Source organism: Kogia breviceps, chromosome 2 (genome assembly GCF_026419965.1).
Source record: "Kogia breviceps isolate mKogBre1 chromosome 2, mKogBre1 haplotype 1, whole genome shotgun sequence".
NCBI classification, from domain to species: domain Eukaryota; kingdom Metazoa; phylum Chordata; class Mammalia; order Artiodactyla; family Physeteridae; genus Kogia; species Kogia breviceps.
Window position 1 is genome coordinate 35,168,272 of NC_081311.1, and position 139,925 is coordinate 35,308,196.

At 37.6% G+C, this 139,925-nt stretch overlaps 2 protein-coding genes across 5 annotated transcripts; one reads left to right on the forward strand and one right to left on the reverse strand.

The window, feature by feature from the left end:
• Positions 1 to 8,249: 8,249 nt before the first annotated feature.
• BTAF1 (B-TFIID TATA-box binding protein associated factor 1) lies at positions 8,250 to 105,095 on the reverse strand. Of its 4 annotated transcripts, XM_059055431.2 has the most exons (38): positions 104,754 to 105,095; positions 92,801 to 92,924; positions 89,362 to 89,476; positions 87,477 to 87,623; positions 81,102 to 81,265; positions 78,240 to 78,376; positions 75,852 to 75,981; positions 75,515 to 75,583; positions 74,094 to 74,183; positions 73,306 to 73,401; positions 73,030 to 73,206; positions 72,177 to 72,317; positions 68,703 to 68,827; positions 66,103 to 66,223; positions 46,033 to 46,137; positions 44,771 to 44,920; positions 44,312 to 44,454; positions 43,872 to 44,046; positions 42,336 to 42,539; positions 35,960 to 36,386; positions 34,808 to 34,998; positions 33,177 to 33,330; positions 32,643 to 32,752; positions 31,070 to 31,271; positions 29,782 to 29,930; positions 23,507 to 23,659; positions 23,156 to 23,277; positions 22,899 to 23,066; positions 20,679 to 20,756; positions 20,418 to 20,547; positions 18,252 to 18,393; positions 17,979 to 18,109; positions 16,223 to 16,348; positions 14,630 to 14,782; positions 11,925 to 12,136; positions 10,521 to 10,680; positions 9,964 to 10,134; positions 8,250 to 8,481 (listed from the first exon to the last, which is right to left on the reverse strand). In XM_059055431.2, exons 1-38 carry the CDS (start codon positions 104,765 to 104,767, stop codon positions 8,338 to 8,340), a joined length of 5,550 nt encoding a protein of 1,849 aa, XP_058911414.1. In that variant the 5' UTR covers positions 104,768 to 105,095; the 3' UTR covers positions 8,250 to 8,337. The 4 variants fall into 4 exon arrangements, with proteins under 4 accessions (XP_058911414.1, XP_066881155.1, XP_066881154.1 ...); XM_067025054.1 differs by lacking the exons at positions 89,362 to 89,476; positions 92,801 to 92,924 and having other exon boundaries at positions 104,754 to 105,051; XM_067025053.1 differs by lacking the exons at positions 87,477 to 87,623; positions 89,362 to 89,476; positions 92,801 to 92,924 and having other exon boundaries at positions 104,754 to 105,059.
• A 7,355-nt stretch (positions 105,096 to 112,450) lies between these two features.
• FGFBP3 (fibroblast growth factor binding protein 3) lies at positions 112,451 to 113,354 on the forward strand. Its single transcript, XM_059055479.2, has one exon. It carries the CDS (start codon positions 112,581 to 112,583, stop codon positions 113,352 to 113,354), a length of 774 nt encoding a protein of 257 aa, XP_058911462.1. The 5' UTR covers positions 112,451 to 112,580.
• The last annotated feature ends 26,571 nt before the right edge of the window (positions 113,355 to 139,925 follow it).

The following is a 139,925-nucleotide window of genomic DNA, read 5'->3' on the forward strand; positions in this document are numbered from 1 at the left end:
GCGTGGGCTCTCTAGTTGTGGCAGGCGGGCTCGAGAGCACGTGGGCTTTCTAGTTGTGGTGCACGGGCTCAGTAGTTGCAGTGTGTGGGCTTAGTTGCCTCATGGATTGTGGGATCTTAGTTCCCTGACCAGGGATTGAACCTGCGTCCCCTGCATTGGAAGGTGGATTCTTAACCACTGGACCACCAGGGAAGTCTCTCATATTCTTTTCCATTATGGTTTATCACAGGATATTGAATATAGTTCCCTGTGCTATACAGTAGGACCTTGTTGTTTATCCAGTCTATATGTAATAGTTTGCATCTACTAATCCCAAACTCCCACTCCATCCCTCCCCTATCCCACCCTTTGCAACCACAGTTCTGTTCTCTATGTCTGTGTGTCTCTTTCTGTTTTGTAAATAAGTTCATTTGTGTCATATTTTAGATTACACATATAAGTGATATCATATGGTATTTTGCTTTTTTTTTCTGACTTACTTCATTTAGTATGATAATCTCTAGGTCCATCCATGTTGCTGCAAATGGCATTATTTCTTTCCTTTTTTATGGATGAGTAGTATTCCATTGTCTGTATGTACCACATTTTCTTTATCCATTCATCTGTCAGTGGACATTTAGATTGTTTCCATGTCTTGGCTATTGTAAATAGTGCTGCTGTGAACATAGGGATGCGTGTATCTTTTTGAATTATAGTTTTGTCTGGATATATGCCCAGGAATGGGATTGCTGGATCATATGGCAACTGTATTTTTTGTTTTTTGAGGAACCTTCACACTGTTTTCCATAGTGACTGCACCAATTTACATTCCCACCAACGTATAAGGGAGTTTCCCTTTCTCCACGTGCTCTCCAGCATTTATTATTTGTAGACTTTTTAATGATGACCCTTCTGACAGGTGTGAGCTGGTATCTTATTGTAGTTTTGATTTACATTTCTTTAATAGTTAGCAATGTTGATCATCTTTTCATGTGCCTTTTGGCCATCTGTTTAAGTCTTTAAGACATTTTGAGTTTATTTTTGTGTATGGTGTGATGGTGTGGTCTAATTTCATTGATTTTCATGTGGCTGTCCAACTTTCCCAATACCACTTGCTGAAGAGACTGTCTTGTCTTCATTGTATATTCTTGCCTCCTTTGTTGAAGATTAATTGATCATAGGTGTGTGGCTTTATTTCTGGGCTCTCTATTCTGTTCCATTGATCCATATGTCTGTTTTTATGCCAATACCACACTGTTTTGATTACTGTAGCTTTGTAGTATCGTCTGAAGTCTGGGAAGGTTATGCCTCCTGCTTTGTTGTTTTTCCTCGGGATTACTTTGGCAATCCTGGGTCTTTTATGTTCCATATGAATTTTAGGATTATTTGCTTTAGTTCTGTGGAAGATGTCATGGATAATTTGATAGGAATCTCATTAAATATATAGATTGCTTTGGGTAGTATGGCCATTAAATTTCTAATATGATAATTCCAAAGTCTGGTAATCATGCTTGCTTTGTCTCTTCAGATTGTGTCTTTTCTTGCCCTAGCTTGTTTGTAATTTTTTGTTGAAAGCTGGACATGACATATTGGGAAATAGGTAAACAGGCCTTTAGTGTGAGATTTTATGTCTATTTTGCTGTGAGTTATATGCAACCATCACCACAATTAATTTTAGAACATTTTCATCACTTCACAAAGAAATCTGAACCCTTTCCCTATCGCCCACCTATACCACACTCCCAGCCTTAAGTAATCACTAATTTTCTTTCTGTCTCTATATGGTTCTCCATTCTGGATGTTTCATGTGATTGTAATCATATACTACATGGTCTTCTGTGACTAAGTGCTTATACTTAGCAAAATGTTTTCAAGGTTCATCCATACCATAGCATACATTAGTACTTTATTCATTTTTATGGCCAAATAGCCATTTGTCAAATGTATCCATTTGTCAGTTAATGGACATTTGGGTGGTTTGCATCCTTTGTCTGTTATGAATAAAGCTGCTATAAACATTTGTGTACAAGTTTTTGTGTGAACATATTTCATTACACTCAGGTAAATAACTTGGAAAGTGATTGGTGGGTCATCTGGTAAGTGTATGCTTAACTTTTTAAGAAACAGCCAAACTGTTTTCCAAAGTGGCCATACCACTTTGCTCTGCATCTTCATCAGCAGTTCATATTGTCAGTTTTTAAAATTTTGAATTATTTTCATAGGTGTGTAATTGTAGTGGATATACCACTACACACTATTGGAAAAGATGTTGAACATTTTGAACATCTTTTCATGTGCTTATTTGTCTTTCATATATCTTATTTGGTGATGTATCTGTTCAAGCCTTTTGCTTGTTTTTAAATTGGGTTGCTTACTGAGTTTTAGAAATTCTTTATGTATTCTTGATATGTTCAAGATATAAGCCTTTTATCAGATATGTGATTTGGAAGTATTTTCTCTCATGCTGTGGCTCTTCATTCTTTCTATTGTCTTTCAAATAGTGGAAGTTCTTAATTTTTTCCAAAGTACAACTTACATTTTTTCTTCTATGGGTCATGCTTATAGTATAATTTCTAAGAAATCTTTGCCCAACCCAACATCACAAAAATTTTCTCTGATATTTTCTGTTTCTATAGAAGTTAAACAGCTTTAGGTTTATCATGTATGTTCATGGTTAACTTTGAATTAAATTTTACATAAGATATAAGGTAAGTTTGGAGTTGTGGGTTATTATTTTTTAGCATATGGACACACTTTTTGAAAAGATTATCTTGTCCATTGAGTTGCCTTAGCACCTTTGTAGAAAATCAATTGACTATTTGTGTCAGTATATTTGTAGGCAATCTGTTCTGTTCCATTAATCTGTCTTTATGCCAGTACTACACTCTCTTGACTATTATACTATACATTTATAGTAAGCTTTAAAATCTGGCAGTGTCTTACAACTATTTCCTTTTTCATAGTTTTCTTTGATTACTATGGTTCCTTTGCCTTTCCATATAAATTTTAACATCAGTTTGATATGTACAAAATGTCCTCCTGGAAATTTTTTTTTTTTTTTTTTTGTGGTACGCGGGCCTCTCACTGTTATGGCCTCTCCCGTTGCGGAGCACAGACTCCGGACGACGTGCAGGCTCAGCGGTCATGGCTCACGGGCCCAGCCACTCTGCAGCATGTGGGATCTTCCTGGACCGGGGCACGAACCCATGTCCCCTGCATCGGCAGGCGGATTCTCAACCACCGCACCACCGGGAAGCCCCTCCTGGAAATTTTGATTGGAAATGCTTTGTGTCTATAGATCTGTATGGAGAGAACTAAAATCTTAACAATTTTGAGTTTTGAATCCACAAACATAATATGTATCTCTATTTTTAAATATTTTTGATTTCCTTCATCAGCATTTTTGTAGTTTTCAGCACAAACCTTTTACATGTTTTCTAAGACTTATTTTATGGATTTTGGTGCTATTATATAAAGTATGTTTAAAAATTTCAGTTTCCAATTTTTTATTGCCAAGTATAAAAATACATTTGACTTTTTGTATATTGACTTTGTATCCCAATAACTTCCTAAACTCAATTGTAGTAGCATTTTTGTAGATTCTTTGGAATTTTCTACATAGACAGTCATTGTAAGTCAAAAGGTTTGTCTCTTATTTTCTAATGTGTGTGCTTTCCTTTTATTGCCATATTGCACAAGGAAGGACCTCAAGTATATCTTTGATCTATCTTTATGCCAATACTACACTCTCCTGAATAGGGGTGGAGAAAGTGGACACTGTATTTGTGATTTTAATTTCTTAAAATTTGCCAGGACTTGCATTATGGCTCAGCATATGGTCAGTTGTGGTGAATGTTCCACATAAGCTTCCAAAGAATGTATTCTGGAGTTGTCGGATACGTCTAGGTATGTCAATTAAGTCACATTTGTCAACCATATTATTCAAATTGTCTATATCCTGTTGCTTTTTTTTTTTGCCGACTTTTTCTACTGAAAGAGGTGTGTTAAAATCTCTAACTATGACCTTGGACCTGTCCATTTCCTTTTATGTAGTTGTCTGTTTTTCCTTTATGGATTTTGAGGTGTATATCAGTTTGGAGTTATAACTTACTGGTTAACTGAAATCACTTCATCATTATGAGGTACCCCTCTTTACTGTAAGTAATATTTTTTGCCTTAAGGTCTACTACTTCTGAAATTAATGTAACCATATCAGTTGTTGGCTAAGGTATCCTTCCTCCTCACTGGTCTTTAAGCTTCTCCCATTGTGTTTAGTAGAGTAGGAAGTGATCAATAAGTGTTGTGCATGCAACTGTCACTCAGTTTTTTGTTTCAAATGTGAAATAACCATATGTGTCATGTTTGTATATCCCTAAACAGTGTTTCATTTTTACCTGTTTTTAGTCTTTATATAGGCTGAAACTATACATATTTTATTATTTTTTTCATTCAACCTCATTTTTGAGATTTATCCATGTTTTACTATAGTCATTGATTTTTCACTGCTGTATAGTACTTCACTATATAAATAACACTGCAGGAGATCTCATTCAGTCCCATACATTCCTTAAAAATACTATCTTCCAAATTTATATCTCTAGTTTTGACATTTCCTTTGAGCTATAGATTCAACATCTCTCCTTTGATATAACAAGGATCTCAATTTAATGACCAAAAGACAATTCTTGATTTCCTACTCTCCCCCTTCCCAATCTGTCCCTTTTTCAGTATTCCATATCTCCCCATGACACCATTCACCAAGCTGTACAAGAACCAAAATTGAGATGGCAACACATTTGGTTTTACATTGAGGCATTAGCAGGGGGACAGACTGACTTGACTGGGATAAATATGGTGGGACATGATGAAAGTGAGAGAGATGGATGGGCAGGGGCCAGAACATGTAGGGCTTGTATACGATGGTAAGGAGTTCAGATTCAGTATGAGTGTTATAGGAAGTCATGGGAGGCTTGGCGAGCGGAAAGACCAGTTAGAATACAGTAGTCCTGAAGAGTCAAGATGATGGTGGGAACTACAGCAGTAGTAGTAGAGATGGAGAATGGTGAACAGACTTGGAATATATTTTGGAGCCAGAGATGGTAGAACTTGCTGATAGACTGGATGCAGGGGTGTGTAATAATTAGAGTTAAGTCAAAGACGACTTTGTCTCTTTTCCCATATCCCATTCCTTCTGGACCCTCCTATGAACTGTATTATCAGGTGCTCTCATTCCATCTCCCATTTTTGCCTGCCCTTTCATAGTTTCTATCAGTCCATCTCTGTATCCCATCATAGATGATTTTTTAAGGTCAGTCTCCCAGTTCACATTCTCTCTTCACCTGTGTCTAATCTGCATCAATAACTATCAAGTTTTCAATTCATGACTTTTTTCATTTGTTTCAAATTTGCCTAACTTTTAAATAATGTTTTCCTTATTTTCATATCTAACTAATCATTATATGGTCTTTCGGATTATTCTATTTGCAGTTTTCTATTTTTTAAAATAACTTTTTAAAATATTTATTTATTTATTTTTGGGCTGCACTGGGTCTTAGGTGCAGCACGCAAGATCTTCACTGAGGCATGCAGGATCTTTTGTTGTGGCACGTGAGCTTTTTGTTGCGGCACACAGGCTTCTCTCTAGTTGTGGCGTACAGGCTCCAGGGCATGTGGGCTCTGTAGTTGTGGCTTGTGGGTTCCAGAGCACGTGGGCTCTCTAGTTGTGGCACGTGAGCTCAGTAGCTGTGGCATGGGCTTAGTTGCCCCGTGGCATGTAGGATCTTAGTTCCCTGACCAGGGATCAAACCCTCGTCCCCTGCATTGTAAGGTGGTTTCTTTACCATTGGTGCAGTTCTGAAATAACGAATTTTCCTATTTGCATCTGCTGACTCTTCCTCCTGGTAGTTCATTGCCTCCTGTAGATTTTGTGTGTGTGAGTTTAATTTTAGAAGCTTTCCCCTGTGGTAATCCTAAGGGACCCTATCTGAAACTGTTCCTATAGGGCAGTTTTGTTTGCTTCTGCTAGGGTCCCAGAGTTGATGTGTTATTTTCTTAATTTGTGGTTCTTACAGCTATACACTTGAAATAACCCAACCTTACTTACTGTTGGTACAGGTATTCTGGGATTCTGAGTTCTCATAGATGACTTTGTGATTCTGGGCTCTTGGACAGTTCTACTAGTCCTGTTTCAATACATGAACTTCTTTGTGGCTTTATGGAGAGGATTAAGTTATAGCTTCACTTTCTCCTGTGAGCCTGAAACCATGGCTGTTGTCCCTACACAGATAGTAGGATCTCAGCCCCTATATTCTTCAACAGAACTTCACTGGTTTAAGGGAATTTACTAGAGACTGATGGGAACCCTTTCTTTAAGCAGGAGGCAGTTTTTGATGTCTGACACTGATTTGTATGACTAGCAAATATTTTGTTAATTGACACAACTCAAGTTTTTGCTTTGTAGATTCACACTGAGTACTCTGGCACTTGATAACAGATGTTCCTGCAATCAATTTCACTTAGATTCCACTGATGCCAGCATGTATTCTGGGAAATTGGGAGGTCTGTCTTTAGTCAGGAGGTATAAGATTGTACTGGAATTAAATACTTGGGATAGATATGTGATGCAACGCTGTTACTTTTCTGTAATTTCTATTATGCTCTTATAGTCCCCCCCACTTTTTGCCTCAGAGTGTTCACATTCCTAAACAGCTTCACTGTGCTATGTACAATGGATATTCTATATAAAGTCAAGAATTTCCTTTTTGTCTTCCACTAAATCCTAAATAATGAAAAAATAATCATTTAATTAGTAAGAAAGAAGATCTTGAGCTTTTTTAGAACATATCTAAACTAATAATCTTTTGCTTTTTCTAGTGATCATTTCCTACAAATAACACACAGTTGCACATATTTTTACAGTTAAATCTTTTTTTTATTCTCTTGTGGAATGCTATGTTTAATGTTACAGTATGGTTGTCAAAGCTACTGAAATGTGACACATATCCATGTCTAAATGCTGCAGAACAGTATAACTTTATTTTAACAAAAAGTTATTTTACAGCTGAGGTCTGATGGTTTTGAAACCAATGCCTATGTGTATGGCCAGCCACAAACCTGGGGGATGTTTATTTCCTGTACATGTATATACAAATATATCCCATACATATATATGCACACAGGCATGTATTAATTTATGTGTGAAATATATAAAATTATATACATACACATACATGCATATCTATATACATATACCCACCCTCACTATTGAGCTCACTTTTCTAACACTAATCAGCTTCGTGCCCAATTATTGCTGCCCAGTATAACTACATGATTTTAGTGCCAATACCAAGCACCCTTTTGGATGCAGGATAGGTACATCTGTGCATATAGATACGTGTATTTATGTATGTTTGTGTGTATAAAGGAATCATTTCTCCCTTTTATGCTTCAGTCATGCATTACTACAATAAACAGTCTTTTCACCATAGGTTTTGAAATTCTAAACAGTGTAAAATCTACTTCTGGAAAACTGTATAGGTTCATAGGTACAAAAAATATATATTTTATATATATATATATATATATATATTTATATATATATATATATATATATATATATGATTGAAACCTATTGAGTAGATATGTTCTCAGAATCTGGCTATATCCTAGCCCTTAGATAAATTAAAAGAACACCCTCTTAAGAGGATGTTATGATAGCCTTAAATAGAACATTACCTGTATTTAGAATAGTTGATATATTTTAAAAGTTGACAAAATGATGTTAAAGATTTGAACAACACTATGCCTTTGCATTAAATATATAAAGGTTTCCACCAAAGGCTTGGTTCAATTCATTGTCTAAGATTTTCATGTTCCAAGAGTGACCAGTATTATAGTCATTATTCTTAAAATTATGGCTCATTAAGGCTTTTATACAAATAAAGCCCTAGTTATAATCATTTATAAAAACAAGTTCTCTTTAAAAGGAAAAATGTACATGAACACTAAAGTACTCATGGATATTATCCTGTACAAAGTGACTACTATGTAGATAGGAGGCTTGTTCCCAGTAAGAACACCTCATGGTAGCACATGTAAACCTGGTTTGGTTCCTCTGCTCTGCAGCTATTCAGCATGTAAAATTTAAACCATTTCACATTAACATTTAAATTTAATACAGTGCAAATGTTTGAGAATAACTTGTTCCCCCCAGTGAAACAAGAACCAGCGTTATGCTGAATATTCTTCAGATCTATTTACACATTGAGCTAAAAAAGTTCACCATAAACTTTGAAATCTGCTGAATATCAGCAGAAATGTTACTGAACTAGCAGCAATTGCACTTACAGTATTTGATAGTTATGTGAGAGAACGCATGAAAGTTTCCAGGCTGTACTCTGAATCGTATTGCTCTTGATCCCAAAGATCGCTCAGGTTTTCAAGAACTGATTTCATACTTGCTTTTCCAGAAGTAGAGGTGTCAGCTTTTTCTGCTTTGCCATCCTTACGAAAAATTGGCAGAAAGATAAAATGAAAGATTGATTTCAGAAATTTTATTTTCCTTTAAAATATCATACTTGTTTCTAACATTGCACTTTTTCAACAGTTAAACACTTCAAAATATGGGGAAGTTCGTGAACTCGTAAGATACCCCATTCTATTTTCCCACAGCCCTAATAATTTATCATTTTATGCTTTTTATTTGAGAAGAATTTTAAGAACATTGCAAAGAACTCACTGTTAACAGTGTCACGTTGGCTTTGTCATTCTTCTCCCCTGTGTGTGTGTGTATATATACACACCTGTGTATATGTTAGTATTAGATATATAGTTTAATTATCAGCCTTTCCCAGAACCATTTGAGAGTAAGTTGTAGGTATTATGCCCCTTTATCCCAAGAACAAGGACATTCTCTTACATAACCAAAGTACAAAGATCAAATTAAGGAAATTTAATATTGGTATATTAAGATGATCTCATATGTAGTCCATATTCAAATTTTGCCAATAAGATCCTTTATGGCAGTAGTTCTTGCTTCCTTGGAACACCCCTTGAGCCCAGTTTCTGCTTGCTGAAAGTTACCCATAAGGATATTCTTTCAAATGGAATAAAATACATTTGAAGCAATCCATGTTTCTTTGAGCCTTTTTTCTGGGTTACACAGATCTTGTTCTTTCAACCTCCCTTACGTGACACGATTGAAGAACCTTTCTCCATTCTGGCCATCTTTTGGGGATTCACTGATTTGTTACTGTTTAAAATGCAGCACCCAGAACCAGACAGTATTCTAAATGTGGCTTAACACACACAGAGTAGAGTGGAACTACTTTCTCTCACATTTGGACGCTATAATTCTGTTATTACAGCTAGTTTAATTGCATTATATAAGGCCATTTCTCACCCTAATTTATACTGAGTGTACAGTTAGTTGATTTTCTGAACCTACACAGGACTTTAAATCCAACCTTATTAGTTTTACATTATTAGATCAACCAATATTTCCAGCTGGTTCATCCTTTGATAATGGATTGTTATCTGATATATATTAGTTCCATCATCCACAATAACAATAATAGCTACTATTTATTATCTTCACAACTCTGTAGTAATATAGGCATTGTTATCCTGCCAAGGCTGAAGATGATCAGAGAAGTTAATTTGCCTAAGGTCACCAGTTAATAGGAGGCAGGGCAAGAAACACAGACCCAGGTCTAGCTGACTCCAGAAACAGCTGTCCTTTAGCAGGTAGGGACTAAGGAAAGAAAACCTGGGGAAGACACTGGAGACATCAATCAGAAATTCAGACCTTCAAACATCCTCTAGTATCCTAGAGAGTTTTATCTGGACATCAAAAATTCCCTCAAAGGGTTGTCTAGGTGATACTAAAGTGAATGACTTTTGCTGCTCAAAAAAATACTTTTACCAAGCAGTCCCAGGAAGTCTGTGAACACATTAAAGATACAACAAATTGTGTAAGTTCTTTACCTTATCAAGAGTAAACAGATCAAGGAGTTGATCTGTCCCCATACTCTGCAAACTAGAATTCTCTTGGCTAATAACAGTATTTGCTATGTTCATCTTGAATTTCTGCAAACCCATTATTTTCTCTTCCAACGTTCCTCTGGTTATCAATCGGTACACATTAACCACCCGTTTCTGAATGAGAAAAAGAAGTTAAGCAACTGTCGCATGAATAAATGGGTAAGTTTTGAGATTTACCAAGTCAGAGGGCTTGCATACTTCTACTAAGTACTTAACTACCATTGAATTGGGATTGGGTTTTCTTTATTTATCTGTGCCCATGACCTTAAAATGTTTGTAGACGATCACAGAATATTAGGAATGGACAGTTTCCCAGGTTTTCTTAGCCCAAGCACCTCATTTAATGCATGAGGAAATGGTGCCACAAAATTAAGTGACTTGCCTAATGTCACAACACTTACTAACATAAGAGCAGGAACTTAAACCAAGGCTTCCTGTCTTTTGGGGGGAGTTATTTTTCCCAGTGCATAAGTTAACACCTGTGAGTGTTGACTTTTTACCTGCCCAATGCGATGGGCCCGGTCCATGGCTTGTAGATCACGCATGGGATTCCAGTCATGCTCCACAAATACCACTGTGTCAGCGCCTGTTAAGTTTAGCCCCAGGCCACCAACGTGAGTTGTAAGTAAGAGAACATCTATGGATGGATCATTGTTAAACCTAAAAACATAGATATTAAAAAATAAAATTAGTACATTTCTTCCTAAAGTTCAAGTAAGAGAAAGTGAACTGTTTGTTTAATAAAAATTAAAGGGCACAAATGAGAACACTGCTTTATAATCCACGACATAGACATTTCTGTGACCACCTGAGTTCAGACTATCTTCTTTTAATATACATAACATCTTTAGTAGTAGAAAGAAGGTATTCCAGAACATGTCAGAAATTTCATACCTAGCAATTAAGTCCAATTGCAAAATGGATGCAAAAATGGAACACTAATTATAATTAAGACAAAACCCAACTATGAACCTTTAACATACGGAGACAGAAGAGTGTAGAGAAAGGTTAGATCAGTCAGGGAAGGTAGAAGATTAGCGTGCTGAGGGTTGCTAAAATTGTACTAGTCCTAGAAGATATTGACAAAGGACATCTGGTAGCTTCTAGGAAAAAGAAAAACTAACATTACTAAGCTACCATTTATTACTCACTCTGAGTCAAGCAATGGGCTTTGTACTTTATATGCTTTGTTATTTAATTGTTACAATAGCTCTATAAGATATTATTATTGTTATTTGAGAGACTCTCAGGCTGTGTGGATAATAAACAGGCCCAAGAGAACACTGCCTCAATGGTAGAATCAGGAGTCAAACTGGGTTCAAAATCCCTTCGTGGGGCTCTGTTTTGTGCCTAAAAATCTCTTAGGGATGCTTGTTAAAAATGCTCACTCTTGAAGTCAGCAGGCCAGGGACAGAACCTAGGAATATGCATTTAAAAAAATGAACCCCCTGAGATTTCCAAAGCAGAGGGAGCAGACCACACGTAAGAAACACTGCATTCAGTGATTCTGCTTCCAACTTGTTTTCAGCAGAGACAGAGGGATCAGGATAAAGAGCTTAGTTAAGCCATTTGTTTGCTTCTTCCTGCCCCAACCCCCATAAACAGATGAGGGGAAAGTAGTTATCTCTATTTTTTGTTGATGCCTTAAATTTCTTTCATGCCCTTAGGAGTGCTTTCCTAATAGAGTCACACTTTTTTCCCCCTAACTAAACAAACTATTCAATTATATTTCTGCAGTTCTGTATTTTAAAAAGGTAAAGATTTAGTTGGGTTGAATTATACAACAAAAAAACACATTTGCAAATATCTAGCCAAAGAAGATACTTCATGAGGCAAACTTCTATGTAAGTAATAATAATAAATTGACTATAACTTGATTTGTTAAGATTTTAGAAGCCACTTACCGTGAAACAATGGAATGCCTCTGACCAGGAGGTATGCTACCATCTAATCTCAAGTAAGTGACAGAGGGTAAGTGAGGTTTGAGAAGATCATGCTCTACTATGTCAAGCATGCTTTTAAGCTGACAGAAGATCAGTATCCTGTGCTGGGCTACAACAGACTCTGTGCCACTCTCGGAAGTGCTGCCATTTCCCAAACCACAGTCCAACAGCAACTTGAAAAAAGAATCAATTGTTACACAGATGTCCAATAAAAGTAGGCAGTCAATCTCACCAAAATAAATATTTCTCTTTGTGGTGCGAAAAGGTTAACTTACCTGTGACCTGAAAAACAGATTAGCATTTGGGGCTCTCATAACATTTTCTACACTAGCCCGTGTGAAATCTAAAATCTTCATCCATTAGTTATTCTCGATAAAATTTAAGCCAGAATAACTACAAAAAGCTAAAACAATAAAGTCCAGATTTTACAATAAGATCTTAATTTTTAAGGCTAGAAAAACTAAATGGTATTAACATTTACATTAACCTGAAATTGGTTCCTTTAATTTAACCTTTCTAAATTTCAGAATTTTTTAAAACTCCATTTTTAAAAGTTATACCAAGAGTGACATGAACAACTGGCAGAGCAAGCAGTTCCTAGAAAAATAAATTCCAGTGATCCACACTAACACATATTATAATCAAGCTGTTAAAAGACGAAGACAAAAAGCAAAATCTTGACAACAGCAAGAGAAAAGTGACCACCCCCTCACCACCACACAACCTGTGGGATCTTTGTCTCCCGACCAGGGATCAAACCCGGGCCCCGGCAGTGAAAGCGCAAGTCCTAACCACTGGACTGCCAGGGAATTCCCAAAAGTGACTTCATGTAAAAGGGATTCTCAATGAGATGAACACCTCTTTTCTCATCAGACACCATGGAGGACATGACCAAGAAAGTTAAAAGACAATCTATAGAATGGGAGAAAATATTTGCAAATCATATATCTGATAAAGGCTTAATATCTAGAATATAAACTCCTAAAACTCAACCAAAAGACAAACGATCCAATGAAAAAACAGTCAAAGGACTTAAACAGGCATTTCTCCATACAAATGTCCTAATAAGCACATGAAAAACATCATTAGTCATTAGGAATAGCAAATCAAATCAACAATGTGATAACCACTTCATACCTATTGTGATGGCTATACTTAAAAAAAGGAAAATAAGTGTTGGTGAGGATGTAGGGAAATCAGAACCCTGGCACATAGCTTGGGAATGTAAATGTTGCAGCCACTGTGGAAAGCAGTTTGGCAGTTCCTGAAAAAGTTAAACATAGAATTGCTATATAATCCAGCAATTCCACTCTTAGGTCTAATATCTAAAAGAACTAAAAAGAGGGACTCAAACAGATACTTACAAGCTAATGTTCATTGCAGCATTATTCACAATAGCCAGATGGTGGAAACAACCCAAGTGTCATCAACACATGACTGGATAAACAAAATGTACTGGTGGTGGTAATAACAACAACAACAAAGGACTATTATCCAGCCATAAAAATGAAGTACTGATACGTGCTCTAACATGAACGAACCTTGAAAATAAGTGAAATAAGCCAGCCACAAAAGAACAACGATATGATTCCACTTACATGAAATATTTAGAACAGGCAAATTCATACAGACAGAAAGTAGATTAGAGGTTCCCTGGGGTTACAGAAAGGGGAGTGGGAAGTTATTGTTTAACAGGTACAGAGTTTCTATTTGGTTGATGGAAAAATTTTGGAAATAAATAGTGGTGACGGTTACATAACACTGTGAATATTATCAATGCCACAGAATTCTACACTTAAAAATGGTTAGGGCTTCCCTGGTGGTGCAGTGGTTGAGAGTCCACCTGCCGATGCAGGGGACGTGGGTTCTTGCCCCGGTCCGGGAAGATCCCACATGCCGCGGAGCGGCTGGGCCCGTGAGCCATGGCTGCTGAGCCTGCACGTCCGGAGCCTGTGCTCCGCAACGGGAGAGGCTACAACAGTGAGAGGCCCGCGTACAGCAAAAAAAAAAAAAAAAAAAAAAAAAAAAAAAAAAAAGTGATTAAAATGGCATATATTATGTTATATATTTTACCACAATTTTAAAAAAAGCTGTATCAAAAATTTAACAAACAGGGCTTCCCTGGTGGCACAGTGGTTGAGAGTCCGCCTGCTGATGCGGGGGACACTGGTTCGTGCCCCGGTCCGGGAAGATCCCACATGCCACGGAGCAGCTGGGCCCGTGAGCCATGGCCGCTGAGCCTGCGCATCCGGAGCCTGTGGTCCGCAACGGGAGAGGCCCGCGTACCGTCAAAAAAAAAAAAAAAAAAAAAAAATTTAACAAAATTTATAAATAAAAGAAATAGTAAACACCTCAGTAATCTTTTTCTTTTTTTTTTTTTTTTTTTGTGGTATGCAGGCCTCTCACTGTTGTGGCCTCTCCCGTTGCGGAGCAGAGGCTCCAGACGCGCAGGCTCAGTGGCCATGGCTCACGGGCCCAGCCGCTCTGCGGCATGTGGGATCTTCCCGGACCGGGGCACGAACCCGTGTCCCCTGCATCGGCAGGCGGATTCTCAATCACTGCGCCACCAGGGAAGCCCCTCAGTAATCTTTTGGAAAAGCAAATTTACTTACTGTTACAGACCAAGAATGTACAACACACATCTAACACTTAAAAGACCTACTTACTTGTTTCAAAGCCGAGAGTTTAGGGGCATGTTGAATATCATGGAGAGAAGAATTCTGAACTGCAAGTTTTTCAGTAGTACTCTTGAACTCTGGATGTTGAGGTGTTAAGACTAATGCTGGATGGTTGCACAGTTTACGTAGGTACTGTAATGCCTTTAAGAAAAGGGAAAAAAGTATATACAAGTCCCCTTCACATGCCACAAATGTTCATATCTCAGTATCTTTCCTATGCTAGTCCATCTATCTAAAATGCCTTTCTTCCCCTTCTCACTCCTCTGCTCATTTTTCAAGAAACAGTTCAGGTACCTCATCTGTGATGTCTTCATCTATGCTTCTTACGCAACTTGTATTTATTCTTGTGACAGCATTTATAACTTGTATAAATTGTACTGTTTATGTCTTGTCTCCCCCACTAGACAATGAGCTTCTCATGAAAGAATGTTTTATTTATTAGCTCCTAGCTAACCCTTTCCCACTCAAAGTGCCTGACAATGCTGATAGATTATTCTAGAACTAGACATCATTTTCTAAAGAAAGGTTTCTCAAACTTCAGTGGGTATAAAAACTTCCTAAGCACCTTCTAAATCTGTAAATCTCTCCCCTCTACACAGTATTTTGATTCAACAGGTCTGGTGGTGGGAAGGGTAAGGTGGAACTAGGTGGTTGTGTTTCAAGTGGTTGTGTTTGAGAATCAGAACCCCCTCAGGTCTTTTTTTTCTTTCTCTGATTCAGCCATACCCTTTGTCTTTTGTCATTTACTTGGCTTATAGTTTGGGTCTCAACTGTATCTGTAAGCACTATGACAGAAACTGTGGGAGAGGTATAAGCCTTCAAAATCACCCTTTCCCATTTCTATCTTTAAAATTGCTACAAGTATTTAATTTATTGGTGACAAGGGGGTTTGGAAGGTATTCCACAGTGGAATATTTCAAAAGGGAAAGAAAAAAAGTGAGTTGATACTATCTCTTTTTTCTCAAGCACATTCATCATCTGTCTCAGAACTTCTGTGCTTTAGGTATCCTCTGCCTGGAATCACTCCCCCACCACATATCTGCTTGCCTCAATCTTCCTTCAGATCTTCACTCAAATGTCACCTTTTCAGTGATATCCCTGATCACTCTATTGAAAACCACAACCTACCGTGACTCCTATACTGTATAACCCCGTACTTGCCTTTATTTTCTTTTACATGATATATATATTTTACTTACTTAATCATTTTTCACCTCTACAAGGGAAGGGGTCTGTTTTGTCCACTGCTTTAATTAACCCCTGAGGTTAGAAAAATTACTGCCTTGTGGTATATGTTCAAATATTTTTTGAATAGAAAATAAAAGGTTCTCTATTTTAAAACCCTTCTTTTCATGTAATATACAAACATATTGCGGTTTTTACTTTAATTTTAATATTAAATTACTTATTACTAATTATGAAAATGAAAATAAATTAAATTGGTACTTTTACCTATTTTCAAGAATGTATACACAATACTGAAAAAAATTAAATAAATCCGTATTTCAGTGTTCCATGTAAAAATCGCTGCACTGAAGAACATTGTTCAACAACACTTAAAAAGTGGACTGTAATATATACCTGGAATACATGGCCTGTAGCTTTAAGCTTTGGTTTTTCAGTTTCTTCAGAAAGTGCAGCTGAAGAAACTGTTTCATCAACATCACACTTGGCACGAGACTTAGCAAAATCCTCGTAGAGCTGAACCTGTAAAATTCACCCCATGAAAGCAATAAGTATATTTATTTTCAGTTGTTCAAAACATAACTAGGAAAGGCCAATAAAAGCAGTAATTTAAATCAGCCCTCATCCAAGAAAATAAATTATGATACCTATATTTCACTACTTGATTACAGATGATCCACTGTATCTTGGTAAATTCCTTTTAAATTACATTTAGAAAACAAGTTTAACACATTGTTTGGCTGCTAAAATATTTTTAAAAATAGTCAAATAGTCCTAGACCCAATTTTTCCACTCTGTTCAAGAAGAGAAATACATTACCAGTAAAAGAGAACTTTAACCCTTACAAGTAAATGAGGAAATCTTCCTTAAGTGAAGTTATGTGGTCAAGACCCTAATAGGTATATTTCAAAAGACCAAGTTTAAAAAAGGATACTAACTGCAGAACCCATACCAAGTTCAAAGTATTATCTTGGAGTCTGGGTTCCTGCCTTGTATATGCTAAAACAATGTGAAAGGGAAGAGAATCTAGAGTGTTAGAGAACAGAAGTCAGAGAATAAAAACCTGTAGGTGCAAAACAAACCCAAATGTCACTTCCCTCCCCCAGCCCCCTTCCTCCAGACTACTTAAGTGTGTTTTATGAGGATGTTATAATACCACCACCAGTATATCATCTCAGGTTTTTTCATATGGCACCTTTTCTTTATTATACTTAACTTTAAAAAGTCTTCATTTCATACCTCTAAAAATTTTTCCTTCAAGAAATATTAATCCAATTTTTACAAATGAGGGATGGAGGCTCAGAGAGATGAGGTAGATAATATAAATGATCACAGAGCTCTTAGCATCTAAATTAGTGTCCTGTCCACTAAACTCAAGTTGTATAGATAAATATTAAAAGGTTAAATGTCTATACACTGGAGGGAAAGAAGCTATTTTCCAGGTATGTCTGTGTATCTTTTATTCATTTGGCCATACTAAATCAACTCTAATACTGAAACAGACTGATGCTCACTAACCTAGAACACAAAGTAAACGTTCAAACAGAAAATTCTGCTTATAGGCCATATCTTACTAAGACAAGAGATAGTTTCCCCTTACAAAAATACTGCACAAGGAAAGGCATACAATAAATTCCTTTGATAATGGTCTCTATGTACAAAATCAGAACTGTGCAGAAGCCAATACTTATTTTGAAAATTTACTGGCACTACTTTAAAAGGGACAAGGTTCCACTTCCCAGCTCAGCCCTGATGTATACACACCTATTATGCCGCTGTAAGGTATAACATTATAGGCAGACTTCTGGCCTTTTTAAAACATTGGCTTACTTATTTATCATTTTAACCTTCCAACTTTTTCAATTAACTAGACATATATAACAAAGGAATTATGATACTGGATTTTGTTTTAATGCTATATTCAAAATGCACATACCCAAATGTGTACTTACATATCCAAACAGATTCATTTAGGTTTTATCTACACCTGTTTGAAACTGAATATTCCTGAAGTCTAAGGAAGCAGAAGCTAGATTAGAGTGATAAACCAAAGGCTAAATCCCCTTTAGTCAATACTTTTGTGGTTTGTTCAAAACAGTCCCCTAATAAACATACCACCAACAACCACAACTGCGATCACCAGATTCCTAACCTGGAGAGTACTAAGAGTACAGTAATAGTCTTGAATAATTTTGGGTGGTAGATCCTGCAAAACATCTTCTTTCATTCTTCTCAAAAGAAATGGCAGGACTTGGCGGTGCAGTGCATCCATCGCGAGAACACCTATTAATAATAAGAGTTAACTTCATTCTATTTATTATTATTATTCTCTTATTAATTTCTCTTAATAAGATTAAATGGCTCCCAAAATTAGATATAAATTATATTCACTTGCACAGAGTATATAACTATCTCTTTTTCATACCTGCTTCTTGTTCACGACTGGAGCTTCGAGCATCCCTACTTGCTAATATAGGTTTACCGTATCTAGCAGCAAACTGGCGTTCAGTCCCCAAAAATCCTGGCATGAGGAAATCAAATAATGACCACAGCTCCAAAACGTTGTTCTGAGTATAAGAAAGGAACACCAGTTATCTTGTGTACTACGATTATTTCCTTATACTTAAAAATGGAACATTAATGAAAGTCCACTGTGATGACATAGATTATCACCACATTTTGGGGTATGTCTATATATACATATATTTTAAAGATTTTTTTGATGTGGACCATTTTTAAAGTCTTTATTGAACTTGTTACAATATTGCTTCTGTTTTCTGTTTTGGTTTTTTGGCCCCGAGGCACGTGGGATCTTAGCTCCCCGACCAGGGATCTAACTCACACTCCTTGCGAAGGCAAAGTCTTAACCGCTGGACTGCCAAGGAAGTCTCTATGAGTCTATATTTTAACGTGTAGAATTTGGAGAAAATACTCCATCCTATTTGGAGGAAACTTTCAAGTCTCTTCCACCAGAATAAGCCTTGGTCCATGGTATTTAAATCCTACTGGTAGGTTCCATCAAGTAGTAAATAGAAGAGGAGAAAGATGAATATATGTCTGATTCTTTCAACTTTGAGACTCAGATTAGCAGCAAGATTTAAGAAATTTGGCTAATACCACCATTTCTTCAACACAGGAAAGCCTACAAAAGTTTGGTTATAGGTCAAGTCTACCCAGTATTTATGGGTCATGAGGAACAGGCACAGGTTCTTTCCAATTCTGTTGGAGTTTCATTGAAAAAAAAAAAAAAAAAAGAAATCAACACTTTTTCATTTTGGATGCTTTTCCAGTATGTGTGGATCCTAAGGTACCATCCCATCTGTTTACCCCTTCCAGAAGCCCTCCTCACCATGCTCAAGCAGTGGCTCACCATGCTGGGCTGCCATTCTATACTGAAAACCCTTCTAATCCCACTTAGGCTCTGCCCCATGACTCATGGGCTACCATGGCTGTTTGTTGCAGAAACCCACCCACCTTACAGCTTCAGAGCTAAACTGTTGAGGTGTGGAAGGGGAAAAGAGAGCCTTTAAGCAAACAGATACTTCTTTTGTTGTGAAAGCTATAATCAATTTAAAAATACTGTGAAGTTTCCATATAAGCAAACAAATCTTGATATATCAAACCTAAAGTGATTTTTTTCCCTTATTTATCTATCTATTTATCTATTTATTTATTTATTTAGGCTGTGCTGTGCGGCATGCGGGATCCTAGTTCCCAACCAGGGATCAAACCTGTGCCCCCTGCACTGGGAGGACAGAGTCTTAACCACTGGACCACCAGGGAAGTCCCTTTTTCCATTTTAAATGTACTTTTTCTTACTTCCATTAAATTTTCATGTTTGTAATGATGTTCTCTCTTGTGGTTATTAAAATCTGAAGTGTTTACTTAATAGACAAAACCGTAATACTTTAGTAGTCAGTCCATCACCAAAAATAAATTTAAAAGAAAAGTAACAAATACATAAAGAACCATCATTTTTTTAAGAGTCAGAAGCAATCTTAGAGGTTACTTGGTGTCTACCCTCCTACCAACTGGAGAATGATGGAGGGTATCTTCCCATCAGACTTGGCTATCCAAGCTAGATGTGAACATTTGCAACCAATTCCACTGGAAGATAAGAGAATCTCTCAAAAATATCTAAAGGCATCTACATACTCAGCCATCTCCTTCCTTTTCCAAGATAAACTTTTACACTCTCTTTCCTTCAATTGCTTCCTAACCTCAGGTATTCATACCTCTCCTATATGATGAGTCACCTCTGAATCATCTCTAACTTTTCAATGTTAAATCAGGTTGTATTATACTGCAGAAGGAAGATGGCCAATGTGGAAGAAAATGTGACTAATGTCTCCCATATTTTGGACGTAAGACTTATGTTTACATAGCCTAAAATTACATTTTAAATATGAGATTTAAAACCTAGTTTGCTCAGATACTGCTACATACCAAATGAACTATTATAAAAGATAATTATTGGAAATTATCATTCCTATAAACTAAAAAAACCTCTTTAATTCACTGTAAAATGCGAAGCCTTCTCTCCACATGGCAAATATTTTAAAAAAAAACAAAAAACATGGTAAATAATTACCTGGATTGGTGTTCCAGAGAGAATAATCCGATAATTAGCAGTCAGTTGTTTTACTGCTTTTGACAATTTTGTTTTTCCATTTTTGATGACATGGCCTTCATCAAGAATACAGTAGTTAAATTTAATATTTCTGAAGAAAAACAAAAAATGTTACCATCTTTTACTGTATGTCAGGAACAATATGAAGTCTTTGAGGCAGGAAAATACTAAGTCTTTCTGAATTTGATACTAAGTCTTTCTTTAAAAAAGTTTAATTCTTACCTAAAGAAATCTATGTCGTTTCTCACAACATCATATGAAGCCACTATCAGATTGTGCCTTTTCACCTGATGCTGTAACCTGTATTTAAAAATACATAAGATTATAAAATGGGGAATCTGCAAAGTTTGTAATATGCTTTCAAAGGGAAAACCACAGATGCCATTACTAAGCCCAATATTCCCTTCTGCTTACTCTGCATCCATGACCCTGATACCTGAAGGCCATTCTTCTTATGACTTGGCCTTACTGCCCTAACTCAGTCTGATTAGAAAAGAGATAGGTACCTGACTCAAAATGTGGAGGTCATTTTAACTTTATTTGCCAACACCTCTTCCCTGGAGGCACTCACTATTCCTTTACCATTCCATGTTGTGCTGGTGGGTAGAGGGGGAGCTATCAATCACACATCCCCATAATCACCAAAGAGATGAAGCATTTTAATCAGGTCAAGCCATTCACAATATTTTATCCCCTGACCACAAAAGACTGGTTTGGGGACATGACCCAATCAAGGCCAGTCAGTCATCTCAAGTACTGATATATTCATGATGGGAGAGAGAAGATTTCTGTTTATTATAGTTGCCAAGCTAGGAGAATGTAGGCCTAAGACTGCCCATGGTCATCTTACCTACCAACAGTAGACTGAAGTCCAGTAGAGATCAACAGAACAAGTTATACGTGGGGAAGAGTAGTAAATTAGATGTGCCTGAAGCAAGAATTCACCCCCTGAGATTCTCAATTTAATTAATGAATTTGCTATTTGCTTAAGCTAGTCTGAGCTGAGCTTCTACCACTTGTAAATGGATGAATTCTTTTACAATAAATTTTTTTTTTTTCTCGGTATGCAGGCCTCTCACTGTTGTGGCCTTTCCCGTTGCGGAGCACAGGCTCCAGACGCGCAGGCTCAGCGGCCATGGCTCACAGGCCCAGCCGCTCCGCGGCATGTGGGATCTTCCTGGACCAGGGCACAAACCCGTGTCCCCTGCATCGGCAGGCGGATTCTCAACCACTGCGCCACCAGGGAAACCCTACAATAAATTCTTTAAGAGTACAAGCTGTTGAGCTGCCTGTGTTCCAATCTTCATTTAATTAGCTAAGTGACCTTCTTCCCAGGCCCCATGTCTTAGATTCCTCATCTGCAAACTGGGAACAATAATAGTACCCATACCATACCTCATAAGGTAATTATGAGGATACACAATTTTACACAAATGTAAATAAAACTGCTTAGAATGATGCCTAGCCAGTAAGTGCTCAATATATGTTAGCTATTAACAGAAGGGCAGCAAATCTATGGACTAATCAGCAATCTATGACTATCCAACCTTTAAAAGATGAACTGAAATCAGGGCTTCCCTGGTGGCACAGTGGTTAAGAATCCGCTTGCCAATGCAGGAGACACGGGTTTGAGCCCTGGTCCGGGAAGATCCCACATGCCACGGAGCAACTAAGCCCATGTGCCACAACTACTAAAGCCTGCGCTCTAGAGCCCGCGAGCCACAACTACTGAGCCCGTGTGCCACAGCTACTGAAGCCCGTGTACCTATAGCCCATGCTCTGCAACAAGAGAAGCCACAGCAATGAGAAGCCTGCGCACCACAACGAAGAGTAGCCCCTGCTTGCCGCACCTAGAGAAAAGCCCGTGTGCAGCAACAAAGACCCAGTGCAGCCAAAAAAAAATAAATTTATTTTAAAAAAAGATGAACTGAAATCAATGATATACCACTCTTCAACATTTGTATTTAGGAACAGAGATGTATTCGTTGATAGAAAGAAGGTAAAACTAATAGAACTCTAGTGTTTCTATGGTATCAGGGCAGCTAGAGCAAGCCACTGTGGAACAAAAGCATTTTTGGGGAGAGAGAAGAAGAGAGAGGGAGCACTTAGGGAAAGTGAGTAGAAAACGAGGATACAACAGAAGCACCTAGAAGATACTATGATCAGAAGACTTCCAAGAAAGGCATAGAGAATGGTTTTGGTTCCTGACAGTTTCCTAGCTCCAAAACTTAGAAAGCCCAACTGATTGTTAACAATGGCTAAAGTCCTTGAATTTTGATGAGTCTCACTGATTATATATCTTTATTATTCACTCACCTTTCTTAAGTAAGTTCCTATGTCTGACAACCAAAAAAGCTAACTAGAATTCATTTTTAATCGATTTTATTCTTCCAAACTACTTAAAGCAAAAGATAAAACATTTTTTGGTTGTACAGTTCTTACCTTATTCTTTCAGTGGGAGGTCCAGTATAATGCAATGGATTGAGATATTCTCTGGAGCAAAATTTACCTACTTCATCCACCCAATGACCTGTTAATGTTGGCGGACAAACCACCAAGGAAGGAAGTGGCATACATTCTGCCAATTTTGATCTTGCATATTCTTGGGCCCTTTAGACAGCAAAACACAATGAATTAACCAGCTTGTTTAAACTGCTCAGCATCTGAAAGCCTTCTTTTAAAATAACACTTAAAATTACCTGTGACAATGATCTCCTGCTAGAATGCAGATGGACTGTAAAGTTTTTCCTAAACCCATGTCATCACACAGAATTCCATGAAGCTTATACTTATTAAGAAATGCTAACCAGTTCACACCATCCTGAAAGGTTAGGAGAAAAAAGAAAAATGATAAATGTGAACAGATCATAACAAATTTTTTCTTGTAAAGAACATGTTTACACAGAGAAAAAACTCTGTATTTTTACAGGCAATGAGAAATAAATGGGTGTAAGACAATAAACAGAAGAAGTGAATTACTGAATCAATTTTTAAACTCTTCAAGGCACATTTACAAGGAATAGTCACTATTTATAAGTATAAAACTTTACCTGCTGATATTTTCTGAGTTCAGCATTGATTGGTACTGGAATCTTGTAATTTTCTAATTTTTTCCCATCTAACAATTGCTCCAAAAAGTGTCGTTCCTTGGCTTTCAACTGGATTAATTCTTCTGACATATTTGGAGGGTCTGGAATGCCTGCCTAAAATTGTTTTTTAAAGTGTATTAAAACTATTTGCTACTATTTATTAATTTTTCCATCCTCAGATTATGAAATCATTTCACATCTTATCAAAATACAAATGCAGAGATAACACAATATTGTAAACCAACTATACTTCAATTATAAAAAATACCAACAATAAAACATATATATGTATATATATAAAAATGCAGAGAAAAAAGCAATTCAAAAATAGTATGATTTTAAAGACTGGAAGACAAATATTTAAGAATTTGACAGGTATTAAAAGTGTTATAATGAGACTACTAAATAAACACATTTGAGATATTTTAAAGAACACAGCTACAATTTATTTTTTCCAGTACCATGCATTACTTGATAAAGAGGCAAATAAAACTGTATAGCTTATTTTAAGTGAAATCCTGTTACTGGAGCTTCTCAATTTTAGTGTTATGATACCCCAGGATATTGGTTCTCAAAATGTGGTCTGCAGACCCCTCAGGATTTCTAAGACCCTTTTCAGAGGGTTATTGATGTCAACTATTTCATAACAAAAGAAAGACATTACTTTTTTCACTGTGTTGACATTTGCTCTGATGCACAAAAATAATGGGCAAAACTGCTTGTGCCTCAGAAAGAATCAAGGCAATGTCACCAAGTGTACTGGTAGTCACTGTAGTTTTCCTCACAGCCATCCACCAGCTTATTTTTATTTATTTATTTATTTTTTGCAGTATGCGGGCCTCTCACTGTTGTGGCCTCTCTTGACACGCAGGCTCAGCGGCCATGGCTCACAGGCCCAGCCGCTCCGCGGCATGTGGGATCCTCCCGGACCGGGGCACGAACCCGCGTTCTCTGCATTGGCAGGCGGACTCTCAACCAATGTGCCACCAGGGAAGCCCAGCTTATTTTTTTTAAAGTTGGTTTCACTTAAGAAAGTCCTTGAAGCAGTAAAAATAATTTTATTAAACCTCAACCTTCGAATGGCACATCTTTTTAACATTCCGTGCACCAAAATATGAAGTACACATAAAGCATTTATGCTGCATATCATGCATATGGAAGTATAATATGTTTAGGAAAAGCACTTGCAAGATTCTTAAAATTGTGTGTTGACCTAGCCATTTTTTACAGAACAACATTTTATTTGAATGGACTGACAAACTACGGTTATTCTGACTTGGGTATTTGGGTGATATTTTCTCAAAAATAAATTTGTCACTTCAAGGAAAAACAACTGACATAACTTGTTGCCAATGATAAAATTCAAGTTTTCAAAAGAGACTTGGCACCGCACGTACTTCCCAATATTTAAAAATAATTTTCTGTTGGTGATATTAATGAGTCTGATTTGTTGCTACTGTATGATGAAATGTATCAACCTTTAAAAGATTTACGTAACTCAGTGAACCAATGTTTTCCAAATGACCAATGCATGTTACAAAACATGTAGTGGTAAAAGATCTATTCAAAAGTCTAATGGATTTATTCTTTAAACAAATTAATAAATCTTTTTACATTTCTCAGTTTTAATTTCTATAACAGAAAACATGATAAACAAAAGCTTTTTGGGGTCTTTAATTTTTAAGAGTGTAAAGAGGTCCAGAGACCAGAAAGTTTGAGAACTACTGCCCTATGATTAAGAAATGTAAAGTGAGGGCTTCCCTGGTGGTGCAGTGGTTGAGAGTCTGCCTGTCGATGCAGGGGACACAGGTTCGTGCCCCGGTCTGGGAGGATCCCACATGCCACGGAGCAGCTGGGCCTGTGAGCCATGGCCGCTGGGCCTGCATGTCCGGAGCCTGCACTCCACAGCGGGAGAGGCCATGCAGTGAGAGGCCCACGTACCGCAAAAAAAAAAAAAAAAAAAAGAAATGTAAAGTGAAAGTTAAGAAATGTAAAATTCTGAGAAAAGAACTTCAATTAAAATATATGTTCCCTAAAATACCAGAAATAGTATCAGGAGTGAGGTATACACACTGAGTCTTAAAATGATTGCATGTTATATTTTCAGAAGTTTTTTTTGTTTTTGTTTTTTGTTTTTGCTGTGCTGCAGGGCTCGAGTGATCTTAGTTCCCCAACCAGGGATCAAACCTGTGCCCCCTGCAGTGGAAGCGTAGAGTTCTAACCACTGGACCATCAGGGAATTCCCTCAAAAGGTTTTAGAATTAACAACTTTTTCAAGTAAGATAGAAACTAACATTTTAACACATCTAATACCATAATGACAACCATCAAAATGAAGCCTTTCCGCACAGTGCTTTATAAGGAAGTAACAAATCTTCAAACATTTATCCTCATGGACCTTTTAATAAATGACAACCAGATATAAGGCCATACAATAGGGACATTTCCTAACAACGATTAGGATTCATAAATATTGTTTAGTGCCAGGAACCCTTCCTTTGAGTATCTTCCTCACCCCAATTCCTATAAAAGCAGCAAGAGTTACTAACAGTGCAAGGAATTAAAGCTTCTGTCAAAACCACTGGTTTATATTCCCTGAATCCTTGACTGAAAAGTACATGATTCTTCCTATGAAGATGGGACAGGGCAAATCAAGATAAAGTGGAACAGGAATTAACTTGCATGACATTCTTGTTTCTATTGCTGTATCTTCAAACTCACAGCATCTAATCTGCTATTAATCCTATCCAGTGTGTTTTTATTTGTAATTATATCTTTTGACTCAAGAAGTTCAGTTTGGGTTGTTCTTATGTCTTCCATTTTGCTCCTCATTACACTCATGCTTTCCCTCTACCTTCTTGAACATATGGAGCATATTTTAATGTCCTTATATACTTTTTATATATTATTATATATAATAATCCTATTATCTGGGTCATTTCAGGGTCTGCTTCTATTGACTGACTTTTCTCCTGGTTAAATTTTCTTGGGGGGCGGGGGGCAGGATCTCACTCCCCTGAGCAGGGATTGAAACCTGGCCATGGCAGTGAAAGGCTGGAATCCTAACCACTAGGCCACCAGGGAATTCCCTCTGGTTAATTTTCTGATGGGTGCTAAACATCCTAAGTTTTACGCTGTTGGGTGCTGAACTTTTGGGGGTTAAACAGTTTTTTCTTTTTGGGATATAGTTAAATTACCTGAAACCAATTTGATCCTTTTCAGGCTTGCTTTTAAGCTTTATTAAGCTGGGTTCAAATCAGTCTTCTGTCAAGGGTTAATTTGGCCCTGCTACTCAGGCAATATACTTCTAAGGACTGTACTCAGTTCCCTATATGGTAGGTCTTCTGACTTGGCTTGGGGGAAATACCTATTCCTGACCCTGTGTGAGCTCTGGGAATTGTTCCACCTACTCCTTTCTGATTGTTCCCCCCAGTCTCAAACATATATTCTCATACATATGCCCAGATAAATGAATACTCAGCCTTTGTGTGGACCTCTGGAGCTTCCTCTCTGTGCAGCTACTTCCTCTTAGGCACTCTGCCTTGCAAATTCTACCCATCTTGTCCTCCCTGCACTCTGACTCTGCTAGCCTCTGTTTACATTTCACTTCCCTGTCCTATGGTCTGGAAACTCACTCCAGGCCATAAGCTAGGGCATTTCATTTGTTCCCTTGTTGTTCAGTGTCTGAAATCCATCGTTTGATTCATTTTGTCTGGTTTTCTAAGTTAAGGTAGGAGGATAAATCTGTTTTATCATGGCTGGAAGCAAAATATGCATCACATCCTTGTAATTTTCACATCTATCAAAGGGAATCTTACCAATCTTTTCTCAATCTCTAAAGTTCAGAATCTCTTTTCTTTGCCAATTTGTTATCAAGTACTGTTATTCTCCTTTTAAAAAAAAGTAGTTTAGACTCTTTATCACCTGACAGTGAATCTGGGCTCTGTGTGGGGGCACTTACATTCTAATCCACATTCAAACAGCTATTAAACTGATTTTCCTAAAACACTGCTTTCATCATCTACTCCTTTGCTCAAAGAACACATGATGGTTTCTCATCACTCATTGATTTTAATGCCAAAAAAGACCAAGGGGATGAAGCATAATCAACTTAGTTTACAGATAAGATGATGCAAGGCCCAAAAGTTAAAGGATATGAATAAGACCTAGGAAGCAGAGGATGGAAACAATTCAGGAAATGTCACTTGGGTCTTTTGATACAGTAGTCTAGTATTTTTTTAGTCAGTGGTTATTTTAACATATTTTATTGTGGAAAAAATATTCATGCAGAGAAATATATAAACCAATGTACAGATTAATAAATTATAAAACAAACACCTCTCTAACTACTGCCAGATTAAGAAAAACAGCCCTGCCATCATCCTACAAGATCCCGTAAGCTCCCTCCCAGCGATAACCCACTCTCCTTTCCTCAAGAGGTAATCATTTTACTGACTTCCATGGCAATTTCTTTTTTACCTTTCTTTATACCTTTATCACCTAAGTATGCATCCCATGTACTTTCTGCCTATTTTGAACTTCATAAAAATAGAATCTTACGTTAAGGATTCACTAATTGTATGTATCTGTACTTTGTTCATTCTTATTGCAGTATAATAATCCACAGTTAACATATCTACTCTACAGATAATGAATATTTGAGTGGTTTTAGACTACTATAAATAATGGTATAAATAATATTCTTGAAGGTGTGTCTTGGATGTATTATGAATTTCTCTAGGATATATACCTAGCATAGATTTGATGGGTCATTGGGATGGGAATCTTCAACTTTAAAAGATATAGCCAATTTTTTTTTTTTTCAGAGAGGCTATCATCCAAATTATGCTCATACTTTGCTGGTAGAAATATAAAATGGTAGAGTTACTCTGGGAAAATAGTTTGGCAGTTTCTTAAAAAGTTAAACATGATATGACCCAGTAATTCCATTCCTAAATATCTGCTCAAAAGAAATAAAAGCAGGGACTTCCCTGGTGGTCCAGTGGTTAAGAATCCATGTTCTGGGGCTTCCCTGGTGATGCAGTGGTTAAGAATACACCTGTCAATGCAGGGGACACAGGTTCAAGCCCTGGACCAGGGAGATCCCACATGCTGCAGAGCAACTAAGCCCTTGTACCACAACTACTGAGCCTGCGTGCCACAATTACTGAAGCCTGTGTGCCTACAGCCTGTCCTCTGCAAAAAGAGAAGCCACTGCAATGAGAAGCCCACGCACTGCAACGAAGAGTAGCCCCTTGCTCACCACAACTAAAGAAAGCCTGCACACAGCAACAAAGACCCAACGCAGCCAAAAATAAATAAACAAATAAAGAAAAGAAATAAAAGCATACATCCACACAAAGACTTTATAAGTGTATAAAGTGCATGTTCATAGCAGCATTACTCATAATAGCCAAAGCTGGTAATAAGCCAAATGTCCATCAACTGGTGAATGGATAAACAAAATGTGGTGTCTCCATAAAATAGAGTATTATTTGGCCAGTAATACTCTAAACACACCCAAAAGGATAATACATCCAAAAGGAGCTACTGACATACTACAACACGGATGAACTGCATATATACTTACTTCCTGAATTACAAAAATCCCATAAAAATATAGTAAGTGGCTAAGTGGCAGGGTCCTGGCTTTTCCCTTGCTTCAAGCCACTTCTATTTCCCGCACTGGCCACATATATTATTTCTGTAGCATGAATATACTCCAGAATTCTCCAACTTCAGCCTTCTAGTCTGCTTTCTCCATAATCCAAAAGAGACATCATTTGCTTTTTACACTTTCAATTACCATCTTTCAAATTTACCTTTCACGTAAACTTCAGAACAGAATCTTTACATAGATGTTACCAGGGACACTTAGGAACAATTCTATTTCTAGAATAGCATCAATGAATTATCATTCTTTTAGGAACCATAGTTTTTGTTTGTTTTTTAAATTTTTGGCCGTGTCGTGCAGCATGTGGGATCCTAGTTCCCCGATTAAACCCCGTGCCCCCTGCAGTGAGGTCTTAACCACTAGACAGCCAGGGAAGTCCCAGAACCATAGTTTTATTTAAAACACTGTGTTAAAAAAAATTACCCATTAAAGCATAAAATTCTTAACATTTATACACATATTCAAATCTTTTTTTAAACCTGACATGTTCTTTAAAAAGGGTTACAATTACTATGAAGTTACTGAAAACATTAAGTCCATAAACCAAGTATCTTCAACTTACCTCAAGTGGCATGAGTCTAATTAGTGTTGCAAAGCACTGTGTAGCCATGAATCTTACACTGTCCGTCTGATCACTCATTCTTCCCAACACAGGCACGACTAAAAGGACAATATATGGAACAATACCAACATCCAGTTGTTCCATTACACCTGAGTAAGTTATTAAGGAAATTTCCAACTGGTTCCAAGGTAGATGTTTTCACAAACAAAGACCATGACTTCTAAAACAGTTCCTCATTTTCTCACCTGCATTATGAAGAACTGACTGTCCCTCAAGGTCTATTTTTCAACTATAACAGCATCTGTACAGTGTTACTCCTCTGTAAGCATTATGTAACTTTCTCACGATTAAGAAGATAAAATGATGTTTTTCATCTGAGGAAGGCTAGAGGTAACTTTATTAATAAGACTTTTTTCCACAAAGAAATTCCTACAAGTTTCTAGAATTCCCATACCAAAATTGAGTTACATTGCAAGCAAGGGAGCACAACTCAGCGTCAAAGATTAATTCCAAATTTCCCACCAATATCTTAACAATCTTAAACTGGACATAGCAGGCCCGTGAGTTCAGTCTTCCTGTAATCTTCAGCATTTCTGAGCCAGAGTTTCTAACTGATTTGATCTCCACCCATCTTTCTTGCTCTTATACCGAAATATCTTTCAGGTTATTTCGAGAGAAGAATGTCAGTGGATGCCATACCCTTGGTAAAAGCTTGCTGTATACTTCTAGTTATTTAGTATAGTTAGTCATTTTCTACCCAAGTAATGAACAAAGCAAACATAATATGTTTATAAGAACTACCTATATATCTGATTAATATTTTAAAAATTGATTATAAACCAAATAAACAGATTAGTTACTAGAAAAATAGTTCATGAGTCACATAAAATTTTTGCCTGTAAAAAGATCTCTTAAAATTAATAGTAATTCTTCAGACTTTCTGTGTGAATATTTTCATAATCAAATGTAAATATATTTATAATATAATATAATAAAAATACACTTCAAAATAAAATCTAAAAAAGTAGGTTTCTTCTTGGAACAAGGCAGGTTATGTGCATATTTGTTTTTGTTCTGTTTTGTTTTGTTTTTGCTGCACTGCACAGCTTGCAGGATCTTAGTTCCCTGACCATGGATCGAACTCATGCCCACAGCAGTGAAAGTATGGAGTCCTAACCATTGGACCGCCAGGGAATTCCCTGTGCATATTTGAATAAATTTTATTTTAGTCATCCTTAAATAATATGAATATAATTTCTGAATAGTTTGTCAAAATAAAAAAGGATACAGGCAAGTGCTTCAATTGCACCCTCTTGTTTGATATTGTCATCAATTGCTCCCAGCCATGGAAGAACCTTCTCCAAAAAAATATTCATTGTTTCCATGGTACCTATTTTGCTCATGACACCTATACAACGAGCAGCCATGTGCCTCACTGCAGTGCTGGGGTACTGAAGGCACATATAAAGATGAGGCAAATGCTGTACCAACTAAAAACAAAAAGTTTAAGATAATCAGAATACTCATTAGGGAATCTACTGTTTAAAATATAACTATAACAGCCCATACTCAGAGGTCCTTAATATTCTAAGTAACTCTAAATCTGAGAATATCTCCAATTACCTCAAAACATTACTGTCAAAACATCCTCAATAAAAATTTAAATCTCAATTGTTATTATAATGCTTTTAAAGAGAATAGAAAGGTGCAGAACTTCTCCTCTGTTCAATATCCTCTTAGGCATCAGGGAACACTCAATTCTTTCCAAAATTAGTAGGGAACGCATCAAAGGCACTTGCAAAAATCTCCTACTGAGGTTGGGAAAATGACACCACACATCATCAGCCCCCTCCCAATATGGCTTAGTTTTAGGTACATACTTTTTTATTCACTGGGTTGAGTGATCCCGATTTTGTTCTAGGCACTATAGTTTGGTAGGTATTTTCCACTTTAACTTCCTGGCTTACCAAAGACAATACGATCACAAGAGCACAACATATCCCATTATTAAATATCTGCTGCGTGGAAGCCAGGATTAATGCTCATGAGATCCAGGTACTTGCTCAACAGACTAGCCTTACAGCTCAGCTGAATGCATGCTGTTGATCACGGAGGGTAAGCATATACAGGATTCTGCCCCTTTACTAATGATAAATCCGCAAAATTTAACAAGTAAAAGAATATGCTTTATTACTATATAAACAGAAAAATTTCACTCTTCTCTACTCTCTCCTAGATTCTCCCTCTTATATTAGATGTGAATAGAGAATTGGAGATAGCACCCTTCACAATGTTATAAACTGCAGAGAGCTTCCTATTGCAGTTATACGGAAAGAGTAATACCTTCTTCAATGGAAAAACCAGACAATTAATTCTCTAGTCTATGTTCCTCCTCCCTCTGTTCCAATTTTTTGGTAAGATATATTTTAACAGTCAAAAAATAAACCCAGGTTCTATCTTTGCCATTGACTAGTTTCATCTCTGAGAGGTAACTTCCTTCTACCATTACATTTATCTTGGAAACAGGCTTTATTACCTGTACTCTTCCTTTCCTAGACTATATTACGATGGTATAGATGAATAGGGATGCAGCTTTCTTTCCTGTTTACACCTGGCTTCTGTGTCATCAGAGTCCTGTCCCTACTGCCCTGTATTCTAAGCTCCCAGAGTGGGTTTTCTATCATTCATGCACCCAGCTCTGCCTCAAAGCCCATAAGAGTTGAGTTGTCAGGAAAGAATCTAGTTACAGCATATAAAAGAAAATGCAATTATAAGGGATGACATCAAAGTTGCACTTTTCATTCAAGCCTTAAGACTACTTGTTTTACTAGGAAAAAACTACACTTGCATTAGTTAGTTACCAAGGGATGAAGCTCAGAATCCATTGACACTGCTGCTGTTTCAAAAACTTGCAGAGAATTCACCAGTTCTTGGGCAGGGCCATCTCCCTTTTCCAGGAGGGACTTTCCATCTATTAAAACATATTGATTTAAGTGCATATTACCTTGCAAATAATTCTTTAAAATCTAGAGCCCATAAAAAGTTTTAGCACTCTCCCAGGTACTGTGGGAGAGTCTCTTTTGCTTTATAATGTAAAATGAAATACCATGCCCTTAATTTAACTGCTGACGTACTACACCTAAAGCAACTAAAGATGTTTAACATAATGATCCATTTCAAATATCTGTTTCTAAATATGTAATAGAAAAAGTAAAAAGCAAAAAGTATGCAAACTGACATGAAAATAAATTAAATGTTTTTACCAACCTTCCATTTAAAAACTTACCAGCTGGCCTGGGATAAACAGGTACAGGCATTGCTATTTTATAAGGACATATGTAATGGATATATACTGAAATCTGTTTAAAATGCAACTCGGAAAAATAGGTACACACCAAAATTATTTATGTCGATTGTATTCCTCAATGGACCAACCATAGCATCCCAGAGATGTGGCAACTTCACTGCCATTTCACCACCAAAATGCTTCACTATAGTTGTCAAGGCAAATTCAGCTCCTCTCCGTTGTACCAGGTAAGGCTTCTGGGCCTAAAATTAAATGTTTGTTGAAAACAAAATTTGAGAAAAAAATATAATGCATTTGAAATGTTATTAAGATAATTTAAAAGTCACTACCTAAGAATTCACAGTGTTACCATTAACTAATTAAGCAATTACTGGACATATTTACCATAACTATAAACATTTCTCAATAATTAAACTTACATGGGCATAAAATCCCAAACTAGATTTTCACATCCAAAGTAAAATACTCTTGGGGGGTTGGAGATAAGGAACAGATGAATATGTGCTGTTTTTAGAGACAGTTCTAAGTAACATGTTTTTTTCTTCTTCTCTCCACCCCAAAGAAACAGGTAGAGAGAGGAAAAGGAGATAAAATGATGGGCCCTTATTTATATTTGCTTAAGGGATAGAATATGAACATCTATTTAATTTAACCACAAGATTAATAACCTCTTACTTAGCAGTAACTTTATAATAATTAAATACAAAAGAAACTGTCGCCCTAGAAAGATACATATATATGTTTAAGTGAAGGAACTATGTAAACCATGGAAGTATAAATATTAAAACCACAGTAAATTTTTGATTAAAATTATGGGAAGAATATAGTTAGTGAAAAAAACCTTCATTCACAGAACATTTTAAAAGAAATACAGACAATAAGCTAAGATTTTGGTTAAAAAAAAGAAACTTAAAATAGGTCTATACTTTATAGAAATATATTAAACACATGTCTTTTAGCATTGATAGTTTATTGCTGAACTCAGGTTAAGTTCCTATGTCTTGCAACCAAAAGAGCTACCTAGAGCATTCATTCCATTGTGAATAATGTGACTGTAAGATTTTCCAAAACCAAACACTTTTTAAAATCATCTTTAAAGAAGACTGTACTGTAGAATAAGTAGACCAATGAAACAGAATAGAGAGCCCAAAGAGATCCTTAATATACGAAGCATGACATAAAACAGAGGTGCCATTATAAACCAGGGAGGAAAAGATTCAACGGTGGGATAAACTGGCTGTTCATGTGGGCAAATAAATTCAGATCCCTACCTCACATCACATAGTTAATAAATTCCAAGTTGACTAAAAGTCAGATAGGTAAAACTTTGACATATATAAACTTATCCTCTGAATATCAACAGCAATTCCTGACATTGATAGGACTGAGAAAAGTTAGCTTTCACTATTACTTAACATCTCTGTAGCCACTGTTATAGGAATGAATTAGTTTATATTCATGAATGTCTTATGTACCCACTACTGAGAAGGTTTCTTGCCTAGGAAGATAATCATCAAGCTGGTAAAAACAATAAGAGGCATGAGAAATTTGAAGAAGTTTTCAGTTTTTCTGGACCCTGTTGCTGCAGTACTCCAAAAAGTTATTAGTCCCAGTTCTTTCACTTAAAAATATTAAAATACAATTTTAGAAGCTGATATGACAATTTAGCTCTCAATCTGTAAGATATTTGTTTTAAATTCAAAGAAAAAAACTATTTACCTCATCAAGTTCAACAAGGATATTTCCACTACCTCCTGCAGGAAGATCTGCTATTTGAGCTTTTACTGCTTTGGGGGTAGGACCTCGCCTGCTTGTGATAGCAAAAGCAGCTTTTTGATGCCTATAGAGTGTAATTATACCCCTGTGCTTGGTGACAGTATGATGCATTCCATCTTTTTCGGAGTTGGATCCTATTAAGGAAAAAAGTTAAGTAACCTTTAAAGCATAATACAGGTGACCAAATGTTTCCTGCTCCAAAAGAGATACAACACATTTTAAAATTGTCTTTTAAGCCTCAATGTTGATAGGCCAGTGATATTTTCTTTAGACAATAAAATGGTAACAAAAATCAATAATTTATAACATTGAATGTTTTAATATTGGTATAGGACCATACTTAATACAGCCAAATTTGCAGCATCATGTTAACAAGAAATATCACATGCAAGAATGAATGTACCTTCAGTTAAAAGTAGATTAATTCTTTAAAAATGAATGTTTCCAAGCATAAAAAGAAACATTAAAAAACAATGCAAGTAAGTTTTCTTAAAAAAAAAAAAAAGTCCATAGTTACCATGAATTCAGAAACACCAACCACTGCAAAATATTGCTGCCTCACATAATTCTCAGGGACAGGGACGGGGGGAATTTAGGACTAAGGTATGTGAAGAAACATTGGTCCTTGAGATTAGCCTACAAAGAGCAGTTACTTTCCATATAAATTTTCTGGATGAAAATAGAAAAGCTGTTTAAGCATTATTTGCTAAAGGTAACAGAGCCCACTTATCTCATAAGACATGTACTAAATTAGAGAAACCAGGAAGAACTTTTATTCACCACTGGATATAATTAAGTTTTCTAGCTCTGTTAACAGTAAACCCTATAATTATGGTCTTGAAAGAGAAGTTAAGGGTTAACACCTGTCTCATAGAATTCAGTCATTTTATATATCAGGTCTTTTATGAAAAACTTATTTCAGTTAAGAGGGTTGTGATTTTATTAGCAATATATGCAAATTCTCTCAAAATGGAAAAAAGCTCCAACATAAACTGGATTTGTGCTTTAATTATACCTGTAAGTATAAACAAATTTAATAAACAAATTTAAATGGTTAATTCTTTCTCTACCCCAAATAAAGCTTTAGATATATACCTTTAGAATTTTCCTGGCCACTTTGTGTTGGTACTGGACATGTGACAGAAGGAGTTAGATATGGGTCCACACAAAGTGAGCTACAGAGATTTTTAATAATTTTTGAATTGGGACAGGGCGTCCTTGTTGTGCACTGATGAAGTAGTTTGGCTATGCACTGAGCCGCATAGTTCTGCACTAGAGTATTCTCTTCTTTTTTAATTGTCTCCATTAATGGTTTTATAATAGGATTTAATTTCTCCGGAAGTTGCTGCAAGCTTACAACTGCACATGCAGCAAAAGTATGCACTCTCAACTGCAACACTTGCCACTCCTGGTTGGTCTCTGTAACTGTCATTTGGACCTGCTGTCGTTTACTATCTAACTGCTGTAACACTTGAGGATTTAAATGGAAAGTTGATGTGACTTCATTAAAAACAGCAGTGACCTATTAAAAAAGAGAAATCAAAAATCATTAAGGACATCAACCCCAAATAGCCTGTAAACTCCTAAAGGGCAGACAACAAACTTTGTTTCAATTTTAAGTTCCATGATATCTAGTACTATTTTAGTATTCAGTAAACTAAATAAATGTCTAAAACCTTCCAAGTAAACTTTATTTTAGTCTGACTTAATTTAACATTAGTATTATATTGTTTAAGAAAGACAGTTTCTTGAGAAACTTATTATATCTAATAAGTTTGAGTGAAAAATCACACACAATACCCATATAGTACTTTGGTGAAATGAGAACGCTGTAAGCAAATATAAACCAACAGTTAAGATAGGATGTACAATAGTCATTAATTATTTAATTACCAAGAGGTGCTTAAAGCTGTAAGACTGTGGCATCAGACTACTTTACAAGCCCCATTAAAAGATTGTTCAATACATCTTCTTAAAACAACTTTATGAGATATAATTCACATATAATACACTCATTCAAAGTGTACAATTCAATGGTTTTTATTATATTCAGAGTTGTATAACCATCACCACAATTTTAGAACATTTTCATCACCCCCAAAATAAAATTCAATACCTATTTGCAATCATTCCTCATTTCCTCCCAGCCCCATGTAACCACTTATCTACTTTCTACGTTTATAGATTTGCCTATTCTGGACATTTCATATAAATGGACCAATATAATGTGTAATCTTTTGTGATTAGATTCTTTCATTTAGCATAATTCTTTCAAGGTTCACTGATATTGTAGCATATATAATTACTTCATTCCTTTTTTTGCCAAATAATATTACACTATATGGATATATCAATTGCATTTTTCCATTCATTAGTTGATGAATGGATGGGTTGGTTCCACCTTTTAGCTATTACGAATAATGTTGCTATGAACATTTATGTACAAGTTTCTGTGCACACATTTTTTTTTTTTTTTTTTGCGGTACGCAGGCCTCTCACTGTTGTGGCCTCTCCCGTTGCGGACCACAGGCTCCAGACACGCACGCTCAGCGGCCATGGCTCATGGGCCCAGCCGCTCCGCAGCATGTGGGATCTTCCCGGAGCAGGGCACGAACCCATGTCCCCTGCATCGGCAGGCGGATTCTCAACCACTGCGCCACCAGGGAAGCCCTGTGCACACATTTTTTAAATTACCAGTTAAAGACTGTGTGATGGGTTACATAACAAAAATAGTCTTCTTGTTTGATAGGTAACTGCAATCATAAAGAGGCTCCATAAACAGATCCAATCTGATCAATGTTGGTCAGAAAAGCCTGTAACATTAAAGAACCTAACTTTTTTTTTAATGGAGAACCCAATTTTTCAGACTTAGAAATAATCAATTCCCTTATGGACAAAACTGATAATGCCAACCTCTATTATAAAAAGCAAAGTAGGCACACAAATAAGATCTTCTTTTATCATTATAAAATACCAAAGACTTAAATTGAGCTGTATCTGCTTCATCTTGATCTGTTTTCTACAAAGGAACATGATCACATACCACTTCTAGCTTATACTCTCCACTTTGCTTTGTCTGTTTTATGTGTTCAAGCTTTGCATAAGATTATTTGAAACAGGTTTCACTACTAAAAGTTTAAAAATATTGTCCTAAATACACTATGCTTCTGTCATTTTTCAATGATTCTAGGCAGCTTAGGAAAAGCTTTCCAATTACCCCAAATTAATTCACTCAACAAATATTTAATGAGCAATACTGAAAGATGAGTAAAACCAATGTCTTCATACACTCAAAAAATGTTGAGACTAATGTGGGAGACATACATAAGTAAACAAGACAATATAACATGAAACTGAGGTAAGTGCAAGTTGCTGTGGTAGCACAAGGGTAGCTTAACTCTTCTTAGAGGAGACAAAAGTAGTGAAGGCTTGCCAGAGGCGGTTAACACTTATGCTAGGTTTTTAAACAATGGATAAGTCTGGAGTTATGGGGACATCTTGGCAAACAGAGTGAGGTAGGGAGTGCAAAGTGAGGCACTGTCCAAGGAACTGACAACAGCTTACCACGGCCTGAGCACAGGGCGATGAAGGAATGTCAAGAGATGAACTTGGGATGAGCATAGAGGCTGGAGGGTAGGGAATTTCTGGCAAAGGAAAGAGGAGCTCAGACACCAAAGTGAGAATGAGTGAAGCAAAGAAAGTGGGTGAGGGTGGTGTACTTCTGCAAGAGAAAAACTAACTAGGCTTAAGTGGAGGAAGTTTGAGAAATAATGAGGAGAAAAGAGATGGGGAATTTGGAGAAGGTGTTGAAAGTAAGAAAAAAACTAAAATCAAGGAAAAAGAAAATAATGTTTTTAGGTAGGAGAGGGATGTGTTCAGAGTGGCACTAAGAATTTTATTAGTGTGGCACAGCATGCAGGATGGAATGAACCAGAGACTGCCTGGAGCCTTAGAGATGAGTCAGGACCTAGTCATAAAGTACTAAGGCCTTTGACTGGGTTGTGGTGATGGAAACAGAGAAAGGATAAACATATGAAACTTTCTGAAAGGAAATGTTAACAAGATTTGAGACTGTGGATAAAAAGGGCTATTTTCTGTTAATAAATCCCAATTTTGGTTGTGTTAAGTTTGAAATGATAGTGAGATATCCAAGCAAAAATGCCTAATTGAAGAACATAAAAGATCAAGAGAAGATAGCACAGTACATGGATAAGAACTAAATTGTGAGAATGGTGACAGACAAAGGAAGACCTTCAGAAAATGCCTATATTTTGCAGGTAAGAATAAAATAGGGATGCAAAGAAAGTTACAAAGAGCAGTGGCTCTCAGCCAAGGCCAAGACTAATCTTTCAAAATTGCTCTTCACTCAAATATGCTCTTCTAGAGACTGATATCCCAGGTCAAAACTACTGGACTGGGCTTCCCTGATGGCGCAGTGGTTGAGAGTCCACCTGCCGATGCAGGGGATACGGGTTCGTGTCCCGGTCTGGGAAGATCCCACATGCCACAGAGCGGCTGGGCCCGTGAGCCATGGCCGCTGAGCCTGCACTCCACAACGGGAGAGGCCACAACAGTGAGCGGCCCACGTACTGCAAAAAACAAACAAAAAAACAACTACTGGACTAAGGAAGCTAATGAAACAGAATAGGAGTTTCACTGGGGAGTAAGAGGTTTGAATAAGAAAAGCTTTAAGAGTCCACGTAATAGCTTTAAAAAGAAATGTTGTCAGAAACAATAAGAAGGGAACCCAGACCTTAAAGAAAATTTGAGATTTTATTCCAGGAAGGCAAAATACGGGGGAGGGGAGGCAAAAAGGAGAAATTATAGAAAAACAACAATCAGAAAAACAACTCAGAAAAAAAACTGAAGCAATTTTAGCTTTTTTTCACAGGTGAGAACAAAAAAAATTTCAACTGTATTATTTTTTCAATAAGAAAGGGGGATAAGAAATGAAGCACGCTCTTTCACAGGAATCAACACAAGTGAAGCAGCTGAATTTCTGATTCTTTAACTTATAAAAGGAAGAACTGGGCTTCCCTGGTGGCGCAGTGGTTGAGAATCCGCCTGCCGATGCGGGAGACACGGGTTCGTGCCCTGGTCTGGGAGGATCCCACATGCCGCGGAGCAACTAAGCCCGTGAGCCATGGCCACTAGGCCTGCGCGTCAGGAGCCTGTGCTCCGCAACGGGAGAGGCCACAACAGTGAGAGGCCCGCATACCGCAAAAAAAAAAAAAAAAAAAATGGAAGAACTCATTTACACCACCTAACCTCAAAGACTTAACTAAGTACAAAGATACAGTAATCAAGACACTGGTGCTAGCATAACAGACAAATAGATTGAACAAATAGAGCCCATATACAGACACACACATTTCAACTAATTTTTGACAAAGGTGCCAAAGAAATTCCATGGGGAAAGAAAAATCTTTTCAATAAATGATGATGGAATAATTAGGTATCTATATGAAAAATAAAATGCAATCTACTTCACACTATATATAAACATAAATATGGATGATTAAACAAAAACTAAAACTAGAATGCTTTAGAAGAAAATGTGTGTGAATAACTTCACCACTTGGAGATAAGAAAAGGTACCTTAGGTCACAGAACACAATAACCATAAAAGAAAACAACTGATAAACTAGACTTCATCAAACTTAAAAATATCTGCTCATCCAAAGACGCCATTAAGAAAATGAAAAGGCAAGCCACACAGTGGGAGAAAATATTCGGAAAGCATCTATCTGACAAAGGATTGGTATCCAGGATATATAAAGAACTCCTACAACTCAATAATAAAAAGACAACCTAATTAAAAACAGACAAAAGATTTGAATAGACATTTCAGAAAGGAAGATCAACAAATGGCCAATAAGACATAAAAAAGTGTTAAACATATTAGTCATCAAGGAAACACAAGTTAAAACCACAATGACACTATCACACAACTACCAGAAAGGCAAAAATTACAAGGAGTGACCATCATCAAATGTTGGTGAGGGCTTCCTTGGTGGCGCGGTGGTTGAGAGTCTGCCTGCCGATGCAGGGGACACGGGTTCGTGCCCCGGTCCGGGAGGATCCCACATACCGCGGAGCGCCTGGGCCCGTGAGCCATGGCCGCTGAGCCTGCGCATCCGGAGCCTGTGCTCCGCAACGGGAGAGGCCACGACAATGAGAGGCCCGCGTACCACCAAAAACAAACAAACAAACAAACAAAAAAATGTTGGTGATGATGTGGAGCAACCAGAACTCTCATATATTGGTGATTAGAAGGTAAAATGATACAGCCACTTTGGGAAAAGTGCAATTTTTTATAAAACTAAATAAACACCTCACCCTATGACCCAGCAATTCCACTCCTATGTATTTACCCAAGAGAAATGAAAATATGTCTTTAAAAAATTTGTGCAAAAATGTTTATAGCAGCTCTGTTCATAACAGCTGAAAACTTGGAGTAGCCCAAATGTTCATCAAGCAGAGAAGGGCTTACACTAATTGTGGTATATTTATACAATGAAATAAAACTCAGCAATAGAAAAGAATGAATTAGTGATACATATAACCACATGTATTATTTTATAAAACATCATGCTGAAAAAGATCCTTACACCAAACAGCACAGAGTATATGATTCCATGTATATGAAATTCTAGAACAGGCAAAAGTAATCTATGGTGAAGGAAAAACCAGAACAATGGTTATTTGAGGGCAGGGGATTGACTGGGAAGTGTTATGGCACTGTCTGTATCTTGATAGAGGTTTGGGTTTCATAGGTATATGCTTCTGCTAAAATTTATCATATGTTCCATTGAAGATGTGTACAATTCATAGTACATAAGTTTTACCTCAAGAACAAAAAAACATAAAAACTGAATTTTAGTTAATGACACAAAAAAAGAGAAAAAACATAAAAACTGAATTTTAGTTTAAGCGTACTGATATCTGTCTGTAACTTACTTAAAAATGCATCAAAAATTAAGGATTAATGGTTGAATAGAGGGGTAGAGAGTTGCATATATATGCGATAAAGCAAATTTAGTAAAATGTTAACTGTGTAATCTAGTTGGTAGGTATATGAGACTTCATTGTGTAATTCTCTTATGTTTGAATATTTTCATTGTAAGTTGGCAAGGGGGAGGAAAAGTACTCAGGAACTTATAGAATCAATTTTTTCTATACTCTGCCAGTCTTAAGCAAAACTGAGAAGTGACAAAAATGTAACAGTTTTTTCTAATAAAGGTATATTGGTTTGTCAAAGCTGAGATAAAAGAAAAAAAAAAACCCCTTCCCTATTCTCTTATTTCAAGAAAAGTCAACACAATGAAAAACCTTTCTAAAGGGTAGTGATGACAGGCTACCAAGCCATAAATAGATTCAACAAATTAGTGTTTTTGTGGTAAACATGACATGACAAAGTTCTTATCCTTATTTCATGCTCTAAAATTAAGAAAGTTACTTCTTTACTCACCAGGTCATTAGCTTGATCAATTGTAAAAACATTGTTGTTTACTCTATTACCAACTTCAATATGTGCATCAGCTAATGATGAAATAAGCTGTTTACACTCATTCTGCATTCGTGTGAATGGAACGGCAATTTCATCATAATATAAATGTTCTGAAAGGATATCAAGTAAACGTGGCTGCACAGCTAGGGTAACAGCTCTACACTCCTAAAATATAACAGACAACAAATATTCAGGGCAAATATGTAAACATAATTCTAGAAATGCATAAATCTTCGCTTGTAAACTACCAAGTCTAAATTTCTATTGATTTTGAATCTATATTCTGTTATCTCCCAGAACATAGTTATTAGTTGCACAGAGAAAAGGTATCACACCCAAACTACTCTAAAATTTTAATATGAATGACTATAGCACATGCACATGGAACTATTACAATTCCATTACATTTTCCACTTAATTACTCTTTATTCTGAATTTATTCTAAGTTTACGTATATATTATATAGCACAGATTTTAAAATATACAACTGTAAAAAGAAATCAGTCAGAAAAGAACACTTAGCATGCACTAAAAATGTTATTTAAAAACTCATTAGATTTCTTAACAGTTGAACCCATAGCTTCACATGCCATACTGTAGAAATGGATATATAATTTAAAAGCTACTTACCTGCCCCCAAATTTAACTAACCCTTCCCACTCTCTCTGGTTGTTGCCTGCCCCAACCAGAGGGGGAATGACCTCAGTGGTGAGCCATGAGGGGTTCTGTGGGATCTGGGTGATCAGCCTGGGCTTCACAGAGTAAGTCCAGAGAAGCTCTGTGAGGGTCCAGAAACCGAACTGTCAACACTTGCTGCTGAGTCTGAGAGGCACAAAAACACAGCATCACTGCCTCTCCAGCACACCGAGTCCTGCCTAAAAACAGATGAGCCTTGCTTCTTTCCAGAGGCAAAGCTGGGGTTTCAGTTGCAATAGAGCATGGCTCAATTACTTTTAGACACAGCTCTGACAAACTGCTAAGAGGCAGTAACAAGCAGCTCTCACAGCAAGTGCAGACAGTTAAATTTCCAGAATTCCAGTCAATGGAATAAACAAAGCCAGCAGGAAGTTTCTCTGATTTACAGAAGCAAGTCTTACACAAAATCATACGTCTTACTAGAAGTTAAAAATTAAAGGGGCTGCAAGGGAATGGCTTATTTGGAAACATAAAGATTTGGGTTTAAATGTGGAGATTTTATTCTTCCTGTGACCAAAAATCTGCCCTTGCTACTACTCATAAAAATGGATTTCTATCACTCAAAGCCTCTTATCTTTTGTAGTTCTCAAGTACAAGACTGGGGGTTCTAAGAAAAAAGTCTAGGCTTAAAGGCAAATGAGAAACAATGTTGCGATATAATTTGAATACTTTTCTATAAATGTTGGATCTTTATACAGAGAAAATTTTCACTTTTCTGTTTGTAAAATATAATGAAAATAATCCTAACAGCTAAGGAAACTGGTTTAAATTGTCTTCATTTATTTTTGGGCAAAATCTTACCTTCTGTAAAGCAGCCCATTCACAGATTACCAAAGCTACACTAATTCTCTGTAAGGCAGATTTGGAGTTCAAATGGAAGAGTAGTAACTGGCCAAGGGATTCAGCTGGTTTAATTTCTTGGGTTACCGCATTTACACCTGGATCACAAATACAACAACAAAGTGCTCCTAACAACCTAAGAGGGAGAAAAAAAGAAGTTACTATAGAATTGCTTGAAATTTCCCCTATTGAAGCTATAACTTTTCCCAAGGAAGACATAACTCCCATCATATCTTCATAAAAATATATAAACCTTATTTTTATAACTTCAAAAAAATTGAAAACGTTTTCTTATGCTTTAATTTTTTTCCTACTCGGTAACTAGTGCGATGGAGGAAAGACTGACAGACACATCAGAGGAATCTTTTGGTTAAATGACTTTTGAGTTTATGTATACTTACTTGGCTGCCATCATTCTAGCCCGCATAACAACAAAATCCCTGGTGGCGGGGTCTTCCATGATGGTGTCTGCACCTGCAATGTACTCCTGAAGTACTTCTTTACTCTGGCTTTGGCCTTGACGCACCTTACCACCTGTTTTTTCCTAGAGGGAATAAGGGGGAAGGAAACAATAATTAAAGATTAACCATTAAAATTTAATAGACAACATAAAAAACACTGTCATTTGTTATAATCCCAGTAAAATACAGTTCTTTTCACAAAATTTTAATGGATAAAAATTGCTATGCATTTTGTCAAGGTTCTAATGATGTAATTTTTCCTTATGTTACAATAATGATACCATGCTTATAATAAAGCAATACAGATTTCTTACATGGTTACTGTATTAATAAATTATGAGTTGAAAAAAAATAATTATGAGTTGAACATACAAATACATTATGTCCCTCTACACTTACCTTGGCTCTAGCTTTTACTTCCAGCAACATATTTAAATCAATAGGTAAATGAGAAGGCTGCATCATTAAGCAAAGCCAAGCACCCATCCATGGACAAGCAGCTGCTACTACATACTGAACTGAAGCCTTGCTCAACAATTCCATCCAAACCTGCAGAATGAAAAGGGAACAAGAAAGTGAAATTTTTCTAGCAAGGCCTAAAAAAACATAATACTTATTTTTAGGGATACTGAATCAAAAAAAAAAAGTAGGAAATAGCACAGAGATTAATTTTAAAATTCAATATAGAGGCTTATTTTTAAATACTGTTTTGGGGTAGGTAGGTTAATATACTAAACAAAAGTAATACAAGAGAAAGATTTTTTTTAAAGGAATACAAAGTATTTTCCTCAGTATTTTATGAAAATCACTTAAAAAAAGATACCCATAAAAATAACAGTTATCAAAATCTCAGTAAGTCTCTGAAATCCTTTGTATGTATCATAAAGCTAAATATGCAGTCCTATATTCAACACCGCTTCAATACGTAATAGCTCCTGATAAATAACCTCTGCTAAATTTAGAGGTAGTAATATCCTAGTATAAATTAAGAACATTGTAAGTCTTGATTCATGATCTTACTCAATAAAGCACCTTTTTTGATGCCTAGCATTAAATGGGCTAGGGCCAGCATGTAGAAATAATACCTATGTTAACCCAAGGCTGTTAACAATGAGCCACCTCAGAGGCCAATGATTCAAGACTAACTTAACAGGTTTTAAAGGTACGACAGTGCCATTTCCTCCCATAAATACTATTAAATACATCAAATGGCTATTCTTGAAAGGTTCCAACACATATCACCAATCTTGCTAAGTAATAAAAAAGTACAAGTCTAAACTATGACAATCAGACTCTATATATTACCAATAAATCCCAAAGATACTTTGCAGGATCAATAAGCATGCTGATAAACAACAAAATGAGTGATGGAGAAAAGCAGTCTTTCCTTCATTTTATTTTCTGTATTGAGGCTATAAAGAAAGAGCTTAAAACGTTTGCTTGGTAGGTCACACAAGCAGCAGGGCTAACCAGGACTTAACTACTATATTCCATAAGAAGCCTATTTCCTTGTCTCATTTTGCAGATCTCCAGACTATTCAAATCTCTTGGATGATTTCTAATTTCTTAAAATCCCTGATCAACAACAGTACAGAGTTATGAAAAAATTTTTAAATCTACCAAGATACTGGGAAAGGAGTACAGATATATTCACCATATACCTTGTGAATGAGGTCCAGAATTTCCTGGCTGCTTTCTAAAACACAAAACTGAAAAATGTGTCGAAGCATATCAGGAAGGATAGGTATAAGCCAAGATGAAGAGTTCTAAAAACAAAAATAAAATCAAAATTATAGCATATAATTCTTCGGGGTTAGCTTATTTAAAAAGTTATAAGTCAAATAACAGAAGTACTACCATTAAAAGACTGTATGACTTCATCAAAAATGTTCAACTGGTGATAAATTTTGACAAGATTCTGGAGCAACAATACTGCATTTATTATTCCAATGGTTTGGAGAAATTAAATGGCACACAATCGCTAGGAAGCTGGAGAAAGTCTGATTATGATTAACAACACTGAATTTTGCTTCAAATAAATTGAAATCATCCTCTATATGGGAGTAAGCTCTAACCGGCAACAACCCTTTGGTTACATTATATATCACTGCTCAGTCAGGGAAATTTGACAAATGAACAGATTACTGCTGCTGTGCTAGATAAACAGTTTAAGTTCTATGTGCTCACCATTAATGCAAGTAATGAATTGTAAGATGATATCCAACCTAGAAAATTCAACTTTGAGTTCACTACAAAATTAAGGCAAATGTTCTTAATCTATTTTGGGTTAGGGACCCTTTGAATATCTGGTGAAAACTATACACAGAGGAGGAACCAAGATGGCGGAGTAGAAGGACGCGCTCTCACTCCCTCTTGCGAGAACACCAGAATCACAACTAGCTGCTGGACAATCATTGACAGGAAGACACTGGAACTCACCAAAAAAGACACCCCACATCCAAAGACAAAGGAGAAGCCACAATGAGACGGTAGGAGGGGCACAATCACAGTAAAATCAAATCCCATAACTGCTGGGTGGGTGACTCACAGACTGGAGAACACTTATACCACAGAAGTCCACCCACTGGAGTGAAGGTTCTGAGCCCCATGTCAGGCTTCCAAACCTGGGGGTCCAGCAACAGGAGGAGGAATTCCCAGAGAATCAGACTTTGAAGCCTAGTGGGAATTGATCGCAGGACTTCGACAGGACTGGGGGAAACAGAGACTCCACTCTTGGAGGGCACACACAAAGTAGTGTGTGCATCAGGACCCAGGGGAAGGAGGAGTGACCCCAGGGGAGCCTGAACCAGACCTCCCTGCTAGTGTTGGAGGGTCTCCTGCAGAGGTGGGGGTGGGCTGTGGCTCACCGTGGGGACAAGGACACTGGCAGCAGAAGTTCTGGGAAGTACTCCTTGGAGTGAGCCCTCCCAGAGTCTGTCATTAACCCCACCAAAGAGCCCAGGTAGGCTCCAGTGCTGGGTTGCCTCAGGCCAAACAACCAACAGGGAGGGAACCCAGCGCCACCCATCAACAGTCAAGTGGATTAAAGTTTTACTGAGCTCTGCCCACAGAACAACAGTCAGCTCTACCCACCATCAGTCCCTCCCATCAAGCCTCTTAGATAGCCTCATCCACCAGAGGGCAGACAGCAGGAGCAAGAAGAACTACAGTCCTGCAGCCTGTGGAACAAAAACCACATTCACAGAAACAAAGACAAGATGAAAAGGCAGAGGGCTATGTACCAGATGAAGGAACAAGATAAAACCCCAAAAAAACAACTAAATGAAGTGGAGATAGGCAACCTTCCAGAAAAAGAATTCAGAAAAATGATAGTGAAGATGATCCAGCACCTCGGTAAAAGAATGGAGGCAAAGATCGAAAAGACGCAAGAAATGTTTAATAAAGACCTCGACGAATTCCAGAACAAACCAGAGATGAACAATACAATAACTGAAATGAAAACTACACTAGAAGGAATCAATAGCAGAATGACTGAGGCAGAAGAATGGATAAGTGACCTGGAAGATAGAATGGTGGAATTCACTGCTGCGGAACAGACTGAAGAAAAAAGAATGAAAAGAAATGAAAGCCTAAGAGACCTCTGGGACAACATTAAACACAACATTCGCATTAGAGGGGTCCCAGAAGGAGAAGAGAGAGAGAAAGGACCAGAGAAAATATTTGAAGAGATTATAGTCGAAAACTTCCCTAACATGGGAAAGGAAATAGCCACCCAAGTCCAGGAAGTGCAGAGAGTCCCATACAGGATAAACCCAAGGAGAAACACACCGAGACACATAGTAATCAAATTGGCAAAAATTAAAGACAAAGAAAAATTATTGAAAGCAGCAAGGGAAAAATGACAAATAACATACAAGGAAACTCCCATAAGGTTAACAGCTGATTTCTCAGCAGAAACTCTACAAGCCAGAAGGGAGAGGCATGATATAATTAAAGTGATGAAAGGGAAGAACCTACAACCAAGATTACTCTACCTGGCAAGGATCTCATTCAGATCTGATGGAGAAATCAAATGCTTTACAGACAAGCAAAAGCTAAGAAAATTCAGCACCACCAAACCAGTTTTACAACAAATGCTAAAGGAACTTCTCTAAGTGGGAAACACAAGAAAAGAAAAGGACCTACAAAAACAAACACAAAACAATTAAGAAAATGGCAATAGTAACATACATATCGATAATTACCTTAAACGTGAATGGATTAAATGCTCCAACCAAAAGACACAGGCTTCCTGAATGGATACAAAAACAAGACCCATATATATGCTGTCTACAAGAGACCCACTTCAGACCTGGGGACACATACAGACTGAAAGTGAGGGGAAGGAAAAAGATATTTCATGCAAATGGAAATCAAAAGAAAGCTGGAGTAGCAATATTCATATCAGATAAAATAGACTTTAAAATAAAGAATGTTACAAGAGACAAGGAAGGACACTACATAATGATCAAGGGATCAATCCAGGAATAAGATATAACAATTATAAATATATATGCACCCAACACAGGAGCACCTCAATACATAAGGCAACTGCTAACAGCTATAAAAGAGGAAATCGACAATAACACAATAATAGTGGGGGACTTTAACACCTCACTTACACCAATGGACAGATCATCCAAATGAAAATAAATAAGGAAACAGAAGCTTTAAATGACAGAGGAGACCAGAGAGATTTAATTGACATTTATAGGACATTCCATCCACAAACAGCAGATTACACTTTCTTCTCAAGTGCACATGAACATCCTCCAGGATAGATCACATCTTGGGTCACAAATCAAGCTTCAGTAAATTTAAGAAAATTGAAATCATATCAAACATCTTTTCTGGCCACAGAGCTATGAGATTAGAAATGAATTACAGGGAAAAAAACGTAAAAAACACAAAACACATGGAGGCTAAACAATACGTTACTAAATAACCAGGAGATCACTGAAGAAATCAGAGGAAATCAAAAAATACCTAGAGACAAATGACAATGAAAACATGACGATCTAAAACCTATGGGATGCAGCAAAAGCAGTTCTAAAAGGGAAGTTTATAGCTATACAAGCCTACCACAAGAAACAAGAAAAATCTCAAGTAAACAATCTAACCTAACACTTAAAGGAACTAGAGAAAGAAGAACAAACAAAACCCAAAGTTAGCACAAGGAAAGAAATCATAAAGATCAGAGCAGAAATAAATGAAATAGAAACAAAGAAAACAATAGCAAAGATCAATAAAACTAAAAGCTGGTTCTTTGAGAAGATAAACAAAATTGATAAACCATTAGCCAGACTCATCAAGAAAAAGAGGGAGAGGAGCCAAATCAATAAAATTAGAAATGAAAAAGGAGAAGTTACAACAGACACCGCAGAAATACAAAGCATCCTAAGAGACTACTACAAGCAACTGTATGCCAATAAAATGGACAACCTGGAAGAAAAGGACAAATTCTTAGAAAGGTATAACCTTCCAAGACTGAACCAGGAAGAAACAGAAAATATGAACAGACCAATCACAAGTAATGTAATTGAAATGGTGATTAAATATCTTCCAACAAACAAAAGCTCAGGACCAGATGGCTTCATAGGTGAATTCTATCAAACATTTAGAGAAGAGCTAACACCCATCTCCTTCTCAAACTCTTCCAAAAAATTGCAGAGGAAGGAACACTCCCAAACTCATTCTATGAGGCCACCATTACCCTGATATCAAAACCAGACAAAGATACTACAAAAAAAGAAAATTACAGACCAATATTACTGATGAATATATATGCAAAAATCCTCAACAAAATACTAGCAAAAAGAATCCAACAACACATTAAAAGGATCATACACCACGATCAAGTGGGATTTACCCCAGGGATGCAAGGATTCTTCAATATACACAAAACAATCAATGTGATACACCGTATTAACAAACTGAAGAATGAAAAAAAAAACCACATGATCATCTCAATAGATGCAGTAAAAGCTTTTGACAAAATTCAACACCCATTTATGATAAAAACTCCCCAGAAAGTGGGCATAGAAGGAACCTATCTCAACATAATAAAGGCCATATAAGACAAACCCACAGCAAACATCATTCTCGATGGTGAAAAACTGAAAGCATTTCCTCTAAGATCAGGAACGAGACAAGGATGTCCACTCTCACCACTATTATTCAACATAGTTTTGGAAGTCCTAGCCACAGCAATCAGAGAAGAAAAAGAAATAAAAGGAATACAAATTGGAAAAGAAGTAAAACTGTCACTGTTTGCAGACGACATGATACTATACATAGAGAAGCCTAAAAATGCCACCAGAAAACTACTAGAGCTAATCAATGAATTTGGTAAAGTTGCAGGATATAAAATTAATGCACAGAAATCTCTTGCATTCCTATACATTAATGATGAAAAATCTGAAAGAGAAATTAAGGAAACACTCCCATTTACCACTGCAACAAAAAGAATAAAATAGAACAAACCTACCTAGGGAGGCAAAAGACCTGTATGCAGAAAACTATAAGACAGTGATGAGAGAAATTAAAGATGATACCAACAGACAGAGAGATAGACCATGTTCTTGGAATGAAAGAACCAATATTGTGAAAATGACTATACTACCTGAAGTAATCTACAGATTCAATGCAATCCCTATCAAATTACCAATGGCATTTTTTATGGAACTACAACAAATCACCTTAAAATCTGTATGGAGACACAAAAGACCCCGAATAGCCAAAGAAGTCTTGAGGGAAAAAAACGGAGCTGGAGGAATCTGACTCCCTGACTTCAGACTATACTACCTAGCTACAGTAATCAAGACAATATGGTACTGGCACAAAAACAGAAACATAGATCAATGGAACAAGATAGAAAGTCCAGAGATAAATCCATGCACCTATGGTAAACTAATCTATGACAAAGGAGGCAAAGATATACAATGGAGAAAAGACAGTCTCTTCAATAAGTGGTGCTGGGAAAACTGGACAGCTACATGTAAAAGAATGAAATTAGAACACTCCCTAACACCATACACAAAAATAAACTCAAAATGGATTCCAGACCTAAATCTAAGACCAGACACTATAAAACTCTTAGAGGAAAATATAGGAAGAACACTCTTTGACATAAATCACAGCAAGATCTTTTTTGATCCACCTCCTAGAGTAATGGAAATAAAAAAATGAACAAATGGGACCTAATGAAACTTAAGATTTTTCACAGCAAAGGAAACCATAAACAAGACGAAAAGACAACCCTCAGAATGGTAGAAAATATTTGCATATGAATCAATGGACAAAGGACTAATCTCCAAAATATATTAACAGCTCATGCAGCTCAAAATTAAAGAAACAAACAACCCAATCCAAAAACGGGCAGAAGACCTAAATAGACATTTCTCCAAAGTAGACATAAGACGGCCAAGAGGCACATGAAAAGCTGCTCAACATCACTAATTATTAGAGAAGTGCAAATCAAAACTACAATGAGGTATCACCTCACACCAGTTAGAATGGGCATCATCAGAAAATCTATAAACAACAAATGCTGGAGAGGGTGTGGAGAAAAGGGAACCCTCTTGCACTGTTGGTGGGAATGTAAATTGATACAGCCACTATGGAGAACAGTATGGAGGTTCCTTAAAAAACTAAAAATAGAATTACCATATGATCCAGCAATCCCACTACTGGGCATATACCCAGAGAAAACCATAAATGAAAAAGACACATGCACCCCAATGTTCACTGCAGCACTATTTACAATATCCAGATCATGGAAGTAACCTAAATGCCCATCGACAAACAGATGGATAAAGAAGTTGTGGTACATATATACAATGGAATATTACTCGGCCATAAAAAGGAACGAAATTGAGTCATTTGTTGAGACGTGGATGGATCTAGAGACTGTCATACAGCGTGAAGTTAAGTCAGAAAGAGAAAAACAAATATCGTATATTAACACATGTATGTGAAACCTAGAAAAATGGTACACATGAACCGGTTTGCAGGGAAAAAGTTGAGAGACAGATGTACAAAATAGACATATGGACACCAAGCAGGGAAAGCCACGGGGGGGTGGGGATGGTGGTTTGCTGAATTGGGCGATTGGGACTGACATGTATACACTGATGTGTATAAAACTGATGACTAATAAGAACCTGCAGTATAAAAAAACAAAAAAAACAACTAATACTAAACTTTCTTTGGGTTATTTGTATGGAAATATGTTAGTATAAATGTTTCAGACATTACATGAAATTTCTAAAAATCTTATTATATGTTCTGGTATAATGTTATGAGTCATAATTCTAGTTATTACTTTAAAATGTATATCTCAGAAATAACTAAATTTCCTTGTCAATTGCATTATTATGAACTTTCATCAAATCTTTAACCGTGGTCATTTTTAAGTCTTTTGTCATTTACAGACAGTTCTGGGTGTACTCTGATGCTTTTGCAAGTATGTTCCTATAAAAGGGTTTCATCTTCAAGGAATTCATGGAAAAGACTCTGACAAGTACAGGTTTCTGGTAACTGACTATACTGCTGAACTGAATGAATAAGCATTTTCAGAACTCTAATGGAAAACTGATGAACTCATAAAAGTGCTAACAAAAGATCAAAATGAAAAAAAAATTAATTACATGGGACTGAGTGAACTGATGAGGATGATTATAACTTTTGTGACCTTGAATAAAAAAAAAAAATCCCACAAGGACTCAGAGGCAAAAAATATACAAATCAATTATCACTGCAAAGTAAAGGAGCTGTTACAGTGGAGGATTACTGGACTGAATGTCAATATTATGACATAATATGAGGGTGTTTCGTGTTTGATAATTGCGATCATTGTTGCTTTTGTTGTGGTCATCCATTTACAATGCTTGGTGTTAGTCTATTTATCTCTTGTAAAAATAAAATATAGTGTGTGTGTGAAAAAAAAAAGTAGTATGGAGAAAATAGACAGATAATACAGATATCTTTGAACAACAACAACAAAAAAACTATACACAACCTTTCCTGAGAAAAATACACTTATATACACACTTAGGTGTAACATTTTGCTTTCAGTTTCAGGGGGTTCAGGGATTTCCTTAAGCCCAGGTTTAGAACCTCAATCTAACGAATTTCTCAACAATTCAAAAGCCAACCCAAATCAAGCAATCAAACAGTGCTTAATTAAATATCTATTGTGTGCCCAAAATTCTAAGAAAAGGAATCTCACATGTTGTCTATTGGTCAAAATTATAAGCTTGTTGACAGCTAAAAATTCTATTAACTAGTTCACAGTACTTAACATCACCTCCTTCCACAATTTTTTTTTTTTTTTTTTTTTTGCGTTACGCGGGCCTCTCACTGTTGTGGCTTCTCCCACCGCGGAGCACAGGCTCCAGACGCGCAGGCCCAGCGGCCATGGCTCACGGGCCCAGCCACTCCGCGGCATGTGGGATCTTCCCAGACCCGGGCACGAACCCGTGTCCCCTGCATCGGCAGGCGGACTCTCAACAACTGCGCCACCAGGGAAGCCCCACAATTTTTTTTTTTAAAGCAAAAGCTATGTTGTCTGGAAGAGACTGAAGAGAAATTTGAAAAATTTAACTGAAATTCCAAAAAGCCAGAAGATCTAAGGATAATGTATAACTCAGAAAGCTACTGATAATTTTCTAGCCAGTGGAAAACTAACAGCCCTGGTCCTATCTTTTTCATATGTTTCTCAAAATGGTTTGAAAGAAGTTTAAAACAGACTGCAAAATCATCAGCTGGGGGAGCCTACTCACTGATTTGCTATGCCTTAACTACTTTCCATTGAAAGGGAAAGGGAAATTGGAAAGAAGAAAAGTTCTCTTTCTTTTCTCAGCAGAGAGAATTAGGGACAATCTTAATAGAATTAGGAAAGCTGTAATAGCAATAACCAAATAATATATTACTCTCCCATAATTTCTTCTCATTTCTCCCCACCATATTTACCAACTCTCTTAATTCTCCCCTAACTCCATCACTAGAAATCCAAATAGTTGCTTGTAGATCCCAAAGCCACACCAATAGAGGAAGATTTTCCCCCTATATTTACAAACAATGAATGTAATATAAATTGTAGTAGCCTTCTCAGGCTATAATCTTTGTTACTGTAGTAAATTCTACATTATAATTATTAAAAACAACCAGGGGAAGAAAGGGATGAAAGAGCACAGGGGGTTTTTAGGGTAGAGAAACTATTCTGTATGATACATTAATAATGGAGAGATGTCACACTTGTCAAAATCAGCAGAATGAACGTGCAACATCAAGGGTGAAGCCTAGGGAATTCCCTGGCAGTCCAGTGGTTAGGACTCCGCACTTTCACCGCCAAGGGCCAGGGTTCAATCCCTGGTTGGGAAACTAAGATTCTGCAAGCTTCCTGGTGCAGCCAAAAAAAGAAGAGTGAAGCCTAATATAAACTATGAACTAGCTGATAACGATATGTCAAAGTTTGTTTACTGACTGTAACAAATGTACCATTCTGGTGTGGGATGCTGATGGTGGGAGAAGGTGTGTTTGGGGGAGGGAGGGTAGGGCGTATATGGATGGGCACTCTGTACTTTAATTTTGCTCTAAAAAGTCAATAAATAAACAGAAAAATAAAATTTAAAAAATAAAGAGAAACCAAAAACCTAACCAAACAAAAAAACCCCAACCCAGCATATGCAGATCACCATCATCACAGGAACCAGTATTTTAAAAAACACAGATTCTCCACTAGCACAACATAAAGTCTGCCTAGCAGAAAATACAAGATACAAAATACAAGTTGGGAAAACAGCCGTAGGCCAAATTCAGTCCATCTAAACAAGTGTGCAAGCATCTCCTTTTAGGTATGGTTGCAAAAAGTTACATGCTTTAGCTCACTATTAGTATTTTCTCAAAATATCGTTAAGTACAATTTGGCCCATCCAGAGTCAACTTGCCTCTTGCAAATCTGAAAGTTGGTCCACCTGCTTTCATTAATTTTGTGCCTGTCTTCCAGTAGACAATGGTTTAGGCAGGTAACCTAAATTAAGTTGGTTGGGGAGTGGGGTACAGTGAGGGGTGTAGTACTTTCAGTCCTTTAGACATTATCCACCTTGGGATTTTCCATCCCAAAATTTTAAAAAATAGTCAATAGACTTCTAGTATGCTACTAACTAGGAGTCTACTAGTCAAAAATTTCCCTGCTAATCTTAGGCAAAGTCTGGAAAGTTCTGACGACTTTAGTATTAGTCTAACAGAGTGCAATCTAAAATACAGAAAAATTCCTACCACAGACTGTTTACTTCACCAGGTTTAAATTAACTATAACCTGGACTACTACAACTCAAGTTATAAGTAAATTCATGTTTTAAGAGGGCTTTAAAAATCTTTTGGTTTGTGTTAAATGATTAACATGATATTAGTACTTTATGTTAGTGCTAAATGTGGTCCCCAACATTTCTATAGTGAGGGTCAGATGGAGGGGAGAGCATTTATGGGAATTACTCAGGGGAATGACAGACAGTTATTTAATTGGATGAGAATGGGGCAGTCTCTTTCCAGCTCCTTTATTCAGATTGGTGTTCCCTCCTGTGTTCTGCCTTCATGGAACTAATAAGGAAAGCTAATGACAAACAAAAATAAGCCTATCAGACACGTCACTGTACCAGAAAATCAAGGTTAAACTTCTAGCCATCTATACCCCCTTACACTCTATCCTTCAGCCGGACCAATTTCCTTTCACTTCCTCTTTAGTGTCATCATGCTCACTCCTACTCCCAGAGTTTAACACATGTTCCTTCCTTCTGACTGTTAACCCTGCTCTTCACCTAGTTAAATTCCACTCATCCTTCAGGTCTCAGTTTCAACTTCACTTTTAGCTATTGGGGATCCAGTAGCACTGTCTTCTTCCCCTACCACTTACCTCATTATGTACTGATAGTTTTATGAAATGACCATTATATAATTATAAGGGCTTGTCTAGTTGTCTTCTCCTGTCTTGCTTAGTTTCTTGTCTTAAGCTCTACAGAAGGGCAGAGACCTTGTCTCTTACCAATAAGTATCTAGAAAATTGTAGGCACACGGTAGGCACTAAAATATCTGTTGAATAAATCCACCTTGCTTAGGGGAATGGTCCAAAGTCACAGGGAATAGTTGGTAATATGCAAAATTTTCCACAACTGTAGTTGGCAATAAATCCCTAACTGGCAAAATTGGCATCTTAGGTGGGATAAGATCTTGTCAGTACCATTTTGCTATGCCTCCTCTTTTATCTTCCCCCAAGCACACCCACAAAGTGGGCAGATGTGGAAAAAAAGCAGCAATCTGATTATCATTACCATGAACACCTGATTCCTGCCTGCAGGCAAATGCATCATCATTTCTATCTCCATATCAAATGATCTGGGGTTGCAGGGAAGAAAATCTGGAAAGAAGCTACAACAAACTGATGAATCATACTGAGTTCTGTGTTCTTCCACTAATTTGGTCTGAAATCCTATTTTGGCCCACTGCCAAAAACAAAAACAAACCCAATTCTATACTTAGACAACTTATAATGCCTTGTTTTGTTTATTTGTCCAACCAATATTTATTGAAAGTCAACTAACTATATAAACTTTGCTCTCTTCTTTTCATACCTTTATAAAATCTGGTCAATACCTAATTATGCTAATGTTCTCAAATGCCAAAGTCTTAGCTCTATTCTTTTGGTCTTTCTTTACTTCTCTACATATGCATATGTTAAATTTTCTTACATTCTGGACTAAGTATGCCCCAGATTCCAACTCAATCTCATGTATGTCTTCATACTAAATATAGGCGTCATGCTAACGCTTGCCTTTCAAAAAAAAATCAATACTGTAGGTACTGAAATTCTGGATTGACTCACAAAGCGACTCTGATGCAAATGGAATGGAAAAGTTGACCCAGTCAACAAAACATGGCTAAACTAGAGGTTAATGTCCAGAAGCCTATTTTCCTAGATCGTGAAGTCGAGTTCTGGCTAAAACAGATAGTGGTTATCAAGACTAATTAATCTAGACATTCCAGTAAAGTAGTTTGCTGACAGACATATACATTCATAGATAAACTCGCGTGAATAAATAGTCTATAGAAAGGAAAAACAAGTAATGACCCATATGAGAACAGAATCTAAAAAAGAGTGAATATATGGGTATGTATAACTGATTCACTTGGCTGTACAGCAGAAACTAACACAACATTGTAAATCAACTATACTCCAATAAAAAATAATTTTCAAAAAAAAGGAAAAGTGATTACTTCACTTTGTCAAGCTCCTAGAGTTCAGCAAAAAAATAAAAGTTACATCTTGATTTTAAGTCATTACCAAATGAAATTAATTTGGTTTACTTAATAGTTCTTATTTCATACTCCCTGAGAAGCCAGGCTTGCCAATACTTTCATATGTTAACAACAGAGATAAAGGCACAGGGATTAAACAATTTATTTTCAGATGCCAAGGTATGTCACATGGAAGTCTAATAGAAATGAGATTTCGGGAATTCCCTGGCAGTCCAATGGTTAGAACTCTGCGCTTCCACTGCTGGGGGGGGAGATTTGATCTGTAATCAGGGAACTAAGATCCCCGCAAGCTGCATGGTACGGCCAAATAAATAAATAAAAGAAATGAGTTTATTATTTCATAAATAACTATATTAACTGTGATTCTATACAAAAACATTTTAGAGATGAGCATGTCTGCATATGCACTTTTCTTTTCCCATCTTTACTGGAGTATAATTGCTTTACAATGTTGTGTTAGTTTCTGCTGTATAACAAAGTGTATCAGCTGTATGTATACATATATCCCCATACCCCCTCCCTGTTGAGCCTCCCTCCCACCCTCCTTATCCCACCCCTCTGTCATCACAAAGCATCGAGCTGATCTCCCTGTGTTACGCATACACTTACGATCGGATAAATTTTAAGATTTAGGATATCTTCCTTATATAGTCTTCTGGTTTTACAAAGCAAAACAAAACACAAAATTACTAAAGATAATCAAAATACTTCCAATGGAACAGAGGCATCAGTCTTTATGAGGTACTGATGCACCGAGCTACAGTGAGGTTTGGCCTCACCAAATTACCTTGGAATTACTGAGGGGAATAGGCTGAGAAGCTAGGAACTGAAACCAAAACAGAACTAACTAGTAAATTAGCTCTTAAGTTTTTTTCACTTTGGAGTTAAGGTGACTTCATACTCAGAAATGGGCAAGTAATTCAAGAGACACATTCCATTTTGTCTTCTAAAACTAGAAGCTGAAAGTCAGCGAGAATTGGATCTAAATCTGAGCTGAGTCGCTTACTGTGAGATGTGTAGCTGTGAGCTTGGGAAGGTTTCTTAATTTTTGATCATCAGTTCCCTCATCTGCAAAACAGGAATGGCAATAGCCACCCCATTTATAGTGCTTACTGAAATTCACAGCATAAAGTTAAGCTCTCAATAATAGCCTGGATTATTATTACTACAATTAAATATCATTCTTACACCCTAGAATACAAATAAGATTTTGAAATTGTTAGGAAAGATTTCCCAGAAGGATAAGTGTTAATTATTTATTGCTGTGTCTGTACTATTAATAATTTGTATTTGTACAGAATTAAAGCACTTTCATATACATTATCTTACTTGGTCAACATATAACTGAAAAAAGATCAACAGAGATTATCACCAGAGGGTTAAATAAACTTGATGAAGGTCATGAAGCTAACAAATGGTAGAGCTTAAGTTAGAACCCAGATTCTCTATTTAGTTAAGGGATCTTTTCATTAAACCACTGAAGAGGAAACAACAGTGATAGAATGCAGCTCAGAAAAAAGTAAGGCAAGCTATATGAAGGTAGATTTTATTGTCACAACAGGCCTACCATCTGTAGTCCAAATTCCTTGGAGCCAAATATGTTTTAAAATTCAGAATTTTTTCAAATTTTAGAACAGTAATGAGGTTGTATATACCATATGTTATGTAATATCCTCAATAGAGTCTGAGGCAGCATCTGAATAAAATATATGAATATTTCTGCAGCAAAATTTGTGAATAGGCACATTAAGTAGGATAAAGACTTATATAAATAGCCTCTATTCAGAATGGTCAGGGTTTTCTGCCAAATAAGTAGTTTTATAAGTTGACCCAACTTATAAAAGTGCTGGATTTCAAAATTGCAGGTAAGAGACCATGGGCTTGCATTACAAGAGTCTGTACATAGCTATTAATCAATCTATAATAACTATCAGGTAATGCCACGGGAGGAACACAATAACAGATAAAAGCATCAGACAAGGTTTACTCTGCTATCTTCTCAGAAAGCAAATAATATTGCCAAAATCACAAGATTAACAATAACCATTAAATAAATGCTTTTCACTGCATATGACTTTATTTAAATAATGTTTTAGATAAAGAAAAATCATAGTGAGTTGTAGAAGTCAGAATAACTTTATGGCCCTAGAGATTTGACCTGTTCCCTGAAGGAAAGTTACAGCTAGGAAGAAACGGAGCTAATATTTAGGAGAGAAAATGTGTGTGTGGCTGGGGGCGGGTAGTGTTGGTGATGAGCCATGTACAAAGATACTCGCATCAAAAGAACATAACATGGTTACAACTGGGATACAGGTGTAGATGTGGACAATTTTCTTAACTCCAGGTTACATATTAGGGAATAGCAGAGGAAAAGGCTGACAAGAACCAAATAACAGAAGAACAAGAAAGACAGGAATTTGATTCTAATGTAGTAGGCAATGACAAATTACTAACAAGTTTGCAAGTAAATGAGGCTATGGTCCCCCAAATTATCCTGAGACTTAACTCAAATTCTCCCCTTCTAGAAATACTATGACTGTGTAGAAACTAAATATACAAAGACTGATTCTAAACCTCAAAGAGCCAACTATGAGGGAAAGGACAATAATATTTTTTTATAAATATACAGAAGAAAGAAAATGGGTAAATTAGAAAATAGGTGATGTTCCAAGGGGGTTACAATTTATTCTTTATATTTTTGATGACAAAAACTTGAAGCAAGTAAGAATTATAACAAATGCCAAGTATGGATAGTGGATAGATGAATGTTGTTTTATAATTCCCTCTTTTTTCTATTTAAATAATTTCCCAAAATTTAAAAAATGAAAAAGAGGTGGTGGTAGTAAGAAAAGTAATCTGAAAGGGTTTGGCTTTATAGTATTATTTGGGGAAAAAAGAGAACAAAAAATCAAACAAAATAGTAAAGGATTTTTGTGGGGGTCAAAAAGTGGAATGTACTGAGAGTGGGTGATATGCACCATAACTACAGCCTCCAATGGTGAGGCTACTGGAGAGCAAGGCTCAGGGCAGTGACGAAGCACAAAATAATCTACATGCATCAATATTAAGTTTCTCTGACAGCAATGCTTTCAGTAAAAAGACACTCTGAAGATACAGGATAGATAGTAACAATGGGAAATTTCATTAGTGACACCATTAAAATTTTTTTAAGAAGAGAAAAAGAAGAGGCATAGATAACAAACACAAAAGGACATAGGAAATACAACATTAAGACCTAGAAAAATAAAGGACTGTGCACATATCAGAATAACTGTACGGAAGATATGGAATCAGGATAGACTTAAATGTCTAAAAGGAGGAGACTGAAAAAGCTCTTTTTTTTCAACAGTCTATATAACTTGCCTAATTTGAAACTGACATATTACTCAGAAAAATGAGATGCTTATAGAAGTATGTATTAAAGATATTAGATGTTAAAAAGGAAGAAGTAAGGGAAGATGACTTTTTTTAACCTTATCACCCAAATCCTCCTGATCTTTCAGCACTTAGTCCAGCCTTCAATGCTGCTTCCTGACACCTATCATATTCTCATCTTCCATTATTTATTTGCAGAGGTTATTAAACTTATTACATAAGAGTCTTATCACAATCATACCATAAATTTTTTCAAGGTAAGAACCATGTAGGATTTTTTTTCTTATTGATAATTTCCCATAACACTCTGCACTGAATTTTATATAAATTTATTTAACAAATATTGAGGGCCTATGCATAAGTGATGGCTGATGCACCACAACCCACATACAAACACAATAGAGTTCTCGTATAAGAAATGACAGTCATCATCATCAATCTTTTACATATACTAAGGCCAAAGCATTCATTTACAAACCAGTAAAGGCAAATTCAAATTTGGTCAAAGGACCTAAATAAATAAATAAATAAAGCCCTGAATAAAAAGAAATCAACATCACAGAACATTGTAGAGATGTTTTCACAACCACATAATTTTAATAGCCAATATTAACAATCATTGAGGACTTCCCTGGTGGCACAGTGGTTAAGAATCCTGCCAGGGCTTCCCTGGTGGCGCAGTGGTTGAGAGTCCGCCTGCCAATGCAGGGGACGCGGGTTCGTGCCCCGGTCCGGGAGGATCCCACGTGCCGTGGAGCGGCTGGGCCCGTGAGCCATGGCCGCTGAGCCTGCGTGTCCGGAGCCTGTGCTCCGCAACGGCAGAGGCCACAGCAGTGAGAGGCCCGCGTACCACAAAAAAAAAAAAAAAAAAAAAAAAAAGAATCCTGCCAATGCGGGGGATACAGGTTCGAGCCCCGGTCCAGGAATATCCCACATGCCGCGGAGCAACTAAGCCCGTGCACCACAACTACTGAGCCCATGTGCCTAGAGCCTGTGCTGCACAACAAGAGAAGTCACCGCAATGAGAAGCCCGCGCACTACAACCAAGAGTAGCCCCCACTTGCCTCAACTAGAGAAAGCCTGCGCACAGCAACGAAGACCAAACGCAGCCAAAAATCAATCAATCAATCAATAAATTTATTTTAAAAACAAACAAACCAATCATTGAGGGGCTAAAAAAATTTAGAAGGGGATTTGGAGCAATTTTAGGATCAAAAAATTTTGAAACATGGGAGGAGGAGCCAGATTTGAAGATGGACAAAAGTGAGAAATCACAATCCACAGCTGAGAGGAAAAAAAAAAAAAACACCTAGGAAAAAGTAAATGAAAAAGAAGCAGTGTGACTCATGTATCTCAATATTCCCATGGTATACCGTAATAAGCAAGCACACTATTGACCAATAAATCATATTGGTCACTCATTCATCAAAAAATATTAACTTATGTTTAATATACTTTAAGATGATAAACAGGTTTGTCAATGATTTTAATGGGTAACTATTTTTGGTGGCAAAAAAGTATGTTTCAACTATTTAGAAAACTGATTTATATGAAATACCTGATTTCCCAATAATGTAAATAAGTTGACATTACTAAAGATATAAAGCCACAAAAGTTAAGTTTAAAAGAGACTGCAGGTGGCTTAATCACCTTATAAAGAACAGAAAGGCTTAAAAGAACAATGAGGAACTCGTATACAAAATATACAAAGAAATCTTAAAATTCAGCAATAAGAAAACAACCCAATTTAAAAATGGGGAGGGCTTCCCTGGTGGCGCAGTGGTTGAGAATCCGCCTGCCGATGCAGGGGACACGGGTTCGTGCCCTGGTCCGGGAAGATCCCACATGCTGCGGAGCGGCTGGGCCCGTGAGCCATGGCCGCTGAGCCTGCACGTCCGGAGCCTGTGCTCCGCAATGGGAGAGGCCACAACAGTGAGAGGCCCACGTACCACAAAAAAAAAAAAAAAAAATGGGGAAAAGATCTGAACACTTCATTAAAGAAGAAATATAGATGGTAAAAAGCATATGAAAAGATGTTTAACATCATATATCATTAGAGAACTACAAATTAAAACTATAGTGAGATACCACTATACACTTATTAGAAAGGCTAAAATCCACAACACTGACAACATCAAATGCTGGGAGAGGATGTAGAGCAACACAAACTCTCATTCACTGCTGGTGGAAATGTAAAATGGTGCAGCCACTTTTGGAAGACACTTTCTTATAAAATTAAACATACTCTTACTATATGATCCAGCAATTGTGCTCCTTGGTATTTACCCAAGTGCACTGAAAACTATGCCCATACAAAAACCTGCACACGAATGTTTAAAACTTTGTTCATAATGGCCCAAACAGAAAGAAAAAAAGTATCCTTCAATAGGTGAATATGTGAACTGTGTTACATCCATACAATGGAACATTATTCAGTGATAAAAAGAAATGAGCTATCAAGTCACAAAAAGACATGGAGGAACCTTAATTCTGTATTGCTAAATGAAAAAAAGCCTCTCTTAAAAGGCTACCTACTACATGACTCCAACTATATGACATTCTGCAAAAGGCAAAACCATGAAGACAGTAAAAAGATCAGTGGTTGCTAAGGCTCTGAAGGGAGGAAAAGTAGAAATGCATAGGTGGGAAACAGGCATTTTTTAGGGCAGTGAAACTATTCTCTATGATACTCTAATGGTAGACACATACCAATGTACATTTATCAAAATCCATAGAATCTACAATACAAAGAGTGAACCCTAATGTGAACTGTGGACTTTGTTAATAATATATCAATATTGGTTTATCAACTGTAACTAATGTACTACACTAATGCAAGATGTTAGCTAAAGGGGAAACTGTGTGCATGTGGGTAGGGGCATATGAGAACTATGTACTTTTCGCTGTTTTTCTGTAAACCTAAAACTGCTCCAAACAACAACAACATGAAGGGAAGAAATTTGATAACTTCAAGAGGTCTACCGAAAGTGAATTTAAGAATATTTACATCAAAAACATTTAGGCAAAACCCACAAAAGTAAAACAGAAATGAAAATTCAGAACAACCCATGCCAGTTTTGTCATATGAACCCATGCCTGATCAACTAAGGATTATAAAACAGACCTGACAGTTTTTCCTTAGAAGACTGTGATTAGACAAGAAAGATAATGCAAAACAAAACTTTACATTGGTTCATGGTAGTGCAACACAACATAATGCTGTAGATTAAAGTAGGTCTACATGGAATATTCCTAATTCACATATGAATGCATGGTTAGTGAACAAAAAAGAGACATTTATCCCTTCTATGCTGTCTAAAAAAGTTAATCACTTTTTTTTGATTTACAAAGTTTTATTAGTTTCAGGTGTACAGAAAAATGAACCAGTTAGACATATGCATATATGCACTCTTTCTAAGATTCTTTTCCCATATAGGTCATTACAGAGTATTGACTAGAGTTCCCTGTGCTATACAGTCGGTTCTTATTAGATGTCTATTTTTTTTAATTAATTAATTTTTAAAACATCCTTATTGGAGTATAATTGCTTTACAATGGTGTGTTAGTTTCTGCTTTATAACAAACTGAATCAGTCATACATATACACATGTTCCCGTATCTCTTCCCTCCTGCATCTCCCTCCCTCCCACCCTCCCTATCCCACCCCTCTAGGTGGTCACAAACCACCTAGCTGATCTCCCTGTGCTATGCAGCTGCTTCCCACTAGCTATCCACCTTACGCTTAGTAGTGTATATATGTCCATGCCACTTTCTCACCTTGTCACAGCCTACCCCTCCCCCTCCCCATATCCTCAAGTCCATGCTCTAGTAGGTCTGTGTCTTTATTCCCATCTTACCCCTAGGTTCTTCATGACCTTTTTCTTTTTTCTTTTTTTTTCTTAGATTCCATATATATGTGTTAGCATACGGTATTTGTTTTTCTCTTTCTGACTTACTTCGCTCTGTATGACAGACTCTAGGTCCATCCACCTCACCACAAATAACTCAATTTTGTTTCTTTTTATGGCTGAGTAATATTCCATTGTATATATGTGCCACATCTTCTTTATCCATTCATCTGTTGATGGATACTTAGGTTGCTTCCATGTCCTGGCTATTGTAAATAGAGCTGCAATGAACATTTTCATACATGACTCTTTTTGAATTATGGTTTTCTCAGGGTATATGCCCAGTAGTGGGATTGCTGGGTTGTATGGTAATTCTATTTGTAGTTTTTTAAGGAACCTCCATAACTGTTCTCCATAGTGGCTGTATCAATTTACATTTCCACCAACAGTGCAAGTGAATCACTGCTTTTTGAAGACCACCGGATCAAACTGCAGTACCTATAAATAACAGCATGATAGAAGAATAGATTCCTTATGGTGTTTCCCTAAATTCTAGTATTTTGTTTTACCTTTAGGGCTCTTTTTAAAATAGGAATGTGAAGCCTTTTACAGACAGGGCAAGGACTCCTCAGCTCATTAACAGATTCCATCCACACAGTGATATTACCTGAAGGTTCTCTGTAAGCATTTCATTGTGTTAATCCTGAAGTATACTATCCTTTGAAATATCACGCTCTTAAGACTGAGTAATCCTTAAGAGGAGGTAAGTGCCTAGCAATTGTATTATCAGTCTTTAGAGTCATACTGCAGCGCTTCAAATGTAGCCTTCTAACCTGGGATGAGTTTTGCCAATCATCCAACCGTCAACCACACAGAGCAAGCAAAGAATGAATAACAAGTCTCTGACAGGAAGGGAATATTCAATCAATCTTGCACTTGACAAATACTCACTGAGGGCCACTCATGTGTTAAGCAATATTCCAAGTGCTGGGAATACAACCTACAACAAAATATTAAAATATTTCTGCCCTTATGGTGATTATATTCTTATGTGTCTACATAGTCACCATACAATTTTACTAGGCCTAGCATTCTCCTGATCTTTATGTGAAGCAAGGGTAACCTGGTGATCAGGTTTATTTTATAAAATTAATTTATATAAATTTCAAGATTACTATGGTTATTAGTTCTTACCTGGTCTTGAGTTGATAATAAAGTGAACAGAGTTTCCAATGCTGCTCTTCGAACTGATGATATAGTGTGATGCAAAAAAGGCCAGACTCGTGGAACTAAAACTGTGAGTGACTGTTGAATACTAATAAAGAAGACACAAATTAATCTTACTCATTCTCAGTTGAAGCTCTATTGATACAGTATCTAAGTATCAATTCCTTGTGGACCTAGCATCTTTCCTGATGAATAAATTCTAAAAAGACAATACAATTTTCATACGAACATTCGTTTAACACCGTCATTCAAAACCATTATTATAGTACCAGTACAGACAGAGCAAATGCAGTCATAAAGAAGAGTAGAAATATTAACATTAGGTTGCTCTATGGCACTAATGCCATGAATTAACCTTTATCAAACTAGAACTTTCCAATATAACTGCACTTAGTCTGTTCTTACTCAGGAAAATGGGGGCATGTATCTTAGCTGGTAGTCAGCCTACACAAAATCAGGATTGATAATCCTTACTACTTTCCCATGGCTAACCCCAATGGGTAACCAATAGGTGCACATAACTTACAACCCCCTTTGGGGCCATCTCTGTCACATATCAAAAGAAACAAGAGATGGTATGGTAGTAGATTTGAAATTTGTTATCCTGATCTAGCATTACTAAGTTAGGAAAATTCAAATTATCTTCCTTCTCACAGATTAGATTTTAAATGGGAAAGCAAGCAAAGCCACATGTAGGCTAACAACTTGGACCATAAGATTCCTGTCACATCCATGAGTCATTTATAAAAGTTACCTCAAATTAGGAAATTATTTATAACTAGCAGTTGAAATATATACCTCTGTAGAAAAAGAAATGAGGAAAAAAGAATATGTCAGTATAACTACTTATCTCTTTTCTTTTGGTTCCTCTCAGAAGGTCCATCTTTTAATGCTATTTTCACTACTTGCAGGTTTGTATGAACATCTCTTCTTACATTTATTTACACATTTAGTAAATTTACTTATAGAATTATAACTTAAAACACATGCACACACAGACATAAAACAGAGTCAAGTATGTATTATAAAAGCATTATAACATGTTTTGTTAATGGTATAACTGTTCATGCTCCAAATACATGCTGCATTTCTTCTTACATAAGCTGGAAAGTATCTGCCAAATATCACAACATATGAAGCAAATTTTCTAAGGCAAGTTTGAAACAAAAAAAAGATCAAAAACTACATTATTTCACATTGAATTAACAGAATTTTTTTGCTACATTCTTTCATTTTTTTTACATTATCTAGCTTTCCAGACACTGTCCACTTATTTTTTTTTTAAGTCCAAAGTCTTTATTTAGGGCAGGTGCCAACAAACTAAGGTTCACAGTTCAAATCCACTCTACTTGGTTTTTTAAAATAAAGTTTTATTGGATCTCAGCCATGTTCATTCCTTTATGTATTATCTATGACTGCTTTTGTGCTACAATGGCAGAGTTGAATAGTTTTGACAGAGATCATATGGCCCACAAAGCCAAAACATCACTATCTGGGCAGAAAAAGTTTGCCAACCCCTGATATAGAGTAATTAGAACTCTTGCATTTTGCAGCTTGAGAAGGGCTTTCATATAGGTTAAATGATTTAATCCCTATACCAATGAAAGCATCTGAAAACTAGGAAACGCCATATATGCACTACCACTTCAATTTTTTCCTTCATTTTAAAGGCACTTATTTTGCTACTCCAATTTGTGAGCTGTCCTACTAAATTTATCATTGAAGGGCTACCAGCAGGTCAGTATTATTTGAAACATTTTTCACACAATGATGATTTTCATTGGAAACAGACTCACTCACAGAAACAGAGATCATTTATAATCATAATCACATAAACATTCATTGAACACTCTCACTAGGCTAAGAAGAATAATTAATTTTCTCATCTGTGATTTTTTTTTAAGTTGCATACAATTTTCTTCTTCTCTATCTCCAAGGATACTATTAATAGAAAATAATATTCAGGAGCCAGTCTGAAAGGTAGGGAATACATTAATTAGCTGAGCTTCATTTCAAATATCAGGATAGGAAAATAAACAACACTTTAAATTTGTGGTTTATGTTTTGGCTTCACCCAGACTCTGCCTTTGGACATTATATTACATTATTATTCCCTTCATGATGACTGATTATTGAAATAAAGAACAAGAGTTGGAGTGAACATCACAAAGAAATAGAGTAGCAAATTTTGGAAAAAGTAAACCTGATGTTCAACGATAATTCTATTAACTAAATGTCACAAAGGCTAAAATTCCATAGTCTGGGGCTAGAGGTGAAAATAATATGTAATAGTTATATTTCTAAAGTTAACTATTACAGGATGAACAAATCGAAGAATTATATAAATGAACTAACCCAAGAATATGATCTCAGTTCCTGCCCCAAAAGAGGTGGTGGCTAGACAGTCAAGAAGAAAAGTCCTCCTGGAAATAATTGTCTTTGGCATCCCCAACTTACAGTACTGTTCTAAAAGGTGCTAGACTGTTGTATTTTTAGGCTTAATTATCTGGAAATGTATGTAAACACTTTTTACTTTATTCCACTGATTTTTGAATAGAAATAATTACCTGCATTGTTGAACCTGAGGATAAGTTAACAAGGATGAAAGAAGAGTCATAATACTATTTGTTGAAGCTGTTAGATCATCTAGTTCCAGAAGAGCATCCCATAATGTATTTATAATGAAGGGTACCTGTAAGATTAGTTATCAAGAAAACAGTTATTAATTTTGCAAGAAATATTCATGAGCCATGCCAAATTGTATCTCAGGAGTCACTACTGATTCAACAACATATATAATCCCAATGACCTTGGATAATGCCAGTTTTTAGCAAAGTTAAGAAGCCTTTAACAATTCTCTACCCCTCTTTTTAATGCCACTCAACTCTACTTTGGCACTGCCCTTTTTTTTTTTTAACATCTTTATTGGAGTATATTGCTTTACAATGGTGTGTTAGTTTCTGCTTCACAACAAAGTGAATCAGTTATACATATACATATGTTCCCATATCTCTTCCCTCTTGTGGCTCCCTCCCGTCCACACTCCCTATCCCACCCCTCTAGATGGTCACAAACCACCTAACTGATCTCCCTGTGCCATGCGGCTGCTTCCCACTAGCTATCTATTTTATATTTGGTAGTGTATATATGTCCATGCCACTCTCTCACTTTGTCACAGCTTACCCTTCCCCCTCCCCATATCCTCAAGTCCATGCTCTAGTAGGTCTGTGTTTTATTCCCATCCTACCCCTAGGCTCTTCATGACATTTTTTTTTTTTAGATTCCATATATGTGTTAGCATACGGTATTTGTTTTACTCCTTCTTACTTCACTCTGTGTGACAGACCCCAGGTCCATCCACCTCACTACAGATAACTCAATTTTGTTTCTTTTTATGGCTGAGTAATATTCCATTGTATATATGTGCCACATCTTCTTTATCCATTCATCCGATGATGGACACTTAGGTTGCTTCCATGTCCTGGCTATTGTAAATAGAGCTGCAATGAACATTTTCATACATGACTCTTTTTGAATTATGGTTTTCTCAGGGTATATGCCCAGTAGTGGGATTGCTGGGTTGTATGGTAGTTCTATTTGTAGTTTTTTAAGGAACCTCCATACTGTTCTCCATATGGCTGTATCAGTTTACATTCCCACCAGCAGTGCAAGAGTGTTCCCTTTTATCCACACCTTCTCCAGCATTTATTGTTTCTAGATTTTTTGATGATGGTCATTCTGACTGGTGTGAGATAATATCTCACTGTAGTTTTGATTTACATTTCTCTAATTATTAATGATGTTGAGCATTCTTTCATGTGTTTGTTGGCAATCTGTGTATCTTCTTTGGAAAAATGTCTATTTAGGTCTTCAGCCCATTTTTGGATTGGGTTGTTTGGTTTTTTGTTATTGAGCTGCATGAGTTGCTTGTAAATTCTCGAGATTAATCCTTTGTCAGTTGCTTCATTTGCAAATATTTTCTCCCATTCTGAGGGTTGTCTTTTAGTCTTATATATGGTATCTTTTGCTGTGCAAAAGCTTTTAAGTTTCATTAGGTTCCATTTGTTTATTTTTATTTCCATTTCTCTAGGAGGTGAGTCAAAAAGGATCTTGCTGTGATTTATGTCATAGAGTGTTCTGCCTATGTTTTCCTCTAAGAGTTTGATAGTGTCTGGCCTTACATGTAGGTCTTTAACCCATTTTGAGTTTATTTTTGTGTATGGTGTTAGGGAGTGTTTTAATTTCATACTTTTACATGTAGCTGTCCAGTTTTCCCAGCACCACTTATTGAAGAGGCTGTCTTTTCTCCACTGTATATTCTTGCCTCCTCTATCAAAGATAAGGTGACCATAGGTGTGTGGGTTTATCTCTGGGCTTTCTATCCTGTTCCATTGATCTATACTTCTGTTTTTGTGCCAGTACCATACTGTCTTGATTACTGTAGTTTTGTAGTATAGTCTGAAGTCAGGGAGCCTGATTCCTCCAGCTCCATTTTTCATTCTCAAGATTGCTTTGGCTATTCGGGGTCTTTTGTGTTTCCATATAAATTGTTAAGTTTTTTGTTCTAGTTCTGTAAAAAATGCCATTGGTAGTTTGATAGGGATTGCATTGCATCTGCAGATTGCTTTAGGTAGTAGAGTCATTTTCACAATGTTGATTCTTCCGATCCAACAACATGGTATATCTCTCCATCTATTTGTATCATCTTTCTTTCAGCAGTGTCTTATAATTTTCTGCATACAGGTCTTTTGTCTCCTTAGGTAGGTTTATTCCTAGATATTTTATTCTTTTTGTTGCAATGGTAAATGGGAGTGTTTTCTTAATTTCACTCTCAGATTTTTCATCATTAGTGTATAAGAATGCCAGAGATTTCTGTGCATTAATTTTGTATCCTGCTACTTTACCAAATTCATTGATTAGCTCTAGTAGTTTTCTGGTGGCATCTTTAGGATTTTCTATGTATAGTATCATGTCATCTGCAAACAGTGACAGCTTTACTTCTTTTCCGATTTGGATTCCTTTTATTTCTTTTTCTTCTCTGACTGCTATGGCTAAAACTTCCAAAACTATGTTGAATAAGTGTGGTGAGAGTGGGTAACCTTGTCTTGTTCCTGATCTTAGTGGAAATGGTTTCAGTTTTTCACCATTGAGAATGATGTTGGCTGTGGGTTTGTCATATATGGCCTTTATTATGTTGATGAAAGTTCCATCTATGCCTACTTTCTGCAGGGTTTTTACAATAAATGGTGTTGAATTTTGTCAAAAGCTTTCTCTGCATCTACTGAGATGATCATATGGTTTTTCTCCTTCAGTCTGTTGATATGATGTATCACATTGATTGATTTGCATATATTGAAGAATCCTTGCATTCACCTGATCATGGTGTATGATCCTTTTAATGTGCTGTTGGATTCTGGCACTGCCCTTTCTAATGAGGCTCATAATGGGATGGAGAATTCAGTTAATAAGATATCCAATACACTATTTTATGTAAAAAACTAAACTTTGAAACCAATACAGTGTAGACACATATGTCAGGACTCTCTGAGTAAAGTAATTTTAATATATTTAATACATTCCTAATCATCATGAAAGGAGAAATTTAGTTTCTGAGCTTTCAAAGTACTGCTTGCCTCACTCCCAAATATATGTGTGCCAGTTTTGATAATACAAAGGGAAGTCAGATAGATCTTAAAAGAGGCATTTCAAGGATGAAACCAGATTAAAAAACCAAAAGCCAAAACCAAAATCAAAACAAACAAAAATCTCATATGCCTAAAAACCAGGGATGAAATGAAGAAGGGATGGTTGCTTCCTTCTCAAGGAAGTTTCCTACATATTCTGTACATGAAAGGGAAAGATAAATAAATAGACACAGTTCACTCTTCCCAAGGATAATATATAATCTAAATTCCACACATCAGAGGGTTATTTGTCATAAGAAAAATGGAGAATGGCGAAAAAAGTCTCAGTGTTTTTCCTAACATGCTACACCTCAAATGTAAACAGGCTCTACATGAAGAAAATGCAAAAATATTTACTTTTTGTGTCTGAAGATACACAAGGCTTTCTACCACAGGTACTAATGATGCTGCAGCAACAGCTCTCACATCATCATCAAGATCCTGGAGTCCTTCAATTATTCTAGTTAAAACTTTAGGCAATAAAGTATTAATTACATCCTGTAAAAGAGTACATCAAAGTAGATTAATTTTCTATAGTACAATTATTGTGCTTAAACATCTTTTATTAAATTTACATATGGAAGCACAAATTCCAATATTTACTTATTTAAAAAGAATCATGTAAATGGAAACGAAAAATAACATCAACAGATGCCTATGTAAGTAATCTCATTTCAAAAAGAACACAACAGTATCAAGTACTTCATTGTTCACTGTGACTTGAAACATCAGAACATGTTTTCAAGGTGGGACTATGAATTCCCAGTGTGAATACACACACATACACACCCCTGTGCTAGAACCTTAACTTCTATTTCTCATTCAACACCACTGACAACCAAAGGGAATATGAGAGAAGAGGGAAAAGAAAGCCATCTCTCCCGGCTTCTCATTACTCCAAACTACCCTCTTTTCAATCGCCCCAATAAAGGCAGCTCCCAGAGGCTACCCCTGTGATCATACACTAGGAATCTTGCCAAAAACTGGTCTTGCTATGAAACAGAAACAGGTTTCCAAGCCTATCTTTTAATTTGTATTTGAATTCTTATTAGCATCACCTATCTCTATGATACTACCTCAACAAGGCAAATCTTGAAGGACTGGCTTACCTATAACACTAAGAATCTAGGGCCAATTCATTTAATTAATGAAAATAAACTAAGAGGGGGGAAAAAACTCCCATACATGCTTCAAAAACTGAAGTGTTTACCTGACGAACTGCCAAAGCATATTTTATTCCTAGCAGACCACCATGTCTAACTTCCCATTGTTCTTGTGTAAGTAATTTAAGCAGCACGTCCACAGTCTTATGAACTCCTGTTTCATTCATGTGTTTTAACACCACACCTAATGTCTGAGCACAAGTTTCACGAACTGGTGCCACAACCTACAAATGAGAAAGTAAGATAATTCACATTTACAAAAAAACTTATTTTGTAAGAATCTGAAATTTGATTGGGTAAAGCCTCCCTTAGGCGATACTTACTTCATCAGAAACAAAGTCTCCAAATCTGTCTAATGCAAACACACAAAGGAGTCTAATAACCAAGTCTTCCAACCACTCTTGATGCTGTTGAATCATCTGTTAAAATAATCACTTTTTAATAACATATTAAAACATATTAAGGGAAACATATTAGGTCCAAAAACTAAAACTAAACTATCACAGTATAGTAAACTGAAACAAAATACTGGGACAGATTATTTTAGCTGTAGGAACAATAACCAAAATATGGAATAGTCCCAATTACTATCTTTAATATTAACCACATCCTCTTCAATGATTATTAGATATACTGTACCAAAATCTTTAAAATTCATGAATTCTATTATTTTACTTGTACTCCAAGAGAAATTAAGAAACCACTTAAGGCTGCTCTGATATTAATTATATCTATCATGTATCTATTATCTAGCCTATTACCAGTGTCTCCACTTTAACACCAATCATTTTGCTTACTGACCTTTAAACTATCCTTTCATTCATCTTACTCTACATTCTAATCCCTTATATCCTGCTCAAATATTAGTGCTTCTACATATTTTTCCACTCAATATTTCCAGACATATCTTTCCCTTGAACTCATTCTTCCTGTCTATAAATAATATAAATAAACCTCTTCCTAACCTTTTTATCTTTTTCCTTATGTTCACCTTTCCATGTTTCTTATTATTTACCTCTCATTTCTACTTCACGGCTCTGTTACTTCCCTGTCTTGGAAAAAGAGGCCACCTACTGAAACTTAGTGATAATTATTGATTTTCTACACTTACCTCTTCTAAAGTGCTGTCTCCCATTTTACCACCACTTTTCCCATGAGCTTTAAGGATTTCCCTAAGTCCAGTGCCTGCACCATGTCGAACCTAAAAAGAACCAAGAAGCAAATATCAGAGGTTAAATGCTTAAGAAACAATGTTTACCTTTGCTTCAGTATGAAAAAGGGATATTAGATTTTTAAGAAATTGGAACAAACTAAGCAGTACTTCACAAGAATGTGTTTTTCTTCTATTGTTCAAGAAGAATTACATATATTTATTTCACAATTTTGATTATGTGGAATTTTTTTTAAAAATCAAGGCAAGTGGGCTTCCCTGGTGGCGCAGTGGTTGGGAGTCCGCCTGCCGATGCGGGGGACGCGGGTTCGTGCCCTGGTCCGGGAGGATCCCGCGTGCCGCGGAGCGGCTGGGCCCGTGGGCCATGGCCGCTGGGCCTGTGCGTCCGGAGCCTGTGCTCCGCGGCGGGAGAGGCCGCGGCAGTGAGAGGCCCGCATACCGCAAAAAAAAAAAAAAAAAAAAAAAAAAATCAAGGCAAGAAAACAGCTATTCTAAATTCCTTCTGAGATATTAATCCACATGGCTGTCACTCCTCTAACCTCTACTTGCATTCAGCATCATCCACAGGAAAGGAGAGAAAAGCATCATATAATGTTCTTTATAGCCCAAACACCAATATTTTAGAAATAAATACATCAATACTAAGTTCCAAAGCTACCAGTGTTAAACATCAAAGGAAGACAATTCAAATAAAATGTCTCATGACTAATACTTCACTGTAGCCCTGTAGCCTTCTGCAGTGTCATCTGGAAGGGAGGAAACATGCCACTGACAGTGCACCCACTTATTCAAGACCCCATTGAGTTAAGACTTGAATAGCTTTCAACAGAAGTACATCAAGGAGCAGGAAGAGTGCTAAAGGGTATTCCAAAACCGTGTTTTAAAATTACTCAGAGGCCAACTGAAGTGAGACAGAATCGTTTGAGACTACCAACCCTCAATTTCAACCAGAGGAACTTCACGTTCATCTCTTTTACATGAGACCTGGTCACGATTTTCTTTGAAGAAATATTTCTGAGGCTAAGCTACTGCTTGGAAACTACTGGTCTTAATCAAAATTGTCCACTTCCAGATGAAATTTTTACTATCTGGAAGATATGCAAGTCTTTGATATCATAGCTAAAAGAATGAAAAGAAATGAACAATTCACTAAAGAGATATGTCAAAAGGGGTATGAAAGGTGAAAATCAGTCTAAAGTTTTCTATTTAAGAGGCGAGTGATATGAAGTGCCCTGGTCAGTGGTTCTGAGAAGGATACAGGGCAAGAACAGGAACTCTGACAAAACAGATTGTGCTTGACATGGTTCCTATCATTAGCCAAGAAAATAGAGCCGAGAGAAACTGTAATGAAGAAATCCTACCTCCCAGGAGGGATTAAAAAGGTCATTGCAAAGTTCTTCGCAAAAGCTTTCCAAAGGCCATTCATTTGTCTGAATAAGAAAAACAGAATTACTACTAATTTAAAAGATCTATCTTATGCTAATAATTTAAGTAATAGGTGTATTTATTTGTAGGACTAATAATAATAGGCTTTTAAATTTTTAAATAATTAACAATTTTTACTAATGAAGTAAAGATACTTAGATTTTTAATAAAAGTTCTCTCAAGTGACAGATTATTATATACCATCTACTAACACATTAGTATGAAAAAATTATAAATAATTTCAAAGGACACTTTAGGACATTTCAATAGTACCTCTTCAATTAAGGGAGAACTGTCTGGAATATTATCAATCAGGACTTTGGAATCATTTGCAGACTGATTAATAACAACATTGGCTATTTTTCGTCTCTTTTCTTCTGGTTCCCCATCAGTGCTATCATTGCTAAAAAAAAAAAAGTCACCATTTAAAAAAAGTGAATAAAGGATAATGTTAACCACAATGAATGTAAGATAATCCATCATTTGAACAAATGTTTTGCCATTTTCTGCTTATATGGTTTACTTACAATTTCATGTATCAAATAACTAAGATTAACTACTTGAAAATGTTTGAGCAAACTTTATCCTACTACTCTTCCTGATAAATGTAAAAAGGTCAAAGACGTCTTGCTTTCAGACTGGATCTCAAATTTAACAATGTCTTTTTTCCTCTTCTCTCTACAATCAGCTCCTCTTCTTTTTATTTTAAACTCTTTTGGCCTAATAACCTAAATCTGGCCCAGCATAACTTTTTTTTAGGCTTTTGTACCCTGAAAAAAATTAATATACCGAGCAGCACACTATAATCTTACTAGTTCTTAAAAAATATAGAGATAAGACTATTGGAAGATGAAAAATGTGTGCAGAAAATCTGAGGAAAATTTTATGACTAAAAACAAAAACAGAGGCTAGACTAATAAAAAAAATTACAAAGGAGAAGACAAGTAACTGCTTTATTGAATTATTAACAGAAAGAAAGAATTAGCATTGTTAAGGTATATACAGCATTATTTTCTATAGCTATCCACCCAGCCCCACCTTCCACCTTAATAGTGTAATCTTGGTCAACCATTTTTTCTGTAAGGTGATGAAAGAAATCGGAGACTATTATTATTCTCCTAATTCTTTCTAATTCAGTCTAGTCACACTGGTTGGTCAATTTACTGTCTCTGAACTTATTAAGCATGTTTCTACTTACAGGCTTTTGTCCTTGCTATTCCCTCTATTTGGAATGTCTTTTTAAGATATTCACAGGGCTGGCTAGCATCCTCACTTCATTCGTATCTTTACTGAAAAGTAACCTCTGTGAATCTCTCCCTGACCATCCTATCTAAAATTTAAAACTCCCTCCCCACAAAACATTTCACTTGTTCGTTCCTTGCTTTACCTCTTTTTTCCTCCTTAACCCTTACCATTAATATAATTATTTATCTTATTCCTCATCTATCTTTCCCTCTAGAATGTAAGCTCCACGAAGACAGGCATTCTTACCTATTTTATTCATTACTGTATCATGAGAGCATAGAACAGTATCTGGCACATAAAAAGTGTTTAATAAATATCTGTGTAACGAATGAGTCATGGGCTCTGAAAAATAAGGTCTATTATTTCCAATATTCAGATATTTGGGTAAAAGTCTTAAATGAATAGAAGTCAGTAAAAACACTTACTAGGTTATTACACGATCCTAATGAGCTGTTAACTTAAAAAAAAACCTGTAGTTAACAAGATCAATAAAGATTTTATACTTAAAAAAACAACTCCAAAGTAAAAATTTATGCCAAGTAGATGTTTATTGTTTACCCCACCATATGCCTAGCTTTTAAATAAACGCTGTAAACACTTAACTTTTTAGCTTTATATGAATGGAAAGAACAAAAAGTTCTGTTATCTGCAACAAAACCTTATTTTCATAGGCTCTCATGTGTTTATGAATGCACCATTTCTTCAGACATTTCTTGGACACCACTAAAGATTCTGATTTAAGAGTTAAGTGGGGCCCAAGAATGTACATTTTAACAAGCTTCTCAAAGTGTTTATGAAGGGGGTTGTTTGGAACCACTCCTTGAGAAATGCTGCTCCAAGCCACACAGATATCATTTTTATGAACTCATTAAGAAAGTGAGGACAGTGATTTTACCCACAGAGTTCTTTCTTACAACAGAATTAGGTAAACAAGCCTTGGATTATTACCCACTATTTGGCTTAGCCCCCAGCCAGGGAACAGGTGATATAATACCCAGTTTATAAATGTAGTATTCTTAACTTGTAGTCCTCAGGCCATCTCTCTGACTTCATTCTCTACTACTCTTACTTCTGTCTACTCATCCCAGTCATACAGTCTTTCTGTTTCTTGAATATTCCATGATTAAGGCATTTACACTTGTTCCTGCTACCTGGAATGCACTCCCCTTGGAAGATCTTCAATCCTCATTCAGGGTTCATAATTATTAAGAAAAAAAAATGTGGATATGTGGATTTTTCTGGGAAAGTTGTCCTAGTCCCTAATAATAGTAAATACTCTCTGACAATTGAGAAAGACAATCCAAATGGTACTCCACAGCCAAAGACAATGTCATCAAAATGTTTTTAGAAATCAAGCAGACCCAGATTTAAGCTAACCAACATTACTGTTTTAAATAAGCAGAAAAAGATTATTACCTCTTCTCATTAGTTTCCACTGCATCCCTGGATCTCTGTTTTGCAAATAACTTGGCCATTCTTTTAGCTTTGTTCTTTTGTCTATTGCTCATTCCTGTTCGAAACTCTGAGTCAATCAATTCAGCTGCCTGGAGAGTCTAAAAGAATAAAAGAATGCTGAATTTGAACTTTTGAAGTTAGAATATATACCCATAGTCTCAGCCTCAGAAGAGAACTAAAGTCTATAAATTTCACTATATACAAATTGATTATTCTTCTTTGACAGCTTCATGCTATTCTGTTGTATGGCTGTACCATAATTTCACTCTCTTCTTCCTTCTCCCCTATTCTTTCAATTGCCAGGAAATGCTCATTTGTCACAGATAAGGCAAAAATGTATGATGATCCTGACCCCAGTGAGGGCTTTGAAGAGGTGAGACTTCAAAACAACCATACTAGGACTTCCCTGGTGGCACAGTGGTTAAGAATCCGCCTGCCAATGCAGGGGACACGGGTTTGATCCCTGGTCCGGGAAGATCCCACATGCCCACGGGGCAACTAAGCATGTGAGACACAACTACTGAAGCCCACGTGCATAGAGCCCATGCTCCACAACAAGAGAAGCACCACAATGAGTAGCCCAAGCACCACAAAGAAGAGTAGCCCCCGTTCGCCACAGCTAGAGAAAGCCTGCACACAGCAACGAAGACCCAACACAGGCAAAAACAACAACAAAAAAAATACTACCATCCAAAAGTTATTAGAATAAAGAATGTCAATTTTTAAACAATGATAATCATCTTCTACTGAAAAAAATAAAAACTATAGCCATATAGTTATAGTAACTGGGCCAATGTTCTATAGTTAACTTAGCCTATATGTTTTTTCCCTCTTAATCACTCACTGCATACTGTTTTTGCTCTCTTTTGCATTCATGGGAGACATTATTAAGGATGTGAACAAAAATGCTTTGAGCGCAAGCCTAAAAATCCTTTCTGCCCTTAACTGATTAAGATTCAATTGAAATTTACACTTCTACAACCAATTAGGTTCAATGGTGTGGGTGCACTGCTACAGACTTGGTCCAGGGACCACGGGCACATACACAAGGCAATGTAGCAGTGATGACCCTATGGCAACAACTAACCTCAGCAACTCTTCCCAAAGGTCCGCGACATCTAAAGCAACCAAACTTGGATCCTACAAACCTCAAATTTGATGCTGCCATCCCATATCCAACTATTCTGTCTATAGCCCATTTTCTCTAATACACCTACCCATTCATTTCCCTACACCATGTCGAAATTCCACACTGTGATCACATTACTACATTTTTGTTTTATTTTATTCTATTGTCTTCCTTCTTTATTTTTAAAATTTTATGTATTTATTTATTCATTTATTTTTGGCTGCATTCGGTCTTTGTTGCTGCATGCAGGCTTTCTCTAGCTGTGGTGAGTGGGAGCTACTCTTCGTTGCAGTGTGCAGGCTTCTCATTGCAGTGGCTTCTCTTGTTGCAGAGCACAGGCTCTAGGTGCGCAGGCTTCAGTAGCTGTGGCACATGGGCTCAGTAGTGTGGCTCACGGGCTCTAGAGCGCAGGCTTTGTAGTTGTGGTGCACAGGCTTAGCTGCTCTGCGGCTTGTGGGATCTTCCCGGACCAGGGCTTGAACCCATGTCCCCTGCATTGGCAGGTGGATTCCTAACCACTGCACCACCAGAGAAGTCCTGTCTTCTTTATTATTTATTTACATCTAATGTGTCCCTTTGTACCCCATTTCTTTCTATTCCTTCCTGGTTGTTATTATATTTTCTGCCTCTGTACTCTTCTTTTTCCCTCCAGAATCTGCCTCTTTTTCCCCCTTGTCTGCAAAAGTTCCATCATCATCACATACCCCTCAATGCCAAAACATTTAGTTTACAAATTCTAATGGTTTAGAGGGCAATTGGTATAAAGGCAAATAGAACCCTTCTCCTCTTAAGCAAAGGGAAAGGCCAAGGGAATGAGAAGATATGGGTTTCATGTAAAGCAGGAATTCTTAATGGGACCCACAGATCCCTAAAAGGATATTGCAGGGGCAGGAGGAAAGAGCAGTAAACTCCCTGAAAGGTAATATCTCACATGTGTGTGAATTTTACTGAGGAGAGAGCCACAGCTTGTACTGGAGCTTAAAAAGACTCTATGGTATAAAAAAAAGAAGCATACAGGCATCCATTGGGAATTGGAAAAACAGAGGAACAGGAAAAATCAGAGTAAAATTATGGTACAGCCATATAAACAGCATGAAACTGTCAAAAACGAATATGATCAATCTGTATATACTGATATGTGAAGCCATATGAAATGAGAAAAGGTGGACATGGCTTAAAAGAACTTACGTATACAGAGAAAATTTCAGGAAAAATGTACAAATAACTTAAAAAGGGTTGCTTCCTATTGTGTGCCCTTTTGCATTGTTTGAAAGTTTTCACCATGTTTGTTACTTTCTCAAATAAAAGAATCATAGCTGTGAAGATTTCTAGTATCATCATATCTGACTATGATAGCCCTTACTATCTCCCACCCTCTGAAATATTTCTTTTCCTTCACTGAAGAACAAAGAAAGAGCAATTGATGCAACTAGGATTTTTCAACACCAGTGTCTCCTAATAGATGCACCATACCTTTTATCTAATAGTCCAATGTCTATGAGGTAGGTGGCAACTTCTGTCTCCTTAGAATCTATCACTAGAAATCCAATTTATGAAGACACTAAATTATGGTGACACTAAGCAACAATGAGCAGAATTTAAAAACGCATTTAAAAAAATTCCAATTGCATAGCAAAATAAAGCAAACCCCCTGTATTATTACTTGCTATCAACCAACCAGAGGTTTTACCTACAGGTTGTTTGTTTAAAAGGGCTGCTGAAGTTGGGGTATAATCCAAATCTTCATCATTAAAGAGTTCTTCAGTGCTCATTCCAATAGCTTCTCCCATATTAAGGCCAAGTTTCTTCTGTAATAGTTTTCGTTGGCGTGCTATCCTCTCTTTAGGATCCACTTCACCTTTAAACAAAGAAGAAATACATTTTCTTCAAATCAGTTAAGCAGTTTTATAATACGTAAAGATCAGACTCGATTAAAATTTTTTTAAAAATTTAACCATTAGAATATCTCTCTTGATAATAAAACAAACCACACTCACAATCTCTAAACATGTCATAAACTTTATTACCTAATAGAGTAAATATTTTACTGGATCTTGGAAAACAGTGTTCTAGCTAACAAAACACTCTAGTTAACAAAAATTCACTGAGATTACCACATTGCCCTACTGTCAAGTGTATATAAAATGAGATCTATTCCTATGAAAATAAACCAATCTTATTATTTTATAGCTAATCTCATACATTCTCTGAGAGCTCTAACCAGGCTTTAAAAAAAAAATCTAGATTTTATTTTACAGAAAAAGATCTCAACAAATACATGCTTATTCCAAGTGTGGCCTTTATGTATTCTGAGATGACACAGTCCTTATAGCCCAAATAACAGAGACAAAGGCATAAAAGTAGATTTTGAATGTGCCAAGAAAAACCCCTCAATATTTCAGTGGAAAATAGATCAAAAGGTATTATTTTTAAAATAAAAATGATGGTTCTATAATGATTAACTTCCAATAATAGCTGATTAAGTTCTTATTGGACTACTCCTCCACAGATAACAAATTCTAGCTAAAATATAATAAACAACCACCTGAAGGCACTGGAAAGAGATCAAAAGTAGGCATATACTTGGAGTAGTTATCAATACCTGGAAGAAGGACATGGCATTAGGTGAGTTTCCCATTTTTGAACGTTTTTAGCCTGAAGGTAGACCCAGTCCGTGGTATGTAGGGCAACCACGCCCTACATTTAAAAGTTGTGTTAAAAACCCAGTCTGTCTGGCTTGCAGAATTAGAGGAGAGTCAGGGATCACTATAGCCACTGCAAAGTAGAGAGAAAAAACCCAGAAAGAAAGCCCAAATTCTGTGAACTTAGCCAAATCTCTGGCTGACCTCTGAACTATGCATGCTCAGGGCAGACTCCAAACAGTCCAATTAAAGCTAAAAATTGAATTGGGATTTGAGTTGTTGCCTAGTACAAAGAAGACTGAGTTTGCAATCTGAGTTTCACCAAATTAAATGCTTACTAAAACAAGTAAGCAAAAACAACCAACTAAACCAAACAAATCAAAACACTCTTTGGAAGAATATAACAGAATCCAGCCTGAGGTATAAACATTTATAATGTGAGGAATACAATCCAAAATTAACTGACATACAAAGAATCAAGAAAATGTAACCCATTCCCAAAATGAAGACAATTAATGGAGATCAACACTGAGATGACCCATATGTTGGAATTGGAATTAGAAGACAAGATTTTTTAAGCAGCTAATATAACAATGCTAAATGTAAAGGAAGATACTGTCACAATGATGAAAAGATAGAATACCTCATTAGAGAAACAGAAACTATTAAAAAAATAGAATCATATACTTGAAAAGGGTAAATTATAATAGTTTTATAAGTGAATTCAAAGATAAAGCTATACAGGGGCTTCCCTGGTGGTGCAGTGGGTGGGAGTCCACCTGCCGATGGAGGGAACGCCGGTTCATGCCCTGGTCCGGGAGGATCCCACATGCCGCGGAGCGGCTGGGCCCATGAGCAGTGGCCGCTGGGCCTGCGCATCCGGAGCCTGTGCTCCGCGGCGGGAGGGGCCGCGGCGGTGAGAGGCCCGCGTACCGCAAAAAAAAAAAAAAAAAAAAAAAAAAAAAAAAAACAAAGATAAAGCTATACAAAGTTCCCTCATCTAAAGAACAGGGAGGGGGAATAAAAGATTTAAAGAAACAAACAACTTGAATATAAAATTAAGAAAATAATTCTACTAACAATAACATCAAAAGTAAAACTTAAAACTTATATTCTGAAAACTACAAAATACTGGTGAAAGAAATTAAAGATATAAACAAATGGAAAAACATTCCATGTTCATGGATCATAATACCTCATAGTAAGACAGTAATACTTCTCAAATTGATATACTGATTCAAAACAATTCCTATCGGGCTTCCCTGGTGGCACAGTGGTTGCGAGTCCGCCTGCCGATGCAGAGGACACGGGTTCGTGCCCCGGTCTGGGAAGATCCCACATGCCGCAGAGCCGCTGGGCCTGTGAGCCATGGCCGCTGAGCCTGCGCGTCCAGAGCCTGTGCTCCGCAACGGAAGAGGCCACAACAGTGAGAGGCCCGCGTACCGCAAAAAAGAAAAAAAAAAATATCTTATCAAAATATCAGCTGGCTTTTTGCAGACACTGACATACTGATTCTATAATTCATATAGAAATGCAAGAGACTGAGAATATCCAAAATAATCCTGAAAAAGAACAACAAAGTTGAAGGCTCATACTTCTTGATTTTATTTTTTAAATTATTATTTATTTAGTTTCTGCTTTATAACAAAGTGAATCAGCTATACATATACGTATATCCCCATATCTCTTCATTCTTGTGTCTCCCTCCCTCCCACCCTCCTTCTTGATTTTAAAAATTACCAGAAAGCAATGGTGATCAAGACAATGAGGTACTGGCATAAAGAAAGACATCAATTGAATAGAATTGAGAGTCCAGAAATAAAACTATATGTCTACCGCCAACTGGTTTTCATGAAGGGTGCAAAGACAATTCAGTGGGGAAAGAAGAATCTTTTCAACAAGTGGTGTTGAGACAACAGGATAGCCACATGTAAAGAATGATGTTGGATCCTTAACCTCACAACATACAAAAATGAACTCAAAACAGATCAAATACCTAAGAGTAAGAGTTAAAGCTATAAAACTCTTAGAGAAAACACAGGGGTAAATGACCTTAGATTTGGCAATAGCTTCTTACAGATGACATCAAAAAGCTCAAGAAACAAAAGAAAAAGATCAATTGGACTTCATCAAAGTTAAAAACGTTTATGCTTCAAATGTTACCATCAGGAAAGTGAAAAGATGCACAGAGTGGGAGGAAATATTTGTAAATCACATATCAGATAAGAGGTTTGTATAAAGAATATATAAAGACTTCTTATATTTCATTAATAAAAGAACAAATATCCCACTTAAAAATGGGCAAAGGACCTGAATAGACAGGTCTCCAAAGAAGATACAGAAATGGTCAATAAACACATGAAAATATGTTCAACATCATTAGTCATCAGAAAAATGCAAATCAGAACTACAATGAGATATCACTTCACAGTCACTGGTATGGATATACTCAAAGTCAGTTAATAACAAGCAAGTGTTGGCAAAGATGTGGAGAGATCGGAATCCTTGTATCCTGCTAGAGAAATGTGAAATGGTGAAGCCAGTTTGGAGAACAGTCTGGCAGTCTCGAATGGTAAAATAGTTACCATATGACCCAGCAAGTCCACTCTTATGTATCTACATAGGAGAAATGAAAACATACACCCACACAAAAGTCTGTACATGAACATTTATTGGCAGCATTATTCATAATAGCCAAAAAAGTGGAAACAACTCAAATGTCCTCAGCCTATGAATGAATAAACAAAATGTGATATTCATACAATGGAATGTTATTCAGCCAGAAAATAAAATAACTTCACACCTACCAATATGGCTACTACCAAAAAAGCCAGAAAATAACAAGTGTTGACAAGGTTATGTGGAGAAGATGGAAACCTCATAGATTGTTGATGGGAATGTAAAATGGAACAGCCACTATGGAACTGCCAGTATGGCAGTTCTAAAAAAAAAAAAAAAAAAACAGAATTACCATATGATCTTATAATTCCAATTCTTGGCATAAATCCAAAAGAACTGGAAGCAGGAATTCAAACAGATATTTGTATACCCACGTACATAGTAGCATTATTCACAATAAGCAAAAGGTAAAAGCAACCCAAGTGTCCACTGACGGATGAATGGATAAACAAAATGTGGTATAAACATACACTGGAATATTATTCAGCCTAAAACAGAAGGAAATTCTGACACATACAACAACATAGATGAACATGAAAGATTATGTTAAGTGAAATAAGTCGGTCACAAAAGGACAAATATTGTATGATTCCATTTCTATGAAGTACCTCGAGTAGTCAAATTCAGAGACAGAAAGTAAAACAGTGGTTGCCAGGGAGTGAGGTGAAAAAGGAATGCAATTGCTGTTTAATGGGTATAAAGTTTTGGTTTTACAAGATGAAAAGAGTTCTGGAGATTGGCTGTACAACAATATGAATGAATTAATACTACTGAACTGTACAGTTAAAAATGATTAAGATGGTAAATTTTATGTTATCTATATTATATCACAATTTAAAAACTGATACACCCTGTAACAGTAGTAACTACTACTTAGGAAAAAAATGAAAACAGTACTAATATATATACTACAATATGGATAAACCTTGGAAATATTCTGCTAAGTAAAAAGAAGCCAGTCACAAAAGACTACATATTATATGATTCAATTTATATGAAATGTCCATAGTAGGCAAAGCTATAGCTACAGGAAGTAAATTAATGGTCCTTAGGGCTGGGAAGAGAAGGGAAGGATGTAGGGGGATAGGAGGGTGGTTGCTAAATGATACAGGGTTTCTTCTTGAGACAATGTTCTAAAATTAACTACACACAATTGTGAATATACTAAAAGCCACTGAATTGGACACTTTTAAAATGGGGATTTCTATCGTATGTGAATTATATCTCTCTAAAGCTACATTTTTTTAAAAAATTAAGGCTACTCTACCCAAAGGGAAAAACACTAGGCATCCAAAATGAAGGCTGCTGGATCATAAGTTCAGTATACTTACAAAGAGCCTAAAATTGGTCCTCTCATTCCAGGGCAAGTTCTATTGGGGAAAATAACCAATTGCAAAGGAAACTCAGACTGGCACCTATGCAAATCATATATGTGTCATTTATAAATATGTAGAGACCAACACAGATGAGCAGATATTTAAAGAAAACCTAATTAGAGGGTTTTAATGAGCACTCTTCAGCATGCTATGACTTATCAGCATTAAAAACTGAGTATCAAGAAAATTGGGGTTCCCAATCCTGCTTACATATCAGTCACCTGTGGAGCTTTTTCATTTAATATACAATTTCCCAAAACTCTCCACAGATCTATTACATCAGAATCTTTAAGATACGACTCAAACACATATTTTTTTTAAGTGACAAAAGTGACACTGACTTTTATCCTTAGATAAGGGCCAATGATCTCTCATGATGTCCATGGGTACACTAGTAAGATTAGTACACTTACTAATTAGTAAACTTAGAGATAACTTTTTTCAAATTGGAAAGTTTTTGAAGACTTCTACCTCCCTTATTAAAAAAAAAACTATGCTTTTCTGGAACTTAAGCAAATTCTCCTCTTAATTCTCTCCATAAATAATTACACTAGATCTTTCAATACAAAGTATATTAGGAAAGAGGAAATGGGTATTTGACATTTTTTTAAATGAACAAATTGAAGATCATTTCATTAACTTAGACAGATATGCTTTGACTAATGATAAATTAGCAACAAAACACTGTTCTGTTTTGGTTTTAGTCAAAAAAGCAACTTATTTACTTACAGAAATCCATTAAAAACATCAAGGTTTTTTCCACTCAAGGCATCAATCTTGAATGGCCAAAACATTTATTTATATCCAGATGGATTCTGTAAGTTTAAAGATAATGGGACAATTACCTATCTAAGATTTATTTTTCATTTTTAGTTTTTGCTTTGGTCATCAGCATAAGTAGATCCAATTATTTAAATGTTTAAAACATATGATAAAAAGAAAACTATCATAGTCTCTTAAATTTCCAGAACTGTGAAGACATTACCACAATCTGTACTAATCCTGGATTTTAAAATCTATTCAACTGAAGCTCTTGGGTACCACTTTACAATTTCTATATTGAAATACTGAAATATTAATATGTATCTATTAATGGTGTATATATATATATATATATATACATATATACATATATATATATAGTACATATTCAACTAAGGGAAGAAAAATATTCCTATGGTAGCTTTAGACAAAGTGCTTCTGGTTACCTTCCCCACCTGCATGCCCCACACCTCAAACTGTAAACTTCAGTGAATTTGCATTTTATGACATCTATTAGATTTTGCATGACTGATAACATAGCACACCAAGTAACAAATTGGTCTGAACACACACATTTCAGACTTTTTTCTGTAGGACTACTACTACATACCTGATTTTTCATCTTGTACTTCAAATTCTGCACCAGCAGATCCCAAAAGTGATGCCCCATGTTGTAATAATCTACATATATCAAATCTGTCAAAATTCAATCGATCTGTAGTAGATGAATCTTCCATAGCACCTTCTGAAGTAGTTTCTAGATGAGGTTTAAAAACATTTAATTTGTTTATATAGCCAAAGTATAGAACAAAAGAAAATAGCATCACTTCAGGGGGGCAGGGGGCGAGGGTAATATTTTAAGAAAAGTAAAATGTGGAAGAAGTAGAAAAGCTACTGTGAATTTACTTATGATCAACTCTTATTTATGAAAAAATTATGTAGTAGGTGGCTCCCTTACTACAAAGTATCAGAATGTCAGTGGGTGTGTGCATAACTTTTTGACTATGAAAGCACAATGTCATATGAAGAAATGCATCCCCATGTTGAAATATGTATGTTAAAAATCGTGCTATCTGTTAAACAGTTTAAAAATACCAAGGTAGTTTATCATAGTGATAAATTGGAAGATAAACATATTCATAGAATATATTCATAAATAAAACTAGTGAGCAACATCATTTCCTATACCTGAGGAATATCTAGGACATAAAGGAAGTACTCAATCAATAGGACTCATTTCTCATAATATAAAGCAAATTACAATCTCCTGGCAAATCGCTAAAATTAAATATCCATCTGGGGTCTAAAACTATCTATAAAATGTTCTGTATTCCTCCCAAAAAGGTTATTATATCATTGTAAATTTTTAAATGTACTGTAATTGTTCACTGACCAAATAGTTTGTTTAACTGGCATTTGCATATAATTCATCTGTAAACTAAAGTATAATTGCTAAACTGAAAGGGAACTGCTATGAAAATCTTAAAGTTTTCTAATGATAACAAGTAACCTTACTATATATTTTAATGCTGCTGTAACTACTTTAAAGTTTTTGGGGGGATTCTCTGGTGGTCCAGTGGTTAGGATTCCATGCTTTCACTGCAGGGATTGTGAATTCAATCCCTGGTCAGGGAACTAAGATCCCACAAGCCACGCGGCAAGGCCAAAAAAAAATTTTTTTTTTTAATTTGTTTTGAAAAGAATTTGAGTAATAGGCTGGAATGGAAAAAGCTCTTTTCTAAAACAAGTTATAACTTTTTCTGGTTATATATTTCTTTTGATGAGAGAAGACAAATTAACACAATCCCTCAAAATAATAGGTGAGGCAAATTAAAGCAAAAATTTTAGACGAGCTAAGACATATGATAAAAGTCATGTTATCAAAGTGACTTGAAAACAAAATGCATTTGCACCATATTAAATTCTCAATTAAAATGTATACCTTTATCAATTTGTAAAAGCATACATTCATTTTTAAATGTCATATATAATAGGCAGTCAGAAAACAAGCAATTTCCACTAAAAGACACCTAAAAGACACATAAAAAAAACTAAAGACTGACCCCTCCAAATATCCACACATAATCGTGCTTAAATTTAGTAAACAATTACACTATTCTCCCAGCAACAAGAATAAATAGACTGTTTCAAATATTTACACTGTATTGATTTCTTTTTTTAGAACATAAATCCTTGAGGGAAGTAATAATCTCTAAATCAAGCATACTGTAGAATAATGTAAAATATATGTGAGATAATGCAACTATACTCCAATAAAAATTAATTTAAAAAATAAAGAAAAATAAATAAAACATATATGAGAAAACATTTTGTTTGTCTAGTATGTTTTTTAAAACATGGTGAAAAATCACCTTATTCAATATTATTTCCCGACAAGACTGCACCTAAAAGCATGAAAATTAGTCTTTAAAAGTGAAATTACTAAAATAAAATGTGTAGCTTTTACTGCAAACTAATTTTCCACTTAAAAGCACCTTGTTTGGTTCTTGGCATTGGATTCCATTCAGGTACATTTTTCACTATAGCTTCAACAGCTTGTCCTGCTGCAATCCGAGTATCCCAATTTGTACTCCTTAAATATATCAACACCTTAAAAAATTAAAAATTAAATAGTTATATAACAAAAAATATTGTTTGTTCAAAGTGGCCAAAACAGAATGCTTAAGTGCATTTAAAAAATAACATAGTTTTTAACATACTAAAAAGCAAAGTGCATATTATTCATTAAGTCCCATTACTTAATACAAGAGTTATAAAACTAGTAGAAAAGATGAGTTCAGCAAGAGAGCAAGATGTAACATCAATATACAAAAATCAACTGTATTTCTGTACACTTTCAACAATCTGAAAATGAAATTAAGAAAATAATCTCATTTATAATATCAAAAAGTATAAAATACTTAATAAATTTAACAAAAAGTGTACAAGACTTGTATATTGAAGACTACAAAAAATTCAAAATACTACTGAAAGAAATTAAATAAGACCTAAATAAACACCTCATGTTCATGGACTGGAAGACTTAATATTGCTACGATAGTAATACCTCCTAAATTGAATACAGACTCAACACAATTCCTATCAAAATCCCAGCTGGCTTTTTTGCAGAAATTGACAAGTTAATCCTAAAATTTATATGGAAATGTAAGGGACTCATAATCACCGAAAGAATCTTGAAAAAGAATAATAAAGTTGGCAGCCTCACACTTCTTGATTTCAAAACTTACTACAAAGCAACAATAATCAAGACAGTGTTGTACTGGCAGAAGGACAGATACATAGATCAATGGAATAGAATTGAGTCAAAAAATAATATTATGTGTCTATGTCTATGGTCAACAGATTTCAACAACAGTGCCAAGACAATTCAATGGGAAAAAAGGTTTTTTTCAGCAAATGGTACTAGAAAAGCAAAATAATGACCTAAAATCCCTACCTCACACCAGACACAAAAACTAACTCAAAATAGACCAGAAGCCTAAAAATAAGAGCTAAAACTATAAAACCGTTAGAAGAAAACATGGGGATAAACCTTTGTAAACTTGGGTTAGGCAAAGGTTCCTTAGATATGATCTCAAGAGCACACAAGCGATGTATTTAAAAAAAGAAAAAAAAGATAAATTCGGCTTCATTGAAATTAATAACTTTTGTGCTTCAAAGGATACCATCAAGAAAGTGAAAAGACAATCCACAGACTAGAAAAACAAATTTGCAAACCCCTACCTGATAAGGGGCTTGTATCTAAAATATAAAGAACCCCTACACTTCATTAATAAAAGAACAAATATCCCACTTAAAAATGGGCAAAGGATCTGAACAGACAGGTCTCCAAAGAAGATATAGAAATGGTCAATAAACAAATGAAAAGATGTTCAACGTCATTAGTCATCAGGAAAATGCAAATCAAAACTACAACATCACTTCATACTCACTGGTACGGATATATACAAAGTCAGTTAATAGTTAAGTGTTGGCAAGTATGTGGAGAAATCCGACCTCTCATACATGCTGTTGGGAATATAATATGGTGGAGCCAGTTTGGAAAGCAGTCTGGCAGTTCCTCATAAAGTTAAACACAATTACCATATGATCCAGCAATTCTGCTCTCTGGTATACACCCATGTATGAAAACATACATCCACACAAAAACTTGCACACAAATTTTCATAGCAGCTTTATTCATAACAGGCCAAAAAGTGGAAACAACCAAAATGCCCATCAGCTGATGAAGAGATAAATAAAATGTGCTATATCCATACAGCGTTATCCATATCCATACAATGGAACAATATTTGGCGATAAAAAAGAATGAAAAACAAAACATGCTACGATATGAATGAACCCTAAAAATAATACTTTAAGTGAAAAAACCAATCACAAAAGGTCACACATTTATATAAAATGTTCAAAATAAGCAAATCTATAGACAGAGAATAGATTAGGGGTTGCCTAGGACTAGCTATGGGAGGGGGAGTGATGGAGAGTGACTGGTAATAGGCATGAAGTTTCTTTTGGGGGTTATAGAAATGTTTTAAAATTAGATTGTGGTGATGGTTGCACATATCTGTGAATATGCTAAAAATCACTGAATTGTACACTTAATCTGGGTGAGTTGTATGGTATGTAAATTATATTTCAATAAAGCCGTTTTTTAAAAAATAAAACCAAAGGCATTAGGAAAACACGAGGGCAGAGAGGGCATAGGAGGTGAGAAGGTGCTAAAAACAAACTTTGCCTCTTTTGGAATTACTTGATGGCAGCCATATGGTGGGGTCTGAGTTAAGAAGACCAGAACTCACTTGGAAGTCTGGAAACCTTTTCTCAGTTCAGCACAAGTTAGTCTTGTTCATTGTTTCCAGTTTCAGCTCATTCAGTCCTCCATATCTTCCCTTGGGATGAGAAAAAATATATACCTCTCTATCCCCACACCTTTCACATGAGTATGGTATTGCCTAATACACACCCTTCTCCATTCTGAGAATATGGAGCCTGTAGATGTCAAATCACTATCTCTTCATCGACATCTTGGTTAGAAAGTTCTGATAGTATCTAAGTGGGGAGTGTGTTGGAATGAGAGTCGTTGTTAGCCCCTATGATAGGAACAATAGAGTGCAGGTTTGTGTATGATGACAAAGGGCTTAGAACTCCTACTCATAGGAAGCAGGGAGGGACAAATCAGAATGAAAGGATGAGATAAGACTGGTGGGAACAGGGATATACTGAGTCTTCCAACATCTGGGCTATCGTACTGCTTCCCACCTTATCCTCTACCCACCGTTCCCACCCCCCTAAACACGGATACAAAGCACTCCTGTTTTTACTCTGCATGCCAGAGAATTAAATAAATGGAATTTGCTGCTTACTATCATACAGTCACACTTCTACAAGCCCACAAAGTTCAGTAAAAATAAAGCATTGCTTAGGGAAAGAACATGGGCTAGGATTATGAAAATACTTATCCACCAAAGCAGAAAGCCTCCACTTTCAAAGAGCTAATAACTAAGAATGTAACAACTAGCTTCTCATATATTTCCACCATTACCCATGAGTACTCATCCATTTGAAGACTGCCAACTAGTATAATTATTAGCTGCTAAGAACAAGTTAGACCACTAAAAAACTAGATTAACAACTTACTTTGTTACCAAATTGGATCAGATTCAAATGTGTGCCACAGGCCAAAGGTTCTATACTGTCAAACAAGCTTGAAGCAAAAAACAAAATATTTTAAACCTTGTGACAAAAATAGCAAAAATTTTAAAATATTTGGAGAAATACTGAGATATTTAATGGAATTTGAAGACCACAAAGTGTTACTAATAAGACAATTTCTTTCTCTACTTTTATGTTCCTGCCCATGGATAAATTTCTACAATTGTATTATACTAAAAGAAAAAAAAAAAGAGTTCTTACTTTAGATAAGAGATTATTTAGCTCGTGGGGATGAAGCTTCACCACTTCTCCAAGTTGCTGTGCAGCAGCTTTTCTTGTAACTGGAGTAGTGCCAGTATCCAGTAAGATAAAAAGACGGTCAAGCCTAAAATAACAAAAATATAATGCTTATTCTGAAATGTTTCTTCATATGTATAAGTCTGAGTCAGTAAATGTACATATTAAGCACCTATGAAGAAAGATTTATGGTAGGGTCACAGGAGATAATCTAACCTCTACTCATAAGGAACTTGCTATGGAGGTGCAATGAATGAGTAAGGCAAATACACATTTAGAATATAGGGTTCAATACAGATATTGTACATGCATGGACACATACAATAAGACACATGTCAGAAAAGACGTACAAAGTGCTTTGAGGAGTGGGAAAGGAGGCAACAAACACTACATCCCCAACTGTATAATACTGAGAAGGCTTTCTAAAAGAAATGGTGTATGAGCTGGACCTTAATGGTAGAAAAAAATTTCAATACTGGTGGAGGTGAGGTGGTAAAAAGGAAACGGGGGAGAAGCATCTGGAAGAGGGAATAAGAAGAGAACAGCAATAAGAAAAAGGAGACTATATTTAGGGAATTGAGTAAAACAGCCTGGTTGTAATTCAGGGTACACTTAAAAGAACAGTGGAAGATACAGCTAATATTATGGAGACCCTTGAATTATAGCTCAGCCATGAAAGTCTTGGGTCAACAAAGTGATGGGACTGGAGCTATGCTTTAGAGAGAATAGTCCGGCAGCAGTGTGAAGCATGAAGTAAAATGGAAGGACACTTTTAGAGAACTTTCAGACCTGAACTACAATCTAAGACTAGAAAGAAGTTGGGGAAAATGCTGCAGAAGTAAAACACCACGGTATAGTAATTCCATGAAATGTCAAGGAAATAAAAGGGTTCTGGGACTCTGAATTTTAGAAATGAAGATATCATTAAAAGATATGGGAATAACTAGTGGAAGAAATGTTATTGAGAAAAGATGACAAGTTTATCAGTGGCAGGGAGAGGAAAGCTGGGGGAAACTAAAAAGGATAGTTGAAATAGAGATGTGACGTTCATGAGAAATTTGAGACCAAAGGTATATAGATATATGAGTCATTCGGATGGAAGTGACAGATACAGCAATAAGATCTCTGAGGAAAGAGTTTGTAAAGATAAATAGCATAATGGGACAAATTCCAGAGCCACAGCCCCACGATTCAAATCCCAGTTCTGCCACTTACCCAACAAACGGTTTGGAAAAAAATCACAATGCCTTATACCTGGAATAAGTGGGGAGAAATGGAAAACTGTGTCCCTTTGTTTCTGAGATACAGGAAAATCCTAAGATTTCAAAAAGGCAAAGAAACCAGTAACTACCACCAGCTGTCCACGTGGTAGAAGGTCTAGCCCTTCCACCACAGTACTCATCAGGCTCAATGAGGCAAATGGATGCCACAGGTAATGAAAGGAAGGCGGCTTCATATCCAGAATAAATGGGTACTTTAAACAAGATGAAGGGTGAAAAGGGGCAAGGTTATATTAATTGTGCCCAATCCTATATGAGGGGAGATTTAGAGAATACACCTTTAAATGTCATCTAATAAGGAAAAGAAAGCAAGCAAGGTCCCAAAGTTAAGCATGAGCATTAAGTATTAATAAACTGCAAAGAGGCTCATATTTTACTTCTGGGATTATTTTTCTTTCACAAAGCTAAAAAATTAGAAAGCAAAGCTCTAAAAACCTTTTGTGAGAAAATATAAAGCTATAAGGGGGCAAATGAAATAAGCAAGTTTTTTCCTTCTCTTCTTACTTTTTCTTTTTGAAGGAGTAGTACTTATAAAACTAGCCAGTCACTGATAAGCACAAAATCATTGTAACTGGTAAAATATATATATATAACTAAAATAGATCTCTTTCAGTCAAGAAGGCTAAGGGTACTATGAAAACTTCTCAACTGCTTCAGAACAAAACGCTAAGAGGTGAGGTTCAAATTTTGCAGTTAAGGGTATGCGTAAGAAGGACATATTTCAAGAAAAATATTTGAGGTAATTAAAGCCAGTGAAATAAAGGGGAAAAAAAGAGTAATACAACACATTTTTTGCTTCCAATATACTGAATGGCACACAGAGTGATTTTATAGAAATTATTTCTAAAAAACATGCAAAATCAATTTATTTTATACACTGTGCAGACACACCCCACCTTTTGACACAATATTTCTCCTTATCCATTCAAGGCTATCTAAATACTTGTCTTTACCCATTCATTCTTCAGGCCTTGCTACAGGATTTGGTGAACAGTGACTCACAGATAATGGGACAAAAGGGAGAAAAAAAAATTTTCTGACAGCTGGTTTTCTTAAAGTTCTAACACTAAGTCAGACCCCAAATCCCTTCCCCATAAAATGACTTCCCTTATACATTCCATACATAACCCTAAGAATGCTCTTTGACGTATTTTCATCTTTATAACTGATTGTGATGTTAAAGTTACTGAAACTCTGAACCTTCACAACAAATAAATGCCTATTTCCATGACTCTGATTTTGAATGCCTCCGCTTAATGAAATTTGCAAAAAGAAATTTTAAATAATCTATAAACAACTTTCTATCAGGCAAATATTCACTTTAAATTGATATTCTATGGCAGGCAAAATTATCAAAGATTAAATGTTTTATTATTAAAATTATGTCTTAGGTCAAATTTATGCAACAGTGGACTTATATTTGCATATGATGCATGCATTCTTTATAACAATATCGGGCTCCTTTGTATCTGTACAGTTCACATAAATCCAGGACTTCCTTACAGGAAAACAGTGGTAAAATGGTAAAACAAACTAGACTGGAAGTTAGGAGACAAAGCACTACTTTTGTCACTTGTTAGAAGACTTACAGAAGCTCACTTAACTTTGCTTAACCTCTTATTTTGTAGGGTTAAACTAGATTTAGCCATATTTTATAGCTTCACATCATTGCATTTGTTTTAATAGGTTTTTTTTTCCCTTATATACCATAGTGTTTGTCATATCTTTGACTTATTTGATGCAAAGTTCCCTAGACTGCACCTCTGGAAAGATTTCAACTACTTCATAATTCCCCCCCCCCCTTTTTTTTTGGCTATGCTGGGTTTTCGTTGCTTCACACGGGCTTTCTTTAGTTGCGGCAAGCAGGGGCTACTCTTCATTGTGGTGCACGGGCATCTCATTGCAGTGGCTTCTCTTGTTGCAGAGCAAGGGCTCTAGGCACACGGGCTTCAGTAGTCATGGCGTGCGGGCTCAGTAGTTGCAGCACTTGGGCTTAGTTGTCCTGCAGCATGTGGGACCTTCCGGACCAGGGATCGAACCCGTGTCCCCTGCACTGGCAGACGGATTCTTAACCACTGGACCACCAGGGAAGTCCCCATAATTCCTTTCTTGATGATAGAGTTTCTGCTTTGGTGACTAAAAGCAAAGCTGGCTGCAAAATGAACACTCTAAGGAAGTGACCATACTAACCTGTTTATAAATCCATGTGTAAAAAGTTAAAATAAAATTGACAGTTTTCCCCAATCATTTCCACTTTCCTCAAGTCCCAGTTGCCATTCCCTATTCCTTAAAAAGGAATGGACTGAGTAGATCTCTAGATTATGGAACAAGAACTATCTCGTTCTCTACTCACTACCTCTAAAGGTCTTTACACTTATCCTCTTTCAATTTCAGATGAAAAGACAATCCTCACTCTTCTTCAAGACTTACATAAACTCCCGCTATTTTTTCTTGTTACCATCTCCTTCTACCCTCATTCAATTATCCTTTCTCCAATATCTTAAATCACTGCCTTAGTAATCTATTCCCTTCTATCTTCAAATATCCAGAGGTCCATCTTTAATGAGAAGGTAAACTGCTTGACTTACATCTTCTAGAACACTTTCTTTTTGCTGCCAAGCATCTTGAACAAGTGCTTAAAATCACTTCTTTTATCTCACCATACACAATTTAATCCCTATAAATCAAGTTTCTACCCTTCTTTACTAATAAAATAGCACACCTGAAGGTTACCAATGAACTTCTAAGCTCTAAATCAATGGTTTGTGGTTTTTTTTGTAAATCCAATTTTCATGAATCTTCTATGACATGTGATTTCAGCAAGTACCCCATTCTTAAAATATTTTCCTTCCTAAGTTTTCACAACATTGTTACCCTGTTCTTCTCTGAACTCTTAATTCTTTCTGTGGTTTCCCTACTCTTAACACTCTTAATATGAACATTCTCCTAGATTCAATCCTTGGCTGCCCACCTCTCACCCATTTCTCCTGTAGGAAACTGTAATTTGTTTAAACTATAACACAGTAAAAATAATCCCCCAACCTAGCCCATCTGGGAGCTCCAGTGCCACACTTTCAACTGCCTGATGAGCATAACTCCATACTAATGTGATCTCGTTGCTAAATTTACTTCCTAAAGCACTCTTTGATCAAATTATTACCTTACTCTAAAACTTTCAATGGCTCACCCTTACCTACCAGATAGCAATCAAAAACAAAAAAGTATCTCCCAAACAGAGTCCATTTTGGTTTCCACAATTTTGTCTATCCTGTTTCCTCTACTTGGAATGTCTTTCTTGGTCCAATTCTTCAGCTAGCTCCCACCCATCAAGATTCAGTTCAAGTCCTTTACCTTCTTGAAACCATCTCAGACTACTACACTATTACATCCTCTTCTAAGATCCACAGGGATTCTCATCTTAAATAACCATTTTGGCATTTATTATGCATTTTTGGCATTATTACGAATTCTTGTGTCTTTACATTAATATGTCACATGTTGTTTTATGCTCATTAGGCTTCACCTTCTTCAATGATTCTTTTTGTCCCCCATAATACTTTGCACAGTGTCTTTGCACAGTCAAATATTTGTTGAATACTTGGTATTTACTGTAATTAAAATTATAAAGAAAAGTTCAAGTTTCCGGGGACAGGTTTAAACACCATTTTTAAGCAAAGCAAGAGGGTGCTATATTACAATTTTTTTTTGCTTCCTTCAAGAAATATCCTTAATCTGTCATAGCTATATTACATAAAAACAAGTTATAAAAATAACAGAAGTGATGCTAAGGCAATGTTTCAGTAAGTGAAAAGATGAACACAGCAGTACTTTAGCAAGCTGAACATCACGGCAGTTACACTTGCTCCAAAGACCAAGCCGATAAAGACCGCCCAGTAGGCACTGTATTCCTTCAATAATTTCTACCCTTCCTAAACTTTCCATTAGTCCTCTGCTACCCAGCTCCATTAGAGCCATATCCTGCTCAAAGACCTTCGACTCCTCTCTAACCTAATGCTGACTCTGCCTCACAACCACACAGTTCCTCCTGCTTTCTTCAAAGTCTTTTATCCCAATCCATGTCACGTCAGCTCTGCTCCCTCACCAGCCAACTGCCCTGAGTGTAGCAGATCAGCTCACCCACTCATCCAATTCCAGGCCTGTTTATTCTCACATCTCCCACCTTTTGATAGCCAAATTTGTCTCTCTGAATAGAGGAATGGGGACCCAAGAATGCTTCTTTAGTCCTCTTGACTCAAAGCCCCTTTTGGAGTTCTCCATTCCTCTCTCCAGGACAACAGATTAGATGCCACACAAAAGGAAGAACAAAGGGATGTGCAGACCAGGATCTCACAAGAGGGCAATCTGACCTATTACTCCAAGATAGCCAGCTATGAGGCAAGCAAGGTAAGCATCAGTGCCAGGCCACAATGGAAAAGGCTGGTATAATGAACTGGTAGGGGACAGGAAAGGGCATGAGACAGAGTCAGTATTATGTTGGAGGGCAGACAGGGCCCTTGATGAGGGAGAGGTCTGAAGGCTAGGTGATCAAAAGAAAAAGGAAGTTAAAAGAAGGGCTGATTGAGGGAACACAGTACTTACCACGATACTTCTTTTGGCTAAACCTTATGTTGCATAACAGCTAATAGAAAAAAATGACATTCTTCATTCGCCGAAGGATAGACAGATGGAGGAGAAAGAGGTAACAGATGTCAAGCTGAATGGAAGGTACAAAAGACTGTAGACGAATAATTTTAATAAAACAGAAGGCAATTATATTTGACAGTATCCACTGGTTATGAATCTACTGATGATGATAATCTGGCCCATTTTCAATTTGGATTTTAATTCACAGAAATAACTATAAAAGATATGATTCATGTTTATATTACAAACCTGTGATTTCAGAAAACTGCTCTAAAGACTGCCTAGAGGGAAGAGGGCACGGGAAGACGTGTGTGGGATTAAGAGACACAAACTACTATGTACAAAATAAATAAGCAATAAGGATACACTGTACAGCACATAATAACTTTAAATGATGTATAATCTATAAAATACTGAATCACGATGTTGTACCCCTGAAAGCAATACAATGTTGAAAATTAATTATACTTCAATTTAAAAGAAAATGTGGTTAAAAAAAAAGACTGCCTAGAAAAAGGAAAGTACGTGGGAGTTTGTAGAGGTTATGCTGGCAACTGCAATCTAACTTCAGCTGTTTGCATTATGATAATTCATAAAGTAAAAATATAAAAAGAAATCATATGCATTTTGAACTATAAAACGTGTCCTAGATTACTACTTCATCATTAATAAACATATATATATTGCATTTCCACTCCTAAGCCATTTGAGGATAAAAAAAAGTATAAGATATAACTTCCTCAATCTACTTCCAATCTCAACATTCTCAGAATAAATGTAATCACTCTGAAAATATATGGAAGGTCTACTGGCAGAATACCTCACACAGATGGCTTTGTAATCTTAACTAAAAGGGATTGGTCAGTGAAGTCTGTCCATTTTGTCATACATTTTTTATATTTACTATTTGAAGTTTTACTTTTCTGTGTTACTTAGGGAATAAGAAAATAAATAGCTGATATGAACAATGTACTTAGTCCTACATAATATCATTAAGCAAGGAAGTTATGGTCACAAGAAACAACTTCCAAGAAATTGTCTACACTGATGTTTTAAAATGTATGCCTTCTAGTTCCTACTGTAGGTTATTTGAAAATATGTTAATGTTATTTTTTTAAACAAGAAAGTAGATTAATTTGAAATACCACATAGGACACTAAGAACAAATATGAAGATGTGAAACCACACCAAAGCCAGGTGCCAAGGGCAGGTGCCTGCTAGATAATTTACATTCCCTCCACTCCCACTCTAGAACACAAACTCCATGAGAATGGGAACTCCATTTTTGTTCTCTGCTGTATCTCCAGCACCTAGAACATAAAAAGTACTCTGTAAATACTTGTTAAATGAGTGCTGAAAAAGGACAACCAAGTTGCGTTATTTCCTTCAGGCCATAGTGTTTTCTAACCTCCGCCTCTTGCATGACTTTATCTTAAAGACAAAATCTAGGTTTTGCAGGAAAAATATCTGTGGTTTTAAAACTTCATTTGAAATTATACACTTTAAAACGGTGAATTTTGTTATGTGTATAGTACTTTGAGAAATAAACTAAAACAGGGAGGAATATACCACAGGGATTAAAATGGATACACTTATATAATGCCTCCCCCACCTTTCCTAGTTTTTTGTCCCTACATTTTAAAAATAACAAAATATTTGATATATTACAATTTACAACAGTGCCTTCTGTCAGTCTTATAATGGATAGAAATTAGCAATAATGGAGGAATAGGCCTAGCAAACATGAGCAACCTGTGCTGTCCTATAGGTAAGATTATTTTAGCATTTTCCCTGTCGAGAGCAAGGACCCACTGGAATTTGCATTGGCATCATGAAACCTTTTACTCGGCAGAATAGGCCGTTGAAACAATGTTTCTCTGAAGTATCAGCAATGCAGAGAGAGAATTATCAAAACTGAGCAAAGTTCTGCTCACATGTAGCAATTTGTTTCTTCCATAAGAGGGTATGATCCCTTTTTTCCCCTGAATCTTTTCTGAACACTGCATCGTTTTTAAATGCAAAGAATATGTGTCAGACTTAAGGCACGACTTCTAAAACAGTCAAGTCATAATTACCATCTCGACATTTTAGACATGAACTTTATAGCAGAGATCACTCAGGAAAAATTCTCTAAATTATATTTTTACATTTTCTCTATATGATCAAGGAAAAACTAAGTTCACAATAGCTAATCAATGTATAACAACAGTCAATCAATTGTGGCATAAACAGGCAAAGGTATCAAAAACAATCTTTTTAAAAAATCTGTATTAAGCCATGGAACCCAACATCATCACACATTCACCTACACCTTCTGCAATGAGCATAAGTCTTAACAATCCCTCTAAGGTTGCCTTTACTATTGGTGACTCAACCCCAACTAGATGACAGACAATACAGGGAGCGAGGCTCTTGTGAGCCTCTACAAAACAGTATTCAAAGATTTAACAATTATAATTCAAACTGTTTGCAAACAACACTGAAAGCCTGTAATATACACTAATTTGTTTTTTTGCTGAGGTTGATTTTATGGGAGCAAGTCAAGTAGCTAGTGAGTGAGTTTGGCTGACCTTCCAGTATTCACATCTTAAGGACAACATTGTTCTCCTACATGTGTATGCTCTCTTTTATTTAGCGTCTAAAGGAGTCATACATTTTTTAGAAGTATTTCACTGCATTTTATAGAGAACTTCAAATGCTATAATTGTATTTGCAATTTTAGAGAGTCACAAAGCTTTTTTTCGGCGGGGTGGTGTTTGTTTGTGGCAAGATTTAACTCATCCATGGATCAAGTGTTGACCATACATTTCACGATTTGCTACATTCTTATAATTCAAAGTACATTAAAACTAGGCCTTTATAAAACTAAGTGGGGTCTAAAAATTTTGATTACACAAAATGCAGGGTTACATTATATCCAATTTGTATTATAAAAGACTATGCTATCACAGAATTGTACTAGGTTATAAACTTATAAAACTAGTTCTGACAATGTTTATTATATTTTTAAAATTATAATTCTGGCTAATAGTCAAAGCTATAAAGTTTTTCTCCCTCAGGGAAAACTGTAAAACTCAGAAGCACTCATTGAAAAACACCAGAAATACTCTACTATATATAAATTACAGAAAAATCATGAGAGGAATTAAAACAAGAAACAAAAGCACTCACTTATTCCTTTTTTAAAAAACGTATTGAGCACCTACCAGGAGCTGAGGCACTCTCCTGGGGGATAGAAGGATCAAAGACATTCCCTTCTCTCACAGAGCTGATGCTCAAGCAGGGGAGAGAACAATTAAACAATCACTTACAAAGTATGATAAATATGACTGATAGGAGTACACGCTGGTGCAAAGAGCTCAGATGAAGGAAAACCAGAGAAGGTTTCCCAAACAATGTGACCTATGTATAGGCTTAGGGTTTAGACCTAAAAACTAAGGTTGGAATTAGCCAGACTTGGGGGGAAGTGGGGGAGGTAGGAAAAATGTTCCAGAGATAAAGACTTGGAATTGAGAACAAAGATTCAGAATGAAGGGGAGTGGAGAAGAGAGAGAGAGAGATGCAGAGAACCTGAGACAAGATGAAGCTTAAAAAGGTAAAGCAGGAACCAGATCACAAATGATCTGGTAAGATGTGTTTGTTACGGAATGTGGCCTTTATCTTAAGGCAACAGAAAACTAAAGGGTTTTAAGCAGATAAAAAGCCATATTGAAATTAGCATATTAGCAAACAATAATATAACTGAAATGAAGAATAAATTAGAAAGAGATGCCATGGGAGGCAGGAAGAGCAGAGTGGCTGCTGTTACAGGTATCTCGGATTAGAGATGATGGTGGTATGGAGGAGGACTGTGGTAATTCGTATGGAAAGAAAAAGACTGGCCAGAGAAAGATTAGAAAGGTTGAACTGACAAGACTGGATGTGGGGACTAGCTAGACTGGGGGAAAGGAAGGGAGAGCAAAGTCAAATATTATTCCTAGATTTCTGGATCTTGCAATCTGAACTTAATATTTCCCTTCTATTGGAAATACTTACAAGGTCCTAAAAACATTACAGTTTCTTTTCAGTTACATACATTGATATAAACAGTGCAAAAAATATTTTAGATTTGGTTCTAGCAAATATGATTTTTATCTCTTGAACCATCTTCCACCTTTTCTACAATAAAGTATTAAAATGAGTCTCTATTCCATGCCAAAAGGAAATTTAGTTAATGAAGACAGGTGCTCAATGCATGGAGAAGGCTAGCTTGAAATTAAAGTTTGCTATCCAAAGTGAATCCTCAGATGAAAAAGTCAAGGACTGACAGTATCCCCAAACCAGAAAGTGTCTCAAAAGTGTTTTCTGTTAACCTATATTACCAAAATAGGCATAGGACTAGCTCTTTCATAAAACCATGACAGGCTTTCTTTTTACAGTAGAATTTGACAGAATTTTGGCAAGCTAAATAAAAAAAGATCTATAGAAAAAAAGAACACCACCCTTTGAAATCCAATGTCAAGAACAAAAAGCACTTGCTTTCAAAACTCACTCATTCATTCAGAAGTTCAGGTGCTCTAAACTTCTATAAATAGATTAACATTGGCCAAGCAGATTAGGTGCTCTTTAATCTTTCATTTTGTCTCTATAAAACTATAACCAATACTGTGAACATATACCGTCTATTCAGGAACGAAATTTCAAGAGCTGCTCATTCCCTTAAACGTTGTACCACCTTATAAACAGAATATCATATTAAGTTTGTATATCGATGTATTTATAATGTATGTATTTATATATTCATATGGGGGTAACAAATTAGATGATACACCTTTCTGTATTTGCAAAAATTGAAAACAATACTTGTATACTCTCAAGGAGATTTTACATATCACAAAATAAGAATTTCCTCACATTGAACGGATTCAACTAATCTATGAAATAAAAATTAGATGCCCCACTACAGGTATCTTAGGACCCCTTTCACCCAACTCCCATGGGTTTCTCCCACGAACTCTTTTATCAGTTATCTAGGGAGTCTGTGAGGGATGGGTTATCATTTCACTTGCAAAACAGGAATGTGTTCAGTTAACTATAAAAAATGAATAAAAACTATGTTTTCTGAACTATCACCATTTTCCCCTTTCAGTCTGTGTGGCAGAAGGACCCATTTCTCATGAAAACGAACAGTAAACTTGGCGAATCCTGACTGCTATCAGAGGGACTATCCCCTACTTACACACACACATGTCCACTAACTTCAAGCCTCTGACAAAATGTACTCCCCCCACTCTCTCATATTGGAGGAAAGGAGAACTTTCCTTCTATAGCTATACAAATAAATGTCTTGCTGGTCTTTCTACAGTTTCCTATCGATGGGCATCGCTTTAAACTAGTTTTAAGATTCGCGATACATCTTTCACGCCTTAGTTAAGGAAGATGATGCTAATACAATAATTTGCTAAAGATTACAATATTGACGACTGATGTGTACTGTCAAACAAAGGGAAGAATTATACTGTAATGTAAGGAAAAAGTCCTCAGGAACGAACATATCCCTGAAGCCGTAAACACAAAATTTTAACATAATTAGAAGGTCACGTAGATAATATTAACTCAAAATCTCCCCGACTTCGACAGTTGCTACCAAGTTTTCCCGTGAAATGGAGGTTAGGGATCGGCCTTAAAATACTCAGAAAGAGAAGAGACTCTCCTAGAACTGAAAGAGGGAAGAGAAACCAGAGAAGAGAAACACAGCGAGAAAAGAGAAAAACTAGCCCTAACGCGCCAAAGGGTCGATTCAACAACAAAAAAAGACATTTTTGAACCGATTTACGAGGGGTAACCCGAGCCCAAACCCCCGCAGACCGAGGAGCGAACCGCGGAGTCTGGGGAGGAAGGCGCCCGAGCCCAGTGACAATGGGAACCGTTCCTTTCTAGAAGTGGAGGCTCCGAGAGGAGACCGTGCCTCGCGCGAGCCGCCTTCCCGTCCGCTCGGGAGAAGCTAGACCCACCTGGAAACCGCCATGGCCGGGCGCCGGCGGTTCGGAGCTCCCCGCGAGCGACGCGCCGCGCTGCCGAGGCGCTAGTTTCCAGGGAGCGGAGCGGCGCAGGCCCAGGCCACGGAGCAGATAGGAGCGGCCGGTGCAGCGCGGGATGTCCCGGCGCGGGCCCTCGGGCATCTGCCCCGCCGCCTACCAGAGGTCGTCCCTGCCGCGGCCCGGGAGCAGGGGTCTGAGACGGCGGCGGAGGCAGCAGTCCTCCGACCCGCACGACTTCAAACCGGGTGCCCCCAACCCCGCTCTTTGCTGACGCAGGCGTCGGCACGCCGGACTGAGCGTCAGCGCGCCGGAAGTGACGCCCGCTCACCTCCAGGGGCTCCGCTCCGCTGCTGAGTAGGAGTATGAACCCCTACGGCCTGGCGCCGCCAAAAAAAGCTGTCTTTGCTCATCTAGAGGGGGTCAGTAGTCTTCATACGAGGCGAGAGAGGAGAAATGAGTACACTTATTTTCTAGGGAAGGAAAAGAAGCGATCTAGCCAAGGTTCTGGGAGTTAAAACCTTTGCTTCTAATTCCTCACTGCCCCGATCCCCATCTCACCAGACTGCTTCTAGAGAAAGCAGAATCCACAGGACCATAGCATGCTCTAGTCCAGGTGGCGATGCCAGTGGGAGGGGTGAAATCCAGAAAGATCTACAACGGCACTGAAGACACGGCTTGAATGTTTGCCATCTATCTGCCATATGTTCTGCCTAGGTATTGGAGGGAAAGTATTCTGTCAACCATTTTGCCATGTTTGATTTCTTAATTGCTTGTGTTGTTGGTACCATGATTTTCTCAACCATATTTGAAAACTCTCAGCCATTTATTTATGTATTTATTTATTTGCTTATGTGGCTGTTCAGTCGCTTAATTTATTAGGCTTTTAAACATTCTTCTGTCACCTAGTGCAGGTCCTTATCACCTTAAACTTGATTTTTATGATAGTAAAGTAATATTTCTACAGCTTCAACTGAGCCCATCTTAAAGGCCTCCAACAGATTAATCTTCATGAAACACTCCTTTCACCGTGTCACTCCTCTGCTTATAAAACTTATCCATTGGCTTCTCATTATCTGTAAAGGCTTTGCCTCAACCCGAGTCTTTTTCATCTATAAAATGAGGCTAATGAGAAGTACTATAGAAATAAAATGAGGTCATGTATCTAGAAAAGCTTACAAGAGTTTATAAAGCATAAAGGGAAAGAAACTAACTTAAGAACCTACGTGCTAGGCATTTGGCATGCACTATCTCATATAATTTGTAGGCCAACCCTGTAAAGTAAGTTTTAATCTTCATTTATAGGGGAGAAAACTAAGCTCAGGAAGGTTAAGTAATTTGCCCAAGATACAAGCTACTAATAATATTTACTGTTCATTCTTAAACAAATATTAATTTGACCCCTGCTCTATGCCAGACACTGCTCGGCACTATTTTATACTATTAGACAATATCTGATTAAGCTGATGTTCACATGTCTTCATATTTCACAGCCTCCTCCCACCTGCCTTCTCAGTTCACGTAACACCACTGAAACTAACAAGCAGGTACATTTACTGATTGTACACTACATTCATTTATTCAGCCAAAATTAAGTACCTACCACATGCTAAACTCTATACTAGAGATTAGGGCTTCTAAAGAAACCAAGAACAGATAAGGTGTTCACTCTAGTTGAACTTACATTCTAAATGGAGGAAAGAGACTGAACAGATAAACAAGAAAATATCATGTTTGTATGCTATGGAAAGTAGAATAATGGGATAGAGAGGGTGATTAGAGACCCCAGACTGGGTGATTAGGGGGAAATGAAGAAGGAGCTTAATCTGAGGCCTGAAAGACAAGAGGGAGCCAGCTATGTGAAAACCTGGGGAGCCTTCCAGATAGGGGATACAACTAGTTTAAAAACCTAAGAGAAGCTGGCTATCTTGGGAGACAAGATGGGAGAGGTAGAAAGGGGCCATTGTAAGGCATTTGGATTTTAGTCTAGCAATAGAAAGTCATAGGAGGGTTTTAAGCATGTGAGTAAAATGATCTGATATACATTTTAAAAATCTTACTCTTTAATATCCAAGAGGTAATTAGATATGTAGTTCTAAAGGACATATAGAAGAGAAGAAAAGGCTGGTGTTACAGATTGGTAAGGCATAGTGTAATAATCAAATATATTGTAATCAGACTGACTTTTTTTTTTTTTTTTTGCGGTACACGGGCCTCTCACTGCTGTGGCCTCCCCCGCCACGGAGCACAGGCTCTGGACGCGCAGGCCCAGCGGCCATGGCTCACGGGCCCAGCCGCTCCGCGGCACGTGGGATCCCCCCGGACCAGGGCACCAACCCGCGTCCCCTGCACCGCCAGGCGGGCTCCCAACCACTGCGCCACCAGGGAAGCCCCCCTGACTTGTTTTTAAATCCTTCCTCACCACACTTAACAGTTGTGTGTCCAGGGAGTTGTATACCTTTCTAAGCTTCAATTGCTTCTGGGAAATTGGGACAATAATAGCACCTTATAGGGTTGTGGTAAGGATTAAATGATATAATGAATATAAAGCATTTAACCCAGTGACTGAAACTTTAAGCACTCAAAAACATTATTGAGTGTTCTTTTCGTTAACTATGCAACCTTAAGCGAATGACTTACCTTCTACGTCTCAATTTCCTCAGCTATGAAATGGGGATAATATTAGTACTGGTACACAACCCTTATCTGAGACCCTGGCTAGAGATGGTTTTCTGAATTTAGAATTTTTTAGATTTTGAAAGGTAATCCAGTGCATATTATGTCACACCCTAGCAGCTTCTAGGGCAGCACCCCATAGTCAAGTACATTTATAGTTCTGCAGCAAAACGTATGAATAGCCATACTAAGAGGACTAAATAAGAAACTCTAAATAGATGCATGGCAGTTTAGGTCAGGTTTTGCTGCCAGATGAATTTTTTTTAAGTATCATATTCAGACCTTTTTCAATTTCAGAATTGTAAATAATGGATCATGAACCTGTACTTTGTAAAGTTGTTGTAAGGAGCAAATGAGTTGATACATGATACACTTAAGAAATACTAAGTGCTAAATAAATTTTAGCTATTATTATTTTTTTATCACCAGAAAGGTGGCTTCAAAAATCAATGGCAGGAAAAAAAAAAAAAAATCAATGGCAGGATTTCCCTGGTGGCGCAGTGCTTAAGAATCCGCCTGCCAATGCAGGAAACACGGGTTTGAGCCCTGCTCCGGGAAGATCCCACATGCCACGGAGCAGCTAAGCCCGTGCACCACAACTACTGAACCTGCGCTTGTAGAGCCCATGAGCCACAACTACTGAGCCTGCGCTCTAGAGCCCGCGAGCCACAACTACTGAGCCCACGTGCCACAGCTACTGAAGCCTGCGTGCCTAGAGCCCGTGCTCCACAACAAGAGAAGCCACTGCAATGAGAAGCCTGTGCACCGCAACAAAGAGTAGCCCCCGCTCGCTGCAACTAGAGAAAGCCTGTGTACAGCAACAAAGACTCAACGCAGCCAAAAATTAAAACATAAATTAATTATAAAAAAAGAACTGAAAGCAGAAACTCAAATATTTATACACACATATTCATAGCAGCATTATTCAAAATAGGCAAAAGATGGAAGCAACCCAAGTGTTCATCAACCGATGAATATATAAACAAAATGTGCACTATACGTACAATGGATTATTATTCAGCCTTAAAAAGGAAGGAAAATTTGACACATGCTACAACATAGATGAGACTTGAAGAAGTTATACTAAGTGAAATAAGCTAGTCACAAAAGGACAAATACTGTATGATTCCACTTATATGAGGTATCCAGAGTAGTCCATTCATGGAGACAAAAGGTAGAATGGTGGTTGCCAGGGGGTGGAGGAAGGGAGGAATGAGGAGTTATTGTTTAATGGGTACAGAGTTTCAGTTTTGGAAGAAGAAAAAAGTTCTGGAGCTGGATGGTGGTGATGGTTGCACAACCATGTGTGAATGTACTTAATGTCACTGAATTGTACACCTAAAATGGTTAAAATGGTAAATTGGGGGGTGGGATGAATTGGGAGATTGGGATTGAAATCTATACACTACTGATACTATGTATAAAATAGATAACTAATGAGAACTTACTGTATAACCCAGTGAGCTCTACTCAGTGCTCTGTGGTGACCTAAATGGGAGAGAAATCCAAAAAAGGGGATATGTGTATACGTATAGCTGATTCACTTTGCTGTACAGCAGAAACTAACACAACATTGTAAATCAACTGTACTCCAATAAAAGTTAATTTAAAAAACAAAAAAAAAGAAAAAAAAGGTACAATTTATGTTATGTGTATTTAACCACAATTTATAAAAAGTAACTTCTAGTAAGACGTTACCCCTTTCTGACATGTCATAGCACATCTGTGTGCCCTTATGTTTGTTCTGGGGGCAATGTTTCTGACAGAAAGCATGGTCTCAAATGTCTCCTTTAATAATTATGACTTTCCGGTAGCAAACTTTTTCACTGTAATTAGTGAAAAATGTCACAAGATGTCACTCTTTAGCTGAAAAACTATTCCAATTTGGTTCAGTAGCCGATAACTATAAGTAATTCCAGAGCATCAGATAAAAGCCTGTATATAGTGCTTTGCTCATACAAATACGGTTTTCTGGTAAAGAGAAGGTTTCCATCTGTGAAATGTATTAATAAGCTACTCTGTTCATGAAATTTATGTTAATATTAACTTCATTGGTACTAACTGTTTTTCAGTATAAATTGAGTTGGTGTAATTAAGACATAACTAACTTTGTAAGTGATAGTGAAACACAAAGCTGAAATGTAAAGATCATTGATCATTGAAAGTCAGGTGGCTTTACCACTAAATGATGTGTGATATTGGGTAAGTCCATTAATCTCTCTGATTTCACCAGAGTGGTAGAAACATCCTTTCTTAGGTCAATATACACTACCGTATATATTTACTCTCTGCTAAAACATATTTAAGTACATTCTAATTCTAAAATATTTTGGTTTTTATAGTAGGAATCAAATTGTAACTGTTGAAATACAATACTAATGGGAGTTCAGTAATAGAAAATACTGCCCACAAGAAGACATTAGGAAATATAATGAGACTTCTTGATGTCAGGAGGGAGTATTTTAGGAAAATACTTGTATTAAACAATTATAGTCAGAGGTATAAACTCTTGAAATAAAAAAAGATCACATTTAGGGCTTCCCTGGTGGTGCAGTGGTTTAGAGTCCGCCTGCTGATGCAGGGGACACGGGTTCGTGTCCCAGTCCAGGAAGATTCCACGTGCCGCGGAGCGGCTGGGCCCGTGAGCCATGGCCGCTGAGCCTGCGCGTCCGGAGCCTGTGCTCCGCAACGGGAGAGGCCACAACAGTGAGAGGCCCGCGTACTGCTAAAAAAAAAAAAAAAAAAAAAAAAAAAAAAAAAAAAAAAAAAAAAAAAAATCACATTTATTACTGAAAACAGTCTTTAAAAGATAGTGGAATATCCTAAAGTGTAAAAGAAAAATTGCTTTGTTTACCTGTAAAATTCTTAAGATTCAAGAACACATTAATTCTTAAAGATTAACCATTTGAATTGGTAATATTACACTATAATCAAAATAATTTTTTAAACTTCTAATTTTTGTAAGACGTTTGTAATTGAGTTATAATACCTAAAAACAATCAAAAGACCAAATGCACACCGCTGGATGAAATGCTAGACATTATAATGCATCAATAAATGAAGATATTACATTTTTATTAGTAGTAACAGTTATTAGGATTAAGATTATTAGAATGAGAAAAACTATCAGAAATGGTGGGTGGGGCATCCCTGGTGGCGCAGTGGCTGAGAGTCCGCCTGCCAATTCAGGGGACATGGGTTCGTGCCCCGGTCCGGAAGATCCCACATGCCGCGAAGCGGCTGGGCCTGTGCACCATGGCCGCTGAGCCTGTGCGTCCGGAGCCTGTGCTCCGCAACGGGAGCAGCCACAACAGTGAGAGGCCCGCATACAGCAAAAAAAAAAAAAAAGAACCCAGAAATGGTGGGTGAAAATACAGAACTCAGAAATGATATAAAAAAAAGAGTGTAAATCGCGCCCAGTTAAGAATATTGACAGTTGTTTTGTTTCATTTAACTCTTAAAACTTAGATCTTTCTGTTTAACTTTTATCTTCACATGATTAAATATGTAAAAGGAGAGGGGGTGTAGTAGCTAAAGGGTACAGAGTTGCTTTTTGTGGTGATGAAAGTGTTCTAAGATTAACTGTGGTGATAGTTGCATGTATGTGTGAATATATTAAAAACCATTGAATTTTACACTTTAAATGGGTGAATTGTATGGTATATGAACTATATCTCAATAAAAAGGTGAAGGAAGCACTATTCAAACTTTTTTTCTATTACTGCAAATATAGTTATGAATGCCTAATTTTAAAAGAGCATTGAAAACAAGTGGTTTGGGGGGGAGGGATAAATTAGTAGTATGGGATTAACAGATGCACACTACCATACATAAAATAGATACACAAAGATTTACTGTGCAGCACAGGGAACTATATTCAGTATCTTGTAATAAACTATAATGGAAAATAATTTTTAAGAAAGGAATATAGGGCTTCCCTGGTGGCGCAGTGGTTGAGAATCTGCCTGCCAATGCAGGGGACACGGGTTCGAGCCCTGGTCAGGGAGGATCCCATATGCCGCGGAGCAACTAGGCCCGGGAGCCACAATTACTGAGCCTGCACGTCTGGGCCTGTGCTCCGCAACAAGAGAGGCTGCGATAGTGAGAGGCCCGCGCACCGCGATGAAGAGTAGCCCCCACTTGCCGCAACTAGAGAAAGCCCTCGCGCAGAAACGAAGACCCAACACATCCATAAATAAATAAATTTTTTTAAAAAAGGAATATAGATATATATGTATAACTGAGTTACTTTGCTGTACACCTGAAACTAACACAATATTGTAAATCAACTATAATTCAATTAAAATAAATAAAATTCAAGTAAAAATATGTAAAAGGAAAGAAAAGAATGATTTGTTAAAATTCGCGTGATTATTTTAAACACTGGAAGCAAAAAAGATTTATATTTCATGTTACATTGCCACTTCTATCATACATCTGTGTCTGTGTGTCCGTGTGTGTGTCCGTGTGTGTGTGTGTGTGTGTGTATGGCACCGTGGTGGGAAGTCTCCCAGGGAGAGAGAGAGAAGTCTGGGAGGGGCATAGTCCGGGAGGCCCGTTTTGTTCCATTGATAACACGTTCAGTCACCGGGAGCCGGCTAACACAGACTAATCTTTCTTGCAGTCATTCCCTCTATCTTAACAAGGCTCCACTACCTCACCCAGAACTCGGTAAGTTCAAAGTGCAGTAAAAGTGCGTTTTTCCAAAGAATAATCTGAAATGACATTGTAGATAATTTACTGGAGGGTGCAGAAGGGAGGGGGTGAAGGAAGGGGTGGAGGTGGTAATTATCAGGCATCGCTTTGCTATCATATTTGCAATGGGGAGAAAAACCTCAATGTGCAAATCGTTTCAAAAAGATTAGACAGTAATTGGCCTTTTCCCAGGAAACCTTTTCATAGGGGCCGCTCACAAGCTGCTGCTGCCCACTGAAAACCGACGCCCAGAAAGTCTGGGGAGGGGGATTGGCAGGTGCCTGTGCTTGGGCCAAGGGCTGTGCCCGACTCAGTCAGTAGCCGTCTCTGCCTCTGTCCCCAGGTCCAAGGGATGCTGCTCTCCTGGCCCTGCTACCACTGAAGGGCTCAGGGGTCCCTGGAAAGCCGACCTGAGTGCAGACACCACGAGCCATGAGTCCTCTGTGGCTGCGAGCGTCTCTCTCGTTGCTGCTGCTGCTGCTGGGTGGCTGCCTCCTCGAGGGCGCCGGGAGAAACCAGGGCGCGGCCGGCAGCGCGGTCGAGTCGGCCCCGGGCCCCGCGGGCGGCTCCTCCGGTCGCTTCGTCAGCCCCGAGCGGCACGCGTGCAGCTGGCAGCTCCTGCCGCCCGCCCCAGGGCCCGTGGCGGGCAGCGAGCTGGCGCTGCGCTGCCAGGGCCCGGACGGGGCGCGCCACCAGTGTGCCTACCGCGGGGAGCCGGGGCGCTGCCCGGTATATGCCGCCAGACGCTCGCACTATTGGAAGCAGGTGCTGGGTGGGCTGCGCAGGAAGCGACGGCCCTGCCAAGACCCCGCGCCGCTCAAGGCCCGCCTGTGCGCGGGCAAGAAGGGCCGGGGCGCGGAGCTGCGCCTGGTGCCCCATGCAACCCCATTCGTCAGCCCTACTGGGGCGGGCATTCCCCGGGATCCCAAGCTCCGGGCCAGGAGCCGGGGGCAGCCCCGAGAGGCCGCGCGCGGCCCCACCGCAGGGGCCCCGCCTCCCCCGAACGCGCCGCCCAAAGGGAAGCCCTCTGAGAAGAAGACCAAAGGAGGCAAGAGAAAGGCTGCCTGGGACCCAGACGAGGAGCGACCTCTGGGGACCCGGCCCGATCCCGACGAGCTGGACGAGAACGCAAAGCTCACGGAGACCTACTGTGCTGAGAAGTGGCATTCCCTCTGCAGCTTCTTTGTCAATTTCTGGAATGGCTGAGGGTGCGGGCCTGGGGAAGGAAGGGGAGAGGGAGGGAGGGGATCTGTGCGCAGCCCGGGAGGGGAAGCTAAGGGCATCCTAGGCCACGAGATACTGGATCGAGAGTGGGGAAGAGTCCAGGTTCTAGAATGGGTCTGGGGGTTGGAGGTGGGGCTTGGGATGAGAGTATAAAGGCTCTGGAGAGTCTCTGAGACAGCAGGGAAGTTAAAAATTATTAAGAGTCGACCCTGATTAAGAGCAGAAGTAGTGGAAACAGAAGTAGGCAATACCCTAAATGTGCAAACACTGTAGGCTGGGGAGAGAGCCGGGTACAGAGAGAGGCTGAAAAGATAAGTGGGAAAAAGTGACTAAGATGATGGGACTCTCGTGTGGGAAGCAGGATACAATGTACACTGTTTAACACATTTCTATTAAAATATACTCATGAGCAACTGATAACCTGAGCCAGGTTGAATTTTCAGTGTCGTCTCACCTACTCAGCTGACAAGATTACCAACTTTTTTTTCTCTTTAGGAATTAGTATGAACTTGGGTGCTCTCTCCTGTCATAGACGATCCCTATAGGGATCGAAGGCATTCAGAGCTCAAAATTGACCCAGGAGCTTCCCTGGTGGCGCAGTGGTTGAGAGTCCGCCTGCCGATGCAGGGGACACGGGTTCGTGCCCCGGTCTGGGAAGATCCCACATGCCGCGGAGCGGAGCGGCTGGGCCCGTGAGCCATGGCCGCTGAGCCTGCGCGTCCGGAGCCTGTGCTCCGCAACGGGAGAGGACACAACAGTGAGAGGCCCGCGTACCGGAAAAAAAAAAAAAAAATTGAGTCCAGTGAAAAGGTTTTCAGGATGATTGCCTTTGAATTCTTTTAGAAGTGCTGCTTTTAAACAGAGTGATGCCTAGTGTTCTGAAACTTTCCTATTAACCTTCCAAATTCAGAAGTGAATTATAGAAGTTGAGCGCTCCAGTAAGTTTTAAAAAACAATTCTCTTTGTATTTGATCGTATTTTTTTTTTTAAGCTAGAACGTAAGTACATATCTCAGAGTCATTTGGACCGTTATGGAAGTCATCTCTCTGTTTCATGTAATTAATTGTTAACATATTTCATTTTAAATAAGATGAAATGATAGACTTTGCATATGTTAGGTGCTCAATAAAAACTATGGCTAGATTTAAAGAACTGGCAGGACAATGGAAATTTTGACTGCATTTGATCTAGTTCTGAGTATACCTTGAAGTTAGTTCCTAAAAAATCCTGAATTGTTGGGGAAAGACAAGAACAAGTCTTCATAAGGGAAAATCACAAACTGACAAACCCTGGGTCCTATTATTGCTCTGTTTGGCCTGCATGCAGTTCTCTCATTTTTCCACTCTTCCTCCCTCCCTCCCAATTGGGATTTGTTGCTAGCATTTAAAAATTAGATAATTTCATATAAAAAGCCAGATTTCTGAATTGTCTTGTAAAATTAGATCTAATGACATTGGACACATCTTTCCACATTGCAACAACTGGCTGATGCTGAATATTGGCTGACCTCTTTAGATTAGATATATTTTCTTGAGTTTTCCCACTGCTGCTGCACGTCTTATAAATTGACTTTATTCATTTATATTACAGTGCTGAACCCATGAGACATTTAAGCCACCACCAGATATAAGGGTTTTTGGCTGACCTTCTGTTTTTCTTACCTCCTCTCCTTTAAAATAATGGTAAATGCAACAATCTTACAGATACTGAACATCTGAAATTTTTCCTCCTTGACCAGCCCTTAGAAAATGTAAACTATCTTTTACCTATTCTGTACATTCTTCACACAACTGGCAAAACATTCAGATTGACCATAGCTTCACGCCACGTTTATGAATCACATTCTGAGTAACACTGACCATTAGATAAAATTCATCTTGGCCAAGGAAAGGAAGCTCAGAGTAGCTTGAGACCACCCCCAAAGACAGGAATGCAAGGTTTGAGGGATCTTAATTCCCTGACCAGGGATCGAACTTGGCCCCCATGCAGTGGACTGCCAGGGAATTCCCCAAAGGGATTCAGTCTTACAGGGCACTTACACAAAATGGTGATCAGAAACTCTCCATCTCAGCTGGGGGCCATATAAAAAGAAATAAGCAAGAAATGTGTAGTTGTAGAAGGGAGAATTATCTCATGAGGAGAACAAAATACAGTGCTTGCATCCCGGACGGGTAAGCAAGAGGGTATGTGTGCTGTCCTTCGATGACAACGACCTGGAAGGAGATGAGAATGTTTCTGGTCTTGGAGGCTTGGGGACACAGCTGCCCTCCCAGCTCCATGGCTTTCTTACAACTTCAAAGAGCATCTCTCCTTACTTCCTGCCCGATACTTACAGCTGCAGAGCTTTGATGAACTTACCCCAAGTTTGTCCCTCCTGTGACCTCTGGCTCACCATATTCAAACTCTTCCCCATTTCAATTTTTAAAAGCAGGCATAAAAGCAGACCAAAGCCCTCCTTTCCCTTTCGTAAAGCAAGACAGCTGCTTCAGCCATATTAAAATTATTAGGCGGTCTTTATATACAGACAACAGCAGTTAGAAAAAGATAATGTAAGGTGCCATTAATAATAGCAATCCAAGGTAAAATACCTAAGAATAAATTCAATAAAAAATATACAAGAGCTATGTGAAGAACACAGAAATACTTCTGAGGGCAGAACAGAAAGACTTGAGTAAATGAAAACATATGTGGATTATGATTATGATTAAAGAAGCCTTAACATTTAAAAATGTCAATCTGTAAATAATCTATACATTTAAACATGATAACAACAGACTACCAAAATGATTTTTTGGTGTGAGAATTGGGCAAACTGATTCTAAAATTCCAAAGGAAAACAAAAATGAATTTGGGGGCTGGAGGGGTGCAGGGTTGTATGTTTCAGAGAGAGAGAATAAAAGGATGCTTTCATTAAGGTTAAGGGTACAATTTGAAATGGTTAAATATAGAATCTCCCAAAGGACTGCTGGCAGCACAGTGCAAAACAATGTAAATGATGTGAGTGGACTGTTTCTAGGTAACCACAGGGACACTCCATAGAAGGCCAGAAGCTTCCAACCAGCACTTCAGTTGACTGTTGCCGCCTCTGAGCTGGGTGGTCATGTGATCGTGGTGGGGCTGAGGACCCTAAACCTTTGATCCATATGTTCTTTTGTTCCCATGCATAATGATCACAATGAGAACGATTCTTCTCCAAATCGAGACAGGGAGAGGGCCCTTATGCATTGATTTTAAGATGTGGGGAGAGAGGCGAAGGGAAGATGGCCAGTGTGGGATCCCCAGGAGGGTGAGATGTCACAGTTTATGTTTAATCATGTGTTAGTATTCCTTGAGAGTGCCACAGGATGAAATGTTTGCCAGCATTTAGAGGCAGCTCTTTACCTTCTCTCTTTTCTCCCTTCCTATTATTACTCAAGGCTTGGGAGGGCTCTCGATTAAATTTTTAAAAAGCAAAGCAAAAGAACACACTACACAACAGAACACACACACACCATACACACACACACACACACACACACACACACACACACACACACACACACAGAGGATTGGAGTATTTTGAAAACTTACTGCCGGCAGTGTGCCCAGAGGAGAGAAGTTGATTAGGAGAGTCACATCTTTCATTCCTTAGCTCACACCAGCAGTCTCCACCATGTGGGTATGCAACCAGCTTCTCAGATGGGTTTGGATGTTCCTGCAAAGCCCTGTTAAAATCCACAACATAAACCTTCAGGAAAATCTGGAGGGTGAAATCACTTTGAGTAACTGTGAATGGCTGGCACCTACACTGTTATAAAAACTTTGAGTCACTGAGAATGAAGGAGGACCTCAGTGTAAGAGGACAACACGTATGCCTAAAAGCAGGTGGGCTGCCTTAGGAAGGCTGGGGGCAGATTGAAGGCTGGAGAGCTGAAGTTATTTGCAGGAGGGATAATTAGCCTCATGGGACCAGCTGGTAGGATGTAAGAGGGGATGGGCCAGAAGGGGCCTCAACTGAGCCCCTTCCACTGCAGCCTCGAAATTTGGCTACTGTTTAATGGTAAATTTGTTCAAAATAGTAGAGGAGGTCTTCTCTTTTAATAGTCATGAAGTTTCATTTGCTGTTAAAAAATAATAACAACTATTGTTTAATGTCAATGGTCTTCTTGAATTTTGAAAATAACTTAGAAAACCATTTAGACATGACTGGTGTGTTATTTTGGTAACGAATGCAGTTCCACAAAATTCTATATCAATAACATAAAAGTCCCTTTGTTTACCATTCTGTTGTTTATCTCAGAGTTTGCCATTAGATCCTAATTGAAATTCATAGACTTCCTGGTCCTTGTTAAATATTGAAAGTGAGAGCTCAGATCTAAGAGTGAGAAGGGTTAATGAGCTTGTGAACTTGTGTTGGTGGTCTGTTCCCAAGTCTGAACCCCGCATGTGTTGGGGAATAATGGCTGCTTATTAACCTCCCAGGCGGAACAGCTGGTGGGTATCAAAGACACCCTGCACTACATGGTGTTGCTTAAACTGACTTCCCACCTAACCCCCAGGAATGCGTGCCAGGTCCCCAGGGAGGGGTGGGTTGCACTAAACCCAGGAGCACATTGAAAGAAGGTCTGTCCCACTAGTCTCTCTGGAAATGTACCAGGGGACCCCTTGGCAGTAAGGGATTGATTCTCAGAGCTGTGGAAATAGGAGTGGGAATACTACAATTATTTAGGCAGAGATATCACTCCAAGTAGCATTTCCCTCTTTAGGTCCTCCTCCAACATTTGCAGGGCCTGGGGCAAGAGTTCCAATGGAGGGAAGTCCACATATGGTATGTCTAAATATTAAATAATCATAACGCAAGCTAATAAATATAGTCTATCCTCCTATCTTGGCTATACCTTTGAACAACAGAATTTTAAATATATACGTATGAAAACTATAATTTTTATACGATTGAAAGTTGGTAAAATGTCAAAGACAATTAAATTTAGTGATCATGGTGCATGTCTGGGGTCCTCTTGATGGGCTGGTGAATGATGGATGAGTAATAGTGACCTATATAATTCACAAGTTATTATATTGTAATTTTTTGTCTTCATTTCAGCAAAATTGCTAATTATGCTGTTTGGATTATAACGGCAAGATTTGTGCCAGAAATGCCAAACTACATAATATTTTTGAGTCATCTTGGTTCTTAGGTGGCTTTTTACTAATTTCGATTTTGAGAAACTTCATTCTGCTGAGGCAGTAGCAACTGAATTTGTCAATGAATTTCTTAGATTCAGAAATGAACCCGAAATTTTATAAATCACATTCAAGTACTGTGTTGGAATTGCAAATGATAATTAACATTATTACAGAAAATAGCATAAAATATTTAATGTATTTGTAAAACATTTTAATTTAATCCTATAAATTACCATCACTTATACTTCAATGTTTCATCTCTTAAAGCAATATCTAGAACCATTCAATATTAAATTCAAAGTTTCCAATTTGTTCAAATCTCTCTTCAGTTGACAGGATACCTTGCTCTACAAAGGCCAGAAAATAGGCTCTATTGAAATTAGTTTAGAATCAGTTATGAATAAATCTTTTCCTTCAAAGTCATGCAAACATTCTTTTCCATTTTGATTTCCTTATGTTTTATTAGAATGTCACTTTTGTTCATATGTCACATGCAGTTTCATTCAATTTAAATAACCAATTTTCACTAAAATTTAAAAAGTATTTTTAATTTTTAAAAAAGTGAAATAGGCAATCTTGAATCTATATGTTGTTCTTATAAGCTTTTGATAACCTTATTAATAGCAAGTGATATACCAAAAATAAGTACAGAGAGAGCACATTTTAAATTAATTTCATTTTCTATCACCAACTACAATTTGTTCTTCATTTGAAGATGTTTCACTTAACTCATCTCACACATGTTCTGTCTTATCTAGCTTAAGTCCAATTGCTTTGGCACCATTTCATAGGCTCTCACATTGTGTGTCAGAAAGGTCAATTTTAATAGGTACTTCATCAAGATGTGACATCTCTGGGCAGATCCAGAAAATAGAGCATATAATCTTTGAATTGTTCCAAAGAATGCCATTGCTACTAGCACAGCTGAGACCCTGTCTCCTGAAATAAAGTCAAACTATGCACTGCACTGCCCAATATAGCAGCTATTAGACACATGAGGTTCTGAGCATTTGAAATGTGGCTAGTCTGAATTGAGATGGGCTGTGAGTATAAAATACATACTGGGTCTCAAAAGCTTGGTACCCCTCCCCCTACAACACAAAAATGTAAGATGTTTCATGAAAAATTTTTATAATATTGCTTGCATGTGGAAGTGATATTTTAGAGATATTAGGTTGAAGAAAGTAAATTATTAAAATTAATTTTACCTGTTTCTTTTTTTTTTTTCGTGTAACTACTTGAAAATTTAAAATCACATTATGTGTGGGACTTCCCTGGCGGTCCAGTAGTTAAGACTCCATGCTTCCACTGCAGGGGGCACGGGTTCGATTTCAGTTGGGGAACTAAGATCCTGCATGCCACATGGTGAGGCCAAAAAAAAAACTTAAATTAAAAAAAAATCACGTATGTGACTGGCATTATATTTCTATTGGACAGTGCTGGTGTAGAACACCAAGAATGCTTCTGGATTTTTGTCCAAAATTCTGGTTTGTTCATCTTTCCCTTAACCAAGATGGTATAGGCCTATTTATTTATTTAGTCCTCTTGGAGCGGCATGCAGGGGGGTGAGGTGGCGGGGGTTGGATCTTAGTTCCCTGACCTGGGATTGAACCCATGTCCCCTGCAGTGGAAGCATGGAGTCTTAACTACTGGACCCCCAGAGAAGTCCCCAACAACCTTTTAAATCAATACCTACAATTGACATTTTTTTTTCATTTCTTCAATTCTTTACTTGAGTGAAAACCTGTGCTTTTTACAACAGGTGTGAAACTAATGAAACATTAGTTTGGACTGTTCTGGCTATAACTTTTGAAATCATTTAAATCAAATCCAGAAATTTGCTGTTATTTTCTGTAAATATTGTGCTGTTAGTACCATGAAAAATATCATGTCTAGCTACCGGACATGTATTATTATTTTATGACTATTATGTGGATGTTTTATATTGGTGTTTAGTTGTCCTTGTGAAATACTATTTTTTAAACATCTTTATTGGAGTATAATTGCTTTACAATGTTGTGTTGGTTTCTGCTGTATAACAAAGTGAATCAGCTATTGAAATACTATTAATTGCTGTTTATTCAGCTTTTTTTTTCCAGTTCTAGGGTTTGCATGTCTGTGTGTGTCTGTTTTTTTAATGCACAAGTGACAGTCATGTTCTTCTAATAGAGAGTCTAAATGTGTCCTTTCACAAGTCCCTCCATTGGTCAAAGCTAATTATGACATGATTGTGAAACATGTAAGAGGAGCTACAGAATACTTTGCATTTGTGCTTAGAATTTAAAAGTCGGTTTCTCCATCTGAAGAAATTTTTATGTACAATGAAATATTAAACTTGGATAATCATTTACTTGAACTTAAACTTTTTTGGGGGGGTGGCGCTAGGAACATCCTCATGCTGGAAGGATGTGAGGGCCATTTTCCAGGATCCTTACCCCCCAAAATCATTCCAGAGGTCTCCTCTTTTTCATCTAGTTTGCCGATTTCATGGCCTATATTTTAAATGTAATTTTCTTTATCAGCTAATAGTTCAGAGTAGCATTTGAAGTTTTGATTTGTGATTTAAAAGGAATAATTCTTTTAAATTTTTTATTGCTTTGATGAGTCATTACTTCTCCACTTAGTAAAGACTTTGGAGGTGCAGAGACCTTCATCTACTTATTCGAGCTGTAGATTTGATGGGAGTACTTTTCTAGCCGGATTTCATTGTTTTGAAAAGTAGTTAAATATTCATTAAAGAATTTCTAATGTCATATTTGCACATTTTATATGGTCATGTCCTACAGTTTAGGGTTTAAAAAATAAACAGATCACTCTGAAAATGTTGTTTCCTTTTTTCCTTCAGCTTTTTTTCTGCTATGAGTTCCATTTGGATATTTTCTATTACAATCTTGACGAGTACTCATTCTCAGTGATCTAAGGGATGAAAAAATAAAGTGTAATATGGATAAAAAACAAGGTCCTACTGTATAGCACAGGGAACTATATTCAAGATCCATATTGCACTGTAGGGCACAGTGCACAAATTTTAAACTCCAGAAATGTGCCAGGGAGGCTGAAAATAACAACAACGATAATAATATATAACAAAATTACTATAAAAAGAAAAAACATAACTAGATGCAATGCATGAAACTTTACTGGTTTCTGGATTTTTAAAAAAATCTAGTTAAAAGGTATTTTGGGAAAAACTGAGAACGTTTAAATATGGCCTATATTTTAAATGATATTTAAGCAGAGTTAATTATCCGAGGTGTGATAACAGTATTGTGTTTATGAAGGAAAACGTCCTTATGCCTCGTTCCTGCATGTGAATTATTTCAGGGCAAACTGTTATGAGATGTGCAATTTACTTGTAATTCAGGAGAAAGAAATCTCTCTATGCAGATATATGATAAAGCTAAATTGCAAAATGCAGCTAACAAGTGGTGAACGTAGATGAAGGGTAGAGGAATGTTCATCTGTCTTATTGTATTACATTTTCAACTTTTCTGTAGATTTGAATATTTCCTAAATAGAAAGTCTGAAGAAAAACTAACTGGAAACTGATCACCACGCCTCTGCTTAGGAATATAATAAAGTTACAGAGAAAGAGAGTAAGAGAGACAGAGCCATTGCCTTGCCGGCTTCTCTCCTGTGGGCTCTGTGCAACGGAAGCTTCGCGGGCCCCACGATTACCTTAAAATGTTTTCTACATTATTTGAACTGTAGTTAGATAATGTGGTCCTGAGGAATGTAAGCATGGTGATTAAATGGTGAGATTGGAAAAAAAAAAAAAAAAGACAACACTAAAAGAGCCACGAACACGAGTATATTCTAGAGGAAAATGAATTTGTCAAGCCAAAGCACTGCGCGCGGTGCTCGGGAGCGGGCGGTGCTCTGCGACCCGGGTGATGTTTTGTGCGTCCGGTGGTGCCCTGCGCGCTGGGTGATGCTCCACCGCGGGCGCACACAGGGTTAACTGCAGGCCGAGGGGCCCGCGCATCCTCTGCCCGCCCACATTCCGCCGCTGAATGGAGGCGATGGCCTGATGCCGGTGGGGTGATGTCGCCGCTCCGCATGCAACCTTCCCACTGGCCAAGCCCGCGCCCCTCCGGGGCCGACCCTGCGCTCTGCAGTCACGTTACCTTCCCCACCATTCACGCGGCCCGACGGGGGTTACAAAGCGGGACATTAAGAAGTCTATGGACGTCGTCGCAGAATCTAGAAATGATGGGGTAGGAACGTGGAGACAATTACCGTGGTTCTGAAGGCCCCCGTCGTCGACTAGCCTAGTAATCTGACCCTTTTCGTGATGTGACCGGGGGCCTGTGTTTGCAGATCTGTTCCTTTGTCTGAATTTTGGAAATAAAGCGTGGTACAACTTGAGAAATGTGTGTGTGCGCGCGCACGCGCGCGCCCTTTCTTTAAATCCCTATGAATCAAACAAAAAAGAGGCACTTTCCTGATTTGCCCTTGTTTAATCTTATAAAGCACCTCTCATAAAATATAAACTTTTTTTGGTAATAATAGAAGAACTGGGTTTTAAGTTGACAGAAACCTAAATGAAAATATATTATTTTCATAAATAATGCTCCACCAAATCTAATAATTTATTCTTCTTTCTGTAAAAACCATATTTTTAAAATAGCTTCAGCTGACAATATTTCCTAAACTATTTCATAAAATATATAAAACATGAAATGATGTAAATCCTTCATTTTTATCACCTATCCAATTACCATGAAAATTAGAGAAAGTGTGATTAAGTGGGCAATACAAAATGACATTATCACCAGAAAAAGTAAATTGGTATGTACAGAATGAGTAAAAGGAAATGTCCAAGTAGAAAATTAAATCACTCTTTTAACTCGTACTTAGAGAACCCACAATGCCCCAGGCGCCAGGGATTCAAGAGCGTGTGGAACACCGGTCTTGCCCTCCAGAATCTCCCAGTATTCCTGAGGAAGAGCGTTGACTGAGGTGGCCAGTATTATGAAAAAGTACCAGGTGCTGCAGGAGCCCAGGGTGCTGCAGGGACACCCGACTGGGTCAGGGTCATGGGTGTGTGTGGAGGTAACAGAGAGGGGTAATCAGGCAGGCTTCCTGAAAGAAGAAATACTGAGCTGAAACCTGAGAAAAGAAGTTAGGCCAGGGGTTCCCTAACTTCGTGGACATTAGAATCACCTGGGGAGCTTTTTAAAATCCCTGTGGCTCAGGTCACACTCCCGTACATCAGAATGTCTGGGTGAGAGCCTGGCAACAGTGTTATTTAAAATTATTTTAAGGGACTTCCTTGGTGGTCCAGTGGGTACGACTCCATGCTCCCAATGCAGGGAGCCCGCGTTTGATCCCCGGAAGGGGAACCAGATCCCGCATGCATGCCACAACTAAGAAGTCCTCATGCTGCAACTAAAAATCCCACATGCCTCGAGGAAGATCCTGCGTGCCGCAACTAAGACCGGGCGCAGCCAAGTAAATAAATAAATGTTTAAAAATAAATAAAATTATTAAAAAACCCAGGTAAACCCAATGTATAGCAAAGTTGGGGGAATTACTAAAACAAAGGGAGAGAAGCTGATGTTTTTTTAGTTTTCTGAAGGAAAACATTTGCCCAGCAGGCATGTAGTAGTTGCTAATCATTGTTCTTGTTTCCTTCTCTGCGCTGCCTGCCTCTAGTGCACATTCAGGAAATGTCTATTGACGCTGGAGAAAATTCGAATCAAAATCCGGATGTATAAGAAAACCAGGCCCTCCTAAGGAATGCCGGTGGAATAATTGGGGTCTGAAACTTACAATGGCAGGTCCTTCCTTAAAGAGAAGGTAAAATGCAACATTTTAACAACTGGGGAAAAAATGCTGTAATTGTCGCTTCATAGACCACAGTTAAAGGGCTATCGTTTCTATCTTGAAAATGGCTCCCCCCCCTTTATTAGAAAAAGCACAACTTCTGCCAAAATTATGAGTACATTAATCATGAACAACCTAAGGAGGAGGCCACTTGAAAGAATATTCCTTTAAGTAAGTGTAGGCGAGCTGTGCGGGGTGAAGCTAGGGCTCTCTCCACCCACGGGCCACCTTACCTGCCTGCTCAGAGAGCGGAAAGATTTGCCCATCATGCTCTCCTATCTAAGCATTCTTTGAGATGGTACTCTACCCTGGCATGAAATAGCCTCTTGCAATTTACCTCTTGTTTTAAATGGTAGTTCCAAGCCTACAGGCACTTTAAAAGGGGGGCGGGGAGAAAACCTCAATCCAGGCTGAGGCAGGCTGCACTTCAGTAGATCAGACTACGTACGGAATATGAACTCCTTTTTTTTTTTTTGCGAGAGGCAGGGTGCTATTCTCTGACATTCTAGGAGACTGTAGCCCGGAGGAAACAGCATGATGTCACACCACTCAAGGAGAGCCCCAGATCACCTAGAGGGGTGGGATAGGGAGGGTGGGAGGGAGGGTGACGCAAGAGGGAAGAGATATGGGAACATATGTATATGTATAACTGATTCACTTTGTTGTAAAGGAGAAACTAACACACTATTGTGAAACAGTTATACTCAAATAAAGATGTTAAAAAAAAAAAGGAGAGCCCCAGGGAATGAACCCCACAGTGCTCTATCTTATTAACCTCTAGGAACCTTCGCATCTCTCTGTAGGAAAGCGGGAAGTCAAAGGTAAGGCGTTTATTCCGTTTCATCGCTCCTCCTCCAAGCACTGGTGCAACTGTGACCCCATGGGATTAACAAAGGCAATCCTGTGACCTAGATTCGAGTCACAAAGGCGCTCCTTAATCCAGGGGACTCTGAGGGGACAGGGCCAGGAATGGTCTGGAGAGAGAGCACTCTTCATTAGTCCCATACCTGATGCAATAACAGGTCTGAGCTTCTGAAACCAACCTATGGGCACAAACCCCTGCAAAATGGAAGCTGACCTAAAATGAAGCTAGTCCCAGGCAAAGCCCATGGACAAGGAAGGAGAGGATGTTTCGTAGGAAAACAAGTGTGGATTTTGCAGCAAGGGGTTTCTCCCCAAGGGTAGCTGGGAGCTGTTGCTGAGCCCTGAAAATCAACCAGGCTCCTCCAAATATCTTTTCCTCTTGGGCACAGTGAAGTAATGCCCCTCACATATATATGTGGTTTATAATCTACCAAGTGTTTTCAGACATGACCTCATCTGAGCCCCACAGCCACCCTGTAAGGTTGGCAGGGCATGCATGATCTTTCCTCCCAATTAACATTGTGAGCAACTGAGGCTCAGAGGGAGTGTCTTTAGGGAAGAGCTGCCCCATGAACCCATCTCTGACTTAAAGTGCTCTTTCTACTCAATGGCATTTCTTCAAATCTGGGCTGAACATTAGTAGTTTTTTTTTTTTTTTTTTTTTTCTTTTTTTGCGGTATGCGGGCCTCTCACTGTTGTGGCCTCTCCCGTTGCGGAGCACAGGCTCCAGACGCGCAGGCTCAGCAGCCATGGCTCACGGGCCCAGCCGCTCCACGGCATGTGGGATCTTCCCGGACCGGAGCACGAACCCGTGTCCCCTGCATCGGCAGGCGGACTCTCAACCACTGCGCCACCAGGGAAGCCCTAGTAGCTAGCTCTTTTTAAACCACCCACAGAGCTCATGAAAAATACAGATTTCTGGACCACATATGGATCTTCCAAAAGTGATCATCTGCGGCAGCACCGGGGAGACTATTTTTAACCTGCAGATTGCCCAGGCGATTCTGGTAAGAATCACGTTTGGTAACTTGTTACCCAGACAACACCCAGGAGTGTTTCACTTTGATTCGTGGTTCCTATGAGCTCTTGGGTCTAGTTTCCTTGGCCTTGCACCAATTAGCCCTGTGTGCTGCTGGACAGGTCACATGTCTACCTACTGCCTCCTTCCCCCAGAGTCCTCCCAGTGGTTCTTCTGGAATGCCTAGCGTGTCTCCTCTTTAGGAAGTTCTTCACGTTTGGGTGATATGGTGATAACATGCACAGGTGTTATCTGGAGGAGCTGGTTAAACACTGGTTAAACAGCTTAGGACACCAGCTGTCCAGAGGTGGATGAGGGTCTCAGCATGAGGAGAGAAGGATGTGGACTTTGCTTGGGAGACCCTCGTTCTGTTCCTGCACCCAGCTGGGTGGACTTCAATAAGTTGTTCAACCTCTCTCGGCCTCACTACCCTCTTCTGAAATCCAAGAAGGTATATCAGATCCAAATCCTTATTTCTAACAATATGTTATGCTGAAGACCAATGTGTAAAACAGGGGAAGTCTGATATGACAGGTGTCCACCAGGACTTAGAAAGTCACAGAGTGCAGAGCACACGTGAGGCTTCATTTTAAGTTTTACCTCCTTGAATCACCTTTCTTCCCTGACACCATGGCTCACAGAGATGGAGATGCAAATAAAACCAACTCCCAAATCACACGTCTTAAAAACAGATGTAACCTCTAAGAGGTTTTTCAATGGCATGAGAATCTCAGACTTGAGCTAAACTGCCTTCTAGCTGGATGAGAAAAGAAAATTTAAAAAAAGAATGATTACAACTGCAGCACACTGGAGTAGGATTAGAAAATTCTAAATTCCTCAATTTAGGTTGAGGGAACACGATACTACATAGAAGTATCTTGGAGAAATGCTGTAGAGAGAAAAGCAAGCAAGGTGTCTTGTGTACTACTATTTGTGTTAAAAAAGAAAAGAGAAACAAGGAACCTATCTACATATATGGAAAAGTGATAATGCTGGTTACTTCAATGAAGGGAACTAGGTGGCAGGAAGTGGTGTGGGAGAGAGGCTTGCTTTTCATGCTATACCTTTCGATTTTCACTATGTGCATTTTACTTTTTTAAACTACCCTTGGGTATCCCCCATCACTCCCTTTGACCCTTTGACCAGCAATTCCACTTCTGGGAATTGATCAAACTGATATACTCACATTCAAAACATGACATGACCGTATAGTTGTTCACTGAAGCTTTTTTTTTTTTGTAATGGCAAATGTTTGAAACGTTGTCAATATCCACCAGTAGGAGACGGGTAAAACAGATTGTGGCACACCTACAAAATGAAAAGCCATGCATTGTGCATATTAGTACACTGAGGATGCTCTCAATGTACTGATATGCAGAGATGCACAAGATACACTGCTGAGTGAAAATAGGAAGACGCACAACAGTGTGTATAATATGAATTTTTAAAGGGGGTTAAAATATATACATACATATATACATTCATATTTGCTTGCATATGTATTAAAATCTCTGGTAGGGAACATTAGAGACAAATAATAGCATTTATCTACTGGGGGAGAATTGGGTGACGGGAATGGGGATAGAAGAGATTTTATTGAATATCTTTTTAGACTTTAATATTTTTGAACCATGTAAATATAATACCTACTCAAATTAAATAATGTTTTAAAACAAACATACAAAAATTACACTTTGGCTTCCCCCTCCTTTATACCAGCATGGCCATTATGGCTTTGCTTCAGGGCCAGAACAAAACACTCTTTTAAAGAAGCCAGTCCTTGGGCCCCCCTTCATCCTTTCAAATAGCGACTTGCAGAAAATCCAAAGCAGCATCTCTTCCCTCTAGCTTCCTAGTCTTCAGAACTGTTCCATGCTAGCATTAATCCCCCCTTTTTCTTATCTGTCCCCCTTACTCAAGTCTCATCAATCTTCCCTGGGCCTCTACTCTGAACACTGCTGTAGCCACCAGAGCTCTGATTTATAGCACAACTTCGTGCCTGGAATTAAAGGAAAGCAGAAGCACGGCTCTGAACACGGGCGTGTCCCAACAGCTCCCTAGGGATGGCCAACTCCTGTCTCTGTTGCAAGCTCTTAACTAGCACCACATCTCAATGTCCTCATACAGCTGATGTCCCCAGGTGCTTCAAGGGATAAATAGTTGCCTTTCACACTAAATCAGTCATTTCAAACTCAAGGCTAGCTGAGCCTGCCCCCAACCCTTGGTAAACCCCCCACATACCCTGGTCACCCATCATGTGCTTATCTTTACCTGCTTCCTCCAGTTACCTCCAAGCTTGGCAAAAACTGGTTCTCAGAGCCTCCAGCATCCTCCCAAAAGCCACTCAGGCCTTGAATCAATGAACTCCCAAGGATACCACTGCATTCATTTCAAACATGTGTCCATGGCACTGGGCAGGATGCTGTAAGATAGTCATGAACAAGACTGACATGGTCCCTGTCTACGTGGAGCCAGTAGCCCAGTTGGAAAGGCAACTGAACAAGGGATCAAATACTGCAGCTCTCTACTCTGGCTGCACATTAGAATTTCTCGGGATCTTTTAAAAAAATGCCAATACTCTAATTCCCCTCTTGGCAAACTGAATCAGAATCTGGAAGCGAGGACCGTGCAGCAGTATTTTTTAAACTTCCCAGGTGATTCTAATGGCAACCAGCATTGAGAACCCCTCTCTAACACAAGAGTTACACAACTTCCTACTTGATAATACAACCTAAATGATTCCTAGATGACAGTCCTTAATTGAATCATAAAAATGGAATGTATTTTCTATAGATACAAGGCTAGGAACTAGGGCACTGTTCTGAAACCCCATTTCATACCACAAACAACACTTTAATCCTGAAATAAATGACAAGAAGCCCAAATACATGCCTTAAAAAATACCCAGTGACAGGCATACAAAATTAAAACAGGCCATAGAGTGATCAGGGCTTATCCACGAGACAGGATGGAATAACTTGGTGGTAAGAGTCCTGGGGAATCGAGAAGTATTTTCCAAAGTTTTTAAATCACAGGGTTTTCTCATAGCCTTCATCCATTCCTTAGAGGGTTCCAGTGGAACTTCAACTACACAGATAACCGTCTAGTCATTCCTTGTCTCTATGACTGGGGGTCCAAATGTGTGCTGCTATGATGATGATTCTTCAGTCAGTGGGCCTCACAGTGCAGAGTATCAACTCCTCCCACACCCCCTCTAGTGGGCAGCTCTGAAGATTTCAGAAGGCAGCTGAAGGACTACGCATAAGGATTTTCCTTTAAACTTTATTTGGGGGTGTGGGGATTAATGCTTTTATTATCTCTACTGGGGTCTAATCAGACCAAAAGAAAAAATAACAACACATGGGAATTAGTGTCAGAACAATGTAATACATACAGCTGACAAATATATATATATATATATATATATATATATATATATATATATATATATATAAATTAATTTTTTTGTTTGGCTGTATTGGGTCTTCCTTGCTGCGCACAGTCTTTCTCTAGTTGCGGCGAGCGGGGGATACTCTTCGTTGCGGTGCGCGGGCTGCTCATTGCAGTGGCTTCTCTTGTTGTGGAGCACAGGCTCTAGGAGCGCGGGCTTCAGTAGTTGTGGCACGAGGGCTCAGTACTTGTGGCTCACGGGCTCCAGAGCGCAGGCTCAGTAGTTGTGGCACATGGGCTTAGCTGCTCTGTGGCATGTGGGATCTTCCCAGAACAGGGCTCGAATCCGTATCCCCTGCACTGGCAGGCAGATTCTCAACCACTGCGCCACCAGAGAAGTCCCCAGCTGACAAATATTTAACCCCCACTTTTCTCATCTATAAAATGGGCATCATTATAGATAAAACCTCATAGGTCTGCTATGAAAATTAATGGTTATCATTTAGGTAAAGAGTCTGATATGTGATACTACACAATAGGTGGTATTTACTTCTTTTAATCTCTGAAAAGGAAGGGTGGAAAATGCTGTTTTATGATTTACAGATTTACAAATGAATCTACAAAGGGGTTACACCAATACACATTCCCACCAGCAGTTTAAGAAAATACTCATTTTTAGCACCTCCACCACAGAGTATCATTCTTACAAAAAAAAGTTACTTATTTGATAGATAAAACTGGTGTAAGTTATTTTAACACTCATTCATCTTATTAATTTTACTGTTGAAACTTTTTCCTGTCATATTTCTGATCTATTTTCTATTTCTTTTTTTGTATCTATGTATTTTTTACAGATCAAATTTAAATTTAAAAATGTAGTCACATCTCAATCTTTTGATTTATAACTTTTGCTTTTATGCTTCTTCATCTTGAGATTATATATTCACCTTTATCATCTTTTAGTTCTATTTTTAAAAAATATTTGACTTTTAGATCCACATGGAATTTATTTCAGACTATGATGTAAAACTAAAGATTTAACTTTAATTTTTCCTTAAACAATTAATTACTTCTATTAGGACCCCTTATATAGTTCATTCTTTCCCTATTGACTGGAAATACCATTTTTATTCTCTTTCAATAACTTTCACTGTCCCTTCTTATAATAATAGCACATATTTTAATTATTATAGCCTTGTAATATGTTTTAGAATCAGCTAGTCCAAATTCGGGGGGAGAGTCTTGATACTGCATCTTGTTTGTGTGTCACATACTTGTTCATGCACATTGTCCCTTGAATTAAAACATATTACTTTGGGTAATGCAACCTAAGTTGAGATACTTTATATGGTGGAACAGGACGCAGTCATTAAAAAGCAGTTTTTCCAAAAGGAGACATTTAGCAACATGGGAAAATGCTTTGCATATAATATTAAAAGATTCAGGTTAACAATATGATCTGGCTTTGTTACAACCAACAAATTTCCTGTCTATATGCATAGAAAACAGATTGTAAATAAATACACAAAAATGTTAATGGTAAGCTGTTTCTAAGTAATGGGATGATGGGCGATTTTTACTTAGCTGTATCTTTCAGCCTTTCCCAGATTTTCTACAGTGAATGTGCTTTACTGTTATTAAGCACAACAATCAGTAATTAATATTACTGAAATGGATGTTTTAAGGCCCACCCCCAGTACTTGTCAGGACAGTTGGAGGAGTCAATCCCACCCCAGAGAAGAGACTGGCTCTTTCTCTCCAGAGGGAGTCGTGGACGGGTATCCAGCCCTGAAAGAGTTCAGTCCTTTTGACTGAGAGATGCTACCATTAGAACATGTTAAATGCCAAATAACATCATCTGGAATCTCCTGGCGACCCTCTGTGTTGCCAGCTGGGAGAGGGCTGTGGGTGTCACCTCCAGCTTACCCTCTCCAAACCCCACCCAGGAGGGCTGGGAAGACACAGCTGCATCAGGGCGGTATACAAATGCTGGCATGTCCCCGACCTTCTAATTCTCTCAGGAATGCTTAGGGTGTGAATCTGACCATCTTTCTCAGCTCATAAATCTACTTGGGGGGCACAGCTGAGCTGTCAGACGCCATCAAGCAAAACTTCTGAGGCTGGCAGTTCGCGTAAAACAGCCGGGATCATGCCTCAGTAAAGTCCAGTAAAGAGCTTTGTATGTGGGGGCCTGGAAAGCAGCTTCTCACATTTTGATACAATAGAACAAAACAGTGGGAAATGTGAATGTCTCATTATCTGGACTGGTGGTCTCCCCTATGCCCCGCCTGCCCACTGAGCCATGAATCCTTATTCATTCACAATTCTTTGCATGCAGATGGATCTACCTTATTCCCAAACAACTGCTTGCAGAGACTCCCGTCAGATTGGTTTATTTAATCCCTGTCTATAAATACAAATTGCCTACATTCGCTTCCAGTGGAACTGCTAGCCTTTTTATAATGAAATCTACTAAACTTCAGGCAGGTCATTTCTGCTTAGATTAATTCTCCCTTTATTCAGTGGTCAGAACAGAAACATTCTCCTCTTTCTGGGACAGAACACTCCCCCAGAAAAGTTCCCACTATTTTCTCTTGACAAAAATGTGGGGTTGAAACTATCAAAAGAAATCAGTTTCCACCTCTAGATTACAGCTCCATCCAGAATCCAATTGGTCATTTTACAACTCAGCTGATTAGAAGTTCTAAGTAAAAGCATACTTTCCAGCATCTGCTTCAAAAGGGGAGGCACTGAGGCAGGCAGTTAGATTTTCATCAACTTCCTTTTCGGGTCAAGCCTCCAAGCATGGTAGTGCAGTTTTCTGCCTTTAGAGTCATAAAGCTCCTCTGACAGATTCTGCACATCGACTGAAGTGAGGAGGAGTGCTAGCTCCAGGACAGGCACGCGGCAGTTAATTCCCCTGATCTGAGACGTCCCAGGAAAGTCCTACCCACCCTGCATCTCCATATGGTAGAGGCAACCAGTGACACTCCCAAAGAGCGTACATGAAAGACTCCTGTCTCCCCAGGGCTGATTTACTGCTCGCTAAGAGCAAAGCACCAGGGCTGAGAAACACAGGCAAAAGGGAATCGGAAAAGACTTACCAGCCTTGGCTTTGGGGAAGTTTCTTTAACGCTAAAGCTCCAGTTCCCTTCATGTGGGATTATCTGGTTTATGAAGCAGGCATTTAATACATGGTAATTGTGATTACTGATCCAACTGATAGTGAATTGAGAACTGTGATTATTGATATTATTACCGGTAGTGAGTTTAAAAAATGATAGCTATGATTCTTGTTATTATTGCCGGTAGTGGATTTGATAAACAACTTTTTACTGTTGCTGCTGGTAATGCCAGTACTAGCCATTTCTCCATATAATGGTGAGTAGACTTCAAAAGAACAGAGTGAAGATCATATACGCCCACTCACTCACTTAACAATTGTTTATTGAGCACAACCTATGTGCCAGGCACTGTTCAAGGCACTGGGGCTACATAAGTGGAATCCACCCTTGTGAAGTTTACCTTTTACTGTGGGGAGACCGAGAATAAATGTTAATTATATGAATTTAGAACTTGTTAGTTTAATAGGGAAAAACAGAGCAGGGTAGGGAGGACTGGGAGTGAGTTAAGCGAGATTGGGGAGTATGCAATGGCATTTAAAATAAGGTAGTTCTGGAGAAACTTCCTAAGAACGTGATACCTGAACAGCCAGGAAGGAAGGTGGGGAACGAATTACAGAGAATGCTGGAGAAGAGCATTCAGCTGCAGAAACAGCCCCTGCAAAGGTCCTGAGGGTGGGAGCATGCCCATGCTAAGGCTGGAGTGGCCAGGGGTCGAGTGAGAAATGGCATCACAGGGGTGCAGTGGCAGATCGAGTAGGGTCAACCTGGGTATTTTAAGGACTTCAGCTTTTTACTCTAAGTGAAATGGGGAGTCACTGCAGAGTTTTGTGACATAGTTGACTTATGCTTCAAAAGGATCACTCTGGCTCCTGAGTTGAAAGTAGGCTAAGGGACTTGGGCGTTGGGTTGGGGAGGGGAGGGGTCGGTAGTGGACAAGGGTGAAAGCAGGGAGGTCAGGTGAGCTGTTGTAGGCTGTGAGGGAAAGAGGACGCTGACTTCCAAGGTTTTTGTCTTGAACAACTGGACAGATGGAGAGACCTTTCACTACAAAGAGGAAGACTGAAGGCACACCAGGTTTGGGGGATTTCTTTATTTTAAAAATTAATTTTAATTGGAGTATAGTTGCTTTACAGTGTTGTGTTTCTGCTGTACAGCAAAGTGAATCAGCTCTACGTATACATATATCCCCTCTTTTTCGGATTTCCTTCCCATTCAGGTCACCACAGAGCCCTGAGTAGAGTTCCCTGTGCTATACAGTAGGTTCTCATTAGTTACGTATTTATACATCGTAGTGTATATATGTCAATCCCTATCTCCCAGTTCATCCCAACCCCCAACCCCCCTTGGGGGATTTCTCAGTTCAGTTTTGGTCACACTTTTCCAGACTTAACAGCTTAAAAAAACCTCTTAGACATTACCTAACTCAAATCTCATCTTTAGACAAATATTTTTAAATGAGTGCACAAAGTACAAAATTCTAAGTATAATAGATACAGAAGAGAAAGTTAGCTTTCATTCCACCCCCATGTCTCCTGCCACCCGGATCTCTTCCTCAGCACAAGTATGCCTGTGCGTCGGTATTTCCTCTCTGTATTTTACAATGGTAACTGACTCTACACACAGTTCTGAACCTTGCTTTTGTTTTTTCCACTCAATAATCTATCTCGATCAGTACATGTAGGACTGGCTCATTCTCTCCATGGTTCCAGACTTTCTGGTGTATAAATGCGCTGTAATTTATTTAACCAGTCCCCTGCTGATGGAGAGATGAGCTGCTTGTAACTCTGTCTTTCCAAATAATGCTGTAATGTATTTCCTTACCACAGGTCCTCTTCCTCAGACGGTATACCCATTTAAAATTTGGACAAGTACTACTCAGTTTTCCTTCTAGAGGCTGTTTCTCCATGAAGCTAGAGAAGTATTTTCTTCCACCAGTGGGACTGTACTGGTTGTTAAATATCGGTATGTTTCTGTGCCCGCTGGTAACTACCTGCTGCCCCCAGTCCTGAGTGCTCTTCTCTGCTATCTAGAGCCTCCGAGATAGCCCAGAGGCCCTACTTCCCCCACAATCTCCCACCATCCTGCAACTAAAGGGTTAACACCAGGCAGAAGAGGCGGTCTTCAGTCTCTTCTGACTGGTCAGTGCCTGGCTGTTAAATATCCTGAATATCACTCCATCTTTTCTTTACTGGTAGAAGCGGAAAATGGTACCACGGTACATAGTTAAGCTGCATTTCTCCTCTTTAAATGCCATTTTAATTTCCTTCTCTGTATACTGCTCATTTTCTATTGGGTTGTTGGTGTTTTGATGCCTGATTCTGAAGACCTTTTAATGTTTAAAAAAATAAATTCTTCGTTTATGTGCCGCAAATATTTCTTACGGTTTGCCATTTATCTTTTAACTTTGCAGACAAAATTTTTGTGAAGTTGGATTTATCAATCGCTCTGTTCAGAGCTTCTGGGTTTTGTTATCATCAGAAAGGTCTTTGCTATACCAATATTGGTAACATTGTTCTGCTTTTCTTCTTGTAATTTTGTAGCTTCACTTTCTATCATTACATAGTTGACTCAACTGAAGTATTTTGATGTAAGAAACAAGGGTCCAACTTTGTCTTGATGGCTCCTCAATTGTTGCAAGACCATTATCTTTCCCACAGTTTCATAATATCCTACCTTTCCTACCGTAGATCTGAGACCATTTCTGGACTCTCTATTCCATTCCAGTAATTAGCTTATGTGCCAGTATTACTGTTTAATAGTTTAAAAATATTTTTAATATGTGATATGGCTAGTAGCCCTTCAGTACTTTTTTCTCAGAAACTTTTTATAAGCATCCTTCTGTATCTATTTTTCCACAGTAGCTTTAGAATCAGTTTGCATAGGTTCCCACCCCTTGCCTCAAAAGGGTTGGTATTTTTTGTTTAAATTAATTTTTATTGGAGTATAGTTGATTTACAAAGTTGTGTTAGTTTCTGCTGTACAGCAAAGTTAATCAGTTATACATATATATATATCCACTCTTTTTTAGATTCTATTGCCATATAGGTCATTACAGAGTATTGAGTAGAGTTCCTCGTGCTGTACAGTAGGTTCTTATTAGTTATCTATTTTATATATAGTAGTGTGTATATGTCAATCCGGTATGTTACGAGGTCATGGCAAATTTATATACTTACTTAAGGAGAACCAAAATCATTATAATATTGAACTTTTCTATCCAAGAATAGCATATAGTATCCTATTTGTGCCAGTCTTGTTTCTACCTAACATTATTTTCTTTTTATTGCTTTTATTGTTTCCTCTTTATACACCCAGAAGTAGGCTCTTTCATTTTACTGGTAATGTCAAATTGTTTTCCAAAGCACTTAGACCCACAGCAATGTGTAAGAGATCAACATCCTCTAATAGTTTGCATTGCCAAGTTTTTTACTTTTGTCAATTCCAGCAGGTGTAAAATGGTATTACCATGTTACCTAATTTGAATTTCCCTGATTACCAATATGGCTGAGCATTTTTTGGAATGCTTAGTGGTCACTGGGGTCTCCCATTTTGAGAAATGCCTGTTTATTTTTTACTCATTTTCCCCCTTAGTTTAATATATCCTGGATATGAATCCTTTGCCCTTTAAATGTGTTGCAAATATTTTCTCCCACTTTGTGACCTGCCTCTTTACTTTCTTTACAAAGGTCGTTTGATGAACAGATGTTCTTAATTTTAATACAAATTTATCAATCTTTTCTTTTAGGGGTAAAGTGTTCTTTGAAGCTCAGTTAAAAGCTCTTTCTTATCCCCAAGTCAGAAAGTCTTCTTTTGTATTTTCTTAACATTTAAAATATTTTGATTTTCATATTAAGTCCCATATAAAATCCATCTGGAAGTGGTTTTTGTGTATGCATCCAGATATACAAATTTTTCCCATATGCATAACCAGTTGTTTCCTAACACTTTATTGAACAGCTCCTTCTTTCCACATGATCTGTAGTGCTACCTCTGGTGTATATAAAAATCCCATTTATATTCTGTTCAGTTGGTCAGATGAATCCATTCCTGCACCAATATTATTACACTTAGTTACTGGAGCCTTAATGCTATTCTTGATGTCTGGTCCTCTCGTTGACGCCCCCCCCGACCTTCAGGAATGTCCAGCCTGTTCATACCCCTTTACACATAATTTCCTACTCGTTTGAGATTCTTTCATACCTTTTGGGAGAAAAAAAGTACATGAGTCATCTATGATCCCCACTTTTGTCGGAGTGTTCTTTTACCTTTTTTTTTTATCTTTACAGTTCTATTTCTACTCTTTTAGTGATTATTCTTAAAATTTTAACATGTATACTTAAACTCTGAAGCTCATCAACACTTTAAAATTTCTCCTATCTCCCATATTATTGTCAAGTAGTACTTTAAATTCCACCTTGTTTTTAAAATCTCGTATCTATTTATTACTCCTACGGTATTTTTATAGACAATGCTTATTTTATTATAGTTTTGTTTAAGTAGATAAAATAGTCCTGTTAGGGACTTCCCTGGTGGTACAGTGGTTAAGAATCCAACTGCCAATGCAGGGACACGGGTTCGAGTCCTAGTCCGGGAAGATCCCACATGCCATGGAGCAACTAAGCCAGTGAGTGCACCACAACTAACGAGCCTCTGCTCTAGAGCCCGTGAGCCACAACAACTGAGCCCATGCGCCACAACTACTGAAGCCTGCATGCCTAGAGCCCGTGCTCCGCAACAAGGAGAAGCCACCACAATGAGAAGCCTGTGCACCACAACAAAGAGTAGCCCCCACTCGCCGCAACTAGAGAAAGCCCTCACACAGCAACGAAGACCCAATGCAGCCAAAAATAAATAAATAAATATTAAAAAATAGTCCTGCTACAAAATTCAAAAGGAATAAAAGACTATACAATGAAAAGTCTCTTCAACACCTCTGTCCCGTGGCACCTAGGTGTCCTCCCAATAGTTTGTGTGTATCCCGGAGGTGTTTTATGCATAAAGAAGCAAATGTATACTGTACTTTTTCCTGTTTTATACAGAGTATCAAATCATACATCGTCATCAACCTCTTACTTTTTTCATTTATTGTATCTTGAAGATGATTCCTTATGAGTTAGTAAAGTACTTATTCTTTTTTTTACACGAGTATAATTTCAGTCTGTTTACCAACACGTTTACCAATTTCTTTGTTCACCATGCTTCTTGCAGTCCACTCCTTCCTTCTGGATTCAACTGCCTTCTTTCTGGAATAAATCCTATGAGTTCTTTCAGCAAAATCTGAAAATGTGTTTTTCATCCTCTCTTTTGAATGCTAATTTATCTCTGTATAGATTTCAAGGCTAACATCAATTCTTTTCAACACTTACAACTTACTTTATTGTCTTCTGGCCTATATTGCTGCCATTGAAAAGCCTGCTACCAGCGCAGTTATTCCTTTGCAGGTAGTAACTACTAATTCCTTTGCAGGTAACTTTTCTTTTTAGTTCCTTTTAGAGTTTTCTCTTGTCTTTTGTAGTTGTACTATATGTCTAGAAACAGACTTGTTTTTATTCACTCTCCTAGATATTTGTTACACTTTCTTAATTTGAGGATCCACATCTCCTTTAAAATTCTGGAAAAATCTTCAAATGTCTTCCTTCCCTTATTCTTTATGTTGGAACTTCTCATTCTGTTCTCCATGTTTCTTAGCCTTTTCCTACCTCCCATCCCTTCTTCTGCTATAACCAGGGCATTGTCCTGATTTATCTTCTAGTTCACCAATTCTCTCTTCATGTATGCCCAATTTGTGGTTTAACCTGTCCATGGGGCTCTTAATTTCATTAATTATACATTTTTTTAGTTCCCCAAAAGGCTTAGCTTTTCAAATCTACTTTGCCTTTTTCAGTGTCATCTTTTCTAATGGTTTTAATGCTTTCCTCCCCCAGCCAATCATTTAAAATATTCTTATTCCATAGTTATCATCCTACATCAAGTTTGTGAGGGTGCTAAAGCTCTAAGGTTGTGTCTACTGACTTATGCTCACAGTGGATTGTTTTGGACTTTTGATCATGAGTTCATTTGAGTGGAGTTTGTTTCTTCTGTACTGTAGGAATATGATGCAGGCTTGGGTTACGGGTATGTCTTCCTTTCCCAACCAGGTTGCTGTAATGTCTGTGTCCTTTTGTCAGTCTTTTTCAAACCGAGATCCTCAGCCTCCTAGGGACGTACATACCTCATATTTGAGCTTCTTAAGGTTTCATTGGAACAAAGGGACCAGTCCAGTGGCAAATAAATTTTGCTGTTTTAAAATTCTATGTTCTATATCTCCATGACAAGTGAGAAAACTCAACCACTGGTCCTGGGGATTCAGGGAAATAATAATATAATTAAAATAACCAGTTTTGGCCAAGTACAGCACTTAGTGGCACATACAGAAAATCATTTAGTTCCCTCAACAAACCTATGAGATAAGTACTGTAAGGCTTATAAAGGTTATGTAATATGCTCAAGGTTATAAAATTGGTGTGGGATAGGGTAAAATTCAAATCCAGATCCATCTAGAGCCCAATCACTTAATCATTATTCACTCAACAAAAATTTACGGAGGAACTACTATGTGTCAGCCTGTGCTAAGTGATGGGTCTAGTGGTAAAAAAAACAGATATCTTTCTTCTACCTTTCAAAGTATCTGTGAGGGACTGCTGTTTTTGTTTTCCTCTTAATTTCCAATTTGTTGCAGACCAATACTTTAGTTAAAGAAATTTAAGAGGACTTCCCTGGCAGGCCAGTGGTTAAAACTCCATGCTCCCAATGCAGGGGGCATGGGCACAGGCATGGGTTCAATCCCTGGTTGGGGAACTAAGATTCCACATGCTAAATGGCACGGCCTTAAAAATAAAAAAAAATAAAAAAAAAAAATTAAAACATTGCATCAAAAAAACCAACCAAACAAACAAAAAAAACATTGCATCAATGTCAAACTGCTATAATAAAAGTTTCCTCTCAATTTTTGTTTTCATCTCTCCATGGGCTGGTAACAAATAGTTTGCAGACCAGCCCCACCTGCAGGCCACTTTTGCGTAGCACTGCTCTCCAGTGTATTGGCAGACCATTTGAGGTGCTTTGTGCAGATTTTTGTGATGATGATGACAACTGTGGGTGAATAATAAAGTGGAGAAGACA

Coding starts and splice junctions, on each gene's coding strand:
- BTAF1 (XM_059055431.2), bottom strand. Junction 75,584..75,851: donor GTTCTCCCTTAATTGAAGAG/GTACTATTGAAA, acceptor TTTCTTATTCAG/ACAAATGAATGGCCTTTGGA. Junction 23,067..23,155: donor GCAGGAGATCATTGTCACAG/GTAATTTTAAGT, acceptor TGCTGTCTAAAG/GGCCCAAGAATATGCAAGAT.
- FGFBP3 (XM_059055479.2), top strand. CDS start 112,581: ATGAGTCCTCTGTGGCTGCGAGCGTCTCTCTCGTTGCTGCTGCTGCTG.